Genomic DNA, 126,632 nt, shown 5'->3' on the forward strand with positions numbered 1-126,632 from the left:
CTGTTTCAACTTCTCCCCAGATGCGTGGTTTTGGTATGATGGTTCCCTGTGGCACAGGGGTCTGCTCCCAAAATCTGAGGGCTGGGCAGGGTTGACTCTTCCAGGATTGTTTTCCAGTGATGATGAAGGCAAGGTGTGGCTGCCCTGTGGCTCCCCTCTGTTGGTACAAGGCAGATAATATTTTATTCCGAGTTAGGCTAATGATGAAAATGTTCTGGACACTGGAAAGAGATGTCTTGAGCATACAAAGCAGCTTACAAGCCTGAGAAGTGAGGAGGGAATTTTTCATCTGGCAGAACGACACGCATAGTGAGCACTCTTGTTTTTAATAAGCTCACAAAGCTTTCTTGAAAGCCAGGGATTTTTTTTTCCATCCTGAACACATGAGGTATTTTCATTTCATAATGAATGTATGTTATGTCCAACTCCCAGAAAGCCTTTCACGTGAAAAAAAAATAGCGAAGAATTTTTCAGATGCTGAAGTGAACAGGGTGGAAGTAATCATGAAACAAACTGCTGGAATATTTGCTCTGTGCTCAGAGATTGTGTGGCATCTTGTATTGTCTGAAACAGCCCTAGATTGTAATCATACGTGCAAATCTCTCAGACTGGGGCAACAGGGAGAGGAGCCAATCTCTGTGTCTCCATAGAGCTGGAAGAAATTTCAGATATTTCTGTTTGTCTGCAGAACAGCTGGGGACTTCTCAGACATGAATCTAATTAAACATATTCCTCACCACAAACACTTTGAGTCCTGTTTCTGAGATCCAAATAGCTTTCCGAAATGAAGCCATAGGAATATAGCTTTCATGAAGCCAGCTTTTTTTTTTTCCCTAACTTGGTCTGGACAAAATTAAATTACAGTTATAGGCTCAGAAGAAAATTTACTGAAGTCAATAATATTGATTGATATTGGGATATCAGCAGAATCTCATGCATTAATGGTACTGAATTTAATCCACAGGCTTTGTTTTGTTTTTGTGGCACAAGGTTGCCAGTGACCTCTCTACTGCATGTAAAAACCCTCTCTGGATTTCTTGAAGATTTGAATGCATCTTTTCCTGTGGATATTGCAGGGAATGCATTAATCTGAGGAAAATCACAGTATTGATGCACTACAGTTTTCATCCATCTGCTTTTTTTTCCCTGGTATCTTTAATTCTATTCTTAATCCAGTTATGCCAAGCACGAGGCTTGTAGGAGGTTGGTCCTAGGCTTCAGGTCCTGCTCTCTGATGCAAGTCACAGCTGTGCAAGGATCATCAGCAAAGGCACATTCTCTAAGACCATCTAATGCAACTGGAAAAAACAGATAAGCTTTCAGTCACATTTCTTATACGCAAAGTTACTTGTCTGTGCTCCTCAGAGAGTTTGATTTCTGTTAATTTGCATGTACCAAGTATAGTGAAACCCAGTGAATTCTCCTGATATGTTTTCATTCCTGCAAGAAACATGACGGGAAGTGGAAGATATGATCATCTTTCTCCCTAGTGGCATCAGTAAGTATCACACATATCAGATTAAACCCTTGACATTTTTCCAACAGTGTGAAATTTGCTTGAAGATGTTGGAAAATGAGTTATAGATGTGAAAGCAAGGCTTGGAATAGGAATGCAAACACATTAACCCTAAAACCAGTGCAGTTTGCTTTTCCTGACATTGTGCTGTGTGGAGCTGGAGGGGCTGTGGGGGAGAGCTCCCACCACAGAGCCTGGGGGTGAGTAGGATGTGAGCCATGAGACAGAAATGCCTTTTGGCTCTTGAGTAGATGGATGGCTAAATCCTGCCCAGCAATCCTCAGGGATGCAGCCCGGCAGTGAGGGGAAACATCACCTGCTCTGTCAGGTGCCTGGGTGGTGTCAGGTGTATTCTGCCCCAATACTGGTGGTGCAAATGTCTCCTGTGGCAGCACAGACCCTGGGGAGAGCTGCCCAGCAGCTTGTGCATGAAAAATACGCTTTTCACCTAGCTGAAAACACAAAATCCTGCAAAAACTCTCCAGCAGGTTTCAGGCACATCTGCCCCTGGCATGCCACGGGTGAAAGTTGCACTAGGGTAACAATGTTGGATTTTTTTGCTTGCCTTTTGGGTCTTTCATGTCCTGATGGTGAAACCCCACCCTGATTTCAGTGACCCCATCTGAGTGCAGTACACCCTGCTCGGGCCCCTTCAGCCTCCTCCACGGACATGAGCAGGGCAGCACTGAGCAGCAGCAGAGCAAGAGCTGAGAGACACTAGAAATATTGCTCATTTTAAGGAACAGACTAATTGTAATCCGGAGGAATTGTTGAGGCAATTACACTGTTCAAACACTTTGAATGCCTCTTATTAATTTCCTCTGCATTATCCTCTTGCCCCCTTGGAGATGACCAAGACAGAACTTGATTGCAACTGCTGCTTGTGAGCGCAGCGGTTCCTTGGGAGCCATTAGGAATGCAGCATCCGCTGGAGTTGCCATGGAGATGCCAAGGCTGATTGTGAGCCAGGTGAAGCACTCCTGCTGCCGCTGGCTCATCCCTCCTCGGGGACGTGGCCATGCAGCCCGGCACTTGGGCAGGAGGAACAGTAGCCCCAGCCCAGGCAGTAGTGCTGTTGGAAGGGATGGCTGTGGAGATTGGAGTGTGGGCCAGGTGCTGGTGGCTGGAGAGGGACCCCTGGTGAACCTGTCAATAGTAATATTGACAACCCTGAAACCTACATCTGCAAACAGAGTTGGGGTAACAGGAAAGGTTCCCTGTGCCAAATCTGTGTCCCAAATATCCTGGGTCCAGCCTTTTGCAGGTGCTCTCCAGTTGGCCTCGCTGACCTGGCCAAGAGCTGCTCTGAGGGAGCTGTGGCCATTGCTGGGTGTTTTGCCCCCATCAGAGGAGAAGGTGACTCCTTCTGGGGTTGTGCTGTAGCACTGAGAAATCCAGTCTTTCAAAATTTGGCAAGCACAGTGTGACTTGAAATATAGTCTGAGCACAAATTAGCTGAGAACACATTTGTCTGTGGCAGAGGGAAGGTGGCTGTTTGGCAGCAGGTGGCTTGCTTTTATGCAACAGATATTCTGTCTTCACTTAATAAACATCTATCAGATAAAAAGGTGATGCAGCTGACATTAGACTCATCTATTCTTAGATCTGGCATTTGGGAACAGGGTTTCACTGCTTGGATCTGCCTGGAAGCATGTACCATTTCACAGGCAGGAAGGTCCTTCACTGTTAATAAATTTTGACTCCAATTTAATTGCAAGATAAGCGGACATCCTCTGTGCCCCAGCTTGTCATTGCAGTGTGTGCTCAGCCATTGCCTGCATTTGTGTGGTTTGCCCAAAAAATCAGACTTCTCACGCTCAGTGCTGCCCACTCTTTTCAGAGTTCAATTTCAGGAGAGCCCATCAGACCACTGGGGCACCAACTGGGGTGTATCTGCTCTATGGATGCCATTACTTTATATAAATCCTACTTTTATACATATATATATATACACAAAAAAAATAGATATATCTTACTTTGTAGATATCTTGCTCTGACACTATGATTATCTCCCTTGAAATACAAAGTTAAAACAGTTCTTACAGATTTCAGACATCTGAGTGAAGGGCAAGAATCCTTTTTCTTTTGGTCTTCTTTTGAGAGTGGTAATGGAAAAAAATATTACCAGATATGAAAACAGGGTCAAAAAGCTGCAGATAAATGGGGCAGGGCATCAAGTGAAGTGACAGGAGACCTAATTATGGGTTTGAAGCTGCGGGATAAAATAGTAAAAATCTCACAGGAATTTGTATCTCCTTGTATTTTTTTTTTTTTTTGCAAGAACTTGAAATGCTCTTTTCTCTTCTCACCTGAACCTTTTAGAAATCAGTATATTTTTAGCTGAAAGTTGGAGACAAGGACCAAATGGCCTTGGCATTAAAAAAAGACATTTGAATTGTCCAAGAACAGTTGGAGAGATGTTTGCATTTCTTTCCTCATATTCAGAACTGGGTGGCTGACCTTGGAAATGTGGGGGAAATCAAGGAAAACCACTAGGCTTTTTTCCCACTTTTTCAAACTGGAGTTTGTAATCACCACCACCACCACCTGTCCAGTTGTACTTTCTGCCATCTACCTACTTCATGTGCTTCACTTAGAAGGGCAAAATTATAGAGCACTGAGATAATATACCACGACTGCAGCAGTCAGTTCATCCTTGCCATGTGTGGATGGGCTGGGCCAAATGGACCTCTAATGGAAGGTGTCCCTGCCCATGGCAGGGGGGTTGGAACTAGATGGTCTTTAAGGTCCTTTCCAACCCAAACCGTTCTATGATTCTATGATTCCATGCTTGCAGAGTCACATTTGCACACTCAGGAGCAAGTGTTCATGTTCCTGTTCAAGTGCTTGCCCATCCCAAAGTTCAAACTTGCAGGTGCAAATGGCATTTGGCAGTATGGATGGGTCAGCCAGCCACAAACCTCAGAAAATCAGGCTTCTGAAAGCCTGAAATGCTGAGACACACAATCTGAGGGAGGAAATTAGGAATCAGGTTGAGCAAATATCCCCCGTGCCTTGTGCTGTGCTCTGTGAGAAGAATAAGGAGCGTGTGCTCTGCAGGTAGGCAGAGGCCTGGGAAGTTGCTGGTGGGCAATTCATTTGCTGGGAAAGGGATGGTAACGCATCAGTGAGAGGAACATATTAGTTTGTGGGTATGTAGTCTGCTCCCACTGCTCATGAGGCTCCACATTTCCCAGGGCGCTATGAATAAATAATGCAGTATGAAAATGAAGGCAATGTGGTTATCGGGGCTGTTAGATGGAAACACATCGGGAGCTGATTTGGATCTGAATATTCTGCCTATAGTTTAATGTAGTGGCTACTGGGGAAATCACTTCTCTGGAAGACCGTGCATGCTGGTGAGGAGAGGGTATCACGCTGGTCCTGGGACATGCTTATCTTTAGGAAAGAGTATTGGGAAATTTCGCTTCACGTTGGTGAAACTTGATTACTGCCTTATCATTCAGAGCTCGAGGGATATATCCATGCTGTTCTTATAACCTGTTATTTCCTCACAGTTCCTCATATAAGTGATGGAGGCTGTGAGGTAGAACTGCACGTGTGTTTGTGCAGGAGAGGGAGAGCCTTGTGCCTCTGTAAATGAAAATCCATCTGCTTTCTGTCTGGAGGAGGATGCTCAGTGCTGGGCACAGGCTGTTTGCTCTGGCTGTCACAGTGAGCAGTGGTCAGTGAAGGTGTAAAGCTGCAGGCCCCAGAAACGGGAAACTTGCAGTAGCTGATTGAAGACAGAGATGTGGCCTCTCTGGCAACCCCCCATGTCCTAAAGCTGCCCAAAGCAGCAGCTCAGGGTCCCTGGGAGATTCTGTTTCTGCAGCAGGGCTCATTGCTGGTTCTGTGGGAAAGGGAACCAGGGGGGAACAAAGCAGAGCTGTGCCAGGGTGGTCACACTGTTGTTCCTGGTCCACGTGCCAGGACACCCACTGCTCCCACCAGTGTCTCACGGGGAGACACTGATCCCATGCCAGACCCTCAAACCAAGGACTTTAGTCCCAGGGGCTTGAACTCCACTTTGATCCCAACAGGCAGAAAACCTGATGATAGTGCTGGAGGAGATCCAAAGCAGTGCCAGCACATCCCAGTCCTTGTCCAAGTGTGGAGCTGGAGGTGCCTTTTTGATTGGGGGTTGCACTAAAGCCTTTCAGTCTTCAGTGACTTCTTCAGTGAGAAACGGGTGAGTAGAGAATTATTGGGAGAACTTCTGCCTCCTCTGCCAAGCACAGAGTGACAACCCCGTGCAGGGACCTGGGGGAACACTATGAGCTCTCCAGCAGGTTGTTAAAAAATCATTTTCATTAGGAAGCAGAAATCCCACTGCTGAGAAAGATTGTTTCACAGGAGTAGATCTGGGCTTGCTAAACAGAGTTTTCCACTTTCAGCCAACCCACACCACATGGTGGATGCTCTGGTTGTCTTGCCAAAAGGTGGGCTCAGGCCACACCAAGGGGGAGAGTGTTTCTGTGTGCACCAGCCCTTTTCTGTTTTTACCATGAACAAAACCTCAGACCTTTGGGGTCCACAGGTGCAGGGACAATGGCACCTGGAGAGGCACTTGGTGCTTACAGCACCCCTGGAAGTGTTTGATCTCAGGGCCTTGGCACAAAGCTCCTTCTCAATTTTCTATTTTTTTTCCCATTCTTTAGCTCATTTCATTCCTCATCCCAGTTTCCTCCTGAACATGTGATTGAATCCAATACTGCTCCCTACTCCATTATGGAGTTTTGGAATATAGCACTGAACTCTTTGATTTTCAAACTTTGTCATCTGGAAAAAAAAAATTGCTTTACGTGTGAAAGTAAAATAAAAATTAAAACATCATTGACAAGAAAAATGGTTTTGAGCAATTTTCGTTTTACTCTTTATGTCTTAAAACTGCCTCAATATTCTAGCAATAATTTTGGGTTGTTTTGACCTGAAAGAATCAAAGTATTTCTTTTCTGACAAGGCTGACAGATGCTTTGACTGATGATAGCGAAAATCAGGTCTTTTAGTCTAAGAAATGTTACAACATCATTTGCATACAAACAGGGACAGAGACAAGCTCTTGAAAATCTTTTGCACTTGCAAATCCTGACACTGGAGACGAATAAAAGGAATTTTACTCCCTGAGCCCAGCGGATGCTCAGCAATAATGACATTGTTATCAACATTGGTTTGAAACTCCAAATTATGAGAGTGAAACTGGGAGATTTTTGCCTTTCCTCCCCCCAGACAGGCTCTCCCCATCCTCTCCCGGCTGTTAACAATCCAGAAGCATTAAAGGCAGGGATCTCTGAGGCTGCAGTGAAGCCCCATGGGGAGCCAGGCTTGTTTGTTCCAGTTCCGTGTGCATCCCAAATCAACTTCTCTTCTTTGTATCTTTTGCCATAAACAATTATGTTCATAAATATGCAAAGATCTGCCTCCTCTGAGCAAAACCTTCCACTGTCACAACTGGGCCAGGCAGTGAAGCCACGCACGCTTATTCCCATCATTATGAACTCCAAAATGAAATGAAATGAGAAAGGCAAGCGTTGGGAGAGGAGGCTGTGGGACAGGGACAAGGCAGTGCTTCTTGTGGGGGCTGCTCTGTTACCCCTGCCTGGGGGGCTGCCCATTGCCCTGCTGTGTGCCCAGTGGGGGGAGAGCTTCTCCCCTTCCCCTTTCTCTTCCTCTTCCTCTTTGCCTTTCTTCTCTATTTTCCCTTTTCCTTTTCCCTTTCCCTTTCTTCCCTTCCCCCTTTTCCTTTTCCTTTTCCTTTTCCTTTTCCTTTTCCTTTTCCTTTTCCTTTTCCTTTTTTCCTCTTCCTTCCCTCCTTATTTTCTCTCTTTCCCTCCTTTCCTTTTTCCCCTTTCCCTTTTCTCCTTTTCCTTTTCGCTTTTCCATTTCCTTTTACTTCCCTTCATTTCTCTTTATTTTCCTTTATTTCCCTTTCCCTTTTCCCCTTTCCATTTCCTTTTCCCTTTTCCTCTTTCTCTTCCAGGTTGGCAGCACCCACCAGGGCTGGCAGCAAGCCATCCCCAACCCAGACTGGGGCCACACTGGCACTTCTGGAGGGGCTCACCGAGGTCCCCCACACTCAGACACTGCTGTGGTGGGGTCTGGCCTCCCCTGGCACATAAAAATATAAATTGCCATTTCACCCATGTGTTACCCAAGGGTGAGGTTTCAATTTAACTCCTCAGAGGGGCCCAGAGCTGCAGGGGAGCACAGGGCAGCATCGCATCTGCTGGACAGAAATCCTGCAAATTTTGGTCAAAACCATGAGGATTTTGCAGTGGTTCTCCCTGGCTCCCTTTTCCTCCCCTGTGGTCACATGAACAGTGTGCCATGTGAGAGGCAAGTACTTCACTCAGCATTTTAAAACTGTTTGTTATGAGACTCTATGAATTTAGTAAAACTTCCTAAATATTCACAAACTGCTCAGCAGCTCCATGAAGGATGGAGAAGGCGGGGCGGGGGGGGGGGGAATTTACTATTTTGTAGAGTCATCATATAAATTATTCACCAGCCCTACTCTGCCCAGCTGTATTTACTGTTCTGGGCCAAGAACTCCAGAGGCTGCTGCTCCCAACACCAACCAGCAATTTTGCTGCTTCGGCTTTTGGCGGTGAGTCAAGGTCAGACCTGACCCAGGCAGATGGGGATCACTGGAAGCATCCAACAGGAAAAATTTCCATTAGGCCAATATATGAATGGCCTTCCCAATAGGCACTCTATGCATGGTGAACAAGCAGCAATAATTATGGAATTGTAGAGGCTCCAGATGTTTTGTGTACGTTTTAGTCTTAATTTACTTGTTTTCTGTGCCGAGTTACTTGGGATACTGAAAAATGTAAATAATGAATATGTGATGAGCAGCAAGAATAGATCTCTGCCCTGCCTCCCTCTTCCAGAAAAGCTAATTAATCCAAATACTAAAATAAAAACTGCTTGAGTCTGCTCCAGCATCAGCCATGAAAGAGCACTCATGAGCAAATAACTGACAATTAAAGCCCAACTTACAGAAAAGAAGAAAAATTCCCAAGTTGTATAGTGCTACAGTGAGCTCTTTCTACCAGTGGGGATCTAAGGGAGAGTTGTGTCAATAGGAAACAACTCTGATAGAAATTGCTGGCACCCAGGTGCCAAAAAACTGCCTCAAACCCTGGGCTAGAGCCACTGGTTTAAATCAGAACTGTTTTGACAACCTCCTTCATCCCAGATTTTTTAGCTCCTTGTTGTTAAAAGCATCATTCTGGTGAAAGTTTGGAGATGGGGAAACTGAGGCACAGAGCACAAGCAGGGCTGGCAGTTGAAGGGATCCCTGTGACTGGGGTGGGAGCAGATTGCTGGCCTGGGTTTGTTAAAAATCAGGGCATGTGATAATACATACATTGCCTAATATACACCCAGCATGGCTCAGGGCTGGCTTTCTCCTGGCTGTTGATATGGGATCCCAGCCTGGAGGACTGAGGGTTTGACTGCAGGAATTATATGGGGGATATATATATACACACATATATATGTGTACATATGTATATACTGTGATCTGATGTGTGCTCTTCAGAGTTTAATGCTTTATTTAGACTGAATTAACTTGCTTCACAGGGCTTTGTTTATCCATTTTAATAAATCAGCTCTTTCAGCTAAATCTTGCCTTAAGAGTTGATCATAACCAGAGCCTCTAAGAGCGCAGCAGATATAAATATTTGCTTTTACAATGGGAAAACTCTCCTGAGAATGCTTTAGAACTGACTGGGTTTGCCTAAAACAGGGAAGCTGGTAATTTGCTGAGTTGTTAAGAAGTGAAGAAGCAGAGAGGTGGAGCTGCAGGTAAGGGATCTTTGGTCACTGACCTAAGGGCCAGTGTGCCACAGGTGCTTTAAGCCTGCAAGCTGGTTTCCTCCACTCCTCCCAGGTGAGGATGGAGGCTGGAGGCAGCTGAAGCTGATCCTGTAACATGGCACAACACTGGAGTCCAGTGTGGATGGGCAGAGGCAGCAAATACAAGTAATTTAAACTTTCTAATTTTTTTCCTCTACTTAGAGATCCAGACAAGCATTCTTGGCACTAGAAATAAGTGTCTTGCTGTCCCCTTTCCCCTTTCCTTCTCCTTTTCTTTCTCCCCTATAAATGCACTGATATGTCACAATTTGTGGATGCTTTTGGAAAGGGGCCCCAGCTCTCCAGTGACTTGTTCCTGGCCCTTGGTATCCTTGGCCACTGACTCCCCTTTGTGCTCAAACAGGAGCTGAATTCCTAAACAGTTTTAAGGATCTAGGTTGAAAATGTGTTGCATAAAAAAAAATAATCTTTAAAATAAAATACTCTGGAATTGCTCTTAGCTAATGAGCTTTCCTGGCTGTGGAGGATGGTCATCTAAATGGTAGCAGATAATCTCCAGGAGAATGAGGACAGCCTAGATTTCAAGAATAGCATAATTGTATGTAAATGCAAGGAACAGGGAGCTTTTTTTAGCCTGAAAGAGTAAAGTTCATCAGATAACATGGAAGCTTGAAGCCCAGGAGCTCAGATTAGCTGGGGAGCTGAAACAACAGAGCCTGGTGGGTGCTGCCAGCCCAATGCTACACAGGCATGGCTTTTGGGGGGATTAAATTGTGAGGGTAAATATGTGCCCATTTCTCAGAAGCCCTCAGCCTTCATCTAACAGCTCCCATTAATTAACCCCCCACTCAGTGCTGCTGTCTTTCAGGGAACCTTCATCAGCAACTGGGTCTACAAAGCCACCAAGCACTGTGGGAAATGCCAGAGCCACTTGGGCCTTTTGCAAATGTGGGATTATCTGGGGAAAATAATTTCCAAATCAGGGTGCTGCTGATTATTTCTAACCTCACACTTATGTTATCTGCATCTTTCTGCAGGGGCTCTGCTGATCTTACTATAATGTCTGTGCACCGGGTTCAAGGCTGGATGGCTTTTGCGTTCCTGAAAAGCAAGCCTCAGTGTGCTGGAAGGTTCCCTGCACAGCTTCAGTGGCTTTTGGGCTGATGCTGCCAACACTGGGGTGCTTTAGGTGTTACAGGGGCCTTACTGAGCCCCACAGCATGCTGGGGAACATGGATGTGAAGGATGATGTGCTCTCACTACCACCTGGGCTATGGCCAAGTGTGCAATGCAGATGCTGGTTTTGCAATGAAGGTTAACTTCAGTCCATCCCCTGGGTTCACACTTGGCAGGTCTTGCCAAGGACTTCTTGGGGAAAAAAGGGGGGGGGGGGGAAAGGAGGTATTTTATGGAAGAAAATTGTGGCAGCAATAGACCTGATCAGATTTATTTATTTTTTTTAAGCAACAGTGACAGTGTGCCAGGTCGACTCTGGCAGCACAGAGTTTGCCGGGACAACCCAGCAAAAAGCTACCCACTCCCTCAGCCAGTGAGCCCAGAGAAACTGGACCCACTAACACTCATCCTGAGCTTCAGGTGGTGTCACCTTCACTCAGTTGTTGGAGACATGAAAGCAAACGTCTGTGTGTGCCCCCTGCTCCCACGGGGCGCTGGCACCCGCACGCAGCGGGCACAGAGAGTGAAACCAGCAGGGCCAGATGGCGACAGAGCAAAATTTTACAGACTGGTAGCTCTGTCCCTCAAGCTCAGTGGGTTTGTCAGGAATGGTTAATCATACACCAAATGGGCTAAAGAAGACAAAAAAGACCATTCTTTTTTTTTCCTTTTTTAAGCACGTGTCTCCAAGTGTACAGGCCTTCTGGAGCCTGTACGAGAAATGAAAAAGGTCTGAAAGTTGCATTTGCACTTTTTTTGCTGAAATTTGTACCAACTCTGTCTTTCTTATGAAATGTTATCTGAGACCTTTCTGTTGTCCTGGTGAAGGGTCCAGGAGAGGGGAGCATCACCTGAGACACTCTTACTTCCCCAGTTTGTTGCCCACCTGTTCTGATTCCAGGGCTGCATTAAAGCTGGGGTGTACACCAGTCATAGCAGGGAGAGAGATGCTCTGCACTGAGCACCAAAATTTTTGAGGAGCTGCATCCAGCAGCAAAACCATCCTGTGAATGGGGGCACTGTGCCCTGGATTTCAGTACAAAACTGCAGGGAAAAAGTGCAGCAATTCTGTTGCAAGGAGTTTCTACAGCTTGTTCCATTAGCCCTGGGGAGAGGCAGATAGGAGGAAAAGGGGAAAGGCTGGGAATTAGTGTTTTACCATTTGCTCGATGATCTTAGAGGTCTTTTCCAACCTTAATGATTCTATGACTAGTTTTTTTTAACACCAAAAAATTAGTCCAGGACACCAACCCTGGGGAAGGTGCATGGTGTGCAGGAGATGCTTTCCTTGTCCACCAAAACCACATCAGGGATGGGGCTGAACTGGTTCTTGTGCTTTTATTGCAACACCAGCTTAATGAAAATCAAGTTTTCTATTCACAATTAACCAATACTTTTTAAGAGCACAAAACATACACAAGAGACTCTTCCCTTTGGATGAATACTTCCATTTATTCCAACTGGAAAAAACATTTTTTTTTAAATATACTTAAGTGTAATTTCTTTTTTCTTTTTAAAGGAATAATAATTATCACATTGTCCTTTACAAACAACAAAAAAATTCCTAGCAATAGTCTGTGGTATGGAGACATCCATCTTCCAGATTTTTCTGCATCTGCTGCTTTGAGTAGGCATCAGGGTGTCCCTGTGTGTACCCAGGGATGCCGGTGCCATCCCTGCAGTGGGACCCTCATTCCCGGGGTGCAGGGCAGGGGCTGGCTTGGAGGTGCAGTGGCATCCTGAGATGCTGGCAGCACATGGGAGGAGGGCTATTAAGCCAGTTAAGCTCTCAGCCCTCCTGTGGCTCAAAGCCCAGCCTTATCTTAACACCCTCAGGCGCTAACCCGCATCTTTGGGTGTCAAGAGCCCCTTTTGCAAACCTGCTCCTTTCTGGGAAGCACCCGGACAACCTTTCATTGGCTTGCAACTGGGACATGCTGGGATGGCAGAGCCCCAATGGATTAAAGCACACAGAGAACAAACTCACATCCACCATAATACAACACAGCTGAGCCCTATTTATAGACCCTCTGCCATGGTGAGGGCTGTCCTGGCTCTGTGGCAGGGGAGGAGCCCCCCTGGGGGTCAAGCCCCCTGGCCCCACATGGCCCCAGAGGGGGGGGGGGCATCTCACCAGACAGGATGGGGCCCACGGGGAGCAGTTTGCAGGTGTTCTCATATGTGTTAGGCAGTAGGCAATACTGAGACTTCCACTTGGTAATGAACAGCAGTTAACATAACCCAGGAGACTAGAGCACCATAAGACAAGTCTATATTCAAAACAACGTCATGCTGACATCACACAATTGCACCATTTACACTTTATTTACTCCAAATAATAGTTCAATGTTTAGTAACTTCAGCGTTCTCTACAGAGGTGTGAAATTCCTTCTCCAGCTTTGGTCATTTACAATGTTGCAGACATTTGGTAGTTTTGTTCTTTCCTGTTTAATAACAATTAAAAAAAAAAAAAGTCCCTTTTGCAGCTGTCAGGGTTCCTGTATCTGACTGGTGGAGCATACCTGTGAATAACAGGCGTGAGCAGATTTCAAAATGCCACTGAGGCCTCATCAAGACCTAATGAATCAGAAAATGCTCTCCTTATTGACCAGGATCAAAACAAATTAACAGAAAAGAGAGTTAAAACAAAAAACCCTAAACTTCAAAAACCAATGACAACTCAATTCTCACTGATATACTTAAAGAATTTGGTGATGAAATGGAAAGGGGGATCCAAAGTACTGTTTGGTTAGCTCTGGCTGAAAACAATTCTGAACGTGCATGCATTTTCCCAGTGACTCCTAAGATATAGAAATTACTCTGATATTACAAAATACAAAAATATTTTCTCCAAACTGTCATTTACATCGCATTTACAACAACCATGGAAATAACTTAGGTTCCCACACTGTCTGAGAGACAAATCACCTACCAACATGGCTAATGGAAAACAAAAACATGGTGGAAAGCAAAAGCTACCGGCAAACTGATGCTGAGAGTCAACAGTGGCAACCAAAACGTACGGACAAACAGAGCTCAAAGGGGTGGCAGTATCTGGGAGAAGGAGGAGAAACTACTGGGTAAATATTACAGACTAAAGTGAACTTTTTAAATTTTTTTCTCCAAAGTAAGATGTGCAAAATATATTCACCGTGCCCAGGATTATGACTATTTATAGAAGCCAGTCTACAACCTTCTTACAAATCCCCACTCTTCGGGCCTTTTTTTTGTTACAATAAAAGCACTTACATGATCTAAAACAGTGCAAGATTGTGAGTTAATTTACATTCTCCCAAGGTGCCTGGCAAGGATGCCATTAGGATATGATACAGTTTTTGCTCTTCTGTCTTTTCCGGCTGTGCAACTGTCCCCTGGCACCCACCGTGGAAGACTTGGGCATGCTGTACGAGCCGTACTTGTGCAGGAGCTCCTCGCTGGTCACGTACCGGAGGCGGGTGGGCTGGGGAATGGGCTCCCCGAGGAAATAGCCCTCGTTGTCGGACTCCGAAGAGGAGGAGCAGGTGGAGCACCAGTCGTATTCAGCGAAGTAGGGCCCCCACCTCTCGCCCAAGTGGTTCTGCAAGGCGAGATCCGACACCGTCCGGGGACAGTGGCCGTAGACGTCCCTGCGGGGACCCTGCTCCACCGTCTCTCTGCAGCTCCTCTGGTGCATGAACGGGTCGTAGTCGTCCCTGGCTCGGAGTGAGGGTCTCTCCTTCAGCCGGTAGCACTGCTCGCTGGCCAGGTGCAGGGCGTTATCCGATCGGGAACGCCGAGACCGCCGGGGCCGGTGTGGGCGGTAGTGCCGGTCGTCATCCCGCAGGGTAGTTCGCCGGCGCGTGCGCTCACTCATGGGGGCATGTCTGGGCACTTCCTGCACCCCCAGGTTGCCCCCGGGCACCCCACTGCCATAGTCAAAGCTCTGGTGCATGCGCCCCGGCAGTGGCCGCTCTCGGTAGCCGAGGGGGCTGGCGAGGTCGTGCAGGGTGGGCTCCATGTCCTGGTACTGCTGTGCTGACAGCAGGCTGCGGACGGACTCAGCGCTTCGGAACTGCATGGAGGAGTTCAGGGTCCCCATGTTGCTCATCTTCTCCGAGACGTTCATACCTGAGTCTTTGCTCAGGTCAGGCATGGAGAACCTGGAGAGATGCTCCTGGCGCTTGGCTCCACCATCTGCTGAGAGGCCTTTGCAGGGAAAGGGCAAAGGAAGGAAAAAAGAGAGTTAAGATGGAGAATTTTCTATCAGTGGAGGGTGGAGGCTGGTTTTGGCCCAAGGCTTTTGCTTTAAAAAATAACTCAGTGGTTTCTATGCTGTCCTGAAGAGCCCTTTCAAGAGGAGGATTTTTATTTTTTTTTAAAGAGCAGGCAGTTCCTCCTTTGGGGAAATCACACCAATTTAAGGTGTTTTGTGTTGGACTCCAAGTTGCTTTTCACGACTTCCTTTCCCATATGTCTACACTGTCTGCTACTTGATAGGAATAACCAGCGATGCCAGGGAGAAATCATGCGTCAGAGGTAACCTGAGGCCTCCTGCATGCCAAGATAACTGGGGTGCCATGATCCAGCACCCACACCTTGTGCTTGGAGGACTGAACAACGTCGGGGCAAATGAAAACAGGGCCACTGACTAATTCAGGCTTGTCACCATGCTGCACTGCACAGATCCCCAAATGACACCCGAAGGTACAGCCTTGGCCACGTGCATGCAGTCGGGTTTCCCAGGAGACAAGGAAACACCCTGGGACAAGAGAGTCTTCTATAGCTCCCTGTAAGCAGCAGGACAGCTGGAGGATCAGGCTATCCCTACAGATATCCAGGGAGCTGTGCATGGGCAGCAGCCAGGAACATCAGCTCCAGCTTGCAGAGCTGGCCTGCCTGGGAAGGTGACCCACTGGGTCACTCTGATGTGACAACAAGCCCTGAGCTCCTACAAGGTGCTTTCCTCCAGCCCAGAAAGCCTTCACCAGGCAGCAGGGAAGCAGGGTGTCTCCTCAGCACCTGCCCATCAAGAAGAAACAATGCACCCCACACTGCCTAGTCCTTGTCCTGTTTTATGGGTGTTTCCTGACTATTTTCTATTTCCCCATTGGCTTGACGAGTGGCAGCAGTCGGTGCTTGCACTGCAGGCTCAGGACAACATGTTTCGCAAGTTATTTCAAAGGAAATCCATTTCATCCCAAATCAAACGCAGAGTGTTTGCTTTGGCTCTCTTTTCCCTGTCCCTCTCTGACAGCCTCCCGGTGCAGACCCAACGCGCAGAGCTGTGCATGCACCATCAGCAGGATTTCCAGCATGACGCACTGCCTTTATGCAATCACCAAGAATTTATGACTTTGTAAATTAATTAAAAAAAATAGCAACCCAGCCCAGAGTTCAAGAACAAACCTCCTCTTCCCTTAACAAAAGCTGTCTGCATTTCATCGACAGCTCGGCTCCTTTGGCATTAGCCGCTGCTGCCAAACCTGAACGAGAACATGGGCTGCTGTCACTAACCCCACTCATGAGCTGCTTCAGGGTTTCTCTGGATTCAGCCTTAAAAAAATCAACAGATCCCGCAAAGCTGGACAAAGTTTTCCAAACCCTCCCCTCGGTGGCACTAGGGAGAACTCTGACTGGCTCTCACATGGTTTGGTTTTGCTCCCCGAGTCCCAGTGGTACAACCACTTCTCCCTGAACCTCTGCTTTTCTGCTCTAAATGGGGATGTTTCTGGAGTTTATGATTACAGAGGAAGGTAAAGTGAAGGTGATCCCTGAATGCTGCAGGAAAAGGGAGAGGCTGGATTAAAAAAAAAGGGAAAAGGCATGTTTTGTTTCAAAAAGGACACACTTTTCAAGCCAGGCTCATGCCTTTTTTTTTTTCCCCTAACCCACGCTGATCTTGAGTGAGCAAACCCAATCCTGACCACTGCCCTTTAAAAACAGTTCTGGATGGGCTCCCTGTACCCTTCAAAGTCCTGCCCACCCATGCTCCCCACTCCCACTATGGGAGTGAATGATTCCTGGCATGTTTCTCCTCCCTGCTGGAGACGCGATCTTCTGTCCCTCCTGTGTCACTGTGGAGGAGCCCAGCAACCCCCAGTGAGGGAAAATTAACTTGGTAACATCCACAAGGACCTCCTGCAAAGCCAGAGCAACAGTGGGATTGCAGGCAGAGCTGATCCCAACGAGAATCACGGTGGCCTTAATCAGACCTGTCAGACAATAGCTGACACTGAAGAAAATGACCTCTTGGTGACATTTATGCAGCTCCTCATTAAGAGAACGGGCACAGTTCCACAATAAGAACAAGCTATGGCAGTGCTGGGCAGGAATGCAGATCCAGCAGCACAGGATGCTTCTGTGGCATCAGCAGGTTGATTTTGGCAGCACTGTTTAAAAGGGATTGACCTCATCCCACTCACAGGGGTATGGGGTGAGCTGGTGCTTTGCCCCCAGCGCCAGCCGCATTGGGTGGTACGGCTGCTCCTCACAGACATCTCCCTCCTCCAATGCTGCATCCAGCAAAAAACAAAACTGAGCATCTGGGGAGAGGCTCTGGAGACACGGAGAGAGCAAAACAATATTTTTAAATTAAACAAGACACATCTGCTTCTCCACATCACGGGCAGGAATGCTGTGGTCGAGATCAAGCAAGACGACCAGCAGTGAAACCTGTTTGTTTCTGCCAAGAGTAAAGCAAGCTGTGGTAAGCAGGGTGCTGCAGCTTGGAAAAGGCAGAGACAGCACTTCACCAGTTTAGTTCGTGCAGGATAGGGGTTTCCAGCCCCTAACACACACCTCCAGCAGACACCATGAATGCTTTAGTCTTTTCCCCTTGGAATTGCTGGTCAGCACAGGGCAGCGAGTTCAAATAAGGAGCCTGCAATACACACATGGCTCAGGCTCAGAGCGTGAGGTTTAATCAGGGAATGTTTCTGGCTCTTCATCCAGACAGCCTGATTATAATTAAGCACACACGTTTTAAGATCTTGAATTGCTGGGAAAATGTTGTTTCTAAGAGGAATCCTGCACAGAGCACGTCTACCACCATCATCGCCAGCACACAGAAGCTGGGGCGTGATGGAACCCATTCTTGGGAGGCTGCAGCAAAGCAAAGCCACCCTGACATCCAGTGGCTTCATTTCTCCATAACCCAGAGTGGGAAAGGCTCCTTGCTGAGGGTCAAATGCATCTTCCCAGGCAGACTGGGCAGGTTGTACGTGCACATGCCTTTTTTTGGGAACAACAGTACAAAGTGACCCAGCAAGCACCGCGTCCAGGAGAGGGAAATTTTATTTCATCTGCTCATCGTGACAGTGAAGGATTCATTCTGCTCATTGAGGAGCAAAGATGCGCTTTTCCAGTTTTGCTGAAGGCACTAAGAGCTCTGCATAGTTCTTACGATGCCCAGAGCAGGTACCAGGTTGAGGATGCAAGTTAAAATCCTCATGGAACACAAAGGTGCCTCCAGGCTGAGTATTACATTTATGCCAGTGTCAAGCATCATGAGTGGGGTTAGGCCCACATTAGTCTTTCTAAGCTCCCGAAATGATCCTGTCACTCCCTATGGAGCAACAAAGGCTCAGCAAAGCATAGTGGGAGCAAGCCAGGAGAGCTCCGATATGACCGCAGTGAGTTCAGGGGACAGTAATAACCATTTGTCTAAAAAAAATTCATCTAGAAAATATAACCTGGGGATAAAGTTTGAAAGAGCAGGGATTGTTTAGTCTAGAAGAGAGAAGGCTGAAGGGGATATAATAACAGCCTTCAAATATGGAAAAAAATGCTTGCAAAGAGGAGGGAATACATTAATTCTCCAGGTCTGCTGACTCCTGCAAGGAAAATTTCAGCTTGGATAAGAAGAAAACTCTCCCTGTGTAATCACAGTAGAAGGTGGCTGGGGCAGGCTCCAGCACTGGAGGGTTTCCCTGGCACCTAAAGGCCAGGGATGCCCAGGCACACACAGGGCAGCTCCAAGTCCCCGCTCCCACATGGCCCTGGAGAGCACAAAGGTGTCTCCTGAGGTTATCTGCCATTCCAGAGCTACACTTCTGCACGAGGCCCCATCTTCTTGAGTTACCAATATTTATTTACAGCCGCTGCAGCTCCCTCTTAATGAAGTGTTTCATCTGGGAACACAGCTAATAACCCGAGCAAGCCCCAACCTGGAAGAAAAAGCACGTGAGGGGAGACCCCACCACACAGCCCTGACTTTTTTCTAACAAGGAAACCTGAGAATCTGTTTCCCAAGGCCATCCAGGGGACCAGAAGCCCCGCTCTGGGCCTGTGGCACGGGATGGTTGCTATCACATCACAAGGCCATTACCGGGGTGCAAAACCAGGGGCAACGTGCTGATCCCACCAAAATTTCCTGCTGCAAAACGACACTCCGAGACACTGAGCGCATCCATCACCTGCTGCCCCAGAGGCCCTTGCACTGTAAGAGGAGAGATGGCACCTGCTGCCCGCACAGTGCACCAGCCAGTGGCCGCCCCACGGCCCGATCGGTGCCAGCACCGCGGCGCACGTGGACACAGCAGGTTTTTTTTTGCTGCCTCTCTCTGCTGTGTGGGGCTGCCAGGCTCAATATTTCACCCCGGAGCCATGGAAACGCACGCCTTTCGGATGAGCACAAGCGAGAGCTGCAGCTCGTCCGCGGGCGTTCGATACAGAACCCGAGCTGGTTGCAGCGCCGGGAACACAAAGCAGGCTTCTGGTTAATGTTCAAGGTTTGCTGAGAACACGCTGCACAATCCCCTCTGAAGTCCCTCCCCACCCCTATTAAGAACGATGTTTATCCCATAAACATTGCCAAGGGAAATAACACCCGAATAAGCAAAGTGACAGCACAAAGATATCCCTCGTGAGCATCACCTCTGCAACCTTGCCACAACAAAGCACTCAGAGGCGCTTAAACCCCACTGTGTGCTTTGCTAAACTGGGGCTGCAAGTTGCATTAATTATGAATTATTAAACCACGGCAAATGACAGCAGAGAGGCCGCAGAGAGTGCGTAGGCTGGGTGTGAGGCTGGGAATGGAGCCCCTCGTGAGGGGAAGCAGCTCCCAGCCCCCATTAAATCAAACTCCCCACGAAGCTGGGCTAACACAGGGTGAGCCAGCATCCCACTGCAGAGAGAGCATCAGCTGCTTCACCCCGGTAGGGGAATGCAAAATGCCCTGACTTAGGATATTGCAAACAAACAGGGCTGTGCTGACGCTTGCTTCTTGCCTTTACATTTATCACAGTGTACACATATACCTGTGCATTGCAGCCCTCACCACCTGAGCCCCACAGAGGTGCCTGCCAGCACCAAAATCTGGCACCCAGCCCAGATAGCCAGTGTTTAAATGCAGATATAGAGGCACAGGAGGAGACAGCACAGCATCTCTTGTGTCCAGCCCCCTGTGTCAGAGCCTTCTCTCCCACAGCATCAGGCAGGCACATCCTCAAACCGGGTTTATTTCAAGGTCAGTCCCAAGAACTAAAAAGGAACTTAAGGAGAAACAGCCTGCCCAGAGCTTTGTTTATAGCTCAGCCCCATCTCACTTTTGAGCGACCTCAGGGCATGCAGAAATAAAGCAGAACCCTTATGTAACTGGAAATTGTGGAAACTAAACGATTTGGGGGAAAGCAGAGCACTCACCAAGTGGGTCGCGGTGTGCCCCCATTTGCCACCCATGGGTGTCAGGGTGTATTTCCCACCTGATCAGTCCTTCTCTCAGAGAGTGCTGCTTGGGAAAGGGGTTGGATTTTAACCCAAAAGCCTCCCTGTAACCTCCTCATTACCATCCTCAGCTCCTGAGATGAAGCAGGACGGCCAACACGCTGGGTTGGGGATGATGTGCCATTGCTTACCCTGACAACATAGTACATTCTGGGTCTCTGGTTTGGTTGTTAGTTTACATGCTTTGCACACAGTCCATGTGTGACACTGAAGGGGTGAAGCCATGCACATGGTTGATCCTGCAGCACCCACATCAAACCTCCCACAGGCTAAGCAGCAAGAGGCGAGTAAGGGGGAGAAGAAACACTCCTGACAGTTTTTACAGTGTTTTGGCATTGGCCCTTTGGGATGGAAAACCTCTATCTTCACATGAGTTTCGAAATTATCTGGCTTAGATTGTGGAGTGCTATACCCGGGTCTCAAAATTGCACGAAATCCTCCCAGGGATCTCATCTTCCGACTTGGAAGCAGTTTTGCGCTGCCCGTGTCTGGGGGAAAGAGAGTGAAAAGAACATGTTGGAGAGCTGGAAGCCTCCTTTTTTTCTCAGAAAAAGCCAGGAACAGTAAATGTGTCATCTTCTGGCTTGTCTAACTCAGCTGGAGCACCGGGGGCATCTGCCCTCTCCAGCCCACAGGAGAGAGGAGCCTCCACAGGATGCAGTGCTGCTGAGGACATGGGGATGGGGACCACTCTTCGGACCCCTCACACCTCACTGCCATCCTTGAGGGTGTTCAGGAGCTGCTCCCATGCCCTCAGTGCAGGAGAGACTGGATCAATGAATGTTTCTCCTGAAAATATAACCCTGTCCCTGAGGAACATGGCTTGTTCTCCCCCTCACCTGTCCTGCAGCTTTCAGCTCCTCCTCAAGCAGAGAAAGAAGAGGGACTGGAGAAGACGATGCTGTCAGGTCACTACAATTCAGACATGCAGGGATCAGCCCTGACCCACGTGCATATTCATATGTCCTTTCTCTCCATTTGCTGGGTATATCACAACTGTTGTCTAGTCCTGGAAAAACGAACTAATTGGGGCTTTTGAGTATCTCATAACACTGATGGCAGGAGCAACGTGTGCCATACAAGTGAAATGACATTTCACCCTGTAACAGCACTGCTGTTTAACATTTTTTTAAACTGGATTTATGACTGTGACAGATGAGGCTGTTCCCTTCACCCAAACTCATCTTCTCAAGGAATCCTTTGAAATCTATTTCTCCTTTGCACACAACAGTGTCACCATTCAATGACACTTCTACCTCCAAAGCGCTCCTGCTCTCTGCAAGGGGCCCACAGAGACTGTTCTAAGAGAATAACATTTTGCCTCTCCATCTAATGGCCATGTTGGGCAAGAGGAGGACCCAGTCTCCAAACTGTAGTGGATCAAAGTCTGTTGTAGCCTTCAGCTGATGGCAGAAAAGGGATTTTCAAACAGAAACGTGAAGGGGAAGGAGAAATGCCCTCCACCAGCAGGAAATTCTGCCCTTTACCACTGGATGTGTTTAAATCACATCAGCACTTGTGGCAATTACATAAGCACGAATCAGAGCACAGCGGAGACACTCCCACCTAATTCAAATCCCAAAACAGAGCACAAGGAGGGTCACAGCCACCTCTGCCACTACTGTGTCTGCTGGTGCACTAATGCCCACAGTGACAGCAGAGCATGTGCCCAGGATTAACATGGTGTCTCACCTTTTTACTAATCCATGACGAATTGGCTTTAAAGTGATTAATAGAGCCTTTTGGGTAAGGTAGAAACCTGAGGTCTTGCAGGAGATTGGGGTCACGTAGATCTTGGCCTACACAATGGCTGACCCCAAAATATTATAGGGAACAGCATCTGCTCACAGCAGGCAGCCTTCCGGCCAAAGGACAGGGATTACCGCTGCACACCCCATAAGTTATCTGCATTTACTGACGTCTCCAGCTAATTAGTAGTTAAAGTCATAATAGAAACATCACAGCAAAATCTGCTGCCAGGGAGGGACCAGCTTTTAACATGTGCTCTGCAGGTCAGGGACTGTTTGCCCTTCAGCTCCCTATAAAAACCAGAACGTTTTCAGCAATGCCATAAAACCTTAGATGGATGCAGTGTTAATTATTTCTCTTTATAAGGTGGAGCAACTGTGCAGCATCGGTAGCTCAAAGGGACCTCATATGTGGATGCCTGGGAGGTTCTGGCAAAGCAGAGCTGGGGAATGTGGGGTGGAGGGAAGAGGGTGAGCCAGACCCCCAGGCTGTGTTGGGAGGAGCTCTGCAGGGTGCCTGCTGGGCAGCTTGCTTGGCCCCAGAGGGGATGGCAGGGATGGGAAAAGCCAGGCAGTGGGGTGGTGTGCCCTGACACCACCTGCCCAAAAACCTGCTCTCCCTCAGGTCACCAAGTCTCTGTGTCCTCAAAATGCTGCCAATTAAATTGGATGATAATTTTGTCCTCCATAACTGCAGACATGGCCCTGGGGTAGCTGCCTGTTGCTGCTGCAGTGCCCCTAGCTCAGCTGAGCCAGCTCCCAGAGCAAGGAAAATTATTAGAACCTTACACATTAATAAAAATGTTATCACCTCACTCTGCAGAGGAACAGTGGTGTACACTTGCTGCAAGCCCCATCATGCTGAGCATCTGCTCCAGAAAGCAGGAAAGCAGTGAAATGTTAAGGCAGGCCTGTAAGGAAACTCATACTTTGGGGCTCTGTATGGAGGATGGGTGCCTTTGGGAGGTCTCCCTCTCAGCATTCTTAAAAGAGGTTTCTAAAATGAAAGACAGAATGATTTTCACTCCAATACGAAGGCCCTGTCATATTTCCTGCCTCTTGACCTGTATCCCCAATAACTTGTTACACTTCAGCTCCAAAGCACGCAACAACCCCTACGCTGCTCAGGGACTACTCATCCGAGCCTGGTGTTGCTCAAGACTCTTTGTACAGATGGGGTTTACGCAATACGAGTTTTTAGGAACACAAGAGGCTTTGGAAACGTGGAGCTTTGCTTAGGGAAATCTTGTTTCAGAGAGCGATTCTCAACTCCCTTGCCATTTCACATCTACTCCTCTGAGTATATTTGAGGCTGTTTGAGCAAAACCCTTCCCAGTTCATTAGCTTCTCTCCCCCATTTTGCTCCTTGCTGGATAAGGAGATCCTGGCTGAACAGAGAGATCATTTCACATATTGCCATGGGGCTGGCAGCTTCCCTAAACAAACACACCAAATCCCAGGAGCGGGTGAGGAGACAAGAGTGTAGCAGAGCAAACCTGTCCATCCAGGCAGGGCAGAGCCCAGAGCTCGGGTTCAGCCGGGCTCAGCTCTCCATGGGCCCAGCGATCCTCGCTGGCACATCCCCACCACCCAGTGCCAGCACACTGTGGGGGATCCTCGGGACTGGGTACCAAACACCCCACAGGCCATTCACTGCCAGTGACAAGGACTCTGTTTTGCAGGGGTTCGGGTGCAGGACCTGCCCAAATCCAAGCACGGCTCAGCTGGAACAGAGAAAAGCCAGGGGAGCTGCAAAGAAGCAGCAAGGCAGCACCTCTGGTGAGCAAACCAGGCTCACTATTCTCTTTCCTGAGAAGTTTTCTCTGCTGAGGGACTCAGAAGCAAGGATAGTTGTGCCACATGAGTGGAGCAGAGCAAGCTGCAGGAAGGACTGAGACTGCCCAGTGCCAGCTGTGGACCAGAGCCCCACACAGACACGTCCGTGCACACACCCCCATCCCTACAGCCACAAATGAAACCCAAACATGTTTGGGGTGAGAGGTCTGAGAAATATGACCCTGGGATGCTCTCCTGAGAAACAGGCTCAGCCTGGTGGGACAAGCATCTTGCCAGGCTTTTCCCTGCAGTTTTTACTGAGTGACTGGGGAAGAGGAATTAAAGAGCTGTGCACAGAGGGGGAGGAATTTAACTAGTCATGTGCTTCAGGATGGCATAACACTCAAAAGGGGTTAACTGGGCCTATTTCAAAGCATTTAAAAATATTTTTAGCCTGCAAGGGCAGCTGACAACAGTCCTTCAAGCGCCAAAGCCTGGAATCCGCCTCTGTGTTAGCAACTGGCCTTGATTTTACTCCTCTCTTCACAAAAGGGAGGATTAAAGAGCTTGAAAACACTTGTTTTGAGCTGCACAGGAAGGCCAGCCATCCATAAAGCCCAGCATTTGGTAAACAAGCAAGCAAAGGGAGAGGGGCTGCCAGGCACACAGGGGCCAGGCAAGCAAGCCCATGTCACTGAGCCATGGTCCCCAAGCTGTTGGTCACCCTTGTATGAGAAGACACCTCCTATGGCACTGACCCAGAGCACCAGGGACTCAATCACATGGAGGGCATCCTGGGGTGGTCTATGTGTGGCAGGAGCAGGGGTGACATACCTGTTGCATTGGAGAGTGCAAGGGACTCCATGGAGCCCCGGGGAGTCTGCTCGGTGGGCGTCAGGTCCTCTGTGAACTTGAGGGCATTGATGGGGTGACGGGTGCGGCACTGTGGGGTCGGCATCCCACCTTCCTCTTCCTCCTCGTACTTGGGGACTTTGACACTTCCTCTGGCTTCAGGGAAGCTCTGGTTGGACATGTCACTGTAGCTCTCCTGTGAGCGAAGCCTCCCCGAGTAGTAGTCCTCTCTGCAGTCCTGGATGAAGCTGCCACCGTGGCTCTTCATTGCCAGCGAGGAGCTCCTCTTTGGGTTGCTGAAATGTTTTGCCCATAAATCTGGCTGCGAGCCTGGGACCTGGCTGGGGTTATAGGAGGTCCTTATGTTGCACTGGCTGAGAAGCTGCAAGGGGGTTTGGGACTGACTTTGCTCCATCTTGCCACCGTAGTGATAGAGCTCGTCCCGGCTCCTCCACAAGTGGTCCCTGTTGAGGCTTGGTGTCTGGCTGGCCAGGCTCAGCAGATCCATCTGCAGGGACAGCGGGTCCACATCGGTGGAGAGACGGTTGGAGGTGACCTGCAGCTGGTTGCACGGGCTGCGTGCCCCCTCCTCGCCTTTGCCCTTGTTCTTGCCGATCTTGGCGCTGCGGCGGGACTCCTTGGCTCGCGCGCTCTGGAAAGCCGAGTCGGAGGAGTCGGAGCCATTGGGGTCATCGCCAATGCTGCAGGCCCTGGAGCAGAAGATCTGACCCTGCTTGGGCAGGAAGGGCCGTCCCAGCAGGGACTTCTTGCACTGGGCACAGCAGAAGCAGGTCTCGGTGGCGTGCCAGTGCTGGCCATCGTATGTCATCTGGCCCTGGTCGATACCTTGAGGAGGAAGATGCACAGTGTCAATGTCACTTAACACTGCACAACATCTGCATCAAGGTCAGGTTGGATGGGGTTTTGTGCAACCTGGTCTAGTGGAAGGTGCCCCTGCCCATGGTGGGGGGTTGGAACAAGATGATCTTTAAGGTCTCTTCCAACCTTAAGCATTTCATGACTCTATAATCCCCTGTGAGTGACATGCACCTGGTCTCAGTCTCAAAAGTCCTTTTTCAGGGTTTCTCCAACGCATGAAACTAATCCCATTTCTAATTCCTCCCAGTTCTAATTCCAGGCCTTTGCTTGGGAGTTACTCAATGTTAGGAAAGGCAGCAGAACCATGCCTCAAGCTATTTTGAATTAAATGGGGATATTTCCGATCATAAAGTAAAGGAATGCAAGAAGTTCTCCATAAAGTCCTTGAAGTCAAAGCAATAATATGCTGCCTATTTAAAAAAACAAAAAGCCTCTAACTGAACCATAATGAGGAATTTGTGCTGCCCTGGTTAAGCACGTAACAGAGCAGATGACATCCCTGTCCCTTGCTGCTGCTGCAGCCCCATCCCAATTTTATTTTGTCTTCTGGAGCCCCTTCTCCAAAATGGAATGGAAAAGCTGGCCCCAGGGGTCAAACACACACCCTTGCCTTGCACCCAGATGCATTTCCTGGGTTGCTTCACCAGCCCGCCTTGGGCTCAGTAAGGGAATTGATGCAGACAGTCTGTCCCCCACCAGCAAAACCCCAGGGGGTACACGTCTGCACACTGCTCTCAGTCAGAGCCGTGAGCAAAGCTCCTGAGGTTTCAATTATAACATCTATCCACTTGTTTAAACTGCTGTTCATGGCAAAAACCCTTGTTACCTGAGAAACTGCCATGCACAGCGTGGGCTGGCCAGGAGGGCGGGTGCTGCACCCCCTGTGTGCACAGCATGTGCTCACACACCCGCCGCGGCCGTGTCGCTGGGGGGCTGAGTGCTGCCAGATAACTTATAAATGAGCAGTATGTTAATGGTCTGTTTTATTCCAGCCTAAATTAGGTTTGGTGTAATCAGGTTTTTTCTCCCCTTGTAAAGAGCAAAATGCTTTTATACAGACTGGAGTGTTACACTTGTGGGCAATTAAGAGACAAGACGGTGGGTGGGATCCTATCGGCTCCTTTTCCACTGCCCAAAGCCATCTTGCAGAGGAAGGAGCGCAGCCTCCTTTCTCTATCCTCACCTACCCAACCCAAGCCTTATAAGCACATGCTTACCTCTGATTTACGGGGCTCTTAAGCACAGCACTTAATGACTGCTACGAGCAACTTGTAGCAAAACGGTTGCAGACCCTCCTTTGCTAGAAATGTGCAAATATGCACCAAAACAGGGATTTTACCCTGAAAACCTAACAGTCAGCAGGCTCCAGCCAGCTGGTCAGACTGAAGATCAGCAGATGGGGAAGCACAAGAGAAGGGAGCGTGTGAGAAGCATTAACAGCTGCTTCTTCACCGCTCTGCAGCTGAGCTTTCGGGAAGGATGTGCTGCAGGTCACAGCAAACGCATCCTCCCAAGTGCTTCACTGAAGCCCTGACTTTCCCCTCCCTGTGCCATCTGGCCAGTGCACAAGAGCAAAATGTTTGGTTTTAATTTCCCTGCAGCCCATGAAATATTTGAACACGTGAGCTCACCTCTATGGGCAAAGGGAGAGCTGCCTGCATGCTCACAAGCAAGTGCTCAGCCAAGTGGCAAAGGGGATTGGGGAGAGCAGCAAGGTGCTTCCCACCCCACCCGGCTGGGGGACAGCATATCCCCCTGAATAAAGTGCATTTTAAATCACTGTTCTAGAAACACAGATGGACCCTGATGCGTTATTTCTTTCTGTCTGAGAACACCTATCTGCGGGGTTGATTTAAAAAGGCAAACAGAAACAATAATGGTGCCTAATGAACAAGCACCTTTTCTGACAGTGATCTTTTGGCAAGCTTGGATGGGAAAAATCTGTGTTGAAGAGCCAGCCTGTTCACAGGAAAATGAGATTTAAAGGAAAAAAAGCGTGCATTATATTAGGCCAGGGAAGGCTTTCACCACTAGCTGCCACAGCTCCTGAGGTACCCTCTGATAATCCTCCCCTCTCTGACTAAAGAAAGGGATAAACAGTGGTTTAACCAAACAAATCACTGTGCCACCTCCTTGGTGGGATGGGAGAGGGGCACAAGAGGCTGGAGCAGACTCCAGCCACAGGCAGTCCTGCCCGCAGCCCCACAGTGTTGTAGAAGTCTTAAAGCAACAGCTCCTGCCAGAAACAACCCCCCAGGCAGAGGTTTGCCCCGCTGCCCTCCGGCACTGCCGGCACGTACCGATGTGCTGGGCGCAGGTGTCGCAGTACTCGGCGTAGAGGGACTCGAAGCAGCTGCAGCAGTAGGGCCTGCCATCCTTCATGATGTACCGCTGCCCCCCCAGCACCGTCTCACACTCAAAGCAGCAGAAGTGCTTCATGTGCCAGTGCCGCCCTTCAGCTTCTGTGCACTCATCGGCAAAAATGATCTGAGGGGAAAACAGAAACGTGGAGCAGAGTTGGTCAGAAAGGGGTCCTGGGACACAGACACCAACCTTTGTGCCTCCGGCCCATGCGTGGCAGCTGTTCCCGTTTGTTCATACAACCTCCAAGTTTTACAGTTAGCCACCCCAGTCCAGCGTGAGAAATTCCCATGGTTTGGCTTGTGGCAGGGGCATCCATCCTTTCATAGGAAAATCCATTAAAATGCAAATACCTCAGGAGGGAGTTATTGCCCGGACTGCAAAGCGTTAAGGCAGAGCTGCAGTAACGTGCTCGAAGCTCATCCATCAGCTGACGGGGTCGATCAGGGTAATAAACACGCTTATACACAACCTATCGATCTGGTGGACTTCTGAAGAACAGAGCAGCCACTTACTGGAACACATTTACCCATCTCTGAAACAGGGACCTGAGCACAAAGGATAAGCAAAAGCACAAGGAGAAGTGGCAGCTCTACGGGAGAGAGAGAAGACAGAGCTACCTGGCTCCTCACAGTCGCCAGTACCCTACCCTGTGTGCTTATCAAGGTGATTGCAGTCATTATACTAGTGGGGAAACTGAGGCACAGGGCACTGTTAAGGGTGAGCTGGTGAAGCAGCCATTTAAAATATTTTCAGCAGATGCTTTCTTGCTGTCTCTGTTTCGCATCCCCATTCCATCTCAACTCCCAAGCCAAGTCAAGGGACCAAGAAGCCCTGGCTCTGTTCCCTGGTTCTCTGCCCTGTCACAAGGCACACTAAAAGCTTTTCACCTGCAGATCCTCTTAGCATTGGATGTTTCAGGAGAAGAAAAGCGTGTTAAAGGAGTTGAATGAAAGACTTAAACAAGAATTTGCAGGGATAAAAAGTATGTGAAGAAAAATTACCCAGCCTAAGCCACAAAGAAATAGGGCCAATTGAATGGTTAGAGGTTGTTTTTCACTGGTAATGCTACAAATTTAATTGGATACATACGTCAATGCTCTTCAGATATGAAGTGCATATAGCCTTGGATATTTACTATTACACGCTTGCAAAGATAGAACGTGGTATTTTATAGTACAGATGGTTTTCTGCACTATGGTTTTTGTAACTTTAAAAACCAGAACAATTTCCTTCACCAGCCTTTTAAACAGAGATTGACACTTGAGAAATGCTCAGAGACGACTCTGTATGGTTTTCTATATCAGTTTTGTATTCCATTTGTTCAGCTTCCTATAGCCTGTTAATCGCCTCTCTTGAAGCCTATTTCAGCTTAGTGTGTATACTTAGACACGACTGACTGTAGGAAACACAGCACTCATCCCACCAGAGGCTTTTGGGAAAATAGAGGAGAAAGGAGGACTACCACACCCACCTGGGCTAAAATCACAGCATGGGGGCTGTGCTCCTACTGGAAACAGAGGAACCCCCCAGCTCCCTACGTGTAGACAAGGACCTATCTCTGAACAGTCCTAGGCAAAATGCAACAAAGAATACCTGAAACCTCAGGAAAAGCTTGGCTGAACCTTTGGCAAAGCCAAGCCACCATATTTTGTGTGCATGCCTCCATGTAGAGGTCAGGGTGCATGGAGGGGAAAATGCCATCCAGTGAGCAAGGGGAATCCTCTTGTGCCACCCCCACAGGCAGCAGCATCAGTGGCAGATGATGGGGTGAGCTGGCTCTTACCTCATCACACGCGGCACAGCGGGGCTTGAGGCACTCGGCGTGGTGCCTGCCACAGTAGATCTTCCCATCTTGGTAGAAGTAGATCAGGTCAACCAGCAGCTCATTGCAGACGCTGCAGATGAAGCAGGGAGGGTGCCAGCAAACGCCGTGTCCCGCTCGCGAGGCGAAGACGGCCATGTCCCCTCCGTTGATCTGGCCGCCGCACTGTCGGAAAAGCTGGTGACTAACGGGGGGTGTGGGTGAACCCACTGCCAACCATCACCAACCAGTTGCTCTCACAACCACCCCCCGCAGAGTGCCAGGAGCTGAAGTGACTACTCCACATCAAATATTGCAGGTGCTCTTGAAACATGTCCTGACAGACCCCAGTGCTCGTACCTGGTGGGGTCACGGGCGGGCGCTTCTCCCGCGAGCTTCATAAAATCATAGAATGGTTTGGGCTGGAAGGGATCTTAAAGATCACCTAGTTCCAACCTCTCCTGCCATGGGCAAGGACACCTTCCACTGGACTAGGATCAAGCCCTGTCCAATCTGGTCTTGAATACTTCCAGGGACAGGGCAGCCACAGCTTCTCTGGGTAACCTGTGCCAGAGCCCCATGACCTTCACAGTAAAGAATTTCTTTCTAATATTTAATCTAAACCTACCCTCTGTTAGTTTAAAGCCATTCTCCCTGTGATACGGAAAGTCTCTCTCTAGCTCTCTTGTAGCCCCTTTAGGTACTGGAAAGGGCTCTAAGGTCTCCCTGGAGCCTTTTCTTCTCCAGACTGAACAAGCCCAAGTCTCTCAGCCTGTCTTCACAGGAGAGGTGCTTCACTGATTCAAGTGCCAGTTCATCAGCTGCTACCCACCTGCTCACAGATGGCTCCTGTCATAGTTACAGGGAACGGCCGAACATTGCCTCTCCCTAAATTTTCCCTCTTCCTTTGGTTGCTGAAGAGTTTGAGCTCCCTCTTCTCCTCCTCATCTAATGAATTGCAATAGCGGACCTAAAAAACACAAGTGATGCTCAGTGTTAGGAGTGTTCCTGGCTCCCCAGACAGCGAGCTGCAGTCCCATAGGCCCTGCAAACCTCTGCATGGGGGCTATGCAAACTCTGCCCTTGGCTCAGGGGACACTGGAGAAATGCAGGTGTCTGGGCTTCGGTCATCTGGGGTTTGGTCAGAATTTCAAGAGGCTGAGATGAGAAGAAAGGGCAAGAGAAAGGTTGCTCTTCGGCTGCTCAGTTTGCAGAAATGTCTTAAAAGTTAGATTCTCAGAGTCCTACCCAGACCAGCAATTGGATTGATGGTTTTCCTGCTTTCTCCACCAGACTCCTGTAGCAGAGGTCTTCAAAACATTTCACTGGTATTTCCAGAGCACAGCCCCTTTTCCCTGTGCAAATGATGGAGTTTCAGTGATTTGTGAACTATTCTTCCAGCACAGGGTCAAGTCTGCACATTTCCAAAACCTTTGCATTGGAAGGTAATAAGTAAAATAAACTGATACAATGAATGATGTCATCTCCCCAAAGCTTATAAAACTCTGAATTTTTCTGGGCTATTTTCATCCTGCAGGCTTAGCTCTTGGCTGGTTGCACCTCAATGGAGAGTACCAGTGGAGAGTCAAGGCAGCCACGTGTAGTACCAATGCCCAATCCAGCCTCCAGTACGCAGGAGAGCAGATTCAGGGAGCCGAGTAGGGTTATTCATGTGAGCAACCAACACACCTTGAGTGTTCAAAGGAGCAAAACTGAGCACGAGGGGAACTTGGATGCAAAATCTGCCAATTTACAGAAAATACACACAGACGTGTGTCTAACTTGCAGCAACATGGGTTGCAGTAGCACCATTTGTGCATATTTATTTTCATATTTTTGGCTGTCAGAGGCTGTGGGTTTCAAGCAGATGCCAGGAAAGTAAGCAGGTAGGAGGTTGGGGCCTGAGGGTGTATAAGAAGAAGCCCCTTCCTGGTGCCTGGAGCTCCCCCTGTGTTGGCAGTGCTGTGCTGTGCCCGTGGCACCCAGCCACATGCAGGCAAACCTGTTAAAATCTGACCTAGACCAAACAAGTTACCTGCATGTATTTTCCAGAGCGGCTTCTTCAGAAAGCAGCATGAAAACGATTCTTTTTGTTTACACAGGGAAATTTTGCGGGTTACCAGAACCTGATCTCACTGGTGAGATCAGGATGTCAAAAGACCAGACCCTTTTTGCTGCCTCACATCGTTCTTGTAAGACGTAAGAATGTTTATTTGCTCTGACTGGTCTTGACTCAGCCTCTGGCTTGCCTGGCTCTCCCACCTCATGAGGCTCAGCCCAAGTGAAGCCCCTCCTTGGCACACTCACTCCCACTCCCAAGGTGAGTTGGAAGCAGCACCTGGGAAAAGGCTTTTGCAACTTTGTATCTGTCTCTAGATGATCTCAACAGCATTACAAGCCACTTTTAATGGGGCTTTGGCCTCCAAGGGCTGATAAAATGCTTTTATTTCAGAGAACTGTAGAACTGATGAAAAATTTTTAACTTCAGAAACAAACAACTCCCCACCTCCAACACAACCAAAGCAGAGAGCAAACAGTCACTTAAATAGCAACATGATCAAACTTCAAGTAAATCCCCCTAAGAAGCAAAAGGAGTTCAGAAAGGATGAGCCACACTTCCCCACAAGCAACCCCAGGAGGTGCATCCCCTCTCCGCCCGCAGCCCTGCTGATGTCCGAGGACACGTTTTGGACACTGACCTCATTGTCGTGCGGTGGCAGCTGATGCAGAAGTTGCTTTATGCGAGACTTTTCTCCCGGGCTGTTGACGTAGGGGACCTTGTCCTCGGGCAGGCAGCTGTAGTACTGGTGCACCTACGGAGCAAGAGAGGGGACTGCAGAGGGGTTCCCTGGCCGAGCCCGTGCCCCCATGCCCAGCCAGCAGCCACCCCCTGAGCCAGTGGGCGCTGGGTCTTCCCAAAGATTTTGAGCATGGAAAGGCAGCCAGGAGCTGCTCTGGGTTTACTGCCTTTTTCTCCTTGGAGGAAGAGAGGTGGCAGCCCCGGCGAGGTGGCGGGCGCGTTACCGTTTGCTCGGTCAGCCTCCATAGCGTGAGCATGTTGCGCCGGCTGCGGGGATGTGTCGGCACCTGCCTCGGCTGGGGAGGTTAAAAAGGCTGCGCCCCGGCAGCCTCCGAGTTGCCGGCTATCTCAGCCTCCACCTCCATCAAAACCCTCCGGGCTTTTTTCTGCAGCAATTTGTGGAAGTAAACAGCAGATAAAAATCTGTTGGAAGGCTTAGTTTTTCTCTTTTGTCTCAGAGCGTATAATTAAAATTGGCTATTAAAAAGGTTGGAGGACAGCGTGCCCGGCGCTGGGAGCGCAGTGCAGCCCGGAGAGGAAGCACACCCTGAACCCCAGCGTCTCTCCTCCGACTGCCACACCTGGGACGTGCACTCAAGGGCCGGGCCAGCACCGGGAGGGGACTCACTGGCTGATCTGCGCTGAAATGGCCACAGTGAAGCTGAACGGCTTGGGAAGAACCAGGAGAAGGAAGAGGTAAGGGAGAGCTCGGCTGCGATTGGGATTCTCTGCAGACCCAGATGCCTCTGGATGCTTGGGCAGGAGGAGAAGGCTGGCTGGCTTCCTTAAATCTGCTCTTGGCTACAGAGATGCAGGCTGTTTTGCCAGCACACACAGGCTGTTCTGCCTTTGCCGCGGTGGGATTAGACCCGAGATGCTCCCTCAGCTCTCAGCAATTCATTTTGGAGTGGCTGCACCGCCTGCAGCTTTCACAGGGCTTTTCCCAAATGACACTTCCTTCGCAGCAGCTTCTGATCAGCTTTTTCCCTCGCTGTATGTTTTGGACTTTGGCCTAGAAAGCACCACCTGGGCTGGCTCTCCCCAGAGAAGCCCTCTCTGCCCACACAACCCCACAGCATCTGTGGATGACAAGCTGCCGTGGGTCACTGGGAGGGGGGGGGACACAGGGTCAGGTCACACAGGGCTGGCTGGCAAGAGAGCTCGCCTGTAGGCTCATAAGCTGACAGAGGTGGCTCATAAACATACTTACCTTCCACAGGAAGAAATACCCTTTTATTCCAGAATAAATATCCAAACCTGTTTTACTCAGGAATAATTGCTTTGCATTCACCTCACTCCCTGCTCTCATTTAGAGCTACCTGCAAGCAGAGCTGCTCCAGTGCTTTTCTCAATTTATGTTCCTCCCCAAACCGATGTCACCATCCACCTTTCCCCATCATCATGTTTTCCGAAAAGGGAGATTTTTAGCAGATTTCCACCCGTAACTCTGCAGTGCTGATGACAAGGGAACTGCTTTTGTCATGAAGCTGAAGAACATGCTGAGCATATGCCACTGCAAAACCCTAAATTTGTTTTGCTAAGGCACAGCAGAAACAGACCCACCAGCTATGGAAACTGTCAAAGAAAGAATGGCTGCAAAGTATTTTGTTATGTTAAAAAGAAAACAAACTACGTACATTGGAATACTTACTTTGCATTTATAGAGCATCCTTCATCCAGGGACATCAAAGCACATTGAAAACGCTTAAATTCTTATGATGTGCTACACAAGGTGCAAATATACACACTGGAAAGGACTAATTGCAGCATCACAATGTTAAATGAGCGCCGTGAGCTTATGCAGCAAGTCTGTAGCAGAGTTTGCAGTTGAAAATCTCCAGTGATGCCCCAGATGCCATTATCCTTTACTGGGCTGCCAAGCTTCCGTGCTGCCTGCCCGGCCGGCACACACTCCTTCTGGCTTCTCCTGCCAAATTCCCCACGTGCAAACAGGCTGCTCGCTGTGCACTGTGCTCACATTGGTTAGTCTGTGTTTTTATTTCTTGCAATGAAATTTTTTTGCCCACTGAGTCCTTGAAGTTGAAGGAGACCATAAATTATTTTTTTTTTGAAGAGTCGCCAAATTCCTAAAGCAATGAGCCCTAAGACGCTCACCCTGGGCAAAAAGCAAGGATTGGGGGTTCTTTCTTCTTCCTTCAGCAGCCTGGGTGCTGCCTTCCCAGAGCCTAGTACAGCAGGATGTACGTGCCCAGCTCCGCTCCTGCTTCCGGTGGGAAGTTTTCCATTTAGTCTCAGCAGGTCCACGGGAACTGGTTCCCATCAGACCAGCAACATAGCTCGGCAGGGATGGGCAATTTGGTTTGAGAAGCAAAACAAAATATAACAGGCTCCAACCTGTGTTCTGTTGCCTGAAATAACCTGAAAGGGTTTGCTTTGGATCTGCGTCAGCCAGGGGGACCTTCCGCAGGGGTGCCCATGGACAGGACGGAATGGAGACAGCTGCCAGTCTTTGCCCAGAGTCTGCGGGACATCTCATGAGGAGGAAATCCTTATGCCTGCCAATGGCGTCCTCCAGCCACCATCCTTCCTGGGGACAAACTCAAACCAGAGGGCTGCACAGATCCTTTCAGCTGGGACATTGCTCCTATCCCAAGAGATCCATCCAGAGTGCAGATGAAGAGCAAAAGGACACCCCTTGCCCAGGCTGACAATAAGCCATGCTTGTGCAAATAACACTCTCCCATCCATCACCCGTTCCCACGGCATGCACCCAGCTCCCTGGCTGGGAGAGCCAAGGCTGGGAGGGACAGTGCCACAGGCTGCCAGCATCCCTGCCTCTGTGCTCAGCCGGCTGCATTTCTGACCCGCCAAGTGAGCGTCTGGCTCAAGAATAAGGAAAATAAAAGAAGGAAAAGGGGATTCTCAGATCAGTCTGGCTTTTCAGGGAAAAGGCATGCAGAAAATGTTAACTTGCTGGAAAACGAAAACTGCTCAGCCTGCACTTTGCTTTTGTACAAAAGGTCACTGTTTTACGTTACAGTAACTCCTCCTCCGTCTGGCTCTGGTTCCGAGCACGCACAAGCCTTGTGGCTGGGGAGCCCTGCAGGGCCAGGGCCAGACCCCCCATGCACCAGCAGACAGCTCCTCACTGCCCTTACACGCTCTGCAACATGAGCTGCACCCAGACAAGGACAACAGCGAGGGGCAATGACCCCGGATGGATAACATTTCCTTTTTAAATCGTGCAGTATCTGTAACTGTTTTATTATTAAATACTTCTGCCATACAACACCACAGCTCTACACACTCCTACTGCCCCTCACAACAGATCTGCTCTGCCCAGGATTATCCAAACAAGCATCATTAACACACAGGAGCCACTCATGGTGCCAGACTAGGTTCATCCTCAGTTTCTCCATTTGCCTGACTTCGCTCTGACCTCCACTCACATCTGGATGAGAGAAACTGCAGAGGAATACAAGCCTGACAGAGTTCAAGACGCATTTGGACAATACTCTCAGGTACATCATGTGACTCTTGGGGATGGTCCTGTGCAGGGCTGAGAGTTGGACTCGATGATCCTTGTGGGTCCCTTCCAACTCAGCATATTCTGTGATTCTGTAAGTTAAAATAAGGCCTCAGACAACATCACGAGGCCGCAGATGCCAGGGGGATGGGCTGGACAGTGTGCTGGACACCAGGCCAGCTGTGGGTGCTGGGTGCCATGGCACACTGGCCAGCTGGGCAAGCCCCTTCCTGCCCCAGGGAGATCTCCCAGGCACTCGGACAGGCTCTGCGTCGCCAGAACTCAGCACAGCAGATATCCATCTTCCCAGAGTGTTATTATCACCTTCAAAAAGGGAAACGTCCAAACACCAAGCTTTGTTAACAAAAACTGATACGCACTTCGGAAATTAACAGCTGCTTGAAGCAAAAAGGGGAAGGGGGCATGGGACAGGAGAGGGAGATAGAAATTATAAAAGAAAGAAACCAGGAGAAAGGAAAGAACATAATGTAAAATGAGGGTTAGAAAAAACCTTTTAAGTGGAGCCAACTTTATTCAAAGGCACTGAGGAAAGTAATTACGTTAGTTTACAAATGCCTTTGTGTTCTGCAGTCTTCCTAGGTTTGGGGTGTGTTTCCAGTTTAACTCTGACTGTTTACAAACCTACCCCGACTCTGCTAAATAAAGGCAGGACTGCAGCTTGTCCTGACAGTCCCAGAGTGACCAAAGACAAAACCCACATGAGCATGTCTGTGAGCAACATCTTACACCTCCTAAAAGAAAAAGTTTGCAAACATCCTGTAAATTTAAGCTATTGATGAAGGATCTCTTTGATCAATGAATTAAAGGAGGTGGAGGGGGAATATCATTTTTCTTATGCCACAAATTGCTGTTGGGAAGCTGTGTTTGGTTGTACTTGCCCTGAGTACAACACATCTTCCTAAAGCACCCACCAAACTGGGCTGTTTGGAATGACTGTGCTGCTGGGATGGACTACAAAGGAGTACGAGGTGTCCTGGCACGGGTGCCGACTTGCTCAGCCCTCACAGCTCTGGCACATCCAGCTGGGCAATCCCACCTGGCTTTCATGGAACCAAACAAACTGCAAAACCATCTGCAAGGTTTTTGCGAAGAGCCCTGCGAGGGCAGGACGTGCTGGTCTGTGTGTAGTACAGTGTCTGCACACAGACGTCCCCAAAAAGGGGACCTTGGTGCGTCAGCCACTGCTCAGGCACAGCGCAGTAAATCATCACACACAGTGGAGCCTGTTCAAAATACAGGCACGCAGCATTGTCCAACATCTACCCGTGCCCAGGACAGTATCATTTCCGTTGGGACAATGTTGGGGTACCACAGTCCTGGCAATCCATCCCACACCACCCAGGGATGTAGCACAGCAGCATGGGGAGCTGTTGGCACAGTGATGTGTGTGCACTCAGCACTCAGTCGTGGTCCTGTCCCTGGCTCGCTGCGTGCGAGTTTCCACAGGATTTGGCTGCAGAGGGGGGAAGGCAGCCAGTGGCTCTGACAAGCCTGTGCTGGCCCGGGCGAGCAGGGCTGTTCCTGTGGCTTGCCTGCTCCTCCCCAGTGCGGGTTTCAGAACAACACATATCAGGCATTAATGATCTTTTACACTGAGCACTTAAAATTGACAGAGAAACAAATCTGACGCTTTAGTATTTCTCTCATTCCTGTTGGCCTCCCTTGGAAAAGCAAGGGGGAAAAATCCCAAACAAGCCACATGCAAATAACCTTCCCAATGTGTCTGTAAAACGCTGCAAGTGCTCGTACACGTCAGCTCACACATGAGCTCCACAGATGACAGCATGTGTGAGCCTGGAAAACGGGTTCAGTGTGCTTTGGCCTGAATCTGGCACGTCCTCCTTTTCAAGGCCATTAGGATACAAAGCACTTATTTATTTCTTGAAGCAAAACAATCCTTACAGCAAGGCCAGATGCTCCGAAACAGAGAGGGGAGTGGGAACTGCTGGCTAGGTCTGCCAAGAGCAGGGATGCAGCCAGGCACGCACCCCAGAGGGATCCGGAGTGCCCCCTGAGACCCTGAAACCCCAGCTGGGAGAAGACCTGTATCACCCCCAGATCCATGAGAATGCCCCTGTGCCGGCACACGGCGGTGGGAGGCAGATGCAATCCCTGGCGCCGGGCAGTCCGGCATCCCGCAATGTTGGGTTTGCTCTTGGAAACCCGCTCCTAAGGCAGAGGGACAAAGACAGGGAACAAAGGAAAAATAATTTTTCTAAGTGCTATTTTTTCTGGCATGCTCCGCAGCTCTCTGCACGCTCCTCTCCCAGGGCTAACGGCAGCCGAGGCGTCTGAGTGTTGCTGCTCCCCAGTCGAGAATGACATCCATTCCTGCCAAGCCTTTGGAGCAGCTTTTGGTCTGTAAGAGATCCCGCGGAAACATTGCTTCCTGCTGGCATCAAAGAGGAACATTTGAATGAAGGCCGTACATCCACACGTTTTAGACTTGTGAAAGTGTATGACATGATTTTTCTTTTTTAAGCAGAAATTGAATCTGGATTAAAAGGAGCCAGATCAGTCCTTTCAATAGCATCCAAGAGCGGTCTGTGCTGCGAGGTCCTGACCGGCAGAGCTGTTCTTCCAGGGCTCAGGGTCCCCTGGAGCATCAGGAGTGATAATGATCATCTGCTGCATTGATCATCGTTGATCATTCCCCTGTGTATCACACTTAAAATGCTCTTGGATTTCTAAGGCACAGGATAGCTCTCTAGCATAATGCTGCAACATGGAAAAGCTGTAATTGCACGCTGGAATAAAGCTCCAGGACAAGTTTATATCGTGCAGTTCAGGGCTTTTCAGTTTCCTTTTTCCACTCCCTTCTCCTCCCCTGCCTCTCACCTCTGCTGACCACCACACAGCTGCTTCAAATTTCAGAACTGAGCAAACCATGTCAGGTAAGTGGTTTGACTTCTGTGGCCCACCAAAAGCAGTTGACTCCCTCCCTCATAATAAGATTATTCAAGGATTAAGTAATTTTAACAGCTTCCATGGGTTCACCATGATCAGGCCAACACCCCAGGATACAGAAATGGAGCAAAAGCCCAGACACATGGTTTTGTCATGTTTTCTTTTGCAGCATGGATGTACTCACACTCCTCCATTCACTCTGCTCCAGGGCAGAAGGAATAGCTCCAGGATCTCCTAACCCGCCGCAGCCGCCCCCAAGTCACGCAGCAATGGCATCACACATGGAGAAAGCATTCCATGTGCGGGACTGCTGCTCCATCCAGCAGCTGGGAAGCATTCGGTACAGTCTGATGCCTGGAGGCTGGATTTAGACAGCTCCAGCCTTGAAATAAGAGCCGCTAACTGCCAGGCTATTTAGATACCGAGAGAGTTCACTGAGAAGGTGATGGACTTACCGCTACCTCAAAGTGAAACTGGAGAGCTTTTAAAATTGTGCTGAAATGCGGCTTTTGGCTTAAAATACTCCAGTGTGCACGTGTGTTAGGGGGCAAAATGAGAGGCAGCTGCAGCTCCTTGGATTGGGGTTCATGAGTTACAGCTTCTCCTCAGCACACTCGGCTTCCCATCCACTCTGCCCTGCCAGGAAGGGAGAGCTCTTCATGGGGCTTTTGTCCTTCCTCTACCAGATCATAAATTAGCTTCTCTGCTCCCACTACTATACATGTTTGGGGCACAGCACAGGATTGCTTTGGTCTGTCTTACTCCTTCCTTGTTGCATGCAAGACTTTAGTCTCTTGAGGAGTGAAACAGTTTGCTGAACTGAGAAGTCTTAAGAAAGGACGAGAAGGTAAAATGCACTTGACCATGACCCACAGGCACAAATGAGACACATGTCCCCCTAGAGACGCCTGGCCCAGATAATGTACTTTCTACCACACCAGGGTGGTGAAAATGGGTATCTTTAGGTAAGGTGTAAATGCATGTTCAGTGTAGGTTCACCTCCACTCTCCTTTCCTCACTGCGTGACCTGAACAGCAACTGATGAAACTTGGAGGTTTTATAACTCAAGCTCTTGCTGCAGGTCTTGCAAAAGACCCAGAAGAGGAATTAACATGTATGTCAGCCCCTGAATAAACTCCCTGTGACAGCTATGAGTTTCACATCACTGCAAAGCTCTTGAGGTCCAAGCTCTAACAGCTGCCTTAGAGGAAAATCGTCCCCTGAACCTTCATGCTGCTGATTTTAGTTCAGATGAGATTTTCATAACTTTTTAAGGGCCTCAACCAGAGCAACTGTACTGACAACAAGAGGGATGTAAGTTCTTATGGCACATGCAAGGGTCTCAAATGTTGGCATGCTGGAGCCATACAGAAAGCTGCACTGCAGCTGAAGTAGAGCTCCATCTTTTGTTTAATTGGAAATCTCTGCCCATAACCAGCTGCTCCTATTACTGAGACACAATAAAGATAGAAATCCTCAAAAATCCCTTGTATTCAGAAATTCAAGCTGGCATGAAACCCCTTTGGATTTCTCCAAACCACAGGTCCAAGGAATTCAAGGCTGCACATTCACATGTATTTACACATGCCTTCCTTGCCTAAAAATGTGAAAAACACATCACAAAAGGACTTATTTTTAAGCATTTGCCCTCAAAACTTATGTCAGTCCAGGGAGAATCAGCTGTCAGACTGCCAGCCCCAGCAGACAAACTGGCTCCTGAAGTTGCCTCCCCTGACTTTGCAGCCAGGCTCAGTCTGGGATCTTGCTTTGCTGAGGACACATTTCTATTAGTGTCTGCCCATTTCAAGACTCTCACAGTTATTTCTTTATCCAACCACTGAACTGCAGGCAGAGGGAAAGAGTATTTCTCAAAGCCTGTGTCCAGAGCTTCTGTACAGCCACCTCTGCCATTCCTTATCTTCCACAAGAGAAGTCCCTCTTCTGCCATAAGACAACTTCTCATTGAGGTCCAATCCAAGTGGAATTAGACCCCACAGGAGCCTCCTGGCCATCCTGTGTAGCTGATTGCTACTACAAGAAACCACATTTTCTAATCACTTTGTAATTTATGGAGCTCAGTCTCAGGCTTTTACCCATCGCTCTCCCTGTTGGCAGGTTGCCGCTGAGCCTTACACCTCTGATGGTTTGAAATCTCTTCCAATTTCCTGCCTGAATGCATTTGGAGCCCATTTATATCTATTTTCTTGTGCCAAAGTTGGAGCTTGAGTAACTGCTCTTCCTCCTTTAATGCACAGGGAGTGATCATAATCCTTCAATTTGTTAGGCTGGACAAAACAAGCTCTTCTAGTCTCCTCAACGAAATAGTACTTCCAGTGTCCTTCCAGTTTATAACCCTCTTCTTGAGCAGCAATGGCATATGTTTTGGCTGCTTTTCCGGATGAAATTTTATCCTACCTTAATGCAGGGGTATTATAATTTTTTTATATTGCTATCTTAATCCTTGTGTTATGAACATATTTAGGAATATATAATATTTATGGCTTTTGAGTAAAGGATTTTGTAATCTTACACATTGATGAGTCATAATATAAGGAACAACTTCCAGCTCCACTCCATATTGCAAAGTTTGGATCAATATCTGTGAACATTGGACCACTGTTTTTTTCTCTTCAGTAGTGGGCACTGAGTAAGCAACAAAATTTTGACTAGTTGGCAGGTACCACAGACCAGCTGATGCCTGAATTAGTATCCAGGAATTCAGTGAAACCTTAGAGATTTGAGTCAATTCCCCTCTAAATGACACTTAATAATTTAAGCTTTGGATTGAAGGGACTCTCCAAATTCTGAAATGACCTGTGGATACTGCCAAAAACCGATGTCATGTTTGCAGGCCAACTCCTTCCTGCTGAAATCCTGTAAATTGCTGCGTTGAGTGAGATGTGAACACTGTCTCCCAAGAATAGCGAGGTAGGAAGGCTGTCGTCCAAGTATAATAAGAAAACTGCATTAGTCTTTCAGGGGAACACTTACCTCCCTAGTTCATATGCTGTGTAGAGGTTTTAATAAAGTAGAATATTGCAGAAAAAGTTGTTTCATTTCATCTGTTTCACGTCAAAAAAATACGACAGTGAAACAGCAGAAGGCAGAATTCTCTGCCTGTAAATCTGTATTTTCAGCCCAGACTGACATCAGCGTCCTCAGCTAGAGTAGAGCCCACCAGCTGCTCCATGGCAGACACAGCCTTGCAGGGGCTCCACATCACGTGCACACACCTGACTCACTGACCAAAAAGCCACAGGTCTGTCTGCAGCCTTGCACAGCTCCAGAGAGTCACTGCAGAGGTATCTCCTATCCCTCAGGAGGCAAATGACCCTTCCTGCACACTGGGACACTTCCAGCCCCGTGATACCCCAGCCACATGATAACTCCGGGAGAAATTCTGCATCCCTGGAAGTGCTGAAGGCCAGGTTGGATGTGGCTTTGAGCAACTTGATCTAGTGGGTGGCATCCCTGCTCATGACAGGGAGGGTTGGAAACAGATAATCCTTAAAGGTCCTTTCCAACCCAAACCATTCTATGATTCCATGAAATTCAGGGTGCTGCTCTTCACCAAGGGACAAATCCCAGCCCTGCAGTGTGGTTCTTGCACAGCCCAGAGAAGTCACACCCAGCTCTTGCACAGCCCAGGGAAGTCACACCTCACTTTTGTCTCCTTAGTGGCGCATCTCACACATGAAAACTCAGGAAGGGCTGGTGAATGAGCTCTGCTGGACGGATTTCAGTGCCTGTCTCTGGCTCTGCTTACGGCTGCTCTTCATCTCCATGGTGATTAGAAACAGGTCTGAAGTGGCAAATCTGCTAAAAGGCCCAGCAATGAAGACCGAGGAGCATAATGAGAAAACGAGTGTTTGTATTGAGGAGCACTGTGACTCCTGCAAGAAATAGATGCTGGAAGAACCTAAAAGTGCATTAACCTGGGTAATGCATGAGATGTCAGTAGCTACTGATAGAGCTAATGGATTTCTATTTTCTCTTGAGCATCCCAAACTCCCTGATAGCACAGGAGCTCTTAAAGAGCACCTGAGGTATCAAAGAAGCACAAAGGTCTTCTGGAATATGTCACCACCATGCTCAAAGTGGGTTTCAATCTCTGTCCATGCCATGCTGTACTTATTAGACACCATATCTACCTGGTCAGGTGCCACCTGTCACTAAATACCTGTATTTCCACTCAAAACAACAGGAGCATGGGCCAGCTTGGGCTCCAGAAGCCACTGTCACGCCTGGACAGAAAACAGTGCAGAGAGCAGGTGGCACCACCTTGGGTCTGATCCCCAAACCCAACTGGTTCAGGTCCCCACAGCATGAAGGACCAGCAGAGCTAGTTCAGGACCATCTGCACTTGTCCACACACTATGTCCTGGGAGGCACAAAAGGAGCCTCTAACATAAGGAAGGTGACAGAAAACAAGGCTGCTGCCTGATTTGCATGGTTGGATGGCACCAAATGAAACACACAGTGCTGTGGAGTTTCAAGCGAAGGTTGAGGCTTGTAAAGACAAGAAAAAAAAACCCCAAACCACCAAACAACTGGATTTTCTCTAATCAGACAGATAATATTTACAGCCTACGGGTAGTGCCAAAATATTTCAGGAAATGCCTAAGCCGGTCTGAATAAAAGCTCATGAAAACACAGTATTTAAGGACAGCAACTACAACAGTAAGAATGAAAGCTTTCCACCCTCTCCCAGCCTCCTTACACAATTTAAAATGATTGCCATAGCAATTATCAAGGCTAAGCTCATTTTGCAATCTCCTCTGCAAATTAAGTTCTGAGTTGAACACGTAAAAGACTAGCATAAAAACCAAAGGAATCATGTACACTGGAAGGAATAGAATCAATGCCTGCTCTGCACAGACAGCACGCTGAGGTCTAATCCATCCTGCTCAATTCCTGCATCGAGAGACTTGAGCTTTATTTGAGCTATTCCTTCCAGCAAGGCACAAACATCATGCTTGAAAAACCCAAACCACAAAGCCTTTGGCCCATTTTTCAGAGTAATCTACCAGCTTTGACTGTCTGCCCTGGACTTACCGCAGAGCAATCCAGGAGGGCAGAACACAAGCACTGGGTCCCTGGGGAACACTTGGAGTCCCACAGTTTTTTTCCCAATGAAACATAAGTAGATATGTCTGTATCTTTTCCCTTGCACAATCACAACAAATCCCACCCTGGAAGTATTTTGTTTCCCCTCTCTCAATTGCCAATTACATCTACAGATGCAGAAAACCACAGGTCCTTGCAAGGATCACACGTGTATTTTGCTCCATTCGTGCATTCAGACCAGATCTGTCTCTGCAAGTCTCTCTAGTGCACCCAGAAACAGCCACGTGCCTGCACCCCTAGAAGAAAAATCAGGAAAACTATTTCCAAAGAACACATTAAAACAATTATTTTCTGGTAACTGGGTGGTGTCATCGTTACCTGCTCAGGTTTCAGGCCGGGCGGGACCCACGCGTACTCCTCCAAGGCACAGCCTGAGTCGTCGTCAGAAGTGGAATTCCTCTGGAAGTCAAACATGAGCTTCGTGACCGTCTTCTCCATCTCCAGAGGCATAACTGTTACGATGTGCTCTTCCTGGGAGCACTTACAGTGAAGGCAAATCTTTCTGCAAGAAGAGGGGAGAGGGAAAAAAGGAGATGCCTCAGTGAGCTGCACTTTAAATAAGAAAGCAAAGCGGTTCCTGCCAGTCGCTGGCCTGCAGAGACTAAACTCAACCCTTCCTTATGCTCGGGCATTTCCAAACGCAGGATTTGTCTCTTACAGGGAGGAAATAAAAGTCCATACTTGCTGTAACAACACTTGGCAATCCAGCTGAGTCAGACTGCCCAATGTTTTGGGATACGCAATTGCTTGTCCCTTTACTGCACCACGAGGAGCATTTCCAGGGGCCAGCACAGGCAAGGGCCGTGCACCCGCCTGGTGCAGGTTGACATGCCAGCTGTAATTGCAGAGTTGTTACTGAATTTAGGACAGCTGAGCACTTCACTAATACGGAAAATGGTTGATTGACTGGGAAGCTGTGAATGACAAGTCCCTTTAGCATGCTGATAGCATAAATTTGCTTATTAAAGTAGCATAAAAATTGATTATAGTCTGAACATATGAAGCTAAATTAAATTAAGGGAGGCTACAAAAACCACAGTCACACTACAATGGAATCTTAACCACCCTGCTCGGCAGCACTTCCTGCAGCTCAGCAGAATAGGGAGGAAAGCACAAGAAATGAAAGAACAGCCCACAGGTTGCAATTTAACAGACATTAGATTAGTTCACTGCAAATATCACTTATTCTTAACACTTCTTTTAAGGGGCTGTTGTTCCTGCAGCTTGTGGTCTGTGAGATTTTTTTCACAGGCTTGAATCTGAGCATTTATCTGCAGGTTTGCAAGGACAACACAGAATCACAGAATGGTCTGGGTCAGAAGGGGCCTTAGAGATCATCTAGATCCAACACTCCCTGCCATGGACAGAGATACCTTCCACTAGACCAGGGTGCTCAGAGCTCCATCCAGTCTGGCCTTGAACACTTACAAGGATGGGGCATCCACAAGTTCTATGGGCAACCTTTGCCAGGGCCTCACCACTCTCACAGTAAAGAATTTCTTCCTAATATCCAATCTAAACCTACTCTGTTTCAGTTTAAATCCATTCCCCCTTGTCCTATCACTATACGCTCTTGTAAAAAGTCCCTCTCCAGCCTTCCTGTAGGCCCCCTTCAAGTACTAAAAGGCTGATAAGGTACTAATAAGGTCACCCCAGCCTTCTCTTCTCAAGGCTGAACAATCCCAGTTGTCTCAGCCTCTCCTCATAGGACAGGTGTTCCATTCCTCTAATCATCACACCCCTTCACCAGGGTAACAGCGAAGGACAAACCTGGCTGAAAACATCGCCCGACAAAGAAAAAGAGGTTAAAGGGAATGCTGATAAATTGGCTTCTATTTCTGAAAACCCAATGCTCTTCCACAGGCTGGGTCAGTGGTGTCTATTTTAAAGCAACCACACAGGATTCTGAATTAATTTGCACTAATAAAGCGCCACTGACTTCTGAGGAATGAGATAAGATTTCACTTGGGTAGCAGAAGGGAGACATCTCAGAAATAATAAGGTACCACACAAAAAGCGAGGGAAAAGTTAACGCTGCCATTGCAGGTTTCTCTGCTCTAAAGTAAAACAAAGGAATTCAGAGGGAAGCAACAGTTAAATCCAGGGGCTGGAATTTTCAAACACCTTTCCTTCTTTTTCACCACTGCGTACAAGCCAGTTAAGCATACCAGCACTCAGATCCAGCTTCAAGTCTAAATTTCCATTTGGCCATTACAGCACAAAAAATGCACTCCAGCAAAAGTCAAGAGGCTCCGTTAAGTCAAGCCAGGGAGATTTGCCAGATTTTCCCATTTCCTGCCTTTCATCAGATCTAAACCACACAGCGACCCCCACACACCCCAGCGTCTGGTTTGCGTCCAGTCGGAGAGTCTTGGCATCGCCTCTGGCTGTTTCCTTAAAAAATAATCAAGGTACCATTTCATGTGAATACTTTAATTAATCAGCTACCGTGGAAGGGTGCTCTGCCTCAGCAAAGCCACTGCTCTCACTGCTGTTTCCATCTCATTTCACTATGTGATTAAGAAGCAGCTCAATAGGCAACAAGATGTTAAGAATAATTCGTATCTCCAGAGCCCCAGATTCGGCATTAGAGATAGTTATTCTAATGGAGTTTAGGACTTCTTAGCCAAATTTTAACTTTCAGGACATCGATCACGAGCTCCAAAGGGGGACAAACCCAACAGTCCATGCTTGGATAGTGGCAATGCTGGGAGCATAAGCACTCCACAGTGGAAAAAGCCAGTGTGCAGGTTTCTGCCTTTTTCCCGTCTAGACACATCCTGTCCAGGAGATGAGAGATGGCAGGAGAGTATCAGAGGTCTTGGCTTTTAATAAACGAGATAAATCAGGACTTGAAATAACAGTGTCAAAAAGTGAATAGGTGAGATGTATGATCAAGTAGACCCCAGAGGTCATTCATTCCCACCACCATCCCACAGCTCACCCCACATTCAGCCAGGAGCTTCAGGACTGGGTCAGGAAGCTGATTTACCCCACCCTCCCTCCTGCATCCCAGGCAAGGGGATATTGCTGGTGAGTGGCTTCCCTGGTCAGAAAAACAAAGGATGAAAATGACACAGGCAGCCTGTCTACTCAGCAGTGATGTCCCCAAGCCAGGACAACTTTGCACCATTAAAACTCGATCATTTCCAGACATGGGGTTTCTGTCACCTCCCTGGGCAAACTGTACAAAATTCAAGATCTTGCCTTTGAGATATTCAGTTCCCTTCCTTTCCCCTCATTAAGAGCAGAAGATTAACAGCTTTAATTACAATTTTCTTTACATTAGAATATGTTGTTTCATGGGAACAATACCCAGCATCCTAGGAGTGTCTTTCCACTTCTATGATCAGGTTTCCATGACTTCTTCACATATGTCTCACTTACTCAACTTTATTTTATCCTCTTCCAGCTCACTATAATTAAAAATAATTCCCTGTAGTAAAAATTTAATATAAAAATGTACATTTCAAATGTGAGATGAAATTGAAAAAAAAAACAGTATTCCCCCCCCCCCCACAGCGGAGCGGCACAAAGTGAGACGATGCACGTGTCAGCACCCAACCGTGCGTGCAGTGACCAGAGTGACAATGTGCTGTGGGTGCTGATGCCACAGAGGAGAGCTGGTGGGTGTTGGAGAGGAGCAGAGCCTTGGCTGGCAGCCTGCCTGCTCCCATCAGCAACAGCTCCTTAGTTATTAACCCGGGATGAGCAACAGAGCGTGGAGATGCTCGGTGTGGCGCACACATTACCACAGACAGGGCCCCGCAGCCCAGGTGAGATGGCACCTCCTGCAAAGGGAATCCCATTAGCTTGGCTCTGGCCAGACACAAGCCTTACCTCACCACCACCAAAGCTTCAGCAATAGCAACTTCTGCTGCCTGTGCAACCTCACACAACTCGAGAAGAACGTGGGCAGGTGTTCTTTAAGCACAGATAAATTAACACCAATCACTGTCTGGAAATCCCAGCGTCGTTCTTGTGCCTTTCCATCCTGCTCTCATCCCAGAGAAAGGTCTGCAAGCTTGTCTCAGGGAAGTGACTCAGAAAGATCTCCAACGTCAGGGAGGACAAAAGGCTGGAGTTGTGTCAGACGTATTACTAAAAGCTGGGGACATCCTGAAGCATCACTTCATTCCAGGAGCTGAGAGTGGGTGAGGAGAAACCAATTAAGTTGTGTTTCCCAACGAAGCAAAGAGAGCTGACAGCACGACTGGCTTTAGGCATGGAGGGTAAATAAAGGAGCTGTTAAGCAGGAAAGAAGGGAGGAAAGAAGAGCAGGAGCCAGCCAACAGCCAGGCTGCTGCGGGAGGCACGGGCTGGGGAGCATCGGCAGGGCTGCTCGGCACGGAGCTGCACACAGAGCTGTCCTGTAGCGGGGCCAGGACAGCGGGAAGCAAATGGGGAGAAAAAGAACATTTCCTGGTGTCAGATTTAGCTGGAAAGGAGCCTGCCTTGAATTGACTTCACATGGTACAAAGCAGCAATGGCTCAAAAACAGACTGAAAAATTTCTTCTCCTCAAGGCCAGTGCTTCATGTGATGAAGTTACAAGATGGATGTGCTTTATTTTGCATTGGCTGCTTTTACGTGCTGCTTTTGGCACAGTGGTCAGTCCTCTCTCAGCGGAGGCTCTAACCCCCATCCCCAGTCCTATCCCCACCCACACACTGGTGCAGGGGGACACTGCAAATAGATCCACCATCAGGCCTTTTCTCTCTATGGATGAGAAAAGGAAATCTGAAGCAAACAGGACCCAACACACCAATCAGAGAACCTGGCTCCCAAGTCCCTCTCACTTGGGATGCAGAAGCACGCTTCCAGCCTGGGTCCACCCACATACAGCTCTATGTGAACCCAATTGACCCCTGAGGTCTCTGGGATGAGGCAGTCCCTTGTTGTGCACCGTGGTTAGCAAAGCACAGCCTCTGCCATCTCTGGAGTCTCCCACAGCCCTTTCATCACAGCAATGGCGCCAACAATAAGCTAAACCACACTGAAAACACTAATGCTGTGCAAGAGGCTCTGGAGAGAGCTGTGAGCATGACCCCAGCTTTCTGAAGAGAGATGAGGTCTCCCTGGTGTGAAAAACCTGCAGACTCCAAACCGGGAAAGCAGAAACAGAGCTAAAAAGCTGGGGAACTGGGATGGGGGACAGCCTGAAGCCAAGGCAAAGGGGGTCCTTGCAAACTGTATGTAGCTCCAGCAAAAGAGCCGTGTCAGCTGACTTCTCCCAGTAAATAGCCTGCATGTTTTGGGGTCTGGGCTGGCACACGCAGGAGAGAACTCCCCGGGGTTGTGAGGGCAGCACACCCCTGCCTGTAGGAAAATCTCCTTGCTGCAGGGCTCTTTTCTTCCAGCTTGGTGAGTGGGCATGCAGAACCTAGGGCAGCAAACAGCACCAAGGCAAAGCCTGCCCAGGCTGGGACCCACAGATATTCCAAGGAAGGGCAGCACAAGAGCTCAACCCCTTCCTGACAACAGCAAGAATGAAGGCAGAGTTTAAAATTGTGGCAGAAATGTTAAAATTCCTCTCGGACAAAGAAGGAACTCGGTAAACAGCCCTTATCAGCCACCAGCCCTGCTTATCTCTGCTTCTCACTTGTTTCTTCTGGGATGGAAATAAATGGGCTGTATCAGGGAGCAGCTCAGTCTCCAGACAAAGCAAGAAGCAAGAATGCCACGGCCTTGCCGGGCCATGCAATGCTTCTGCTGTGCTCCCTAAGATAGGATTTGCATGCATTTGTGCACACATTAACATGCAAGATCTGGAATCCCTCAAAAAGCAATTGTCAGCTCAGGCTAGAATGGGGTGTGTAAATGCAGACGGGCAATTCCCTTCCCATTTGGCTTAAGACACACAGCAGTCTGATTTCTTTCCAGCCTCGTGCCATCATTCTGATTGCAATGAGGCTTTTGGGTCAGCCAGTCAGTAAATCAAAAATCGTAAGATTTCTCGGAAAAGGGAGAGGCTGAGGATTTGGGGCAGCTCATGTGACCCCTGAGTCTCCTAATAAGGGCATCTTAATATCCCTGCCTGTTACCTCCTCCCCTCATTTGAGAGCTAATGAGGCATCTTCCCATTCCAAGTGAGCTTCAGCTACACAGACCCATTTCTCCAGACTCCACAGGCAGGGCAAACATTTACCTAAACGGAAAAATTAACATAGTCCTTCACTGCCATAGGCAGAGCCCAGCAGCTCTTCTTCAATACAGGCACCAATTCCACAGACTGGGAAGCTGAGGTGTGGAGCAGCCACAGGCAGCACCTAGCCACGGCTTCCCCACCAAATCCCCGAACGTCAGCTCCATCAGAGGAGCCTTTGAGCTTTTGTGTTCAAAACAGAGTTTGGGTTGAATTTCTGACTCTTTCTCCAACATCTGTAACACCGTATTTTGAACCAAATTCTCCCAGCAGCCCCCAGCATCTGCTGCCCATGGCCACAGGTCCCACGGACCTCAGTGACAAAGCAGAGTCTCTCTGGACAAAAAAATTTCTGCAGCTTCCCAGCTCTTCCAGTCACTTCAGCTGAAAAAACACCCAACTATCAGTGGGAATAAACTGCAAAGACTTTGTGCTGCCTGGGTTGAAAAGGAAGCTTAGCGAAAGCTTTTACCTGCCCAGCTGGGGTGCAGGAGGAGGACTGAATTAGACACGGGCACCTACAGTAGCAGCAATTCAAAGTCTGAGGACAAGGTGCCCTTGGAGGCCTGCAAGGACAGCCAAGGGAGGCCAACACTGACTTGACACAACATGCTGTGGGAACAGCTGGCTTGAAAGATCAACATCAGGTAGTAGCAACAGAGCAGGCAGAACAGCAATGCCAGGAAACCAAGGAAGAGAGAAATAATCCAGCTGTCAAACTGGTTGCATCCTACAGACGGAAGTCCCCCACACACCTATGGCCATAGGGAAGCACGTATAGCCACCCATCTCCGTAAAGATCCACAGTAGGTGGGGAAAACTGAGAGGATGGAGAAGTTGCAAGTCAGATTCTTCTCCACCTTCCCTATCCATCTTCTCTACCCACTCAATTTGCTCAAGGCAACTCAACTTTCCAGTGTTATTTTTAGTTCCTCCTTGACCTCTGCAGTGCCAACAGCAGCAGTTGGGAAGGCATCCAGGATGACACTGAAGCTTTTATGACAAACCTCATTTCCACTCTTGGACAAATTCTCCCCTGTGGATGTTGTCCATGCTTGGTCTCGGGCTGGAGACTAATTTTATTTTTAAAACTCATTCTTTACCATTGCAAAAGCTATTCTTGCTTAATTAAGAAAAAGAAAAAAAGAACCATCCCCAGTATTGCCAGATGCAGCCAAATCAGAGCAAAAGCAGTCTCTGAGAATTTTCCAGTTGCTCTGCCTTCATGGTCAATCAGGTCCATCCATTTGAGAAACGAGTGGAACATCTGCCCATGGGTCCCCACTGCCCTGTCACCAAACCACTGCTTTCCCACGGTACAGCCCAGGGCAGCCTCCAGGCTTCTTCCACTTCTGCTGTCTGTGGTCTGAGGCACCACATGGCAGTCAACAACCATCAGCACACCAGAGGAGACCAAGAAATTAGGACAGAACACAACACAATGCACAAACCCCCAAATTCCTCATCTAGCCTGCCTTGGAACCCTCTTAGGCAAACAAGGAATCACAGAACCACAGCCCCAAACTGTGGCCAGATCTCTCAGCAACACCCCAGCATGAATTCAAACACAACCAACCTTTCCAACCTGTGGCTAATTCACAGGGAGGGATCTGGGTGCATCACGGGGTGTTTCAGGGAGCCCAGGGGCACCTCAGTGCTCTGCAGTGAACAGTGGTCCCTGCTTGGGCTCCAGTTTCTCCTCATGAGCTGGGTAAGAGCACCAGAGTGTTTAAACACCCTCCTGACCTGAACCACACTGCCAGGCTGCTCCCATGAGCTGCAACCCCTGACACGAACCATGAAAACTCTGATGCATAAAGATGAGATGGTTAAATTAATGGATATTAATAACTCAGCAGCTCTCAGAAGAACTCTCTACTTGGAGCTCTCAGGACATTTTGCAGAAGACTCAGTATTTTTTTTCATAATAGAGACTAGACAGACGTGGGCAAAGTGCTACACACCCATATGAGCTGCAGATCAAGCAAGTGGGAAAAAGAAGAGGCAAAAGAAGCTGCAGTGAGCCCCAGCCTGTTGCCCAGCCATGCTACCAGGAGAAAAGACATCCAACAGGCTGCTCTGTCACATCCAACTCGACAGAGGCAGCCTGCCAGCACACAGGCTTACCACTACTCTCAGCATATTTATATTGGGGGGGGGGGTGTTTCCCCCTTAAAGGTCCAGCTCTTAGCATACAGAAACAATAACAACCACATATCTTTCCCCAGTCACGGAGAAATGCAAACCACTAGTTTCCAAGCTCAAGAGAAGAACAGGCTCAATAACAGCGGTAGTAAACCCTGAGGCTGGTGGGCAAACAATGCTGAAGACAATCTCGTGATTTGGAAAGGTAGAAGAAGGTACAGAATGGACAGATCCAGGAGAAGGGTTTGGTGTCCCCCATGACAGAACAACCCCAACTCCAAGAACCCTAGAGAGCAATGGGGTCCCTGGCTGATGGGGATGGGTAAGGGGAGGTAGCGGGGGAATAGGCACAGCAGGACCCTGCCAAACTCTCTCTCTGGGCTCCACATCTAAGAGTCAATGTGGGTCTGTGTGACAAAGCCCTGTCCTACCCCAAGGGTTATCTTGTCAGATTTTACTTATACCATTGGGTGGCTTTTCTGCCTAACAAGATGCAGAAATGGGGGTTCTTTCTGCTTTGTTCTTAACTGAACGAAGAAAATTCTCTCCAAGCCTGGGGTTCTAGCAAGATTTGGGTTCGCCTCCTGGATCCAAACCCATCTCTCTATTGAGAAGTCCGTCTCTGTTCAGCATGTGGATCCTCACTGTCTTCTCAAGTTTGCATAACCCTGGGCTCTCCACAGGCAGTATTTATCTTCCTGCCCCTCTCTTTCCCCCATCCCATTCCAGGCTTGTAGCCCATCTATCCAGATGGGCTAAGCTAAGCGGGTTCCCAGCGACCTGCCCCGGGGCTGTATGTGCTATTTTAAGGGCCTTCATCAGTTTGTATTTGCAGCATGACAAGCAGAAACCATGGGAAGCTGTAAACACACTGCAATCCCAGCTTCTCCCGGGCACTATGTCCTAAAGGAAAAAAACTGGCTGGATAGGCGAAATGCTCAGAAGCAGGATGAGCTAGGCTAAAAATTGTCATTATTTCAAAAGTTAAGGCTTAGACAGCGTCCCTTGAGACAGGCAATATTGACCTGCTTGTGAAAGCAAACACTGCCAGCCTGATCCGTGCCTGTGCCGGCTAAGCCTGAGCCAGGCTGCCAACAGCAAGTGCGCAAGGCTGGGTCATTCTGCTAAGCTGAGTCTGGCTGTCAGAAAACACACAACAGGAGGAGATTAAAACACGAAATCAAAATATAATCTTGTTAGCTGCAGATAGTTTTACTTCACAAATCTTTATCACAGGCTCAAGCTGGCACACTCATAAACACAACGCAGCGATGCGAGACGTGTAAGTGCTCCCACAGCAGGCGAAATAATCACTGAATGGAAATAAGTCAGATAAGTTACAAGATAAGAGAGCTAAAACTGAAAGGATGACACTGCATCTAGTGAGAATAATTATTTTGGCATTTTTCTGTCCAGCGCTAATCCTCAACGGCTTGAAAAGATTCAATCCGTGTTCAGCAACGCCAAGTAATCATGACTAGAAAACAAAGAGTAACTGGATTAAAATCTTTCTACGGTCACAGGTCACGTCTGTGTCACATCTGCTTAAAATGTTCCTTCAAGGGACAAGGAAAATAAGGAAATTGGACTTGAAAAGATTGCACTGCAAAATGCAACCCCCGGGTTGAAGTTCTAGGTTGGTTTATTGTTCGGCATTCTGGCATGAACAAGGAAGGGAGCAGAAAGATTATTACTTTAAAACTTTCCATCCTGAGGAAGGCAAACCCACCACAATAAACATCTGAACAGCAACGTCCTCATTCACAGCCCCAGCCTGCATACAGTCTGCTCAAAAAATATGCAGAGAACACAGGCTTCCAGGAGCTGCATTTACCAGAGCAATACAATTAACATCGAGAGAGGAGGATTTCTTATTTCCCATTAGAGCCAGCTGAGCCTTCCTGATTATTTTTAAAACACGAAGTCCATTACAGTGGCATTAGCACTTCTCCCTGACGTCCTGCAGCTGCAGAAATGCAATTTAACAATTAACCTTTTACATCGATAAACACAGAGAACAGCAAAGGCTGGAGAAACAGCGCAGCCCCTCACAGCTCACCACCACCAGCACACCGAGCAAAGTTAGCACGCAGCTGCGTGCATCCACGGAATGCTGCTTATTCCTTCTCCTCCTTCGTTCGACTTTCTATCCCTCCTAAATACCCACGACAACTTTGAAGTCGCTGGCTAAAGGCAGTTTTCCTTACCTGTTCCCACTGACAGTAACAGTGCAGGGGGAGAGAATCCGTCGGGTTTCCGAGCTGTCCTAGCTGTGCCCGTTTGGCTCTGGGCTGGTGGGCTGCTCCCAGGACCAGCGGGAGCACCGCAGTGCCATAAAGCATCCCGAGCTCCCCAGCACAGCCCACCGCCAGCGCCTGCCGCCAGACGGGGTTTTGTCGGAGCCTTTCAGAAGAGGCACGAACCGACCGCGGCACGTCTCCAGAGGAAACCTGCCGTGGAAAAACGTGCCATTCCTGCCCCGCGTGTCTTAAGCTTTTGCTTCAATTGCCTCGCTCTGAAATCCAGCTCTGGAGGGTGCCCCCCTCTCTGCTCCCAATCCAAATGAATCCAGCAGCTCCCCCCTCCAGCCTGCCTTTCACTAAATGACCCTTGGAGGTGGCAAGAGGATGTCCAATTTGCTCGCCGAGCGCAAGGCATTAACGAGGAGCGATGCAGCCCGTGGAGAATAATTGGCGGCGCGGGAGCGGCGCGGGGCTCTGCTGTTGCATTGCTCTCCTCTCCTGCATGTTAATGAGCAATGATGTCAGCAAGCCAAAGTCACTGCATCCCACCCGGACCGTGCGCCGCGGCCCCGGCCACCCGCCCGTTTATTTACATGGAAATCAGCCCGCTCTTCCAAATCAATAAATCCTGTAGGCTGCTTAGGCAAAGGAACAGGGGGAAAAAAATCCTCCTCACTGGCTTGCGTGTGCGTGTTTCAAAGAGTTGGCTCCACACCAACAGCCCAAATTGAATGGTGTGAAGACACTAATTATCTTTCCCCCAACTATCATCTCATTTGATGCTGACCGAACCTCGACTTGCTGTCAAACTTCAGGCACCGTTTCTTAGGTACGCGGGCCATTAACGCAATGATCCGCTGGCTCCGAGCAACGTATCATTTTTCTCCTGGCTTTCAATGCCTTCTTAATTATTTTCTGCAGTCGTTTGCTATGGTTTCCTACTGGTTTTTAGGCGCAGCATGTTTGTGCACCAGCAGGGCTAAATATTCTGGGAAATACGAGTTATTAGCGTGGCATTTTGGTCACTGCATATTTTAATACATTTTCTTTCATACGGCCGTGACAGATGAACGATTCACACCTTTTATGTGTGTCTCAGGTGAATACTGCGAGCCCCAGGAATACACTACCTCAACGGGAATGCTGAAGCCTCTTTCCCCTGTGTTTCCCTCCCCTTAGAAAAGAAAATGCAGGGAAGGAGCTACGCTGCCAAATCTCTTCTGCTGCTCTTAAAGTCCATTGCTTGGGAATTCGGTGGTCACAAATGACTCTCTAATTCAAGTCAACTGGATGAGAGTGTACTTCTCAGCTTTTGCATTTGCAAAAAGTGAGTGAAATTCAAAAACCTAGTTTCTGTAGACCCAAAAAAACCACTGAAAGCAAATAAAACTTGCCCAATGCACAGTGCTTCTTGGTGAGGAATCCGTCTGGTCCAGATAGCTGGGGTTGCAAACTGCAGATTGAGATGGAGACTGAAATGCAGATGGAGCTCTGGGTGGCAGTCCCAGACACGAGGCTGTGAACTGCCAACCTTGGGATAACAAAGTGCATGATGATGTCAGCTAGGGCTGACAAGGGCTGGGGATGCCAGCCAGGTGAATGGACACTAAGAGACAGAGGAGCCAGGAATTGCCAGTTTTTTGGATAACTCCAGATTTCAGAGCCCTTGATTTTGGCAATATTAGCTATGGTTACAGAACACAGAAGGATGCAGAAACTACAGTTGTGAGTCTTTCTGCAGCCTCAAATACCTTAACTATTATATCTCAGGCTCATAAATTAGGTTTCATTACATGGAATTACACTCAAAAATCTCAGGGGCGAGATCTTCAGCTGGGACAAAAAAGCCCAGCTCCCACTCGGAGCCTCCCCAAATTACTCAGCCAAGTGGGACAAACCAAGAACGTGCAGAGATCTGAACTGGCTCAGAGAACTTCAGAGGAAAGAAAATATTCAGGGGCATTGATTAAATATTTGAGCACTTATAGTTCCTTTTATTATTATTAGTTTTTTTCCCTCCTTTTTCCCCCCCCATTTAAATTAAATCTGCAGCTGCAAGTCCAAGAGCTGAGCACTGACCCTGTTATTGCATCCAGCTAGGTCAGACCTTCCTTTCTTGGAGAAAAGGCTTCTGCTGGAGATGGCTGCAGGCGCCAAGGATGGTCTCCTCCAACTCCTCAGAGCAACAGAACTTGTAGGAAAAATCCCCCCGTATCCTTCAGCTTCCTAAACTGGTCCATTTTGCCCATTCCAGCTTGAACCGGCACTGCAGGCAGGCTGTCAGCTTGCCTCTCTATGGTTAACATGCCACGGCCCCAAGATGATTTATTTTTCCTCTTAAACTCAGAACATGTTAATTACAATACAAAGGAAATGAAACAAAACTGAATTGGGCAAAAGCAAATAAAGAAGCCTGCTTATAAAATGGTAATGTTGAGCAGAAAAGCTGTAGAGCAGAAATTATCCTTGTTCCCTGGAAATGTATTGGTAAAAGTACGCAGCAGTGACTAAGGGCTGCAACTGGCACAAGAACTGCTCCATACAGCAGGTCCTGTAGGCACTAATTTTCACTGAACACATGAGTAAAATGTCTTTATCTGCATTAAATTTCAAGGAGCAAAGGCCCTTTAGCTACAAACACTTCGGAGCAAAGTGTCTCAGTGCCCCAAGTGCTGTTGGAGCAGGACCACCACCCGGCCTCGCACTTGGGGAAGGGTTGGCAGGGCACGAGCCTGAGTGTTCAACCCCATTTCTTGTACAACATGCTCTGTGTAATAACCTACAGCAGCTTCCATTGCTCCACACCAGCCTGACATGATCCCACCCCAGGGTGTGTCGCAGTGTCGTCCCCACACAGCCAAGCATCCTAATGCTGAGTTCTGCTCGGCTTTCTTGGCCAACTGATCACCCCAAGAAAGGGATCACACCAGCAACTGCAAACTTTTAAGTTGATCCACAAAGATAAAATGGGAGTGAGAATCATGAGCTGAAGTAAAAGACTAGCAAGACCAATGCTTGTAACACCTCAGCTGCATGAATAGTTGTGAGCAGAAGAGCTTTGTGTCTCCAAACAGCAAGTATGATCGTCATTGCTCCTGGCAGACTTCTTGTTTCCAATACTTGCAAATCTAAATATCCACAAAATCCAACAAACAGGCTCTTCTGAGACAAGAAATCAGATTAGAAGCTGCCACGTTTGGACACACAACTGTCTTAGGGAAATGGAAATTAGCCCTTCCTGCTTTGAAAGCTGCTGGTTCGTTGGCAATTGCTCCATTATACTGTTACCTACTGCAAGGCTTGTGAAAAGGTCATGTGTTGGAATAGCTCCAGAAGGCACACAAGATTTCTTGACGGATTCTGCACATTATGCAGGTGGAATGGGTGTTTCATTAAGCAACAAGGAGAATACTGAGCTGGTGGAGCACATTATCAAAGGTCACGTGAAGGACTCGCACCATTACAAGGACGGATGCTGACAACTGCCAGCAACGAAGCGAACGACCCAGAGTAAAAAGCTACTGAAATAAAGAAAGATCAGGAGCAGAAAGCCCCTGCTTCAGTGCAGAGGTGTCAGATGGACAGCTCTGCTTGTAAATGCAGCACCACCTTTCTTCCCTTTGTTGCTAGTTTTAATGAGAAAGAGCCAAACCCAGTCAACTTTAAACTTTCTGCCATTTGCACAACTCATCCCTACAGATAATTTAACAAATTATTTTAAGAGCCCACATTTCATAAATGCTGCATTTTATAACCTTGGTGTATTGATTGTCTGTCAATCAATAGGGCTCCATGTGACAATGTTGACTCTCCTGATGACAATGGGTTGCACAGCACGGCCACACACGGCGACAGCAGACTGGTGCCCTCAAGGTCACCGGGCTACTAACCTGATGAATGTCAGATCAAGTTGCCTTTCTGAATTATTTAGTGAACATCCTCTGCTGCAGCGTGCCAGGGCACTGCACAGCACTGCTACGTTGGGATGTCACAGAGGTTCCAGCTTCTGCCACCCCAAAATGCTGCCCATGGGGACGAAGACTGTCCCCTGCACTGCACACACCACCAGCCTGCCTGGGATGAGAGGGATGGCAGGTCCCCCTCCCCACACTGAGCCTGTCCTGGCTCACAGCAACAGGCAAAATAACAGATTACTTTCCCATTGCTCTTTCTGACCACAGAAATGCAGAATTGGATTCCCACAGTGGTTTTTTTTTCCCCTCCATTCCCACACTCACCCCTGTAATTTGCAGAGCCAGAGCTCCCGCCCCAGTGCCAGGACAGGATGAGCCCAGTGTGGTCGCTGGGCACAAGGCAGTGATAAGCAGAAGAATGAGAGGCTGGACAAAGCACAGTTTTGCAAACACTGGATGGGAAAGGCAAGGGGACTGCAAAAAGCTCTTAGTAAGCAGGGAAGGGAGATGACCCTATGTGGCAGGGTACAGCCCCACTCCTCCCAGCCAAATGCCTGGCTCTTCAGGAGATACATAGGGATATGCCCAAGGTATGGGAAAAGCTCCTTGGAGAACTCGAGTTATGAAATACAGGTCATGACTTTAAATGAGGTTGAGGTCTCTTTTTTTCTTTATTCTCTTTGAGCAAGGCAGTAGACTCTGCCCACATCTTTCAATGCCAGAAGCAGGGGTGTCTTATCTCAAAGAAAAATGGGATGAAGGGAGGGGCAGAGAGACCAACATCAGATGCAGATCATTAATCCCAAAACTTGGCCTCCTCCACTTTTCCTCAGGGCTGCCATTTGTACCTTCATGCGGCTGCTGCCTGAGACCGACCAAAACAGTCCCGCTCCTCCTGCTGTCACTGCTGCTGCCTTCCACTCATTTTTGGCAGAGCCATGGGTAGAGAGCTGTGCTGTCAGTTTGCAAGAAGGAATTTAGTTTTTAAAACACCACCGAGCCCAGCAGCAGCTGACGCAGAAGGGGAAGTACAGCCCATACGCACTGCGGCTGATTTTAGAGACAATTTTCTGTATTTCCTATCAATTCCCCCAGCACGACAGGCCCAGCCCTGGCTGGCACCCTCCAGTGCACAGCCAGAGCTGGACAGTGAGGCTGTGAGCTCAGCCTGTGCCGCCCATGTCCTCTGGAAGCCCTGAACCACACAAACACAGGGATGATGCCTCAGAAGACCCAGTGCACTGCGCTGATGCTCCTGAGCATCACTGCCTTGCACCCCCATCCCCTCCATGTCAAGGCACCCCAAAAGGATCCTCACCCACCGACTGTCTCTAATCAAGGGCTACATGCCCTGACGTGACACACGGAGCACACCAACGATGGCATTTCCTCAATCGCTGTATCTCTTTCTCTCTCATTTTTTTTTAATCACCTTAATGCAAGAAGCTTTATAGAGCTTAACACGGTAAGGCTTTCATAGCCTCCAGCTTCAACTCGACACTACTACGTTTTTTACTTTTATATGTTGAAATCAGATTTGTAACCGAATGTGAAAAACAACCCGGCTGTTCCTGTGGTTTTCTTCCCTTTGCTAGCCTGATAGGCTTCTCATCTGAAGACTTTTTAATAGTGTCCTTTAATGATGTCTACAAAAGCCTCATTAAAGCACTATCATAATTTAAGCTAAATAAACTCAACACAGTTATTTTTGTAATCACATATTTTTCTTGGGGCCTTTCCACAAACAATAAAGTGCTCACTGAAAATATGTTACAAAAGAAACGCATAAATCTTCAGCTTATCTGGTGGTATGTTTTCCAAAGATCTAAACCTTTGATCAGCAACGAATTAATTTTCCATTTACACAAAATAGAAGATGTATTTCCAGGATAACCAACTAACCCTGCAAGTCTGCATTGACATGTGCCTTGGCAGCAGCTCAGGACTCCCTTGCTGCCGCCCTTCTTGCTGCCTGACACTGTCAGGGTTGCTGTCACATCAGATGATTTTTATTTTATTTTTTGGCTTCAAACCTGTCTAACAGGGTGTTTCGGGTCAGTGGTCATGTCCTAAGGATTTCTTGTCTTCAGTCACTGAGCTCCCCTCTGCACTAGCCATGCGCTGCCTGGTCCCACCATCAAAGATGTGCATCCCCGAAGACCAGGGGCCTTGACCATCTCCGTGCTCAGAGGTGAGTCTTGAGCCAGCACGGTGTCCTGGACGAGTAACACAAGTCTGGTTTTTACCTCCTTAAACCACACTGTGCAAATCTCTCTCCTGGCTGCCAGTAGGATTTTTCCTGCTTCCCTTGCCCTGGCCAACACCATGTGAGACCCAGCACCCAGTCAGGTGCCACAGGCAGGCCCTGGGGCTGCACAAACCTCCAGCCAAACTCCCCTGAAACCACTGAAGGTTTGAGGTGGCCTTGTTTCTACTCCCACCCAGGAGACACAGTTGCCTGCCCTTTGCCAGCTAAGGAAAAAGACCTGTTTGCTGCTTTCATGCAAACTGTGTTAAATGCACAGGGAGGTGGTAAATCCAGCACATTTTTGGATCCAGCCAATTCTCTTGTAATGTGTCAGGGAGGAAATCCCGCACTTTGGGTCACAAACAAAAAGGGGCTTTCATGATGTCTTCAAGCCTTTTTCAAGTCCTAAATTTCCCAGTGTATCTGCAGACACAGGGGGATCAGACATGGTCAGGAATGCACCTGGCTCTTCACCTCGCAACTGCTGAGTGGGAAGAAAGATGCCCAAATGGGTTTTTGTATCAAGAAGTAGACCTGGATGACAGTAGATGGACTGGCATGTGCTGTTTTGGTCCACCCCAAACTCTACCCATTACAAGACTTCTACAATCAGGCTAACCTTAAAAAAAGCCCCAAAAACATAAAAAACCAATAAAATTATGAAAAGTGACATCTCGATTTAAGCTTAGGTGGTCTCCCAGCCCCAGCTCTCTTAGGACCATGGCCCAATGCTCATCCTGGAATGCACAGAGAGGGTCATCCTGTCCTAAGCGATGGCAAGGTTCCCAGCCTGGCTGAGCCACTGGTTGAAGCTGGATGGAGCTCCAATGTCCCCCAGACAGCCTGGCACTACACACACATGACAAGAGATGTTTGCTATTCTTCCCTTTGTTTTAATTAGTAAGAACAACTTGTTTTCGTGGCTTGACATTTGTTCATACTTAGGAATAAATTGCTTCCTTGAATGATATGCTGAGATTACAACGGGCTTTCTGTGTTTGTGTTGGTTTTAGTAGCTCATAACAAACCATGAAATTCATTACTCTTGCCACAAGCACCCACGAGATGTGCCAACCAGGGTGTGATTTATACACAGCTCAACTCATGGAAATTAAAAGGTTTTAATGTTGCCTGCAAGAAGTCCAGGGTTTGAAATTTTATACAGAAAAAAAGAATCCTAGATGCAAACTACTGCATTGTTTTATCTGCCTAAGGACTGAACATTAAAGTTAGGTTAAAATAATTCACTAAATATTAAGTGTATAATTTAGACAGCCTTTTTAGTGATAAGCCTTCTGGCCTGCAAGTTACTTCATTCTCATCTGTTTTTAACTGCTTGGAAGCTATTAAAAAGAAAATATTTAACATCAAAATTTCTCTGTTATAATCTAATTCGTCGAAAGCATTCTCACTGAAAGGAATCACCAGAGAACAGCCTGTGCCTCACTATCCTTAATGGGAATGGGCTGTCAGTCATACTCCAGTCCCATTCCTCCATGCCGTGTCAAGCCTTGTACATCAAACCCAATATACAAATCGCCAGCTCCATCAAGATCATTAGAGCTGCTCAGCCCGTCAGGGAAAGGTCAGCGCGTCGCAGGCTGATGGCTGCCTGCTCCAAACACAGCATCAATCACAGCCCTCATCAAAGGCGGCCACGCCGGCGGGAATGTGCAGCTGGAAACCTGTATCCCTTTCTCCTGTAACCTGTCATCCTCTAAACCTGCTTCTCTTGTTGTAAAACACGGTCAGCCTTTTATCTTATCGTCATCTATGGGGAGATGCAACTATACAGTTGGCTCTAGGAACAGGGGGGATCAGGACCTGCAGGGAGGGATTAAGATCATATCAGGAGAGGGCTGGCCAGAAGCGTGGTCCCTGACTCCAGCAAGAGCTCCCTCCTCTGCAGGGTCCCAGACTGTCTCGACTCCCTGGGATGGGTCCAATGCAGGCAGTATCACAGGAGCATCCCTCCTCACTGTGCCAGACCCAGATCTACACGCCTGGTAACAGTCCTAGGAAAGGGTCAAAGCCATCCTGTAAGGACGCTTGCTTCCATCATAGCCACACCAAGGCATGACTTGCAGATGTCCCCAGCCAGGGGACTTTATGGGTGCCCCACACTTGCAGACAGACTAGAATCACTGTGCCAGGCTACTGCTCCCTTCCACCAGCCAGAGCCTCAGCCATGGCACTCCCAGCTTGTACAACTCCACAAGGACATTCTGCCCACAGCTCAAGCACCACAGGGGGTGGACAAACCCAACTGTTGGCAATTAACAGGCATTACTGAATGCTGTGGTTCCCACCAGCCACTGCTCAGTAAATGTGCTGAAAACACAGGCCATTTCTTCCTCTTTTTTCCCTGCCATGCTGTGCTGCATGCAGCATTATCTTCAAAGGGCGAAGCAAACATGTTTGCTAAACATAAGCAGACTAAATACATCAGCCTTTTTTAGAAGCAATTATTGCTGCTAGAGACTTAGTGAGTCTCATTGTTTCGTGGCTCAGGAAGAATTTTGCCGGCTGCTTTGGAGTGGGCTGTTCTCCAAAGCAAGCGCCCTGTGACAGGGCGTAACCCCTCCCCAGGGAAATAAAAACCAGGTGGGCATCCAAAGGAGCCATGCTTTCTTTCTGCTGAGCATTTAACTCATAGTGTCTCCTCGCAACAAAAGAACAGCAGGTTGGGGGTCAGCTTGGCTGCTGCCAGCGGGCGCACCAAAGGCAGGTCAGCCAGGCTCCTGCGGCAGAGAGGTGAGGAAAACAGTGGACAGGTTAAAGCTGGGAACCTTCCAGTGACATGCCCAGACTGGAGGGGATTGCTTTGACCAGTAGTTAGACTGGTTACACTGGTACAGAGCAAAAAACAAAATACAGAGGAAAAAAGGCAACAAAGTGCTGAGAATCGTCCTCTTCCCTCCATCCCAAACAAGTTGGGATGCTCCAGATAGGGGTGGCTCACCTGGCTGAGATCTTTAGAAACGTGGAGTTGCAGAGTCAGGGCAACATCTCCCCTTTCCATGGCCTTAATTCAGGGCAAGCAGCTCAACCCCCACAATTCCTTCTCTGTACAAGCTGCGATCATTCCCCTGAGGGAATGCAGAGCGGGAGCGCTGTCGGGCTCCTTGTGGTACTAAGCACTTCAGACGTATCTCAAAAAGATGAGCAACCATGGATTGCCAACCCGACAGATGGGGGAAGGAGAAGGGAAGCTCACGGTACCAGCGAGACTATTGTAATTAGTGTAATAAGCAGCAATCGCAGCTCAACAGCTGCCTTCCCCTCCCTGAGCGCCTGCTGCACACACCAGTACAAACCATGGCCAAGGATTTGACACTTGCTGTGCTCGGAACATCTCTGCCGTGACAAAAGTTTTGACTTTGGTAGTTTTCATTCCACGTAAGACACAGCAGAGCATTCATCTGCTTTCCCAGCCTCCACCTGAGCAAGCAGCACCCTGTGCTTACAGAAGGGACATGAAATTGGGTTTAGTTTTGATGTCAACTATGATTTTGCATGTGACTTTGAACAAAACCTTGTCTCCTCTACGCTGAGGCAAACCTGCCATACTCAACATTCTGAAGTCTCAGAGATGAGCCATTCTATAGAAAATGGCAAAACATGACAAAAATCATTTACGGGGGGAATTTACAACCATCCTCCTTGGATGGGTATGTGTCCAATGCTGTTCTCTGAAGCATCTCTAAGCTAACTTCCCTTGAAACACAACAACAAAGTCGGCAGTGAGCATACAGCACAGAAAAACTGTATGCAGCTATAACTGTGTTCCTCCATCACCCTCACCCCTAGACACCAGTTTTACAGGCTGGATCAACATCCCCAGTCAGCACAGGGGTTGCAAAGCTGCTGATGTGACAGGCTACAGGACCTAAACTGCAAAAATATGCTGTGGCTTAGATCCAGACTAATTCTGAATCATTTCTGGTGCTCACGCTCCAGGAGGAAATGCTCTTCTCGCTTCCTTCCTGCTATCCCTCAGTCTAACAGAGGTGGTCAAGGGAAGAAGTCAGATCCTCAGGGTATCTGCATATTTTGGCAGTAGTTAAGAATTCAGTTCCCAGTGATTTTTAGTGGGTGTTAGACACTCAGAAAGTGTCTGCTGTGAAGATGTTTGGAGGTGTGCGCTCCAAGCTCTTCAAGCAAATGACTGTTTCCTGCAGTGCTTAAGAAAATGCGAGTATGAAGACAACAAATAAGGACAAGCTTGGAGAGTAGTAAATGTTTATGTCGAGGAAACTTAACCCCTCGTGAAAGAAAGAAGCCCAGGCTGGGCGGAGAGCTCAGGAGTAACTGCAAACAGGAGGCTGAATGTTTCCTGAACGACCAGTTAGGCAGCCGAAAAGTCAGCGGCAAGTTAACCAAAGCAATCTACGTGAAGTGCTACAAGGCATCGCTTCATGCAAAGTGAAAAACAAGACAGACCAGAGGCTGAGGTGCAGTGAGAAGCCCTCTGTGCTGCACGCCTGGCACAAACCACACCGATGTCGTGACTGCCATGGGGATCAGCTGCCTCCTTTCTCATGCAAAGGATGGGGGAAACATATCAGAGAGCAAAGAGCACGGTACAGTCAAACCTTTCACTTGCTGCTCTGCTGTGCGGTGCCAGTGGAAATTAATGGGGGTTTCAAGTACATAAATGGATTGCAGAGACATCCGCAGTGAGTCTATTAGCTAATTAGTCAAGATTAGCATTTATTTTATCCAACAGGCACTCAGGTAAAGGAGGTAGTTCTCTCTCTGTACATGTCCCTTTTACGCTTGTCAAGAAGTAGGACAAAGCAGTCTCCTGGTGACAGTAATACCAAGAGGAACTTAGTCTCCCCCAAGGGAGATGCCCATGGGCACAGCCTGAGCTGGGCATGTCACTTGCTGTGGCTGGACAGGGCCAGCATCTCAGACCTTCAGCCTCAAAGCCCATATATGGCAGACCTGTGCAACCAAGCTGCTTTTGGTATGAGCCTGAGACCAGTCTTGGGCTTATGGTACTGGTCTAGAACGAGGTATCCTAAAATCTGATACATGACCCTGTGTCATCTCACAGGAATATTCAATCCATCAGGCTCCTACTGCTTCAGACCTCCCACACCTTGCCACAATCCTTTATCTGAGAATGCAATGGTCAGCAAATAAACACATTTCAACCATTTAAGTACCTTCACTTATAAATTGAAAGTGTTTCTTACATTTGTTATCACCAGAGTAATTTGATACTTTCTATGCTGTTAATGAAGAAAGCATTAATACCATTTTATAATCAGTTTCTAATCTTCCTGGCATCATTTCACGCCCTTGGATAACTCACTCTGTAACTCAGTAACTACAGCTCATACTGGAGGAGGCCCCCAGTCCCAGCCGGTTTCCAGAGCCCTGAGAACTCAATCTCTGCTAATCCCAGCCCTTTACAGCAACCCAGACCAGAGCAATCTAAAAAGGAGACACATGAAGTCACTTAGGCTTATCTCTCTAATTGCCTGCCTGTGAACCAGTGGTTCGGTGTCAGCCACTCGCACTCACATCAGACAGGGCAGCCGGAAAAATCACACCTAAAATATTTACTGTGAGCACTGTGAGAACTGTAAGGGAAACTACTGAAATCCTGCTTACTGCTGCAACTCCAAATGCAATGCCAGCTACGAGGGACTCATCGGGTAACAAAGCCAGCGTTCATGCCTTTCCCCTGCTGCAGCCTTTTCCAGGTCTCTGGCTGTGTAACACAGACTCCAATTCTCTCGACAGCTTTCTTGCACTGCCCAGTGCCAACAGAGTGAAAATGTTAATGAATACCCTCCCATAAATATTTAATGCACATTTTCCTGCAAGTTCTGCTGTGATTAAATAGCCACCTCATTACTCAGGCCCATCTTTTTTTCTTTTTTATCTTTGCACAAAATACCAAGAGTTGGAACTGCACCCATGCGATCGAGCTGCTGGAAACATTACTGCATAAACCAACACCAACAGGGTAAAATCCAAACACAGATTTCCAAGGAATGTAAAGAAAGGTCAAACCCTGTCAGAGCAAATATTTCCTCTCAGTTACCTCCTCCCAGGATCAGCAGAGAAAGAAAAGCAGAGGGGTCAAGCCAACAATATTCTTTCTTCTTGAGTGCAGTTATTTGTCTGTTTTTATTGTCTTTTTCTCATTGCATTTGGAGGTCCTGGCCACAACAAGGGTTCACTGCAGGTACTGTCCAGATATGGGCATTCCTGAGTACCACCCTGGGGCTGGCTCTGCTCTGGCATCAACCCCTGAACAGCTGCAACAGGAACTCTGCTGCTTCCCTCCATCTGCAACTTGGAGGATGTCCATGATTTGTCTGAGGTTACACAAGCAATCCAGGACATACGTGGAAGGGAACACAAATCACCCAGAGGCATTGCTACATTGGTGACGCTCACCCCTGGTGTTCAAAGCACAGCTGACCACAAGATCCACCACAGCTGCATTTGCAACGTCATGACAATCGTTCAGGCCTCATGATATGGAAATACTAGGACATTGTTTTCTGGGCCACCAACCCTCAGCTATTTTGTAAACCAAACTGAGAGCTGCAATTCCCCTGGGATACCCCAGAGCACAAGAATAACGCTGAGCACCGAGAGTCAGCCAGTGCTGGCAGCACCGGGTTTGGGGTTTGTGCACACTGCCAAACGTGACACGTGGGATTTCGAGTGCTGCCATCCAAGCACGTCCCGGTTGGAGCGAGTGCTGGTGCTGGAGACACGTTTGTGCTGCTGCCTGTGGTTCTGCGCTGCAGGGCGATGCTCTGGGCCATGGGAAACGTTTCCTCTGAGAGAGCAAAGCCGTACAGCCCAAATTCATGCCAAAGGGCTAAAAATGTAAGAGACTCAAAGGACTAAAGCTTGCGTACGTCAGAACTTTTGGTAATTCCTCCCAAATACATAATTTTTTGGCACGGGTGCTACAATGTAACTGGAGGGCAAGCATTTAGTTCCATTTTAGCTGGGAGAGTCCCAGCTTCTGTCTCTCCGATTTATATATGGAAGCAGGCTCATTACGCAATACGTGTTTCAGCGAGTTCTGTGCCGGGGAGGGTGTGAAGTCAAGGCTGAGGAGGGGAATATCATTAAGAGTAATAAACAGTACAAAAGAAGGAACAAATAAGCTGGTATGAGGCACGGGCTGCTGCCACATGTATCACAAGGATTCTCCAAAGACAAACATTCGAGCCTCTTTGAGAATCAGGAAAAAGGGCAGCAAATGATGGTGAGTGGGGAATACTGGTGAAGAACTGGTACCAGCTGGAGAGGCTGCTCTTGAAGTGCTGTGGAGAGACACTGGGTGGTCAACACAGTGCCACGTGCTAATGCATGGGAAATTTAAAGGCCACTGGGGATTAAAAGATGCATTATCACCTTCAGAACTGTCCCTGAGATACCACCCCAGTCCCAGTCCAGTTGATACACATGAAGAGAGCTTTCAGAAGACCACTGCAACTTACTTTGTTTGCATAACACTGATGCTAGGAAGAAACAAACATCTATATTCTCTCATTTCAAATTCACTGCTGCCAGGAGAGCCAGCCCACGAGAAGCATTAACACCCATCTCTGGGAGTCAGAGCCACAGATGCCAGCACATTTCCACTGCCAGCCACCACCAGAACCCTGACGCAGCAGCACCGGGGAAGCCAGCTCACCTGAGCTCCCTTACTGACTTAAGATGACAGCTGCCTTCTGGAGAGGAAAAAAAAACCTTTTAAAAGAGAAAAAACAGGAACTTTTTTCCCCCCCTCCTCTGGGTGAACAAACAGACTCATTTAAGGTATAAGTAGATGAAGTAGCTAATTAAGGAAATAACCAATAACTTAATCAAGATCATTAGAGGAAGCAGCATGTTGCTGCCATTATTTAAATGGTAGCAGAGCAAAAACATTCTCGTGCAACTGGAGCCTTCAAAACCTACAGACAGCCCGATCCATGCGGGGGGAGCTTCCCATGTCACCCCATTGCTGGTGTCAAAGCCACTGAGGAAAACACTCAAATCTCCTGGTAATTTCCCACAGACTGAACATTTAATCATCCCCAGCCACCACTGCAAAAATCCCAAGTGAATGATCTGCATGTTGAGAGAGATTCATCGTAAGCAGCAGCAGGGTCTTCTGCCCTGAGATGCAGCCCCTCCCTGTTTTTGGCAGTGGGGAGAACAACCCCATTGCAGAAATAAAGTCAAATATTTTGGGCCATATTAATTTTGGTTTAGGTATCTTGTGCCGACTGTGCTCCTCAGCCAGCTGCCCCCGGGGGGATGGACTCTGGGATCTCTCTACCCCACCCCCAAGGCGTGTTTGCACACCACTGCCACGTCTCTCTCTCTAATTACTTCACCAGTTGCACAGATAAAACATCTGCTGGAAGAGGGAAAGAATCCTAAAGCACACAAATAATTTGCACTGCCTAAACAAAGGCAAACAGAGGATGCTGTTAAACCCCCCTGCACAGCAAACAACCCCAGGAGCTCTGCCCAGAGCAGACATCCACAGACTGTGGGCTCCTTTGCCTCTCCAGCAGGAATAAACCCTTGTTTCCAACCACAACTATGGTTTGTTACTAACACAGCCTCCTTCTGTTTAATTCCTAAATTATCCTAAAGCAGTTGAATTCAGCAAGTTGATTAAGTACTTAAAAGACTTTGTTTCCTTCAAAAGAAGCCTTTGTTTTGCCTGAAAGAATATTGGACTTTTTCTCCTGAATTCATGCTAACAAAGGCATAAGAAATCCAACATCTCAAAGTTAAAAATACCCCTTTATCCTGCATTTAACACAGCTGCCAAAGGTACAAAATTTGCATTTTGTCATTCCACACAAATCCTTGCAACAGCTGAGAAGACACACAGCACGTTTGGAAACCCGGAGCTGAAGATAAGCTCCAGCCTCCCGCAGGGTTTTACTCTTCAGGGGTTTTTCAATAGAGTGAAAAAGCAGGAGCAGCTCAGGGGCTGGTGACAGAAGTCATGTTTGCATCAAGGAAAAGTTCTCCTGTGTCCAGATATTAGCAGAAGATACAGCACATGCCTGCTACTGGGGGAATGGCGGGGCTGTGCCTGGCCCCCGGCAGCCCCTGCCTGCCCCTGGGCTCTGCCTGCGCCGAGAACCAGCGCTTGCAAAGGCAGGCAGCAATCAGGGCTGAAAAAGAAAATCATTTCCTAATGCAAACATTTGTACAGCATTAAAGCGGCTTATACTTTCAGATGCTATAAATCGGGCGCGACTACTTACCCCGGCTAAACAGGCATTCACGCGCTGGAAAAGCCCCCTGTAACGGGCGAGGGCAGAGGGAAGGACGGGCAGGACGCAGCGTGGGGCATCCTCCGGGGATGGCAGTGCCCGGGCTCGGGGGCTGCCTGCCTTGCGCCCCAGCAGCGGCTGCGGTCATCTGGGGAGGGCAGGTCCCCGCCGGCTGCCCCGGCTGGCGGAGCGACGCCCACCGCAGTTTTAGCTTATTGGTGAAAATCTTAAGCCCTGATCCAATCCTGTCCCTTTACCCAAATGTAGCTCTTTGCAGAGCCAACATCCCTTCCAATTTTGACTAGTGGTATGAAAGCAAAGTTACCTTGCCAGTATATAAATCACATGAAGAGAAGCAATAACAAAAAAACCCACAAACCTCTCACAATTTGCTTCGCTCTTCCTCCCCAAAAAAGTTTCTTATCTACCTACTTGGAGAAGACCACAGCTGTGTGAGAGTGCTGAAGAAAGCAGGCAACTCTCTGCCTATATCACCAGATCAAAAGTCAGTAAACTAAATATCAGGATGCCAATAAAACCAGTATGTGTCAGAACGCCTGCTGGTACCGCTGTCACATCTGGGGCAGGACTGTAACATGTATGGAGGAGGTTTGCAGAAACAGTCAGCACATGGTTCCTAAAGTTATACTGAATTTCCCAAAGGTAACTACTGAATCATAAAGCGCTGCTGGCAAACAGCCTGGCTGGCCAAAACATATGGTTTGCTTTCTTTTTTCAGCCTGGTGCAGACATTGACTGTAGGACACGTCTTCCTCTGTACACACAAATCTAGATGTGCAGCCATGATGCTCACTCTTGACACTCGGGCTACATTGGGTCTGCTGGCAGTGGGTCAGAAAGCAAAGGGCTACACCACGGGCAGCTGCCTGCTGCAGGCAGCAACCTGGAATCCTGCCTTCATCCACAAACAACGGACAGTCAGGGATAAAAGCCTCTCGTGCAACAGCACATTCCTGCACTCGGTTACAGATGTGCAACCCTGGAGCAGCTCCAGGGTGTGGGCTGGCGTCTGGGTGAGCTCTGAATGCACACACACAGCCACCCCGAGCGAGGGGGGAGCCAGCGGTCTGCGCTCCAGGTGTCCCGGCAGACAGGCAGCAGGATCCAGATGTGGGCAAACTGCCCCAGCCCTCGCACAGGCTAGCAATTCAATGAGGTCTATTCATGGAGGAGTGAGCAGGGCTTCAAGGGACACAGAGGAAGCGCTTTTGAGGAGTATTCCCATTGTAAGCTCAAGAACCCCCTTTGCATTCTAGCCCCCTCCACCGCTGCAAGCTTTAAATACAGAAATAATCAAAACATACGTTAGAAGAAGAATTTAGACCTTGGCAGTGTTGATCTAAGAACCATCCCACTTGGGAGTGGGGCTCGAAAAGTGCGGGCAGCCTCAGGGAGGGCTGAGCCTGGCTCTCCAGGAACAAAAGCAGCTTACAAACCAGGTTTGCCACGTGAGAGCCTAATTAGAGACCGAAGCCCACACAGCAAACAGACAGACTACAGAGGAAATTGGAGTCTAATTTACATGGAGAACGATTACTTACTGCAACCAATTAGTGTCAAGCTGACTGACAGAATACCCAAAATATATTCTCCCCACCCTCCTCTGCACGTCTGAGCTTTCCTTGCTTGTTATTTAACCTGGGTAGTTCAGTAGGTGAGCAGTAGCACCTCATCACTAGACATGGGACAGAAAACAGAGACCTTTCTGAGCTTCCCCACAACAAACACAGAGCTAGAGCCACCCACGTGCCACCCAGTGCCAACCACAGCCTCAGCCGAGCCAGGGATAGCAACAGCAGAGAGCAGTGCAATGTACTTTCTTTCCTGGTCTTAAATCCTTAAATGGCATCCTGAAGGTCACAAAATTAATTATTTAAGAGAGGTGCTCCCCCATTCCTGAACATGTATTCTGCATAGGGGTTTTCACACCCTCATTTGCAACCATGTGACAGAACTTCAGGTAAAGGTTGTGTCCCTGTTTCCTTTCCAACGTGCTCAGGCTGTGGGTTTGGGGTCTCAACTCACGTTGCTGGCCTCTGCCACAGGAGAGCACCATCCACAGCACTGCTGCTGCTACTCAGGACACTCAGCTCCTGCTCATCTGCTCATGAAACAGCCCTTTCTTTGCAGACCAGTCCTCCCTCTCTGGTCATGCTGTTCCCCATGCACTGGCAGGACCATTGCTTCTCAGTGGGGAAATGGAGAATCCCACTGCTGCTGGAGAGAGCCAACGTGGACAGAAAAACTCCTCCTTGGCTGCCACAGCCCAGTGGTGCCCAAGGTCCCACCAGTGCCCGTGCTGGGGAAGGACATTACCTTTGTTCAGGGCTTCTCTCTCCAGGTGCCCTCGAAGAAGACAACTTCATCATGTTTTCCAAAGTACAAGCCTGCTGCTAGTTCTGCAGAAAACCTGCCCCTCCTCCCTATCAATTAGTCCCCAGACTGGTAAAAAGACTTCTAAAACTCCTGAAATGCACACATGGAACCGACCAAATGCTATTTACCTTCCTTTTACTGTAACAGAAGAAACCATTCTATCATCATGAGCAACATGCTCATTATTAACAGGACTAACTGCTGTCCTTTCCTCCACACCCTGGATATGTGCATTTGGAATGCACAGTGACAACAACATTTCAATGCAATTTGCTGTGCTATTCTTCATAAATTCTTAAGGACAGTCTGTCTGGGCAGCGTCTCTGACTATTCATCAGGCAGCTCTTGTGTACATATGCTCAGGCACCCAGGGACCACATTTTGGATATTTAAGACCAGGCAATCAACCCTTCCTTTGAAAAGCACCAGTATAAAGCATATTTAAAGACTTTATGGTTCTTCTGTATGGATGAGATAAGCTATTCTTTTAGTCTCTGCAGGCTACATGGATATATGGTATTTTAAAGGAAACTTACTCTAAAAAAGAAAACTCAAAGGAAATGTTTGGTGGAGTATCTAGTAGCTGTTTGATAATATCTGGAGATAGCCAGGACCTCAGATGGGGTAAAGCATCAGCAGGGATCCTTTGAATTTCAGCTCACTTCAAGTCATAAGTGCTAAAACAACTTACACCGCAGGAGCACCATCAAGAGAGGTAATGCAGGACATCTCACCTGGGTCTTCTTTGGGTACAGACAAAACATCAGAAAGGCTGCAACTCCTGGTGGCTCTAGTCTCCTTCTTGGTTAAATTAAAAGTCTCCATTAATTACTAAGTGGATGCAATGAAAATGCACGTGTGCTCATGCTCAGAATTAGGCTGTTAATCTGGTGTTTGTGCTCCTGGAGTTTATCTCCTCCACACCTCCCTTCTCCCCTGGGAACTGACTCGCTGACACTTTATCTGCAGCTGCTCCAAGGACAACACACACTGCTTGGTTTTTAAATTCCCCTCCAGTGCTATGCCCCGAACCAGCTCTTCAGAGAGGGAGCCTCCACCAGCTGTAATTCCCATTAATTCCTCTTACGATTAACAGGTCAGCTCACTCCACCCCGATGACAGTGCGCTTCGGAAGTCCAACTCTCTATCAAAATTATCTATGCATGAAAGACAATCATTATAGGAGCAAGCGCCTTGCTGAGACTTTTATCAGCTGTGCACTTGCTGCTCACTGTTGTGCCGCTAATGGCTTTATAGAGAGTGGGGAAAGCTTCAGCCTCATCTCTCTGTGGTGGCTCCAGGCACAGGAACCTCTCTGCGCTGGGAGAGATGTTGATTATAAAGCTGTAGAGGCAATCACTCCTGGAGAGGGGCAAGGGCAGGCAGGAGCACAGGGAAATTAGAGAAACCTTCTTCTGAGTGTATCCCATTAGGGCTGGTGGCAATTACGTGTGCTGATCAAGGAGGTGGGCTTCCCAGAACCCCCTCTGAAATTACCAGGAGGGGAGGGGAGGGAAGGTGAGAAAAAGAAGGAAAAAAGGAGAGAAACAGAAGCAGCAAAATAACCCTCAACAACGGCAGCAGACATCCCCCAGGTGGCTGGGAGTGGGGCACAGGGGAGCAGCCTCCTCCCTGCAGGCATCCCAGTGCTGGTGGTCACTCAGAGGAGATCCACAGAGATAAAAGGCAGTAAGACCAGTTGGAAAATGCTTGTAAAAATGCTAATGGTTTTAGGCCCTTTTAAACGACCTCCAGCACTGGTAAATCACTTCTTTTATTTGCTTTCTGGTGGGATTTGCTTAGGTTTGAGCTCTCCATGTTTACGCTGATATGCTGCATGTCCTGGTATGCACGTCAGTGCCAGCCTGGACCAGTGAGCAAACCCACGATGCAGCCACCACTGTCAACCTCTACAGACCATTCCTCCCCTCACCCTTCCACTTTTTTCACTGGTTGCACAGGAAGAAATGAAGAAACCAACTTAACAACATCTTCCTTTCAATATGCACTATTGGGAGCTATTGTAATAATAAAAACCAGAAGGAAAGGCAAGAACTTTCATTGCAAGCACTGTGCAGCCTTGCAGTCCTGACCCCGAAACACCTGACAAGGTGACACATTATTAAGAAATATCCATATTAATCCCAACTGTAAAGCTCAACATTCAGCCAATTAAACTGCCTGAGTGGCTGAGTGCTCCTGGAGACCTTTGTACTCTCCTTTTTTTCTTTTTTTTTTTTTTTTAATGCCCTCTTAGGGAAAGGAATGGCTTCTGCAGAGATGAGCCACCCAGCTCCTTCCAGCCTCGCCTTGTGTGTATAAAATGTTTTTGGCTGCTTTCAAACACTGCACATTAATCTGCGCGATGGAGCCTGTCTCCTTCAGCGTTCGATGATTTCTCTTCGAGGCGGGTAAGACAGAGCTGTTCCACTTGGCATCACATCGCCTCCCTGCCCCCTTCCCAGCCTTTTATTTTTTATTTTTTTTCTTTTGTATTGCCAGAATAGCTTACAAGCCACCACCCCTAGCATATGTGAACCTGGAGAAGAATACATTGCTGTCAGAGCCCACAGAGGTATGAGACAGCCCAGATGCTCTGAAACAGAACTGGAAGGTTATAGTTTTAATGCTTCAAATTATGAAAAATACCATCACTCCCCTCCTGCAGCTTAGGACACATCACATCTTTCTCCCTCAACCAGTTCTCTGCCTGTGACTGAACCTGGAGTGACAGACACTGTTTCTTGAATTAAGAGCTTCTGGAAACAAACCCCAGAGAGGTCTTCAGGTGGTGATGACTGGGATTTGTTCTCGAGCAATGTGAGCTCCACTGTCCCACCTTGACGAGCTCCTGCACCAATAAATCAGAGCATCTCCCCCACGCAATGGGCTGTCTGATACAAAGCCAAGTATTTTTACTAACACCACTCCCAGGACATGCATTTTCATACCTGTCTGCCCAAAATTTACACAAGTGAGGATGCCTGTTGCTCAGGCTACTGCCAGCCAGGCACCTCGCTGGCTGCTTGCACGTGTGACCCCTGCCACGGCCAAAGCACATTCTGAACTACCCACAGGCCACCAGAGCCTAGACTGGTGAATCATGACATTTCTTCAAGTCTTCATTAAATACAAAAACGTTCAGTAGTTGCAGTCAACAGGCTTCCCCAGAGCAGACACTGAAGCTGCAGCCTTGTCTGCTGGGAAGTGTAACCCCGGCTGTACCCCACACAGAGGAGATACACTTCCTTGCTGGACCAAGTGGTTCCTTGCCACAAGCTATGGTGGACATTTCCCTTCTTCACCTCGGGCATTGTGCTCCATGGAAACACCCAGAGTTTGAGGAATGGAGCAGGAGCCGATCAGAGAGGGACCACAGCCCTCCTCCACTCCTGGTGGCAGCAACTGCTTGATCACACCCAGATTAACCATGGGGATGAGCTTCCCAGGAGGGAGGATAGATGTGAAGGATAAAAGCTGTCTCAGAACGTATGAGCATCCTAAACCCTAACAGTTGCTGGAAATCCAGCAACCTCAGGCTTCTGCAGCACATCTCACATTTTGGAAGCTGCAATGGGAACACCATGCACTTTCCCCTGTTTCCAAGCATCCCTAAATCCTTGGCTCCTGGCAATTCTGTGGTGATTAAACACACAGTTCTCAACACTGAAATCCCATAAAAACAAAAATCCATACGGGGAGTGTCCCTATAAACCAGCCGATACCTGCCAGCAGCTGTAATCTTGGTGCCATCAGATCTGCACAATAAATGAGTTCATTTTACTGGGGCAAGATTTTTCTACAACTAAAATGGAAACAAAAATTGGCTTGTGAAGATGAACGATGCCTGTGAAAGTTTTTTGCTGCACTTGATTAAATACAGCACACAACAAACCCATTTTTTCCTCCTTGAACAATAAACTCAATAGTCTAAAATTAAGCCCAGCAGGGTAAGCAAGATTTGTATAGATTTTGAAAGATACTGTGATTTTTTTGGAAAACCTGACCGCAATGTATACACTCTTTGCAAAATCACTGAAGTACCTCTGGCACTGAACATAAACACAGGGAAAGCTAAAAATTATGTCATGTTTTTATCTTGATACAGCCTACACCGCAAAGTACAGCCGTGGTTTGCCGTTTCATGATAAACCAACTCTTTGCTTTTGATGATTTTAGTGTGTAACCATGGACGTGAATGTACATGAGTATCATAAAAAGCAAACAGTACGAAAAAGCCCAATCATAGAAGCACACCAGCCTGAACCCCACACTTCCCAAGCAAAGAGTATTTGTAGATACCAGAATTACCATTTCTCTTCGAGACAACTGATCCCTTTCATGAAAACATAAGAAGCTCTAAAGAAATTCTGGTTGATCATTATTAAATGAATAGGCCTCACACATTTTTTTTCCGAAGAAAATGACTGAAGCTTGGCTTTAGCATAATCCTGAAGATTATTTACATCTTCTGTATTTTTTTCCACTGCTCTTGAATAATCACCGCTCCTTAGAAAACCACTGCCAGAGAAACATAAGTCTTCTTTTTTCCCCCCTCCTTTCCTCTCTCTTTTACCTGTTTTTATACATTCTTTCTTGCACAGAAGCAGTGAGGAGGCAAGCAGGCATGAGAGAAATCCCTGGGGAGTGGCTGGGAAGGGGCAGTGTGCACATTCTCAATCCTTCTCCTCAGTCCCCAGCTTCCACACATATGATGAAGGGGAGCTTGGGTTGCCTTTCAAACATTTCTTTTTTTTTTTCAACAGAAAAACCTAAGAGAGGAAAAAATTGTGACTCCTCAGAAGGCAGTGGGAGAAGAAAGGGCTCCAAAACACTGCAGTTTCCTTGAGTATTGGGATGCTTTGGGGAGGGATTCTTACAGGGATGCTTCCAGACAAGCGCTTCAATCTCTGCCTCAGCATCCTCATTGTTTCCAGTCACACAACCTCCCTCCCTCTCCTGCTTCTGCCCTATGCACTAAAACGGCTGTGCTCAGGGAATGAAAACAATTAAATACTCTTAAACAGGCAGGGCTGCAACTGGCATGGTAATGAGGTCATTATGCGCCTAAACGTGCTTTCTAAAAATAAATTACATCCAGGTATAGAGATCTCCTGGCTGCACTGTGCCCAGGGAATTGTCTTAATGCAAAATCTCTAACAGCCTGGTTTGGTTTTGCTGTTTCAAAGCAAACCTGTCCCCATCAGGACAACAAGAGGGGCTTGGCTGATGTGCAGCATCCCAAATTTCAGCTCCTCTCTGGTCAAAGGGAAGCCAAGAGACCTGGTGCTCTGAACAGCCAAATGCTGCATTATAGCCAAGGGTCACTTCTCAATGCACCAGAGCACAGACAGGCTCAGGGACCTCTGCTCCACAACCAGCTGCCATCCCAGGTCAGGACCAACATCTCATCCTGCTCAGGTGACCTGCTCCCTGTCACCATCGTGGGGACAGACATTGCCAAGGTCTTGCCTGGGAGGGATCCCATCTGGCAAGCAGCCTTGGTTAGAATTACACAGCAGCCTGGGCTGCAGAAGGCTCATTTGCAGTAATTAGAAGCATGATGTGGGCACATGGGAGACTTCAAAGGACACCAGTAGCCTCGATGGCACAAGTCTCTTTTTTTAGGGGTCAAGCAGCAAAAACTCCCCTGTGCCCTTGAGCTTCTCTTAATAAACCAAAATTATACAGAATTCTTTTTTTTTTTTGGAGGTAACCAGACAGGTCACTGCAAAACCCACTCCAGGGAAAGTTAAAGGTCAAAATTTTTATTTTAACATGTGCAATTCCCAGAATCATAGAATCATTTAGGTTGGAAAAGTCCTCTAAGATTATTGAGCCTAACCATTAACTAGCACTGCCAAGTCCACCACTAAACCATGTCCCCAAGTGCCACAAAAGACACATCCACGTGTGTTCACATCCACACATATGTTCCCTGCTCCAAGGCACAGCCATATGGGCTGCTTTGCTTCCACCAGTCTCCCAAACTGAATACAAACAAGGCTTCATGTATATTGGAATCTGTAGGAAGCTTAACATTTACTTGGCTTTTGTGTAAACACTTACGTGAATTACACAAGTTTCAGCCAAGAGCCTCAGCACCCTACTGTGCCGAGCCAGATAATTCATTACAATTAAAAGCAGAAAGAGAGGTAATCAGGCTCATCCAACACTGGGCTGGTATGGATTTGCTCTTCCAAATGGTTTCCAATTTGTCTTTGCAGCAGCTCAGCGTCTCCGGAGGAAACCTCACTGGCATTTGCCTGGTGCTCCATGGGGATGCTGCTCCTGCACCCAGGGCCAAACTGTGTACAGGACAGACCCAGGACACCTAAGTGTCCCAGCCTCAGCTGCCCCACACCATCAAGTCAGGATGTTTTGGCCTCTGCCTTTGCACCATCAGAGGCCTGTTCTCACTGAAAATCACCATGCAGGCAGGTGAGAGCTGCCCTGGGTGCAGGTTTTATACATACAGAGCACCACATCCCAACAAAAATACTTTAATAATAATAACAACAATAATAACAATAATCAACAAAAAGGCACGTGGATGTGGCACTTGGGGATATGGTTTAGTGCTGGACTTGGCAGTGCTGTGTTAATGGTTGGACTCCGTGATCCCAGAGGTCTATTCCAACCTTTATCATTCTATGATAAAAGAACTCCCCCCATAAGCAAATGCATCACCCCAAACTGCAAGGCAGCATCTATTCCCCAAGCCTCTGCCTTTCTCACTCAGTATTCATAATATGCTAAGCTATTAAAACTATCCTATGGAAAGTGCCACGGCTTACAGTGCTGCAGAGAAGTGGTGTTATCATTTGGTATTTCTTCTTTTGTTATTACAGTGAATCTTCCTACATCTCTGAAAATAATCCAATTATTGCTTACTGCTGCTAAGGTCACTGTTGCTTTGAACAGAGATTTGGGTAATACTCTGATTACTCTTAAGCAAATATTGCTGGGACTTGAGCAGAAATTTCAGAGAGACCGAAAATCCATTTAACTGGAAACCACAGATGGAAAAATATTCACACTCTAGAGGATATAAACAACAAAAAGAAGGTATCATTTCTCTGCCTTATTAGAAAAATATTGGTTTATCTGAAATCAACAGCATAGATATATTCAGCTTTTAAAACAATATATGATTTCTCATATCGTATAACCTTCAAAACATGGCAATCATCGAGTCTTTATTAAATGATCCCATATGGGTTTCCAAAGGTATTGAACTACTTAAGTGCAATATATGGAAAATAGCAGAAGGTTTGTATCACTTGTGGGAATAAAAGAGCTCCTGGAGAAAAGCAGATATCAAAGATCAATCTGTAATAAGGAAAAGGAAGTTAACATCCCTTACGGCAGCCTTGGAGATAATTTTTCTGCATTGAGCCAACGAGATAACAGCAAAATCATACAAAATTCAGATGGTGCCAAGAAAAGGTGTCTATTATATTTCTTTTGGTGCAATTAATCATGGCTTCTTTACTGTCAGACCATCTCTAGGTAATGGCAAAAAAAGGGAAAAAAAATACCCAACTCTTTTTTTTTTATTTTTCCTTAAGAAGGAATTAATCATATTGTCACTGGAAGAGGTTTTTTCTGACATTGCTTTTCTTGCATTGGCCAACCGATATTAAAAACAAAACACTGCTAGGACTTGCTGTCCTTCTGCTGAAAGAGTGGAAAGATGCTCAGATTAACTCCTGTGCATCCTGCCAGCTGGGAAGAGCCCACCTCAGTGATACCACCAGAAAACCCAAACCAGTGTCTCTGGACAAGGGGAAGGATGAAAATCTCCAACAGCTCTGGGGTGGCCAGGGCTGCCTGACCCATGGATGGCTTCTCCTTCTCCTCCTCCTCCTCTCCTCTCTGCTTGTTGGAGAGTTTCCTCCCAACACTCCCACAATACGTACATCTTCATCCCACAGCAGGGATCTGTACCAGGGTCCCAGTTGAACCCCTGCTCAGCCCCAGTGAGTTTGGCACAGGAACACCCCTGTGCCCTTTTCAGAACTGCTTTTTTTTTCCCCACACTCTTTCAGCCTCATGAGGTTTCCAGCACCGCGGGCGGATAACACTGGAGTAGGATGTCACGGTGTTACGCCTGGAGCTGAGACAGCCAGTGACACGCCACTGGGGACACAGACGGGTGAGCAGGCACAGTGCTGCACTGTCTCTCTCCTAGGAAACCTGCTCTGCCTGCCTCAGACACGCCAAAATCCCAAGGGGATAGTGAAGAGTGGAAAACACATCAAGAAAACCTATTTAAAGTGATACCCTGCTGTCATGCAGCAAAGGCAAAATGTGAGCGTGTCTCAGCCCTCCTGATGACTCTGCTCCCTCCAGGGAGCTGCCTGCCAGAGCAGGGCAAGCCATGGGGCCAGGGGAGATGCCCAGCACCAGCAACATGGCAGCACCATCACAAAGCCTAATCCTGCCTTTGCCTTCCCTGTCTTTGCCTCCTGCCTTCCCATCTCGGACCAAGAATGGGACAAAAAAAGGCTTGGAGAGGAGAGGACCACTGCTGGGGCAGCCTCTGGCTAGAAAAGACGTCTAGGGGATGAGGGTGCTCAGGGAACACGGATGGCCAGGACATGAGGAGACCCCAGACAAGGCTCATTTCCCACTGATGGAAACGTGGGGTGCCCACTCCCCTCCCAGCACTGGCCTCTCACCTCCCTCTCCCCAGCCAGGAGGCAGCGAGTGGCTGCACAGGGATTCAGGCAGGTTTGGCATCTGTTTTGAAACTCAGTCCCAGTGCTCTTCTCCTGTTTGCTTCTTAATGCTTTATTCACCACTGCCCACACCCACTCTGCAGCACAGACATCTGCAGGCTTTTAATTGCCCCTGGATTGCCTTGATTAGATGGGGGACCTTTGACTTTTCTCTCAAGAAGTATCCAAGAGACAGGCCAGGCCGTAGCCTCACAGTGCCAATTCAGAGCACTGGGCCTGACTTCCTTTTCTACACAGCAGACAGGGCTTGGGCTCTGCTTAGACCATCCCTGGGCATCTACAGTGCTATGGAATCAGCATGAAAAGGGTACAAAATACTGTCTAACAGCAACTGCACTTCCACTGGGCTAAGGACTCATGCCTCATGGCTTATTTCTACAAAACCATAAGTATGTTGCCAACTAATCCCCTCTTTCCAAAGTAATAACTATATCTGGGGTTTTTTTTGGGTTTTTTGTTTGGTTTTTTTTTTTTTTAGCACGGGACCTTCTTTTTAGAGAAAAAGCAGCAGCCTAAAAAGCTGAAAACTGACTGTTTAAGAAATAAACTGTATTGGTGCCTTAGGAAAAACACGGGATATTTTAAGCACATTAGACTGTTAGGTTAAGTATCAGCAAACAGAGAAAGAAAAACACACACAGTTTTGTGCTTCTCGTTAATGGTACTAAAACCCAGCACACAGGAAAGCCTGGGGCACAGGATTTTTAAAACCATTCTGCAAGCCACAGAATAGCCTCCAGGTTAAAAGTGCATTAGGACAATTATAATCAAAACACCCCTGTCCAGGGTGGATCCCAAATCCATGTCCAGGGATGGATTTAACTCCTCAGCAAGTGAACACAACCAAACCACACCACTGTTTTGTTGCCAGTGGCAGAATAAGTTATCCCATCTGCCTCACTGGGACCAGTGCTGGCATGGGGACCTCAGATCCACTGCTGCAGGATGCAGGCACTGCAAGGGGGGGTCCTGGCATGCCAGGGGAGACCAGTATGTCAAAATGTCCAGGCTTCTCACAGCATCCCCCTTCCAAAAACTAGCTGGGGTGAGACAGGTTGAGACCTAAGAAGTGATAGATGGGTCTGAGATAAATGAACGGATGCACCATCTGAGGAGAGGCAGAGCAAAATGCAGAGCCAGGTAGCAAGTGGTGCCTGTGATCATGCTGGTACAGCAAAGCCTTGATGCTGGTAGGGTTTTCAAGGAAGAAATAAAAAATAATAATGAAAACCCCCAAACTGAGCTGGCAGACCCCTTTCTAAAGACTTGTGTACAGATTCTGGAGGAATATCCAAAGCATAGTTGTGTTTAATACTGTATGTTTACAAACAGCACCTGATGATTCTGACTGGGTACAACACTTCCCAAATTAACTTTAGAGTCAGGAGGACCAAGAGAGGATACACTCTCATCTGCTTTTAGCCAGGCCTGTTTAAATGAGAGGAGCCTGAGGAGGCTGGTAGCAGGAAGAGAAAACAGTATGGGTGGATTTAATGCAGAATCTGTGCTGGCTCATTAGCGTGGAAACGAGTTGTCAAAGAGCTCAGGATTGCACCAAGGCACCCACCTGGCAAACTGAGCCCAGATATTTGACCCAGAGCGAATGAGACTTCACCACACATCAGCCTGATGCTGCTGGTACCGTGCCACCATGCAGACCTTACACAGACAAAACAGCCAACAAACTCCATGTATGGTGGTTTTCCAAAAAAACAGTCAAATAACCAGTTGGACAGAGCAAATGCACATTGAAGTAATGCCACTCACACCACCGAGGTTCTCATCAGGGATGAGTATGCCATGAATCACTGCTGAAGCCAAATTTAAAAGGATATTGATGGTAAGAATCCCAGGCATCCGATTTGGTGCTCAGATAACATATGGCTCATGTGAATTTTATGGCTTTTATATTAATCTGCCCAGAAAGCCATCACTTTGTGAGATTTCATGAAATATTAAAATTAATGAGGATAATTTATTTTACAACTCCAGGCAAAGGCCCTGGGAATGATGAGAACCTCCCCATTAAATTCATGCAGGTCTGTGACTTGAAGCTCTAATATCTTGCATCTGTTTGCTGAGTAAAAGACGCGATGTCTTTCAACTTGGTTATTTGATAGATTGGCCTGAATTTGCTTATTAAGGTTTCTACAATCCATTATCACTGCAGGAAACAGAGAGGGAGGAATGATAGACTGAGCATGTTTATCAAACCAGAGAGACACTCAAAACAAATCTCTATAGCCACTGCAGGAAAGCATAGGGCATCTTTATTGACAGCCCAAATGTGAATTGCACAGTTGGCTTTCAAAAACACAACAGAGGGCTATGATGTATAAGAATAGTATAGGAAAACACTGGATTTTCATGTCTTAAGATGCATACAGCAGTGCTAGAGGCATTTCTAAAGGACTCTGCTCACCTGTGTGCGTAACAGTATTTGAGATATCAGCAGGTGGCAAAACGCTCAAGCACCAATGCACAAACCCAGGCTGTAACGAATGGTGCTGGAAAGCAGATGGGGCCAAAATATTCCCTGCTATAACGATTACTGTAGAAGAGAGTGGTTTCTGCAATATGTATCCGGAAGATTCAAAGCCAACAGCTGCTGGGAACTTCGAACAACCACGGAATTCAACAGTAAATCTCTGATGAATGGTTAACACCTTGCAAATCTTTTCAAGAGCAGGGAATGATATAAAAGTAGTAGCCTATTGCAAAACTAACCGCACGCAAGATACAAAGTCAATGTTTTCACCAACTAATCACAAAAAAAAGAAGGGTTCATGCAAGGTTCCTTAGTCCAGTCAAGTGGCCCAAGGGGCAGGGGCATTGATCGTGTGAGTAATCGCGTGCGTCTCGGACCTTGGCTACGTCTGCGCACGCAGGAAGAGGCAGAGGAAGAAATCAACTGCAGCGTGACACAGTCGTGCACTGGTGTGTAACAGCCTTGGCTGTGCTCACGTCTGAAAAAGCAGTTAGTAATTCCTGTACCTTAAACACATCACGCACCAACTTCTGCAAAATTTATTATTCCCTTATTTCTTATTGCCAGTTGGGCTGACTGAAATCCTCCAAGCCTCGCGACTGAACAAATCATCCTATTAAACATGAATTGAAGGGAATGGGTGGAGATACATCTGCTTAAATGAGCACACAACTGGTAGTTACTGAACACGCAGTTATGAAAACTTGAGCCTGTATCTACAGAGATGTTTCCCATTAAGAAACATCTTGTTAATACCAAATACTCTTGGACCACTTCTCCACGATGTAAAAAAATCACGTGCAATACTACATTCCGCTTCCAAGATGCCATAAACATGAACAGCAGAAAAATAATATTATGAAAAAGGAACTTCACAGTTGGCGTTATTTGTGCCAAAACGGCTGCGCTGCAACCAAGCGCACAAACAGCACCATCCACAAAAGAGCCGTCATCTGCCCAACAGCAGCCTGCCGTCGGAATCACAATTGATAAGGACAATGATGATGATAAATGAAGTTGGACCGACAATGGTTGGCTCTGAATTACACTTTGATTCTGTTATTTCCAGCTCCCAAGGCACATATGCTCAATATATTGAGGACGTATCGTGGTGACATGTGGATTTGCGCATCGATTTCAAAGGGTACGTGGAGTCACATAAACAGAGTGGGAGCGTGTGCTCAGTCCAGCCAAGACACTCGTTCATATGCATTCAGGGATGGGAATAGGCTCATCAGCATCACTGCTTAGTTCATCCATATATTAACATCTGGATGCCAAAAGAGAATGAAAGCTGACACAAAATCCAAGTATTCCAAAACTCTGTGAGCTCGCTCCCTGGATCCTTGAAAACTAAACACTGAATTAAATAAGGTATGTCTTGACCTGAGAAGGAGAATTTTCATTTCCAGTTTAAACATGTGCTAAATTGTACAGACACATCAGTCCAGGGTGTTGACCCAATGTCTCAGCTGATGAGGGATGACCTTGCAGATGGAGTGATCACACAGCACTGCCAAAACAAAGAGAGATTTTGCTTTAACAACTCTTTTCTGGGAAATGATCAAGTGGAAACAGTCTCATTAAAGTAAGGGGGAACCAGAGAATAACAAAACAGAGGTGAAAAAAAGGAAAGCAGAAAAGCTTTCATGCACCACCAAAACACGACAAGGATGCAGATAGCCATGCCTTGCTGCTGCAAGGACACCTTGCTGGAGAAAAATCCATTGAGAGAGAACTCCAGCCCCTGTTCATCACACCCCAGCCTGGAGCCCTGTTCTCTCCCCAGAGTGATCGCAGCAGTGAACTGGCTAGGATGCAAAATTTTAGCTGGAACCAAAGAATCCTGAATTGGCTTCACAATTTTGTTTCTGGAAACCTCAGAGCAGGCCTGTCCTTCCCTCTTAAACAGCCCCGTGTTGCTTGTGCATGGTTTCACTGAGCGTCCTTGCTTTTACAGGTCTACCAGACATAACTAAGGTCAGCAAAGGGACAAACATAGTTGGGGAAGTAATTAAAATACTTGCAATGTTCCCTTAAATGTTCATTGTTGTGCTTTGCTGGAGGACACCACATGCCCTCTGCGTGCTGTGGTCTCTGGCAAAGGAAGTAAACCTGTTTCTTCCATGCTTTAACCCACAACAAATCAATCTGCATCACCACATTATACCTGTCCTGAGATAAAAGGAGGCATTTCTCCAGGGAACTACCTTCTCCTCAGCTCAACCCTTCTGGGAAGCCCCTCAACAGACTGGCTGTTCCAATGCTTACGATGATCCCAAATTACAGTTTTTTTCAGAGGTCCTGGCTATAATTTAGATGTTGACTGACCTAACACCAAACCCCTCAGCCATCACCTTTGCTGTGCTAGGGCTTGCATATCCATGCAACGCACCCTCAAGGTGTGATTTTCTGCTGGTATAACCGACCCAGGAGCAGATGTGATCCCTGCTCATGCCACGGAGAGATGAGAGGCTGAAGCTGGCGGACAGTTTGCTTTCAAGTAGCTGTTGGAGATAGAGGTGAAATCATCATGAAGCGGAGGCAGGTGTGACCAGCAGAGCTGTGGTAACTGCAAGGTGAAAAAGAGGACATACACCTCCCTACCAGTCCTCAGCCACACTGTTTTGCCAAGGAATTAGGGATAGACTCCACTCACCACAAACATGCTTTTTGTTTGCAAACTAAACTAAGGCCATGGCAAAATCTGTTTACAGAATGTCAGCACAAGTCTTTGAGATTCATTTTCTCCCCATCCAAAAAGATTAACCATAGCACCTTCGGCAGCTTACATTTCAATTAATAAGACCACTACCCTATGAATAAAACCCAATTATCAACTATCAAAATCCAAAGTTTCCTACAAGGGGGGTTTCAGCAAATGAGGAAAACAAAGTCTCATCTACTGTTAGCAGAAAGATGCTCCATCTTTACCTTCCCAGATGCTCTGGGCATTTGGCATCACAACCACAACACAGTACATCAATATACATATTATATACATGATATATTTTATCTACCAGAGCTCTGGTAGTCCTCGCAAAAGCATAGGACTATAGACCACTCATCAAGAGCAAAATTGTGTGCTATTTTCCAAGTAGTTCATGCTTCCAGTCTGCCCAGTGTAACTGTCCTGGGTGATTTAAATAAGAACTGAAAATCCTCCCACAAGACTGAAGCAGCACCATAGAATTTGTAAATACCTCGGGCTCCACGGAAGGCCGTTAATGTTAATACAGGGAATCTGTTTGATGCAAATGAAAAATGAAAAAAAAATACTCATTACAGAGTTTCTTGTAATGGCAGTGCTCAAATATAACCATAACAGTCTGCTTTTGATTAGAGCAAGCCATTTAGTGCCGCAGTTATTATTTGTTGTTTCTATGGTTCCATGGGTGCACATCACTCTTCCCAGACAACACCGAGAAAGGCTCAAACACTTCTTTGCTGAAGTAACAAATCCTGCTCGATTTCAGCAAGGTTGATCCCATGCACACCTTTGCCTTCCTCCCAGCTCCAATACTGCTTTCCCTATTGACTTGACCTCTCTTCTTTTTTCTCCTTTTTGGAGGAGGAGTGGGGTTCCCTTACACATTCAGCTGCACTGGGAACTTTCCATGTTCTCCTATCCACTTTCAGCAGAAAATGTTCTTTTTTATTATATCTGAAAAATTCATTCCTATCTTATGGAGAATTCTTTGGGGCTCATTTAAATTGGCATGGTACCATGGATGCAAAAACAAAGGGTCCAGATTAGCACCTCAAATTAAGCACACGGTCCCCATCCAGTTGACTCCAAGGCACGTCTACATGACCAGCACCCAGCAACTCTGCAGGCTGGCAAAGCCATCTTCAGCCATCACAAAAATACATTTTTCTTCAGACTTCTCAACCTGAGGCTTAATTTTTTTTTCTTTTTTTTTAAAAAAAAAAAAGAAAAAAAACCAACAAAACAAAAACCTCCAGCAATCGGTTGGGTCACAGGGTTAGAAAATGGGAGCCCAAGTTTAATTAGGCGATGGTGGTTAACGGCCCCAAAAGCACGTTGTGTGCCCAGATTTGTGACCTTGGTTCCTTGGCACGAGCTTTCGTTTGGCTGCAAGAGATGACACCAGACACACAAAAGCGGCTGCACAGCTCCAGGGTCGGTTTGTGCAGTATTAATGAAGCAATATAGATGATAAGAAATACATCCAGTGCCTGGATATACCAAATGCTCGGGGGAACTGGGCTCATATTAAACAACAAAATAGTGATCTATTGTGTAGGATGCACGTCTGAAAGAATGGTTTCCAGATGGGACCACACCACTCCTAAACAGAGATTGCAAAAACCTCTCTTTTTAAATAAAACAGAATCCAAAGAACAGTATCTGCACATATAGTACATCTATAGAACACACATATATTGCTTACATTTTTCCAAGGAGACTTTATGACAGCTTTCCTTTAATCTGTGCCTCTTTTGCACCTAGATTTCATTTTTGACCATAAGGTATTTTATCAACACAGAACGGGGCTTTCTACCTTAGAAGAACAGAATTTAAATGAGAAGTGCCACACCTTGCTTTTGCCCCACCAAATTCTCCCAGCTCTGGATGACTGGGATGGATTGTGAGGCTGGAGCTCAGACAGCAAGGAAAACAAATGTAAAGTTGTTTTAATTTTTATAGTACTTCCATGTGCCGTACATAAACCCCTACACAGGGTAAACAAACCCATTGTGGAGCTGGAGGGAGCGATAACCAGAGTACACACATCTCTATAAATATGTCAAACTATCAAACTGTCAGACTTGGCTCTTTCCTTTGCTATTTGAAAGGGACCAAACAAACACTTGGAATTAATAAAAAATCATTTAGAAAGGCCATATAATAAGAAGGCTGGTAATAAATCACGTTAGCAAAGCATCCCAGTACAGACTTGTGTGTTAGAGCAACCGATCCTGGGAGAAAAATGCTGTTCTCCACTTCTATGTAAATGTTATTAAAAACTTGCTTTGTTGCCACTGACATGTTGTTCCCAAAGCTGTTGAAAAATTTCCTTCTCATCAGTGATGTTAAAGAAATGTTCACCATGGGTTGAAATTCCCACCAGAAGTCACTCGGGTTGCTATGGGGCAGGTCACCACACCCCTGTTCCTCCTGCCCCTGGATGCTGGATGAGAGGCAAAGGGGAACCAGGACACTGAACAGCCTGACTACGATTTTACCTATTATTACAACTCCACAATTTGATTTCTACTCCACTTCTCACATCTGTTTGCCAAATCCAGCTATTTGCTTATCCGTTCCATTTAAACATTATTTTCCTCTTCGACATAAACAGTTTATCAGTGGAGAGCTACTCCACACCAAAAGAGGGCTGTGAGCAATATTCCACCCTCTTACTTATGTAAATACTGTTTATTAATGACAGACACAAAGTGCGACGCCTGAACCGAGGCCTGCGAAGCTTCGCACCCACATTTTGGCAGAAAATCCGAGAAATGTGGGAAGGTTTGATGGGGTATAAATCAGAAGGAACCCCACCTTGCTACCAAGGACCTGTTGGAGCTCCAAGATCCTTGCCATGCCAGGCAAGGCTCTCCATGCACCACGAGACACCCCAAAATGCAAAGCCATTTTCTGTGAGTCCCAAATGGTTCTAAAAAGGCAAATTTTTCCGAGTGGAAGTATCAGATTGTGGCAAGGGACAGTTTTTTGCTTTATGTCACCATTTTACCTCACAGTCAGTTGTAACCCTGCAAGAGGAGTTGAGTGAAATGACCATTAAAATATTACGGCAACAGATTTGCGCCACGGATCAGCAGCTGGGGTGATGAAAAACAATATTCCCCAGTAAAATGGTATTCCCTGAATGACTGACCAGGCAACTGATACAAGTTTGGTACCAAAAAAAAAAAAACCAAACCTAACAACCTATAGGTCAAATGACTTCAAATCCTGTCTAATCCTTGTTTACTTCACTAATGACTCCAAACTCTCTCACACTTCATCTGCATTACTTCAGTTGTTTATCAAACATTTCAATAAAGAGCTTTTTTCTTCTTCTTGTTCCTGTTTATTTCCATTTCCTATTTACAGATTTCAGACTTCAGCTTTGAACAGAGGCCCCACTTTGCTGCTTTTTCATCTTGCACCAGACGACTTGCAGCCGAACTGAAACAAGGTAACCTCTCCTCTACCTGCCCCTGGGCAGAGCCCAGAGCAAGGTGCAACTCTGGATAAACACCCTGTGAGTCACTTCAGTACTGAGGCTGGGTGAAAGCTAATTAATTGACTGTGTCTGTTCCTCTGTACTGTATTTATTCAATGCAGTCTCCCCAGAAAGGCTGGTTGCCTCATGATTACAGCATTCAGATGTTATAAGTTCATGAGCCAGAATCAGTAAACATGATGCAATTATAAAAATAAGTTGATGTGGAAAATCAATTTAAAGGGTCCTCGAGAGAAAAAGCACTTCTAGATAAAATGCCTCATAAAAATGCACATAATAGCACCCTGGCTGCAGCACAACCAACAAACCAGGATTACGTTTTATTTTGTACTGGGTGAATTACACCCTGAGACATCTGATTCTGCCTTTCCCATATAGCCCTGTATCCAAGGTTTCCAGCCCTGGATCTGGATCCCGCTTCCCAAGCCGCTTTGACTGGACCACACCAAGCACTCAGCCATTTGGAAGATGGACAGGATGGGTCCTCTCCTATTGTGCTTCTTGGTGTTTCCCAGGGTTTCTTTTTGATTTTACTGTCATGTTAATACTTCTGAAATCCTATGATAATCACCCTTAATCCAGCTGTCAGGATCCCAGCATTTGTTACCATGCATTTACTCCAAGGAAGGTGTGAAGGTGTTTTATCCCACCAGAGACAGATGAGCTTCTAATTGCAGAACCTTTCCCAGGTTCATTGTTTCTACTTGCAAACCAATTTCCACGTGGGAGACAAGAAAGCCTTTGCACAGACCCTGCACTTTCACATGGTCAGCACATTTTTTTGGCTCTCCTGGCAGCTCACAAAACCACTGACTACCACCTTTACTGCCCACCTGCAGGACTGGACAAGAGAAGACAAGTCTGCTCACCAGTGGCTTCTTCCTGATTTGATCTCAAGAAATTCAAGTGGGTAAATCTCTAATCTCACCAGAGGGCCCCTGTGAATCACAGCCTCTCATAGCCTGAGGTCACCAAGATGTGCTTTTTGTTGCAAGACCATCTCTTCAGGATGCTCTGCTCTAAATCTCCAACAGCTGGTGCATGGGCTGAAGTGAGGACACCTACACCTTAGGAGAAAGCCCAACTGCAAAGTAGGCACCATACAAACATGTGCCCAGGATGATATCTCTGCCCTAAAGACCTTGTAATCCTCTTAAGGAGAGAACAAGCCTATAGAATCCTAAAATTCTTTAGACTTAAAAAGGTCTCTAAGATCATCAAGTCCAACCATTAACCCAGCACTGCCAAGCCCACCACTAAACCATGTCCCTGAGTGCCACATCAACATATCTTTTAAATACCTCCAGAGATGGTGACTCAACCACTTCCCTGGACGGCGTGTTCCAGTGCTTCACAACCCTTTCAGAGAATAATTACTTCCTAAAGTGCAATCTAAACCTCCCCTGGTGCAGCTTGAGGCCATTTCTTCTTGTCCTATTGCTTGTTACCTGGGAGAAGAGACTGACCCACACTTGGCTACAACCTCCTTTCAGGTAGTTGTAGAGAGCAATAAGGTCCACTCTGAGACTCCTTTTCTGCAAGCTGAGCTCCCTCAGCTGTTCCTCATAACCAGTTAGAAGCACTCCTCCCTTTCACTTCTACCAGCATTTTCTAAGAGAGTCCTGCAAGCACTATGAGGAGCCTCACCTTGCTGGAGCCAGGATTACAGCTTCCTTTGCCCACAACTCCCCTGCAGCAAGAGCTGCCAGGGTGTGCAGGGAGACACACTGATATAATGACTATCAGAGCACAGAACCAGCCATGTAAGTTGGGTTGCTGTGTGATTCCCTGGGGGGTCCCAGGGCAGGTGCTGCAGCAGAGCACAAGTTTTGGGATCTCCTGGTAGAGAATCACCCCTGTATCCCTCCCGGGCTCCTCACCCACCTCAACTCCAAGCACTTTCCTCGTGCTCATGATGAGGAGCCACAAGCTCTTTAGGGATCAGGACCGGGGTCATCTCCTTTCCCTAGCTCCAAGCGATGGAACAAACTGTCTGAGCATTTGGGCAGATCCCAGCGCTCATGCCAACGTGTGCCAGACACCATGGCAACTGTGCACTGAGATAATGATGTCCAGCCACACTGCTCAGTAAGGAGGCATTACATTGCTTCCTTTGAAAGCCTTTGCCTGGCTCTGTCCTCTCTCCCCGTGCTGCCTGCAAGGGGTAGAGACCACTCCAGCAGTCACACTGAAGGACCCTTCCACCAGCTCCTTACAGCAAAAAAGGCTTTTTTTTGTGACAGAGGTGATGGAGCTGGGCCTGGCAAACTCTTCACTACTCCTCTAGGAAAACCTCTGTGCCACAAGAAAAATAGAGATGGGTGAGCTGGAGAGACGATGTTATCCCTTGTACTCAGCACGGCCCCTTCCCTTTGCCTCTCCCCACCTTGAGCTTTGGGCAGCTCAGCAAAGCATCCCGGACTTGGTGCTGGTTCCCACCCACCAGCATCCACACAGGACCCTGCTTGGCTGGCCTGGCCAGCACCATTTCTGTGGTCTCTGTGTGTGGTCCCTGTTCAAGCACCATCTGTCTCGAGTTTAGCACAACAACGCCACAGCCCCACCAATTAAAACAGGCTGCAGAGTTAAATCCTGAATAAATGCAAAGTTAAGTAAATGATCAGCAGTGAAGATAAATAACACAGGGATGGGTCTAACACAGAGGTGGGAGCCAGAGGGGCTGGGACACCACAGGAGGCGAGGGCATGCACCCCAAACTGAGCCCAGGTAGAGTCAGTCCGTTGGTGACAGTGATACCAGGACACCGCTCACTGTCTGTCTCTAACGCAGATTTAGCTGTTCATTTACTGCTGCACTGCACCTCGCTACACCAGTGCCAGGTGAAAATGCAATTATTACCCAGCCTGCCTGGCATCCTCCCCATTCCAACCGTGGGCCATGTCATACTGGAGGAACACGGTCAGATGCTCCCACTGCCTGCATCCAGCCCAGGCTGCATGTGACAGCCTGGCACCAAGCCCTGCAGATCCTACCTGCTGTCCCAGTATCAGATCTACCAAGGATTTTAGGAGATCCAGGAGCTCTGTGATGCACTCAGGGGAGTAGCTGTGCACCCCACGGGCAAGAAAGGACACACACCCTTGCAACAGTACAGCCCGCTGACCCCACTGGAGAGGTCCCACTGGCTCCAGCGGGAATGGGACCATGTCCTAAAGCAGAGGATGCAGGTGGAAGCTACTCAGTGGGGATAGTTTAGATAAGCATCATATAAAATAGCTGAATCCCAATTCCTGTGCAGAAATGTATCTGCTTGTATTTACCACCCACATGCTATTTTATTAAGACATAATCTCAAACAAGAATTGTTGCCATTGCTGAAGTTTATTTTAACATATGGTCAACTGAGCCTAAGAAAAACATGTAAAATACATTTTAACGTGCTATTCTTGCCTAATGGTTTTTATAATTTTTTTTAATGTGCTATATATATTTATACATTCCAAACATTTGGGGGGTGCACATTAAAAAATTATATCAGTCACAAGTTGACTGTTAAAAGAAAAAAGTACTGTGGTTCCTTTGTGTTAGTCTAAAACCACGAGTGTTGTATTAATTTTCAATAGGTAAAAGGTAATTTGCGGTTTCATAAATTCTGTTCAAGACACGGTAATTCTTACCTGGTCACAGCTGTCAGACATTGATAGGCTATACCGTGGTGATGGGTTTTTAAAACCAGAAATGGATATCTTGTAAAAAACCTGAGGTATTTAAAAGGCTTAAAAATTTTTTTCAGTCCAGAAAAAGACCAGCTGAAGCCCTGGCTGGGGTTAGATCCTTTCTTACAGTTCAAGGTACTGAAACACACTCCCAATATTGAGCACCAGAGTCAGCTCTGCCGTCTTTGATAAACCATCCGTGTACACAACTTTAAGCACACAATTTGCCACATAATCACAGATCTCAGGACCCCATTAACTGAAAACCATTTGCAGAACGACATCCCTGGGGTTTCCAGCTCCCTCATCCCATTTGCACACACTATGGGGTGCGACCATCCTGCTTCTGCAAACCGGGAATGCTGTTTGCATCCCCGTTTTCCCAAATTATTCCCCCAGGCCTTAAAAGTGCGTCTGACAGTGGTGATCATCCCCACAAAAGTGAAGTGTGATAACACATCAGACCACCCTTGGGCTTAGCAGGGATAGAAAGCACTCCCTCTATCCAGGTTGTTCAGAGCTGCTCCTTCCGATGGAGGAACATCCTGATGGGGGACTGGTGTGTCCCACCCAGCCAGAGGGATGCTGGTGTCCCAGCAGGGTACAGCCCATGAAGAGAGTCCACAGAGCAACCCAGGCTTCCTCAAGGAAGCAGCTGAGCTGCTGTGGCCCTTCAACACTTCTTAGATTGGTTTCTCATCCATATGATGCAGATACTGACCCAAATAAGGGTGGCAATCATAGAATCACAGAATCATTTAGGTTGGAAAAGATCCTTAAGATCAAGTCCAACCATAAACTTGAGACAATTGGTCTTGTTCCTTCCATGATGCCATACAACCAGAACGTCCCAGCCCTTCCCAGGTGAAGATGGGCTCCCGACTCATCAGCAACCACACCCAGAGCTGGAAAAAGCCCTTGTCACAAGCATGGACAAGGTTACACCAAAACATCTCTTCACCTGTCCCCCCGTTTCTCATGCTTCAAGGGACATGGCCCTAAATGTATTTATCCTCACGTGACAGCCCACTCTGCAGAATTTAATTGGATAAATTCTAAAATATCAGCTTTGTTTCTTCACCAGTAAACCAGAAAGGCGCTCTCTCACATGTTTATTTGAAATAGGGATTTAGCAAGTATTTAATGCTCTCCTCTTAGCTACGGTTTCAGGCCAGGATTTAAGTATCTGCGTTAAAAGACGAATTTGAGTTTTAAACCACAGTAAGCACATTCTAAAAATGGAATAAAATAATCAATTCCATGTGCAAATCTCTGCCCTTCTGGTAACCCTCCTGACCCAAATACAACCAATACTCTGACCTGCCTGGGATGGTCCCTTTGCTGTCTGCTTAAAGAAAGAGAAGCCGAAGAGCCAAGATAGAAAACACACCCTAATTTTTGCAGTTTTCAGCTATTTCCCTCAAAGGACAGATGGATGGGGAGGACGAACTCAGATCACTTGCAAAGGCCACACTGCACACACGCAGCATTCTTTATTCAGCATTTACATATTGACTCGCATCCTGTTTTGCTGTAAACCATAATGTTACTTCACTGCTGTCTGCAAAATAAGCAGATCTGGCAAAACACTTTAGCCACTGCATAACTCCCAGCCCCGCAGTTGCTCAATGGGGCTATTCATGGGCCCTGCACAGACTTTAATCCTTTCCGCACCGAGCGGCGCTGAGCTCTTTTCCTGGCTGCAATCCTGAGTTCCCGGCAGGAGACATTTTCACCTCTGCCCTCTGGCTTTATCTCCTCTCTTCGTGCTACACATGATGCAACAGAAAAAAAAAAAAAAAGGAAAATCATACAGAATGCAATGACTTTGATTTGTTTTCAGTGCTGGCCTGAAGGCAGCCATAGTTCAGCACAAGTAATGGGCAGCAAAGGATGGTATTGCTGATCCCAGCCTGGCTCACCATTACAGACACAGCAGAACTATTATTTTCTATATTTCTAGGACACCATTCATACAGAAGACACTCAAGATTAACCTTACATGAGATACAGGGTTGTCATTTTCTGATACACCGTTTTTATTTCTTTTTTTTTAAAGAGAAAAAGAAGAATTATATAGCTTTTTACATCCAGTGAATCAAACTCCTTATAATTAGGGCTGCTCGTTTCCATGGTAACAAGGATCCAACTCTGTTTTATGTGAAGTAAAAATAAAGAATAGCTCCATCCAGCTGTCAGTGTGGCCTGGGCACTTTAAGCCAGTGATGGGATGGTGTTGCAGATGTGGTGGAGCCTGGAGCACCCAGGGCAGATCTGCTCTGCTCCCAGTGCCACCACACTGGAGGAGGGACAAACACTGAAACACTCTTGTCTCCATCTGGCCGACATCATGGACATGGGCAAGATGTAGATAGGGAATTCTCCAGCCTTCCCACTGGTGCCTGTGTCCCCTTGCCCTGGGACTCCACCACCACCCTTCTTTCTGCAAGAGCAGCATCGCCCACACCCTTCCCCAAGGGTTACAGCCTCCTCTGTGATGACTTCACCTCTAATAATAACTTCCAGAATCCCATGGACTCCAGAGGAAAATAAACTCCAGTTATTTTTTCCTTTTACAGTCCTCTTATTTTAGGAATTTGATGTGGGTGTAAAATAAAAAAGACACACCTATCCTAGCTGGAATAAAGCGCTGTGGGTATGATGTGACTCTGGCAAGCACAAAAGTGAATCACAGGAGGATCTGCACTGACTTTCTAAAGCAGTAATTTGCCTGGGCCAGGCTTCCGTAACAGATGTTGCCGTTTATATATGTAATTTTGTATTGCTTTTTCAAATATATGAACGGGGGGGAAAAAGAAAAAAAAAGAACCTTCAGCAATATAATAATCCTCCCTGGCATGCCAGCACTGCTCTGCACACACACACACACACACACACACACACACGTCTGTAATGCTGGAGATGAACACATGCAAAAAATAAAATGCACAACGAATGCCTGCTGGTGCGGAGAGGCAGGCGCCCGGCGGGATCGCTGCCTGCGGGCAGCTGCCCATCTGCTGAGGACACAGGGCCCCAGCATCACTGCCGACCTCAGCCTGGGCAAAACAAGGAGGATTGTACCAAAAGCGGGTGATAACCGACCGTGCAGGTACGGTCTCGGTGTCACACCGCTTGCACTCTGCCGTGAGCTCCACGAGAGCCACGTGCAACTGGAAATCCGTGACTTCCTCCATCAGCCTGCGGCAGATTACGACGACGTCGCCCGATTTGATTTCACTAATCAATACTGAGTGCTGAAGAAGGGAGCTGGCTGGAAAGGGCTTTGTGTGTGTGGAGTTCCATGGGGGGGGAAAAAAAAAAAGGAATTTTCCATTGTAATTTCAATGCTGACATTTTGAACAAACAAGCCCTTTGCTTTTGCCCCCCTTTCTTGGAGATGCCGTGGCACACACACATGGGATCAGGGCTCCACGTTTCCCCAGGACAGGCACAGGGGAGGCAGCATCTCCCACAGAGCAGCTGTGTGTCCCTGGGACCAAGTCCCTTACAGAGAAGCAGGGTAGAAGATTAAAAATAGAAGCTCATTACAAAAAGTCACCACTTTTGAACCAAGACCTGGGCACCTGGAAAGCTGAGATGTCTAAAAGACCACAAGTAAATTCTACAAAATCTGAATCTGGTTATTTTCTGGATGGCTTCTCCCTATCCTCCTGCTTCTGGCAACCCAGCACCAAAGCCTGTCTAGATAGCAGCTAAAGGAACGTGGCCAATGGGACAGCCCCTCTCACCCACAGCAAGACTTTATGCACCCCATATAATGCGGAGGAAGCTCCCAGCCTCCATCTGTCACCTAAGTCTGGGAGATCATTTCCAATCAAAGCACCACAGACTCCTGCAGCCCTTGATATGTCGTACTCCAGTGCCAGATGTCAGGTCAGAGTCGTTCATGCAGTCAAAAAACCTGGTTACATCCACAAACCATCCGAGCTAACAGGATGTCTCTTGAACAAAACAAACCCAATTATTTGCACAACATTGGACAGGGGGTTGTTCACTTCTGCAGAAGAATGCCTGCAACGTTTAAACACTTTCCAAGAAAAGCTCTTTCCTTTTCTCACTTTACATAGAACGAGAAAGCTTTTTCCTTATCAATTAGGAATCTTAATTACAGATAAACTGATGACAGAACAAGTTTGGCTGAGTAAATCTGCAACTGCTACTATACTTTAAGCCAAAAGGGAAACAGAAATTACTTGCTTGAGCTTCCAAGTACTGGTTTGAGAAGAAACATGGCCATCAGTGCAGCCCTGGTACTGGCATGGACCTGTGGGCAGCCTGGGAAGGTCTTTCCTTCTCCCTCCTCTTTTCCCCACATGGATGGCATGCCCTCAGCAAAGGAAACTAACTGGGTTCCAAGTAACCCAAGCAAGGCGGTCTCCCATGCAGGGGCACCAAGCCATGGCAAATGATGCTGTGGATGCCCAAAGTCCGTGTGGGCTCAAAGGGAGAACAGATAACTCACAGGACAGAAAGGCACCTGGGGACACCGAATACTTAGAAATCACATTGGCTTAGAAAGTCACAGAACTAGAAATCCTTTGGGTGTGGGACAGCATTGAGAGACAGTGACACTGTTCTCCTCTCCCCAGCTCTGTCACAAACCCTCCCGTTTACCTGACTCCTCCTCTCCACTCTCAGGTTGTGTTCAGCTTTGCATTCCAAGAACCAGAGCATCTTGAAACCACCAAATTACTGTTTCCTTGTCTGTATTTTCAGTTGAAAAAATAGAAATGCTACATTTGAGGAGTCATTCCTTTTGTGTCCAGACACTCTTCAGACCTTTCTCTCTTCCTCTCCACCTCCCGTCCACTGCCCAAGTTTTACCAAGAAGTTTTTCAACCCAAGCCTAATGTTAAATAAAGCTTAAATTCATGGGACATTCTACATAAACCCAGCAGGAACATAATGTGGCATGAGGCATTTGCAAAATCCACTTTGGAAATCCACAGAGGTGCTTACAAAGACTTCTGCCCCAATCAAAGTGATTTATATTTTTCACGAGTGAGCAATTTGCTTACTAGGAAAGAGACAAATTTAATTTTTAATTTGATCTCCATCAAAACAATATTTTCTTGTTGCTATGACAGCTGAGAGGAAAACCTCTTCCCTCGGCAAGAGCCAGCAAACAGCATTGCCACAAGTTCCCCCGCAGCAGCTCGGGGAGGGAACACAGCCACGTGCATTGTTTTTGGCTCTCGATGTCTCTGATTTGATGGGATTTTTTAAAAGGACATTCTGAAAGCCAAGAAGTAGAAGGTGTCTTTGGAGAGACTGAGGGGAAAGAGCTATGAAACATGGGAGCCTCGTAACACCTGTGGGACCGTGAGCACTCCGAAGCCCACTGGATCATTCCACGGACCCTCTGCATTTCACACCAGGCTCCAGGGACCAGTTGCCCTGCACCATAACCAGAGCTGCACCTCTAATCCAAGATGCACAATGCTGGGAGGGGAAAAAAAAGACATCTGCTGACCATCAGTAGATATGGCAAGAGTCCAACAACAATAACAGAAAGGACTTAAATACATAACCGTTTCTTTTCCTTCCACTCCTCCTCCATGGCTACCAGCCTTGCAGTACTGAAGAAGTGCCCTGATGAATAAATATCTTCTTTCCCTTAGCAACAGTTAGCAACAGAGTCAAGGTTTTTTTGCCTTGCTCGAAAGAAACACATCTCAAACTAACACAGATGATTTAAACGGCAATAAATATAGGACGTGGGTGTAATCAAAAATCGCTGAAACGCAAATCACACTTTTTAGCCTGGGTTATTTTAAAGCACAAGCAGAGCTGCCAGTGATCTGTAGAAAGAGCGTGGAGAGGGCTAGAGGGGAAAGGAAAAACGCAGCAAGATTTTGGAGGAGGACAGACAGATACTGTCCATTCCTCCTGAGCAAAGCCCAGGCCAGGGAAAGCGATGATACTCCAACGTTAGCTTTCAGCCTTTAGTACAATTTGAGTTTCTGCAGCAGATTTCTCTTTCTACAATCTGCAAAGGTCGCATATACTCAAAAATCTGTTAAATGCATAACCCCAGCTCACAGCAAATGTATTCTTTTCACGGCTCTATTCCTTTAACAGTTCATTTAAGACGTCTGCCTTGCATTTTTCCATTTGGTGTTGGGAAAATGTTTTCTTTCACCTGGCGCAGAGCCCAATTCAACAGAAAAAGAAAGCCCTCCCCGTTTCCATGGGGCCCTGCAGTATAAGACATTGGACTGAATTTATCCTTAACTGGGGCTACTTTTGGCTCTGTTACCAGGTATTTCAGCCCCTTCCCTTTTGCACAGGCTCTTTTACTCCTCTGTCATTAGGAGGATGAGTTAATCCTTTGCTGGTTCCTTGATGCTACCAGCAAGGGCAATCCCCTACCACCACCTCTGCTCCTCATAGTGTTGTTGTCACCACCACCATCACCACAATCCATGAGGACCCTCTCCCTGCAGCCCTTCCCCATCTCACCTCCTCAAGCCTTGGTCCCAAAGAATGCAAAGCTCTGCTGCCACCATCCCAGCAAAGCACTACGAGACAGAGGTCTAGCTGGGGTTTTGGTGACATCTCACTCTTCTCTCTCCACCAAGAGAAATATTCGAGATTTCCATACAATTCACATGCCTTAAAAAACAGTGAATCACACCTAGACCACAGAACATAGCCTGGTTTTTACCAAAACCTAAACAAAGCCAAATATCACTAACTGCAAAACAAAACCATGGCATGGTCCTGCTGATATTGCACTGCTGGAAGGTAGCTGGAGTGTCCAAGGGTTCCATGGGGAAAAGTGGCTCCTGGGGATATGGGGTGAACAGCAGGGAGATGGCGATGGAGCCAGGCAGCTCCAACACATCCTGATTTTATTTCTCTATAGACCCAGAGTGATAACAGCATTTGGTTCCTGCTGAGTTTTTCAGGATAAAAAAATTGATTCAATTTTTTTATTTATTTTAAACTGAAGCTGGAGATGGCAGAAGGCAATTCTGTAGCTGAGGAAGCCCAGTTCCCTGGCTGACACTGTGTAATGCCACATCTCCTCCTTCACCCTGTTCTATTCCAACAACTGGAAACCGATCAGGTGCTTTTCTCTAATTAGCCATTGACTTCAGAGAAGGAAAAGTCCTCTACTCGGTGATGAACTGAGGAATGATTCCCATCTCATACACTGTCAGGACACTGCTGTAATGCACGTCATAAGGCCATGCCATATGGATTTGTAGCTAAAATGACTCAGTAGAATGATGCCAGCTGTGCCGACTGAGAATTGGGCTGCTACGTCTTTTTCTGTTATACGTAGATGTCTAAATCCCTAAGCCTGAAGTAAAATAATTTAGAAGCTCCAGGTAGAAAAGATCTGTTCCCAAATCCTCATCACTTTTCAATCCGGTCTCCAACACATTATACTCTTTCTGCATTTAATGTGCCCTTAAGGTGGGGATTAGGTAGGCATTTGATTATGTCTTTTATGTTTATAGCAATTCATTTCCAAACCCTTACAAACTTTAATTAAACGCTACATTTTTTACCACCTCGTCCTGAATTGAGTGAGAGCAGCACAGAAAAATCTGTCCTCAAACAAAATTTACATTTCTAAAGCACCTTTTTCTGTGCAAGCACCTTGGGGCTACTGCATAAAATCATCCTGAGCTGCCTTAAGATGTATCAGTGCAGACATCAAAGCAGCTCTAATACCCAGCCTCACGCAGACCCGCAGACAGCTGAGATCACTGTGTTCGCAAGCACGAAATAAAACAGCTCCTGCCAAAACCAGCCATCGATCCCCTCAAGAGGTGGCCATGGGGGAAGTGAGAGCAACAGCCAAGTTCCAGCAGTAAAAACCAACCTTTGCCTTGGACAAAGCCCACAAGAAGGGGCCCGGTAGCCAAAAGCACGGCAACTTCATCCAATCCCACAGTGTTTTGAAGCATCACTGTCCATTAGAGGAGACATCGTTTTGTTCCCATGAAGCTAAAGGGGAGCTGAGCATTGCCGGTGAAGAGCTCGGCACAGCCAGCTCCCCAAAGCTGGGAATGACCAAACCACCTCCAAAAGTAACCACCCCCTCAACTGTAAAGACTTCCAGTGACTGGGGAATGTAATGCCATTGCCTTAAAATCTGGACTCTTCTCTTAAGAGTTGGCTGCAGTTGGGGTCACCCCATACCTATCTCAGTGAAAGGCCATGCACCAGCACACATTGTCCCTGTAGTCATTTCCCAGAGGTCACACAACCCAAAATTTGTCTCTTTTTAGCATTTAGGACCTGAGAAATTGGTTTTGAAGTCAAATTTTAATTGCAGTTTGGGAATCTGGTCCATTTTAAACTCTGGGTGCAGCAGAAACCATTCTCGGGAGCTGTCAGATCAAAAAGACATGGATCTCATAAGATTAGCTAGGCTCTGCAGCTTTGCCCTTTGGGATCAAGACAGAAGAATGATATCAAATCTTTATCAATCCTGAAACTCAAGCCTGACTTGAACACCAGCACACCTCTGCAGCCCAGTGGAATAAATTCAGACTGCACAAGGAGAATACTAAAAAAGGTTCAGTTAAAAATCTCACAGGTCGGGTAGCATCAAGGTCGAAGCTGCAGACACTCCTGTGCACAGATACACAAAACACTGAAACAGCAGCAAAATCCTCATTTTCTGCTTTCCTGCAACTCCCTACCTCTCCCTCCAACAATAGGAAGGGGTTCAGCATCCAAGGATGCTGTGCCCCATTTGCTGCCTCCCCATCCTACAGGCTCCAGGGTGCCACGGGCAGATGAGATCTCTGCAGCCGAGGACGGTGCCACCCGAGCTAGCAGGGCACCCCAGCTCCTTGTGCCACAGCCAGCTTCAAACCTTTTAAACAGCTTGGGGGGATTTAAATCATTGATCAGCCTTGCACTTGCCCTCTGCGCCGGGCTGAAATTTCACTCCTCGGGTTACCATGGTTGGAAGCACCGGGTGTGCACGGAGCGTCCAGCTCTGCAAACTCACTCACCGCTCACGTCCAAACAGCTTCACTTTTCCTGGATCGCACAGAGGCATTTCCCAGCAATAACTATGGTCAGGCCAAATTTTGGCCTTCTAGCTGCAGTTGTTGGCATCAAAGAGCACTGAGAAGATGTAAAGCTGTGTTTTACCTCGCCTGGAACGTCCTGCAAAGGCCAGACAGGTTTTATTTGAAGACTGTTATCACAGGTCACTGAAGATCACTTTCCCAGTCCCTGGGAAATTCACAACATGACTTCCCCAGGTTAAGATTTCACTTCAAACTTGAAAAGTTCAGGCCAAAAGGAAAGTTTAGGCAGTTGCTGCATGTGCTTGAAGGAGCGGCTGGAGCAGGAAGCCAGTGTTTAACAGCACAAGCAGCCCTGCAAAATTTTACAAGACACAACCCTCGCATTAGAGGATCCATTTCTTTCTTCATAAAATATATTGGGCCTCTCCACAAACTTCTTTTATTGGTCCATTTGGCTACTCACTCCTTTTATGAACTACTCAAGCTCCTGGATCATCTGGAAAAGCTGAGGAAGATGGCCGAGCTGAACCACAAGGACGTGCCAGCCATCGCTAACAACCTCCCCTGCTACCATGGCTCGGGTACTGTGCGTGGGACCAAGGAAGGGAAAAGCCAGCAGACAGGGCAGCTGGATTTCATCACCTGAAAGGAAGCACACATCATCTTTTTAACCCATTTCTTTTCAATGCCTACAAGGTTCTGGAGTCCCAAAGTTGAGATAAATCCCGCAAGCCCAGGTGTCTTTGCACCTTTCACCTCAGCCCAAAATCCACTTGGCAGCAAACAAGCAGTTAAGACTGGGATTTTCTTTTTAACCAGCCTCCTACATATCTTCCATGGGGGTCCTTTAATGGATCCAGTTAAAGAGCAAGCTTGCATGGAGGTCCACATGCTAACATAACAACATATTTTAACTGTGTATTTAAATAGTTTAATTTCTGTTGACATTGGCTAAGGTGAGTCCTAAGGCTTGCCAGTCTCCAGCACAAGGCTGGACAGCTCACCAGTGCAGCCTTTCAAGCCCTACATTGCCAAATCTCCTTTAACAACAAGCTCCTGCAAAACATTTCATAACCATCATTTCCCAAGGAGAGGGGTGCCTGAGGCACTCAGTGAGCTAAGTCCAGTCTTTGTAGCACAGGCAGTGCCGAAAAAAGACCACAAGAGCCTTAAAAGACAGGAAAAGCCAAGCAGCATGAGCAGATATGTGCCTGGCTCTGCATATCTGCTCCTGCCCAAAAACCTGGAGCCAGTGGGGCAGAACCAGGCTCCTGTGCTCCAGGCTGTGGTGTTGCATTTTGCTTTTGGTCCCAAACCCAGACCTATAACACTTAATTGCCAGCAGTGTTCTCCTAGTACTTCCCAGCCCACCAGTCCAGACAGGAGCACCTAACTGGTGGTGGCAGCATAACATTGCTCTCACAGCTCCAAAACACGTGATGCAGGAATCACCATAATGGGACAAAACGTCCCTTCCCAGAGCCCAGCTCCGGCCAGACCTCCAGGAAAGTAATTATCCAGGCACATCAATATAACAGCATCTTTATCCTAGTGAGAAGGTGCTTCTCAGCACACAGGCCAGCTTGTACCCTTGAAATTATTCACATATGTAATGTCTGAGCTGTACCAAGCCCTTGTGAAATAACCAGAAAAGGGTGAACGCTGCTTGCGACAATCCCACAGAGAGGTTGCTTTAAGCCCTATAATAAGGAGCTCTGCTGCCCTCCCAAATAGCAGGGGCTAGTTTAAAAAACCCTTACTATTGTAATCTTGGATTACTCTCTACCACCCAAATCCATTTCATCATAATTAGTGCCCATTATTATAAAGCCCCTCCGACATTTCCATATTCCTCTAAACGTTTTATGCTCCACGGATACTCTGTAGCAAAATCTACCCAGCTGTGTATTTTGCATAAACTGGTTATCTTGAACCACATGCCCTCTCACTCTTGTTACCAGCCCCATATTTTATACAACAGCATTGACACTTCCAGCCTCTTGCAGGAGCCTTGCTTTGAGAGATTTAGATTAAGCCCAATCCAAGCAGCTCACTGGGGTAGATAGAGGAAATCTGAATTCTTCTTGAATTAATGACTAAAACCTGAACATTCAGCATAGCATCATATGGTTTTACCAGAAAACACATCACCTGAAGCATGGCACAAAATCCAGCTGCCCAGAATATTTTAACAGCACCACATTGCAGCCAAAAGCTGATCATGGACTTGGCTTTGGAGTTCTTTATTCCATGTTAAAAGAAACACAAGGTTCAGTAAGAGTTCAAAAAGAAACACACCTTGGTAGTGTCTGTGCAATTAGCTACAGGGAAGATTAAAAAATAAAGTCCATTTCTGTTGGAAAAACCTTATTATAGAAGATGAGGCCCCAATCTCTGTGACCAATTAAGTACACACCTCCATACCTGCAGGATGAGGTCTCTCACTAGCAAGCAGGTCCTTCATCATCTAACAATGCTCCAGCCAGCATCTAAGCCCTGCCACCTCACCCTGCCTTCTGCTCCAGCCACGAACTCTGTATTTTAAGTTTCCTTACACAGATGATAACCTCTGCAGTAGGGGTAAGAACCATCTCAATGACCTCCACAAGAGCCCTGCAACTCCACCAGCTTTGGTGGCACTGAGAACAAGACCTCAGCACTGCAAACTCTAGCACAGAAACCCCCAAGTCCCCAGATGTGCTGCTTTTCTAGACACAAGGACTCATAATTCTGCATTCCCAAATATGACCCATCTTTCAAGACCTTTCCTTGACTTGGGTAGTTCTCCACATCCTAAGATGTCTCTAGACTTTGTGTCTTCAAGAGGAAGATGGTGATTGCAACCCTTCACTAGCTAGGGCCTCCTCGTTTTTCCCCTCTCAGCACACTTCAGTCCCCTCCAAAGTTCAGTGTAACACCAGGCTGAGTATTAATCAACACAACATGCGCTTCATCCAACTTCAGCGACCACTATGAATATTTAAGTTTTATATTATGTGCTGGGATTATTTTTATATATATGCCACCCTGTGTCTTTTTATATACACACTCACACCCCTATATAAGCAAACACACACACACGAGTATTTCATTTCTGCAAAATATAATGTAAGCACAGGAATTTTTTTCCCCCTTCAGGCAGCTGGATCAGCAGCCACTCAGCACAGCAGCGATGCCGAGTGCCCTCTGCTGTACATGAGACAAATGCTTCTTTGTTTAAAAATATTTTCTAAATGCTTACAACTTTTCTTAGGACAAAATATATATTAAAATTGCACTCGATCAGTTCAAGCACACCATGCAATACCGGTGCCACCAGATTTCTCCTGTCAGACGGAAAGATTCACGTCTCTCACAAGTTGCATCAGCAGAAAGTAAATAAGTCTGGGCTGGAACTGCACTGGGTACAATGTGAAAATGTTTTATTTATACATTTGAAAATAGCAAAGGGAAATCAGAGCAAACAATATAGCTTTATTATTCAGGCATTTATCAGATAGCCTTCACACTTCAGCAAATCGCACATCTATTAGAGGTACACGCTGAAACTGTCACGTGGCAACGTGAAATCATTTTTCTATTGTAAAGCAGCATTGTTCCTGCTACTGGAAGGAAAGATAATATTAAAACATATTCAAATATATGTATTTGAAACCGTTATACCTTGTAATAAATTATGCACTTGATATTAAAAATCCAAGCTATGCTGCACAAACCTGACTTTCAAATATTAACTTTTATTATCTTCTCACATCCCAGCTCTTCTCAAATCTGACATTTAAAGGGGCTGCACTTTCAGCATGTGGCCTTTATGGCACTGAACACAGATAATATGACAGGGCCACACCTCTGTCAAGACCATTCCCACTGTTTGGCAGGCGAGAAGAGGAAAGGAATCAGCCTTGTCTCTGCCTCGCTGCTTCTTCTTCGAATGTTGTGTAATTTTAAGCAAAAGTCTGACTATTGTAGAGTTGGGTTTTTGCAAAAACAGGGATTAAACCATCCACAAAGAGTCAGGATAAGATACAGGACACCGAGTCCAGCAGCATCTCTGCTCTGGGGTCCACCTCCACCCAAGGCAGATGGGTCGAAGACCAGCCAGGTCTTCCTCCATGGAGCAAACCCTGCCACGACGAGCACCTGACGGCGTGGGGAGGTCGGAGCGGCACCGTCTGATACGCAAGCACCAAAATCCCAGTTACTGGTACCACAATGTATTTTTTCTCCCTGTGTCACACTCCCACAGAAGGAGACATCTTTTTTTAACCTGTCTCTGTGCAACACCTCGGCTCTGCAAGCAGGGCCCATCTGCTCTGCAGAGCTCCATGGGCACACCTCCACGTGCCCTGGGAGGGTGAGAGGGGGCCGGTGGGGTCAGAGCACCCATGGGTGCTGTCTCTAGACGCCCAGGCCTCCAGGTGCTTCCACACAGCCACCCTGTCCCCATCACCCTGTGAGCTGGTTGCTCATGGGAACCGGCACAACTGGTTCCCCATCCCTTCCAGTGACTCACTGCAAAGCCTCTCCATTTCCAGCATTTGTATTCACCTCGCAGCTTGGATTTCCTAGAGGAGGCACTACCCAGGAAAACAAGCCTCCTCTTACGCCCTCCTGTAAACGTGTCCACATGAAGCTGACCAAAAATATTCCAGTTTATTTTTTTAAACAGAATCTTATACCAGCATTTTTTTTTCTCCCAACAAAACGTTGTGGTTTTTTATAACTTTTCATCCTGCTCTTCTCAGAGATTCTTGTCCTAGATTCCCCGTCTTGGTTGAAGGCCAAGCATCACTAGCTGAGCCAGAGGGAATATAAAAGCATCTTTCTAAGACACTACAGAAAAGAAGAATTGGACCCTGGGAGCCAATTCACTTTTATGCCTTGGGTATTTAAGGATCAAACACGCATTTGTGAGCTGACACAAGGTAAAAAGGTGGCTTTGAAACTTTATGGTGTATAAAGAAGCCTCCAAAAGCATCTTTTTAGCAACTAGAGTGCAAGAGAAAACCAGGAGCAGCAACACATTCCTTGGGGACAGATGGGTTTACTGGCCACTCATGGTGGCACCAAGGGCACTGAGCACTTGCAACCACTGCTCTGCTTGCACAGCAAACAGCTGAAGGCAAGGAAACAAGAAACATCCAAGACACGCTAAGGAGGTTTCCTATGGTTACTGCTGCCATGGAAATACTTTTTTGTTGGCTTGATCTAAATAATCTCTGGCTCCTTGGCTGCAGTACACTTCCTGCAAGGTTGGGTTAGATCCTTAGACCTGCACCCCGCACTGGAGTGTAACCACACTGAGTACCAGCCGCCTGCAAGCTGGTCCAGGAGTATCTCTAACCTGAGCTGCTTGGGGCTTTCCTCCAGGCTCCCCGGAGCACATGGCTTGGTTTCAAGCAGAAGAGGAGGAAAGAAAGTGGAGGGAGGGGAAAAGACATCCTTTACTAATTGCTCACAGCTGTGTCCGAGCAGCTCCCACTTCAGCTGCCAGGAGCTGCAGACTCCTGCTCGCCCAAACAGGCTCTGAGCAAAAGAAACCCCTCACAGGGAGAGGGACTCTCCATTCATCCACGGGCTCTGCATAGGGATTTCAATAATTATATTTATACACTCCCCTTATCAGCAAGAGCAGCCATTATGTCTTTTATCACCATGGCGGCAGCATCTGCACAAGGGCAATTGATAGGGGATGAAATATTTGCTGCGATGGCTGAGTACAAAGTGCCTCCTTCCATGGCAAGAATAATAATTGTCTCACTGAGTTCTCGAAATGTTAAGCTCTGGTATCAGGGTCCTATGATGAGCGAAGAGCCACACATGGGAAGAAACAGCCTCTCTAGCAGCCGAGAGGAGCACCCTGAATTCTCTACACACCTCTTGGCCCAAGCACCGCTGAACCTGAGACAGGCCCTGGCCATCAGGGCTGCACTGATGCGTGTCCAGAGCCCACGAGAAAAACTCTCTTTACAGCCATGCTCACGAGGCTTATCCTGAAATTTTCCTCACATCAGACAATTCTGCTAATGTTACAAATTCCTCCAACATTAGATAGTGACCGCAGAGATGCTGCGCTCGGGAAGAGTCTGGCTTTCCCCGCCGTGGCTGGGAGATTATTCATTGGAGAAAAAAGCAAATATCCAAATGAGCATCACAAATTGCAAAACCAGCTGCCAAAGGTCTCAGCTGATACTATCAGCCATCCTTAAACTCGGTGATAGACTTACAAGCCAGACAATGAAAACGCAATTGATTATTTGAAGAGTGACTCACTGGTGTAATAAGGATGGATTACAGGGCGGGGAGGGGGGAGACCGTCTTTGAAAAAACCTAAAAGACTGCAGATTGACTGTTTAAAGGCAAACAGAAAAGGAACAAAACCAGTGAAAAAACTCTTGAAAGCACTAAACAGCCCTCTACAGCCGAGAGCAACAAAGAGAAGGGGAGCGCTGAATAGCTGCGCCCCGGCCCCCTCCAGCTGGGAATCCCGGGCATCACCATGTATCCAACCAAACCGGTGACTGGGAGCTTTCTCTTTCACGCCACACCACGCTCGTGGAAGGCCTGTTGCAAACCCTCTATTAAAGGAGTTTTCCTCCCCACGGAATATGTGCCACACGCTCCGGGTGGGCGATCGCAGCCACCGCAGCACAGCACCGCCAGGGCTCCAGCAAGACACGTCCTGCGAGGAGAGTGGACTCAGGGCATTCCTTGGGGAGCCAGTGAGGAGGACCGAGAGGGCTGAGGCTACGGCAGGGAAGGAAAATTCAGTAAGTGGATAGGGATGCCAGCCCAGCTTTGCCTGTCACAGGACCGATGTGACTCCTCCCTCGCATCAGTCCAGCAGAGACTTCAACAAGTGATTTAACTCATTTCCCTGGGCTTGGGTGGATGCACAGGGAGCTCAGGAGCTGTTAAATCAGTTCACTATGTCCCACTAAATCACAGCCGACACGGCTCCCAAATCCATAACCACAGTCTCCAGCACTGGCAGCTATCTGCTTGAAGGAGATCCCCACTGCAAGCCAATCCATCCTGCTTCCAATCCATCCCACTTCTGTGGGTCTCTCTCGGGCAAATCCATCTTGAAGGGCTCTGTGAGGAAATTGTGCTTTGCCAGCGCAACCCCATGGCTGAGGCACCAGGAAAGTGCTTGCTGGCCACCGTTCTGCCTTCGGGATGGCAAAACCCGCTCACTCACACAAGGCAGGTAACATTCCTCTCTCTGCATACCAAGAAGCAGCTGTAGTCATTTTCCAAAAAACCTCAGTGCCAAAAAGCCCCACCAACCTTTAAAATTATTTGTTTAGAAGTAAAATATCAGGTAAACACAGAATTCACTGTTTGTCTGCTCTGCCCCCCTCCATCACCAGTGTCATTCACAATCACTCCAGAAACAGAATAACCCCCCTAAACCAGCCAAAATCCTTCAACAGCTTATTAGTGGTTTTTCACCCCATTCATAAAACTAGAATTGCACAAGGTCACTTCAAAACAGACAGAAAACGTACCCACACTGCCCGTTCTCTGGAGAAATTCTGCTTTTTTGGCTTTTGCCAGCAGCTCGGTGGCACTGGAGCAGGGCAGGGCAGCTCCAGTTAGAGCAGCTGCAGAGCAGGGCTCCGTGCTCAGCTGAAATTCAATCAACAAGTGTCTCAAACTCCTTTGAGTTCTTGCAATACAATCCTGAGTGACTTGTAAAGGACTTCAAACAGGCTCCCTGGGTTTGCCCGGAAACAAGCACATACCTCACCTGCTCTTTTGTACATCGCATACAAAAAAATTAAAGAATTTATTTTAGGCTTTTTGCCAGGGACAATACTGCCTCCGATACTGCAATGCTCTGCTAATGCGCATATCGGGTCTCCCAGCCAACACAAACAGGATACCTTATCAGTCTCGGCTGTTTAAAGTGCTGTTTCAGCAGCAGGACATGAAGGAATGGAATGGACATGCCAGAAAAAATGGTTGGGAGATCCTTAAATGCAACTGTACACGCAACATTAGGAAAAGATTGTCCCAGGGCAGGACGAGGCTGATCCCTACACCAAACCCATGCAAACTTCCATCCCAACGGCCCAGCTGCCCCTTGGCAAAGATGCTCTGGGAACAGTGGTATCAGCACAAGCATCACTAGTTACCCTGTTCTGTCCCTACTACCACGGGGGGGAAAACTCAAAGAAAAAGTAGACCTGATTTTTCAAACGCTTACACAAGTGTTTAACCTCGCAGGTGTGAGTAAATAGGACAGCTGAAGTCATTGAAGCTAAGTGCACACTGCAGCATCCCCGAGCTGAGCCTCAGTGCACATAGCAGCCACCCCCACCAAACCAGCACAGGGGCTGAAGGACATGGACTCTGTCACTGAGTAACCTGGCAGGGAGCAGACTCTCCTTTCTGAACTGCTTACGACCAAATAAATACAACAAAAAATATCGTTAAAGACAAACTAACGATAGCAACCCTTCTGTGAAAGGCTTTAAAATCAGCAGACACAACCAAGCTTTCACTTTTTTTTTTTTTTGCATCCCCTCCACCATGATGCAGTATCCTTGGGAGGCAGGTGACTCCTGCCAACCCCTGGGGACAGGCACAGGTCCCCTAGGGACAGCAGCACACTTGGCCCCTCTGCAGTCCCCCAGGGACTCACCTCAGGAGGGCTGTGATGGATAAGCACCGGGATGGACTCATGCTGCCTGAATGTTGCCTATTTCAGCAGGTTCTCCATTGTAAAATGACAAATTTGCTAAAACCCACCAGGCCAGCACAATTCACTATGGCAGCCATAGCCCATTCAAGATAAGGTATTGCTATTCTCACATCTCCAAAGCCTTTCAAATAAACATGCAAGGAAGTGTGGAATATCTGAATCCTAAAGGAGTAAGGCACAAAGCCTGTTATTCATGAAAGGGAAAAGCTGGGAGCGTGTGTGTGAAAGACACATAACCTATGAAAAATGCTGAAAACATATGGAAGCAATAATCTGTACTTCTTTTTTTTTTTTTTTTGGAAGTAGAAACAAATGCTTCAGAACTCGGTGTTATTCGTTCATGTGCTGCGTTACAAATATTATTGTTTCTGCTCTCTGAATGAGGAACGAGGCATCAAACTGGAGACCCAAAGGCACCCAGGATGTGTATGGGAGCCTGTCCGGGCAGGGCCAGTGCTGGGGGAATGCAGAGGGAGGCTGCAAACACAGAGTTTCTTGGTGCTCGCCACGCACGAGCACCCGACCCTCTGGAGCGCTGGGCACTGGACAAACACAGGAAGAAAACAAACATCCACTGCCACGAGCGACTCCCTGCCTACAGTCAACAAGGCAGAGAAGGGAGTTGCAAAGCGACTTATCCACCATCACCCAGCAACCTCAAACATGCCAACAACCCCTTTGTGGGTCACCGTCTCGTGACACGCGTCTCTTTTTCCTTGTCCGTAGGTTTTTGTGATCAAGTGGTCAATCACAACCCTTTGGGTTGATCACCTGGGATCTCCAGGTGGATCTCTCCTGAGAAGCTGAAAAGCGTATCCTTGCAGATGCTCCCTGATCTGACATGGCCAGATGAGATGAAACTTCAATGGGACTGACTGCAGTAGAATTTAGCAAGATGCTGAGTTACGGAAATACATAAATGCTCAAAACACTTGTACGCATCAAAACTTGAATATTATGACAATATTATGATAATACTGAATATTATGACAAGTCACATAAATTTGCCTTGGAAGGTAAGGGCCAGGCACTATGTTCTGTACAAACACACACCACTGATGTTAAGACCACGACGTGTGACGGGAACACATGAAGAGAAGCAGATCTCTTCCCCGGCAAAACGTGATTCCAAGGGACAAAGATTACACAACACATGCAAGAAAGAAGATATTCCAAGAAAAGATGTAAAACATAATCTCACACTGAAACTAAAGACGAAGACTGATTTGCCAGGGTTTTATGTCATGTTTATTACTGCTTTTTAAATGCTTCTGCAAACCAGAAGAATAACTATGGCAACAAAGACTTCTCCAAAGGTTTTCAGACACTATTTTTAAATTTGTCTTCTCTGTCACAGCATCCGAATGCTGTGACAGAAAACCTCAGAAAACCGGCCGTATGCCACTGCCTCTGCAGGCTTAGCAAACCAGGTGGTACATCCCCCCTCCTCAAACCAGAGCTCAAATAGCACCCTGAAGTCTGGGTGTGCTGCATCTATGCTTTTAGCTGGTCGTGCTGGGGAAGGCAGAGAGCAGGGAACAGCAAGGTCTGTTCAATTGCAAGAGTATGGTTTTTGCAAGGCTTTCTCAAGGAGCAAACCAACCATGGCTCCATGTGCTAAACACATGCCAATCTCCCAACACGAAGGATTCGCTATTTTAACTACAGCATTAAGGCTGTAATTTTACTTCACCCAGAGTAAATCTGAAATTAGTTCTTCACAGTAAGCTTAACAGCAGCAAAAGCCAACCATTTGTCACCTTTAAGGTTTGCAAATTCACACTAATTGCACCAGGACTAGGTTATAAATTCCCTTCCCTCCTCCTGGACCACCTCCCTGGAAGGCTTTTCTCTGCAAGACATTATGCAAAAGACACTCCTAATGGCTATTCATTCACCAAACTCCAGTGACAGCTTTATTTAATGCCAAAGCTTGTTAACAAGCTGAATGGCACACAGTTTAATGTAATGCAGATCTGATTAGAAAACAGCAACCGGGCTCCTAAGGAGTTCAATTTTTATTGAATTTGATTTCCCTTTTTCCACACAAAGCCATCGACCTGTATTAATGAGGATTTGGTTATGTACACCCCATTTCCATCCTTCAGACTGCAGCCCACACAGATGAACTCAGTCCATGTGCACTTTGCTGACAATCCACCACAGCAGAAGGCAATGAGAGGAGAGGAAGGAGTTGTTTTGCTGCTCAGGCCATGAGAAATTGGGGGTTTTACTGGTTATAGTTTGATAGCAGCATCTTCACAGACTTCACACCCAAGGAGGGTGGAATTCAATCTTCAGTCTTTTCAGACAAACCACTTACTTTCTCCTCTTCAGGGCTAAATGATTTAAAACTGAAAATTGAACTTCTGCCCTACAATAAGAGGCAGAGATCTGTGGCACTCAGCAGAGAGCTTTGAGGGCATAAAACACAGGGCTCCAGTTTAACTGAGGTGTTTGCAATTCCTCTCTTCCACCCAAATAGCACTAAATATGCTGACACTGCTACAGGATAATTCACCCACTACCTTGAATATGAGATTATAAATTGCAGAGCAAAATTACTAAGATTCAAAAACAAACTTCAAAAAACAGAGACATTATTTAATTACTTAACAAATCCCTTTCATCTTCTTTTTGCACATCACCTGCAGTACAGAGATCAGGTTTATTCTGAAAACAGTTCTGCAGAATACAATTTATTATCAGGAGGTTTCCCTGGCTCAGGAAGCATGTCTGTGCTTCCAGGAATGATAAATTCAACCAATACTCAAAGCCATTTCTGAGAAAAGTGGCTTTTAAGGGGATATACAACCACGGAATTCTTCCTCTAACAAAGCAATTTGCCTGCTGAATGGAGTGGCTGATCACACCTAAAATCACAGGTAAGTAGAAAATACACAGTCCAGCATAATTAGGTATAAGACAATGCCTATCTCAGCAATGGTTTCAGTGCCTGCAAGCTTACAAATTCTGTCTCCCTAAAGCGCATCACCAGTCGGCATCTTTGAAGCAAAAAAAGTCCCATTTACATTTATCAGCAAAACTCTGCTGTTAAAGGATTATAAAAAGCCTTACAAATCTCTAGTGGTTAATTGATCTGGATTTATATCCCTAATCTGAGGATCTCCTTGCAAACCCTTGTTTCCTTCCAGTCTCATTCTGCACATTCAGGTGAGCAGCCCCAGCAGGCCCTGGCTACATCACCTCGTGCAAGAGGGCACAGGCTCCTCAGCATGTTTTTGACCTGCAAAACTACTATGAATAATTTGCCAGCTTACCTATTCCTGGCATTAATAGACCACTGGCTAGTAAAAAATGAACATGCTTCCTCTCTATTGTGTTCTGGCAAATAGGTTGCCTTTATTTGGTTTAATTGCGTAATTACTCTTATATCAAGGCAATTAAATGGGAATGTGTGCAGGAGGGCTCTCAGCTCATGAAGTCCCAGTGTAAGGCAATTTGGTGTAAGGTCTAACCTGCTCAGCGGGATGCAAACCCAGAGCACACAAGCAGCAGTGCCTCTGGGGGCTGACCCCACCCATACCCAAAGGGTGCCCATCTTCTCCTGCCCTTAGGGAGGTAGAGAAAAGGCTGCTAGAACAACCCACACTGTTTTAGCCAAAATCCTTGCCCATGTGTGGGGTCCCTCAGGAAAAGAGATGGCTATGGATGGTCCTGACAGGCTGGATCCTCCTGCACACAGAGTTTGGCAGGATTGGGCCAAGTGGCACAATGTGCCAGTGCAGAGGGCACAACCTGAAAAGAGCCACAACACTCTTCTCATCTGACACTACTCAAGTAGTGGGTGCCCCTTCTGCTGGGTCGTTTGGCCTCTGATGGGGTGCTATCAAAATTCACTTAATCCTTCAAAAGCCACTGTATAGTTGCATCCTCTGACACATCAAAACAGGAACCACAGCACCTCACAGAGTTCTTGCAGCATGGTAGGAATACTGTTGGTGACCACAGCTTTTCTTCTCATCCTGCATTTGAAATTTCCCCTTGACACTTTTAGCATTATAAAGCAGCTCTGCAATGACACAAGGAAACCTGGGACAGCTCCAGAAAGCATTCATAAGCCCTGAAAAGAAGACAACTCAGGGGTGACCTTATAAATCTATTAACACACATGTGGCAGATTCAGATCACTGGGAGGGTGTCGGGACACCACATCTGCAGTCCAGGAGGAAGGGACACCTTCAGCTCCTGAAGGTCTGAGCACTTGGATGTGCCATTAGCACCTGTGGAGGGCCAGGCTGGAGGACCACGGGAAACTCCAGCTGAGCCCCACCCGTCGCTGTGCATCCCTCGGGGCAGACCTCAGCCTATGGAACCCATCCCACCACACCCTGGGGCAAATGCCACCAGGAACAGATGATTTGCAAGGCTGAACTTTAAGATACAACTCAATGGGGGTATATCAATCCCCCTCCTTTCTCTAAACCTGAGCTTTAAGTAGCTGAGATGCATCTCTGAGAAGTAGGGCAGGGGCCAGGAGGAATGCCAAGCACAGCAGATACTGGAGAAAAGGGTATATATACCCTGAAAAATAAGGTTAAAAGGTCGCCACACGCTCCCTGGCCTACTAAGTCTGTGCGCAGTTCCCAGAGCCCACAGCCCAGATTTAATATCGCCAAGTCCCAGATCGCCCATCAGCAGGAACTCATTTCGAGGCAGAAGAACGAGGGGAGGGGAGAAGGGGCTGACCCAGCACGAGGCCAGGGCTCGCTGTGCCTTGCAGGCACCGGCGCTGTCAAGTTTGTAAAGACACACAGCAGAAATAGCCAAAAATACTTGTTCATTCCGACACACCGCCATCCATTTCAAGAGCTAAATCTCTGCTTGGTATCACTGACAGGGGAAAAATCCCGCCATGGGGGAGGCAGGAGTTTCACGCAGTGGTTTGGTGCAAACCATCAGAACGCCTTCAGCCGCGTTTCCCTCTTCCCACCCCACCCAGATTGTCCCCGCCAGGTGAGGGCGGCTTCAGCTCCCCCAGCACGACCCGGGGCAGCAGGACGAGCCCCTGACCGCAATGGGGAGGCTGCGAGTTGGTAATTACCAAACCAGTTACCCCAGTCCCGCGTCTGGATCCTGCTGCACCCCGCACCAGCGGCCGCCACGGGCACACCTGCGGGGCACACCTGTGTGGGGCTGGCAAACCCACCCGCGTCTCCAGAACCCCCACCCCGGGTGCGCAACACGCTTAGGACTAACACAAGCGCTCCCCCAAAAAAAAGCCACACCTGCAGCCCGGACGCACACAGAACCGGGGAGAGAGCCACAGAAACCCTGTGAAGAGAGAGCCTGGATGGGACCCACCGGGGTCCCGCTGCCCGCAGGAGTCGGGGCGATGGGCCGGGGGGTTCACGGGGGTCTCGCCGGGCCTTACCTCCACTTGTGCAGGGCGAAGCCGGGGCACTGGTCCCCGCAGGTGTTGCAGGGCTGGCCCCTCTCCGGCTCCCCCGACGCCGTCAGCTGCAACGAACCGCAGAGTCAGCGCCGGCTGCGGGACGGGGGGAGCATGGGGGGACAGGGGACACGCACCCGGGGGGGAAAGGGGGCACGCTCGGGGGAAAGGAGCACCCGCACGGCTGGGAGAGGGTAGGGGAGGGGCCGGAGAGGGGGACGCACCCGGGGAAAGGGGCACATGCGGGCGGCGGGAGCGAGCGGTGGGACGGAGCCACAGGTTGGAGCGGAGCGGGGCGGGGGGACGAAGGGGGAGAGAGAGAGAGAGTGAGACTCCCTCGACAACTCACCGAGCGGCTGGAGAGCCGCTTGCGGGAGCCGCGGCCGAACATGGCAGCGCTCCCCGCACCGAGCCCAGCGCAGCCCAGCCCGAGTGCGCGGCAGCAGCGGCCGCCCCGTCCCGTCCCGCCCCCCCGGTGGCCGCCCCTCCGCCGCTCCCGCCCCCTCACCCGCCCCTCGGCCCGGCAGGCACCGCCCCGGGAGGGCCCGGCTCCCCCCGCCACGGATCGCCCCCGCTGTCATCGCCCCACTCCGGAGTGAGCGCCGCTCCCCCTGCTCTTCCCGGCGCTCTTGTCCCGCCGCCCTCGGGAGCAGCGCGCCCGGCCGGGTGTGTCTGTAGTGCACAGCCCGGTGTGCTCCTTACGCTCGGCTGTTAGTAAAGAACCTGAGCTCACGAAGGGCAGAGGTGCGATTTAGCAGGGCTGGAGCGGCAAACGCTGGGGTTACAGCTCTGAGCACGCTGCGCTGTGCCAGGGGGGGTTTACTGGCAGAGGCACGGAGCAAACATCCTGGATTCCTGCTGGGCTTCTGATCCCCTCCTCAAGGACAACAGGTTTAGTCGACAAACACGAACAGGGTGAAGGAGAAACACAGTCACAGGAAATACATTTGCAGCCTGAGATGCTGGGCCAGGACACAAAGCACCTGTTACTGCCCCGGAGCTCACGGTCCCCCCAGAGCTACATATGGGCCAGCAGGGCTGGGATGTGTGAGACCGTGGGGTCGGGAGCCATGGGCCTGGGAGCTGTGGGGCTGGGATCCATGGGGTTGGGAGAGGTTGGGCAGCCCATTATATCAGCCTGCTCGTGCCCTGTACACAGTGCACTACAAAGGGATTCCCACAGCCAACAACCAGCCTGTACCCCTGGGGTCTGCAATCAAACAGCACATCTGGTGCAAGGCAGAGCAAAATGAACTGTGGGAAGAGGGGAAGGAGCAAACACGCTTCACAGAGCACAGGGCTCCTCGGAAACTTGTCCCCAGTGGCGCTGGAGCAGCTTCGCTATTAGCATTTCACAGCTTCACCCATGGTTGTGGTTGTTTGCAGATCCTGCCAGCTCTTCCCCTCCTTCCCTGCCTCTTTGTTCCTTTGCCTTGCTGCCTCACAGGTGGTCAAAACCATAACACTTTGAAAATTTTTTTTTTCATTCAATCAATTCTCATTTTTGTCAATTCTTCACTTATATCTTCCTGTCTAGGAGACTGAAATGAGGCTGGGAGCTATGTAGCTGCATTGTTACCTCTTGAAGAGTCTCAGGCAAAAAGTTTCAGGGAGATTTTTGCTCTTTCCTCCCATACTGGGCTTTCTTAAACAAAAAGAAAACCCAAAAAAACCACAGACAATTTTATTGTGGAGAAAATTTTCTTTTTCACAGTCTTTTTTCATGTCACTGGGAAAATATTGAATGCTCCCTGCTCTGTTTTTCTATGGTTGCTATTTTTACCTTTCCAAAACCCTCCACCTTCCCTCTAGTGCTCCCTTCTGCTAAATTTCCTCATAATTTTCCTTCTTGGTTTCTCTCCCAGTTTCCAACTCATACAGTGGTGCATGAATATATTATAAACTCTCGAGGGAGGAGGCGATCTCTTCAAGTACACACACATTTCATCACACAGTGGGCAACTGGTTGCAAAGTGGAGTTTGACCTCATATTGAAACACCTCCACCTATAACCTGTATCAAGTGTGGAATACATTAATATCAGGGTGCTGAGTTACTGTTATCTCTGCTGAAGGACAATGGCATTTCAGGGAACAGACGCTGTGCAAGAGAGGGCCTGAAAATCTCCAGCACTTCGGGTGTCTTGCATAAGATTCAGAATATTTAAAACTCCAATTAAAACTGCTGAAATAAAAGCATTATTGGATACAAGACTTATAACAAGATTCAACGTGCTATGGGAAATGCTTTAAAGGTGACCTGCAAATCCTCTTTAATTGCTCTGCTGTTGCAAGAGGTGCTGTGTGCCCTCAATAACAACAGGGCTGGTGAGGACATCTGCTATAAGTTTAAAACAGCAAAAGTAAGTCAAAGTTGGAGGGTAAATTCCTTGGAGGTGTGGCTGTGCTGAATCACAGCTCCAGTCTTCTGATGAAGATGCAGGTCCTAAATTGCTACATAAAACAAGGCAGGTTGGTCCCCTCCCTCCATCCCAAGCTGTCCATGGAGCTACCAAACTTTCCTGTCACCCTGCATGCTTGTATCCTTAGGCTCCTTCCAGCAGGTACTGCAGGCACTGGTGGGTGACTCCTCAATACACAGGCAAAAGGAAGGGGAGGCTCTGAGCATCGACTTACATCAGTGTGTTCAAAAGAAGAGGGAAGATGAGGGCAGAAGGGACTACTGAAGATGTAAATAAGAAGGGTGAGGGATGCTCACTGCCTCTGTCCTGGTGTGCCTGGTGAAGGATCTGGGGAAATCATGTACACCTAGAGACGTAAAAATATTCAGGTAGCACAGAACCCAATGGAGTCAGGTCTTTAGGGACTCCTGGTCACATAAACATTTCATGGGGACAGCAGTTTATCTCTGGCCAAGGACATCCAGGACAAATAAAAGGCCAGTCAGGAGGACTCAATCATATTTTAGGGATGCTCAGATGCTGCATCCACATAAGGAAACAGCCAGGCCAGAACATCATCTCTGGGATGCAGTTGGGAAAGGGAGGGGATACATTATCTCATTGGCCTGAATGCTCCTCTTCTCTTTCCTCCCCCAGAAAAGCTGCCAAGAGTAAAGATCTCTCAGGAAATAAACTCCCACTCCCTTGTTCTCACCATGTGCAAAGGGGATGATGCACCATCCTGGCATGGCTGGGTGGGCAGGGGACAGCAACACAGCTCCAGCCCTACCTGTGCTGCCACAAGAAGTACTTTGAAAGGGGATTTTGTATTATTGTTTTTATAAACATGGAGATCTTCCTCTTGAGAGGAGGCAGACTCAGCTTGGAGGTGGGGGGTGTCAGATACTGCTGTCAAATAGGCTCAGAAACAGACACACATGGATAATACATGCCAGACAGTTTGTCTGACAAATTATTGTTTCTGCTGTCACTTAAATTGTTCCATACGTCATCTTCCCCTCCCATTTCTGTTTCAACCAAACCTGCCTAGGGATGACACTTCTTCCAGCCCTTCTCATGACTAAACCAGTTTAAAACCCAGTTTGCTCCATTCATGCACTATTAGATGGACCCATTTTCCTTTGAAGTTGTGGATGGCCAAGAGGAGGGAAATGACAGGGATACTCTTCTTTTCCTGCTCCCTGTTGTACCTGATACTACAGAAATAACTATAATTAAAATCAAAGAGCTCAGGAAAAGGTGAAATGCAGCTCCTGTGTTAGCTTTTGGTCATGGGGTAGGTGGAGCAGAGACTGGTGTGGGAAGGATCTGTGTAGGAGAGCAGTCTGGGATGTAGGGCAGTGGCCACAGGGTATCCAGGCTCTGTGAGCTCTTGTGGCTCAGTGGGTCTGCTCACAAGCCCTGCAGAGCATCTTGGTCCAACATGCTATTCCTTCTGGTCAGATAAATGCACTTCTACAAGCAAATTCAGCCTCTGGCAGCAGAAGGTGAAAAGGAAAAACCCATGTTGCTGCAGAGCTGTTCTGCTTGCCTAGTCCCAGCCTGTGTGCCCAACCTTGCACCTCTGCCAAGACTCATCTTGTATTGTGTCCGACCACTGCACATGGAGAAAAGGAGCTCCCACCAGGGCTCTGCTCTCCTGGTGACCCCCATTCCCTCTGGGACACCAGCTTGTGCAATAGCAGCAATGAAGTGACTTGTGTCCAAACCCAGTGGGCAACCCTTACCACCCAGGAAGAGGAGCTGCAGGTCCACAACAGTAACTGCAACAAGGGTATGGGAAATATGGAGACAACTTATGCCACCAAAGACCGTGGAAAGTCTGCCTCCAGCTCTGGTCCAGCAATTCTGGATGGGAGTTAGCTGGCAGACACAACACATTTGTGTATGAAGCCAGGAAAATTTGCTGGTCTTTCCAGGAAAGTGCCCCCGGCTCTTCTATCCTGCAAGCCATGCCTCATGTCAGGAAATCACCGCTAAAATATTCACATGCAGAAAGCTCTCAGCATCCCTCCATCAGCTCTGACACTCCTGGGCCTCAGTCCAGCCCTGACCGTCAGCACCGAGGCAGCAGTACCACTAGCAGAAAGCAGTTGAGTAAGGCAGAAAACAGCTCTCATTCTGATGTTGGGCCCATCCATTTCTCCCCTCTGTGATGTCAAGGTGAATTTGGCTGTTACGGGCCGAATCAGTCCCCTTGTGTTTCCTCCTGCCAGCAGCCTGTGCAGGTGAATTACAGCTCAACACGAATCCTGTCTCCATCTAGTACCCTAAAGGTTATAAATGTCTGACTGTTATTAGGCAGTTATTGTCTGAAGCCTTTCAAACAGCAAAAGGAGGGCTTAAAAATACCTCTAAGTGCCATAGCTGCTGAAGGAGTGTGCTAGGGAACAGGCATCTATTTTACTGCATCCTTCCTCCACCAAGCTTCCCTCTTCCTGGGTAAACGTGCCCCCATGAGGGTCTTTTAGGAGTGAAACAGTTCAGTGTTTCCGCTCATTCCGGCTCCAAGATTTGCAATTACTGCAGAGAGAAAAGGCTGTGCATAAACCCGAGTTTGAGGTGGGGATATGGAATTTCAATCTGTGCTGTGCATAACAGGAACCCAGGCCGGGATGAATCATGCTATGTTACTTCAGTTTTTAATTTTTTTTGCACTGCGTAGGTTTTTCTGGGGCATATTCCATCAGGCACATAACGGTCAAATTCACTCTGAACGTTTATTACACGGTTAGTCTGTGCTACACACACTTCAGATGTCAGAATCGGGAACAAAGTGGGCTTAGCAACTTAACAAACCCTTCCATCAGTTCTGTAGATTGCCATACATTTTCTGAGTTCTCTTTATCACAGCATTTGACTACTATTTTTTGTTAGATTTGTTGGTTCTGAGGTATTTTGATTAAAACCGTACTGAGTAATTTCACCTTTTATCCTTAATAAGTACACTCATTTGTAAATATCCTAGGAATTTTTTTTCTGTCCTCCCACCCAGGAATGCAAATGGCCATTATGTGCTCCCCAAGGTATCTCCAAATAACCCTTCTCCTTTTAACCTTAGGATTTTATTGTGTTAGTTGCTAGGGAACTGAGTAAGATTTATAGCCATCTATTGTTAATTTTGAAGGCGGTCTTCAATTTCCCTGTAAATAGCATTTGGGAGTTGGAGTCCACACCAATAAAAACTTGGAGCCCAGTCCCACTCTGTGGAGAGGAGCACCTGCTATGAAATGTGAAGCCAAGTGGATATATAAAACTTACCCCCACAAAAAGGGCCCTGCCCTCTCAGACTGGGGAGGCTGGGCACTGCTGGGGTGCTGGAGAGACCCTGATCCTGGCGTGGCAAAGTATGAGCAGGCTGTGTATCCCGCTTCCCTCCCTCCTGCTCCTCTTCCAACCTCCTCCTCGTCCTTCAGGCTGTTACTCACTCCCTGAAATGAGATGACAGCACTGCAGCTTTTCCCAGAACTGGATTTCTTTGCTGTCAAGCTCAGAAGTCCCCTGGCACAGCTCTCCCTGCCTGTCTGACAAGGGGTGGGTGGTGGATGGCCCTGGTTCATGCGGTTCCTTAATTCTTCTCAATTTGAGGCTAAACAAAGCAATCAAATGGAGCTCTGCCAATTTACACACAACATCCTTGTGCTATAGCAACAAGTAATTTTCTGCTATCCCCCCTCACTCCCTCGAGCTCTCTTTTGGTCCAGCAGAATTATTTGCTTTAAGCTGTAAATTCAGATTCCTGCCACGCTGCTTTTACTTCTCAGGACCATTCCCGAAAATGAGAAAAAAACAAACCAGTTTGGGGTAGGTGGTGCAGAGACAGGTGTCAGCAGCCATGGCAGGAGGTGAGCTGGCAGGAGTGACCCATCCTGCCCTTCCCTTGCCACGGCGCTGGAAGTGTCACAGATGTCCTTCAGTCCCTCACATTAATCATTCATTTGCCACCCTGCAGGTGGAAAGGTCCTTTTACTCATATTTTTAAGGCTGCTTTACTGTCTCTTCTTTTTGGGAGAGAAAGAAAACAGCCTTTTTCTCAGAGTTTCACAGGATTGAAACCTGCTGATAAATAGGGGAGTGGCAAAGCTGGGCTGCTGGTAGTAGCTGAGATCACCAGACATTAGGTAGCTGGTCAAAGGGAAAATCTAGAAAACTTTGTCTATGGTCCCTGAGATGACAGAAATTTTTTCTTTTATGGCCACCAGTGTTGTCAGGTTTTACCTGCTGGAGATGCTGGTTCTTTAGCCAGGGCAAACAGCCCAGGATCTACCTGCTGTCAAAAGCTTCTGATTCTCAGAAGTTAAATGCACTTAAGCTCTTGAAAGGCCCCAAGCCATTGGGAATGATCAAGTTGGGAAATGCCATTAGTGAAATCTGAATGCAAGTCATACCTGGAAAGCTTCACATACCACTTGCACAACGTGGAGGAAAGCCGACAAAGAGGAGGATATACTCAGGTTATCTTGGGTGTCAGCCTCTCCCAGAGCAGCTCTCAAGGGTTATTCCAGGTGAGCACCAGCACAAGGCACACCCACTGTGTTTTCCACACAGAGCAGGATGAAGCTGTCGGTGTTGACAAGAGCTGTTGAAAGGACTCGAGGACACCCCACTTTATGCAATTCAGTCAGCAGAATTTAGAAATATCTTTGAAAAGTGGATCTGAAGGGCATCATCTCTCTGTTTGCCCTACCTGAATGGAGCAGCAGCTCAAGTGAGAATCATCAGAAAGATCTGCTAGGGTTTCCTTAGATCCCCTGTGCCACTGATCCAGGTGGCCCTGTCCCCCGAGATAAATGGATTTGAAGAGACATGGCATCCTCAGGGATTCTCTGGGAAGAGAGCAGTGAAGGAGAGAGGAAGACAGCAAAGTGTTTCAGCAGCTGAGCCCCAGCACAGGTAAGAGGCCAGAGCCTCCTGCTCCCACAGACAAGGCTCAGACACAGGGTGCTGCTCCCTGTGCTGCCAGGAATTAAACCTCCATGGCCACTGCTGCTCTGTGCCTCCTTCCAGCAGCTCAGCCCGCACCATACGTGGTTTGTTATTCAGTTGTTTGCCAGTTCAGCTATGCTGCGTTTTCTGAAGCAGGGCAGGAATGTACCTGCTTGTTCTAAGTTCCTGCAAGGCGCCAGCCTCAGGGGCAAGTGCAGAACTGCACACCCTCACCACCACACACGTGGCCCCTGCTCCGAAGGGATAGTCAAACCTGGGACACCAAGCTGAGACAACTTCATCAGGGGAGCTCAAGCCATGCATGAGACCAGAGCTCCAGCCTCTGGCAGCACCTGGTACCTGCCTGCATCCTCTGCTGCAGGCAGCTTTGCTCCCACCTGCCAGGGCGGGGGGGGGGGGGCTTAGAGGCACCACTTGTATTTGCCAGTCGTAGCTACTAACCTGGACAAACATGTCTGCTCTTGCCAGTGAGTTTGCAGGGATCCATTCCCACTTCCCTGCTACCGTGAGCGTTTCACAGCAAATGCTGCTTTCTGTTCTGCATGGGGCTGGGGAAGGCAGGCAGCGAGCAGTGAATAGCTTCAAAGGGGAAGGTCAGCCAGCCAGAGAGGATGGATTAGAAAAGGACAATGCAGCAAAGACCTGATTAATTTAATTGCTCATCTGAAATATAGTTGCAGATTAAAAGAAGGATGAAGAAGTTATAAGCATATGAATGGAGCCAAGTAATGATTTTAAGGGAGAGAATAGGCAGAGCCCTGCCTCCCCCTGCACCCTCTGCCCCACATACAAAGACGTTTGTATTCAGAGATTACTCCAGACTGCTGGCTCCTCTCCTCATGCTGTCTCCTCAGAAATGGAGACACTGAGTACCAACAAATGTTTAAGTAGCTGCAGCTTAGTATTGCTGCTGGCAGCTCAGATTGAGTGTTAGAGCCAGGCATGTGCTGAAGCCTGTGAAATGTAAAGTGGAAACCATTCTGCTCCCAACAGAACTGAGGTTTTCTTGGTGGGAATGGATTGATGGGCATGGCCTCAGCCTCTGCACTTCATATGCAGCCACTACCTTGGAGGGCCTGGAGCAGCTTCCCTTGGCTTAAAATTGTACCTACAACACATCTCCCTGGGCTTACAGTCAACTAATCACATCTCCAAACACTTCAGAAGCAATATTTATAACTAGAGAGAGGCAGAAGTATTTTCATGGAAAATTTCGCAGGTTTGTTGTTTGTTTTTTTTTAAAGTGGAACAAACAAACAAAACTTCCCAGGAAATAAAGTATAAAAAGCATCTGGGTTAGGTCAAAACACTATTCTTTTCTCCTTTTGATTTTTTTCTTTTTTTTTAAACTCTGCTTTATGTTTGCTAATATAAAATAGCTGAAAAATTAAGCCAACTTTGAAGTGGAAACTCAGACTCTTCTGTGAAGGCCAAAAATAACTTCTTAGCGTTCTCCATCTCACTATTGCAAAGAGAGGTCAGAAACTTGTCAACTAAATCTGCTTCTGGAGGGCTACAATTCCAATTGCCTGGATAACTCCACAGGCAAAAATACTTGGAAAATATTGGAGTGAGACCGACAGGCACCACTTTTGGTCATCAGCTCCTTCCTCCTGCTCAATACAAGCTGGAGAGCTGCAGGAATGTGTACTGCAAAGGGACTCATCCCCTCCCACTGCATGACCAACAGCTACAAAGGTTGGTGACTTCTGGATGAACTCAAATGTGTCTCTCACAACGACCTGATTTGAAGAGTTCTCCATTTTAATAGTTCAGGCAATGGGAGAACTTACCACAAGGGCTGAGCTGCTTCAGCTGTTAATGACTCCTGGGTTGGGTTGAATTTCTGTGCCTTTGCCTGATAATGAAAGAAGTCTCTCACCTCAATGCTCTTCCCCAGCGGAATGTTTTCTTCTAAGTCAGCCCTCAATCGGTTTGGGAAGAGGAGTTGTGTTGGAAAGACCCACTAGAGCAGGTCTGGAAGTGCCTCAGTGGAAAATTTTTTTCCCCTCCTTGGTCTTTTCTGCCTCTCTGCACTTTTCAATACAGTAAGTGGGGCTATAGGAGTAAGTGGAGAAGAAGGTTTTCTAGCAAATGTCTTGATTTAACGCTAGTTCCTTGAGATGTGTGTTTTCCAACAACCTTCAATAAAATGCATTTTATTTTTCTATAGTGGAAAAATACCCATTATTGGGGCAGAAAGCTGAAGAGATGAAGCAATCACCTCTGTCTCTGAAGCTGTACAACAAGGCTGAAGAAGAGTGCTGCAATTTGCATAGAATAACAGGACCTAAGCACTAAAAGTGTTAAAATGACCCTGTCATTATACAGGGCTGGAAGGTTAAATATGAGTCAGGGACTGTGCACACACCCTGTTTACTTAATCCCACAGCAGCCCATGTTTAAAATATTTGTAATCATTTATTAAGGATAAATGATAGAAAATAAAGATACCCTTAAAAGATTGGTCATTGAAACTAAGAACTGAGCTTTTGAAATAATGCATGCTCTGTTTTCTTCATCTGACAGTGTTTCAGACAGCATGAGGAAGGAATCCTCTCTCCTTTGGGTTGAAAACTCAGAAGCTGGAAAAAGCTAGAGTTGCCAGCAGTAACAGATCTGCAGCATTTTCTGACATAATGCC

The 126,632-nt window shown here is 47.6% G+C and overlaps 1 protein-coding gene across 6 annotated transcripts; it reads right to left on the reverse strand.

The window, feature by feature from the left end:
• Nucleotides 1–12,817: 12,817 nt before the first annotated feature.
• On the reverse strand, nt 12,818–117,043 carry PRICKLE2 (prickle planar cell polarity protein 2). Of its 6 annotated transcripts, none has more exons than XM_027640639.1 (9): nt 116,969–117,043; nt 116,602–116,687; nt 44,302–44,485; nt 32,341–32,454; nt 30,474–30,611; nt 29,624–29,827; nt 27,777–27,963; nt 24,580–25,443; nt 12,818–14,701 (listed from the first exon to the last, which is right to left on the reverse strand). In XM_027640639.1, exons 1-9 carry the CDS (start codon nt 117,008–117,010, stop codon nt 13,833–13,835), a joined length of 2,688 nt encoding a protein of 895 aa, XP_027496440.1. In that variant the 5' UTR covers nt 117,011–117,043; the 3' UTR covers nt 12,818–13,832. The 6 variants fall into 6 exon arrangements, with proteins under 6 accessions (XP_027496440.1, XP_027496442.1, XP_027496444.1 ...); XM_027640641.1 differs by lacking the exons at nt 116,602–116,687; nt 116,969–117,043 and adding exons at nt 55,308–55,316; nt 67,634–67,637; XM_027640643.1 differs by lacking the exons at nt 116,602–116,687; nt 116,969–117,043 and adding exons at nt 47,155–47,158; nt 48,652–48,657.
• Nucleotides 117,044–126,632: the final 9,589 nt, after the last annotated feature.

This window comes from Corapipo altera, unplaced genomic scaffold (assembly GCF_003945725.1).
Source record: "Corapipo altera isolate COAL_440 unplaced genomic scaffold, ASM394572v1 55, whole genome shotgun sequence".
In the NCBI taxonomy this organism is placed as follows: Eukaryota; Metazoa; Chordata; class Aves; order Passeriformes; family Pipridae; genus Corapipo; species Corapipo altera.

What these genes read in the sequence shown, in the direction of transcription:
- PRICKLE2 (XM_027640639.1), bottom strand. Translation starts at nt 117,010, where the DNA reads ATGTTCGGCCGCGGCTCCCGCAAGCGGCTCTCCAGCCGCTCG. An exon ending in TTCGCCCTGCACAAGTGGAG is followed by an intron (nt 44,486 to 116,601) that starts GTAAGGCCCGGC and finishes CTCTTCTTGCAG; the next exon opens with AAAGATTTGCCTTCACTGTA. An exon ending in TGCACTCTCCAATGCAACAG is followed by an intron (nt 14,702 to 24,579) that starts GTATGTCACCCC and finishes TTCCCTGCAAAG; the next exon opens with GCCTCTCAGCAGATGGTGGA.